Source organism: Serinus canaria, chromosome 9 (genome assembly GCF_022539315.1).
Source record: "Serinus canaria isolate serCan28SL12 chromosome 9, serCan2020, whole genome shotgun sequence".
Taxonomy (NCBI): Eukaryota; Metazoa; Chordata; class Aves; order Passeriformes; family Fringillidae; genus Serinus; species Serinus canaria.
The window spans coordinates 18,229,288-18,351,648 of NC_066323.1; the positions used below are offsets into that span (position 1 = coordinate 18,229,288).

The following is a 122,361-nucleotide window of genomic DNA, read 5'->3' on the forward strand; positions in this document are numbered from 1 at the left end:
ACCCTGGTATCAGGACACAACATTCACATTGTAAAAGAACTCTAAACTTCAGCAAAACTTCTCTTACAAAAGTCAACATTATAAAATACACAGTATTCCCTCTAACAATTGTGCAGTCCAACACTGTAATATATTTATCACAGGTTGCTTACAGAATTTTCCATGTAGGAGGAATTAAAAGAAAACTCTTCTCATCTCTTCCTGTCTTTTTATCCTTTTATCCTTAAAAACCAATAGGCTTATTACTTAAAAATAAATGCTGGGGACAAATCTGAGTTTAACACTGTTTTCAATAATACTTTTGCGAACATTGAGAACCAATACCAATTCTCTCTGAAAGACTTTTAAATCTTCATGTTTAATTACTGGGGAGATCTGATTGCTGTAAATGAATAATTGCAGTTGGCTGTGCAAGCTGGAGCTGCTTGACCCTGCATTTAAAGGGACTCTCAAACGATAATAGCCACATGCACCCCTGCATGCATGTGAAAGGGGTGTGTAATTACCCACAGTTACTGTGAACATCGGGATTCTTGCTTTCTGAGAGGACTTGAGAATATATTTTGTAAATATATGATGTTATTATCAATTTTCCCTCTAATTGTTCACAGGAATTACTACGTCTCCATTCTTCAATACAGATTTTTATACTCCTACTCTTTATACTTAAGTGGTACAAATGTTGTCATTTTCCTTATAAATTCCTTTATTTTCATGGGTTGATTGTGTGTCAAATGATGACTTATGCCATGGGAAACTAACTCTTAGTTTTCTTTCACAGAAATCCTACTGATTTTTTCTTTTTTTATTAAATCATACTGGGGCTGACATTTAGGAGGAATGTCTTATGAACTGGGAAAAGGTATTGTTCTCTTCTAGAAATTTTAAACTTTTCTGAAGAAAGTGTACTCATTCAACAAAATTTGATCACATTCTGTAGTATAGTTTTGAAGCAACATATAAAAATTACTCTGTTTTTAATATATTAATTATTATTAAGTTTTGATAACGTATACCTCTCTGGGGCTTTCTACTGAAAAAGTAAGAAAATCCAAACTTCTCATGTGTGTGATTGATAGTCTACTTTCTTTTGAATTAAATGTAGTTTGTAAAGTCTTTTTTACCTTTTAGTGAAAGTATCAGTAGAAGAGCATATTGCTTCAGCCTCAGTTTTAACTAATATTAATAGAAAGGACAGGGTCTGTAAATATCTATGTACTTGAGTCCCCCTGAAAATTAGTCTGTGTAGAATTACTCAGGTAATGTTAATATATAGAAAATTAGAAGGAGGGGGAACCCAAATGGACTCCAGTCACCAATTGTGCAAACAGTGTGCTCTTATTTATTTTTAACAGCACATGGTGAACTTAAAAATTATGGATATGTAGTTACATTACATAATTTGTTCATTTAAATAGATTTCTCAAGGAATCTCTTAAATTTTTCTTTTTATGCTAAGGACTTTATAATTTGTCTATACAAATATTGAAAGTTTAAGCTCAGTTCAACTAGGTTCAGCTGAAGGTGATGAAAATTGTAGGTATCTTGTAAAGTACTTTCTTAATGACTCATATATATATATATATATGTATGTATATATGAAGCAGATTCTTTAAATTATTCAAGAATTCAATTTAAAATGTTTCTTTAAAAAATTGGGAATGATATAGTGTGGCACCATTTGTCTAATCTGGGATGTTATTGATTATACCCTGATGCTGACATAACTGTTTTTCTTCCTTTTGTGGCTTTTTCACCTTCAGAAATTGCACAAGGTGACTCAGATATCCACAGCCATATTCATTGATATGTAAAATTAATAAATTATAAATCTCCAGGCAGAGTCTGAAGTTATAATTAAAAGGAAATATATTGGGTTTTTTTTAACAAAGTTTGTAGATAGTCTTAGGTATTAAAACGTAGAAATTAAGTTATCTGAGGTTTGCTATCCAAAGTCTCTCTGTGCCATAGTTCACAGTGGGATGTCTTTTTTTATTAGTAAGACACAAAATGAATATCTTAAAAAAATACAGGCTCAGTTGGACATGATTACTGTGTGACATAAATATTCACACTCTTATTAGTGCAGACTGCAAATACACAAGTGAAAATCCCTTACCTAGTTGTACTTTTGTGCTTGGGTAGGAATTGGTCTAAATTTAAAATCAACAAGCAAATGGAAGAAGTAAACAAGAAAATGTTCCAGACTGCCCCAGCCATCTGCTTGAAATACTATATTTGAAATCTATGTAATGGGAATTACCACTATTTGGTTTTCAGACCAAATGCCATTGTAACTCAGCAAATAAATCAGTTGTGAATTAGTGAATGAATTGTAGCTTTTTAATCTTTCATTTTCCCCATTGTCCTCAAGCAGACTGTGGACAACTTTTTGTTTATTTTGGCTTATATTTGTCATTCACAGGTTATTTCAGCAAAAAAATTGCTGGTTGGCAAATCATTTGAGTTCCTTTCTGTGAAAATTTGCTGTCTGTTTTCTGATAGTTTGGGCTTCTGTTCCACAGTGAGTTTCATATATACAGGATCTTTAGATTGATGCTCTTACATGAAATTTTAGGAAGAGTAATTTAGGGCAATGAGCGTAGAAACCAAAACTGGATAGTGTGGGTCCAGAAGTAACATTTATTAAATGACTTTACAGTGCAAGTAGTGTCTCTGGAGAGTAATAGTCACTGATTTTCCATTCCACGTAGAAAGTAGTATCAGGTTATAAAAAACATTTTTAGAGTAAAAGCAATCCTATTTTTATATCTGCTTGATACTTTGGAAATTAGCTTGCTTGGGGCTTGCTTTGCATTAAAAAGGAAATGTTAAAAAAATAGTCTGCCAGAAGTGTCTGTTGTTTGTGTATATTATTGATTTAAAATCTCTGAGTAGAATAACATGGATAGATTCTCGAGGAAACACAAATACCTGCCTGTGACAAGTTGACAAAATCACGGTGGTGAAGGTGAAACATCTGTCAATAGTATTGCAAATGCTTCCCTCACCTGCAGGTTGTCACTGTCACCATCGCCCATCTGGGTGTGGCAAATAGCAGGAAGATAAGGTCCCGGTGCCTCTGTCCTCACACACACCTGTCAGCAGTGAGTGTGACACACACCCACCCCGTTCACTTCTTAAGTGCTCCAGACTGCCTGCTGTAACCTGCTTGTGACTTTATTTGATAAGTCAGGGATACATGGAACAATCTCAGAACTCCAGTGTGAGGATGTGCTCTTGAGCCGAGGGTTAGATGAAGATTAGGGGGAACATCAAAGCTGCAGTTAAAATAAAAAAAGATGAGATAAAACCAAGTTATTAGAGATCACTTTGAAGTGTTTACAGATTAAGCCCTGTCTCTTTAAAGTGGAATACTTATCTGCCTTTCAGTATTTAAAGAACAAGACAGGACAGGCAGTGCTTTTCTGAAGGATTATTGTATGGCTGTCCTGTGCTGAACAGCATCAGGCCAGAGGCAAGTGACTTCAGTCCTGGAACATCTGTAATAATCCTTTAAATATCTCTCTATAGTGATGTCAGGCAGACCTTTTGAAGGTGAGAAGACCACACAATAACACACTTCCACGTAAGTGTTGTACATGATGATGTGACACTGGCATTGGCCAGACTTGAGGCTGGCTTTGTGTTTCAGGACAGATATTAGATCTTCCTGAAGAATATTTTAATGACATTTTACAAGAAACAAATTTAGGACTCTTGATCAATTTGAAATGCCTCCTGTTCCTGCTACCTGTGCTAATCCCTTTTGGTGTGGCAGTCTTGTCACAATTGTTAGAACAGCACAGGAGACCTGGTGGACTGTTACTGTGCATACGATAATGCAGACGAGGGCAAATTGAGTCTCAGAATGTTTTTGTTAATGGAATCATAAAGTAATTTTTTTGGAAGAGACTTCTGCAGATCATCTGGTCCAGCTTCCTGTAGGCACATACTTTGTGGTAATAGGGAGTGGGGCTGGCCCAGCCTCATCCCCAGCTGGGCACAGCTGTGACAGCAGGTGAGCAGCACTGACAGAAACGAGCCATGGAGTGCCCAGGGGCACTGACCAACCACCAAAGGGAGCAGAGGGCACACATGACATGGAATGGGGTTACTCTGTTTGGGTGAGTGCTTAAAGCTTTCTGAATTGTGTGGTGATTCTCTCTGTATTGTAGTTGTGTCAACTGTAACAGCTTCCTAAGATGAAATATAACAGGAGAGATAGATGGGAGGCAGGAAGGGAATAATCAATGCAAGTATAAAAAATGTGCAATTCTTATCCATGTCAAATCATGGCTGCTGGATGCAGAGTTTTGTGTTTTAACAAGCAGTGGTGAGTTGTGACAAGTCCTTTGAGGGACAGTTTGATCAGTAGGTGCACTGAGAAATGAGTGGTGCTGAGCAGGAAGGGGGGGGTGGGGGAGAAGGCAGGCTTGTTTCTGCTTTTCATTGTAAGAAAAAAAATTTCCCATTTTATAATGTTAAATTTGTAATCCATCGAGGGGAATTTGTATTCCATGGTTTCTGTGCTTGGCTTTGAAAGCAAGAAACTACCTATAGGTAGTGGAATGAAATACACTGTACTGCCAAGTAACAGCATTCACAGGGAAAAAATAATCATAATAATGGCTTTGGATAATTGCAACTACATTTCATGGAAACATGATACTCTAAGAAAATATCTTCTGTGGAGTTTTACTGCAGCCTGTGTATTCACTTCTTCCCTTGAGAACTGTTTCCTGTAATTTCTGTTGGGGCACCTCCCAGGCTGTTGTAGCAGGGAGTGTGTTCCTGGCTGGTAGTAGCTGGTCTGCCAGTTGGAGATTGGAATTACATTGGGTGTTACCCTTATCTGAGGTGGGGGTAACACATTTCAAAGGCAGCTGTAAAGTAAAGCCTCTTCTGTTTGAATGAACCTTGAACACATTCAGGTGCCTGTGGTGGGCATGAATTTGTCCTGGCTGCTTGTCAGGGAATGTGACTCCATGAGAATCAACTTTCCTGAGGTTCAAACCCTCTTTTTCCTGATGATGTGAAGATGCAGATGTTTAATAACTGAGATGTTGTAAGCAGCTGGACTGCTCCCTTGGTTCCAGAAGTCTTTTTCACGAGGCTGAATACTGCAAAATTATTACCTGTAGGTCTTCAGGACTTGTTGTTTAGTTCCAGGTTGACTAATGTGAGCTTCATATGCATCATGGGTTTTGTGGGTTGCTTTCCATAAAAAATCTCTGCATTCCGCACCCGCATTTTCCTATTTATTTTTTAGTGCCATTTACAGTACAAAAAAAGGAACTTTGTTTTTTCATGGAAGGAAAATATTTCTTTTTGACATGGTGCCTTTCAATCCACATTTGATGCCTTTTTAGTATTTAAAATTTTACCATTACAGTTACAGATCATTCATCATTGTCATTGCTGAAACTGAAGCTGTCTAAGTGTAGTGCTTTCAAAATGAGGCAGACTGACTGCCCCCTTCCATGCTACTTCACTGCCATTCTCTACCAGGATACCTGTGCAGTTTTTGTCAGGGCTTGCTGAAGCAGTTGATGAAGTGCTGAGAAGCTGAATATTTTCTGTGTTTGCCATCTGGTTCTGATATAAAGAAAAACTACAGAAGCTACACAGCAAGCTGACCAGCAAATTTGATTACAAATTTGATTATTAATATGTATTTCTGATAATGTGAGAGGATTCTAGGAAAAAAGTGATTTCCCAAACTTCACGGTGTAGTCAGAGTGACAGCCCCTGTGGCCCAAAGCAGGAGATGGAATGTGCAGGCAGTGCCCACTGCACCGGCACAGGCTGAGTCAGTTGTGCTGCAGCTGGCTGTGACAGGAGAGCCTGGGAGCCTCTCCTCAGGGATGTGTCCATCTCCCTGTGCTCCCTGGAAGCTGTTCCATGTGCTGCAGGCTCTGAGCCTGTGTGGCCCTAGCCGTGGCAGTGTGGATGGTTTTCCTTTCTGGAGGTACTTCAGTTTTGCTTAGCAGTAATATTTTCAGTTTACCTAATACTCTTTGCTGAAAGGTTCAAGTTAAATTCCAAACAAAATTGCTGTATCATAATGAAATCCCCTTGGGTTTGTCCTGGCATGGCACTACCTGTGCAACTGGCAAGTACTTTTTCCTCTGGGCAGAAGGTAATTTTTTGATAATGTGCACATGACACATATTTTCATGTTAATGCTGTTTTCTGCTTGCAGCAGTTAAAGGCACAATAGTTGGCAGCGTTCCTCCTAAAAATATGCCTTAGAAAATTGCTTTTTCATTATTTTTTACCCTAAATACAAAAATGTATTTGGATTACAAATGAAACAAAATTATACCTTTATAAAGTACATTTGGAAACTGTACTCAGACACAACCTTCCAGCTTCTCCCTGTCAAACACAGAGTGCCAGGACAGACATCCTATCGGGTGAGGGAAGTAGATAGAAGGAAATCACGGAGTCCTTGCAGAGGGTTAAAGGATAGTGAAAGGTCTCTGCTGTTTTAGAGCCTTATGGGTATCAGTTGTATTGTGTCTTGTGTGAAATGTTGTCCCTTAACACGGGGATAACCATCAGTATCACATAATAGGAAAGCTTATTAATCATTCATGAGTCTTGTATTGACTATTGCTAAACACACCTTACTATGTAATCCAGAAGAAACAGGCAAAAGAATGCTGGAGAAAGCAGTAATTTATAGTGAGAATTCCTATTTTTGTCTGCTGCAAGTTTCCAGATAGCTTGAGCTTTCCTTGCACAGGGCACAGCTGAATGGCTCTCAAGCAGTTTCCTGACAAGTATCATTTTCAGTTTCTATTTTTTTGCTGCTTTTCTCCAAAATTGTCTATATGTTAATTTATTACGGTTTCGGGGTTTTTTCCCCCAGTGGGAAACTGCAGAGTTTGTGTTTCTTTTCTAGGTGAGGAGGATTGGTGGATGAGTTGCTTATTATGTGTCAGGTGAGAGAAAGCTCAGGCTGAGAAGAGCAGGAAATCATCGCTTGATGAGAGTAGCTGGGCTGCATGGTGGGACATGACAGGCTTCAGGTTGTTCTGCCTGAGGTGTTTGGGTGGGAGAGCACTTCCCTGGAATGGCAATTAAAAGCTGTTGGATTGAACACAGAGTTTCTATTTGAACTTGCTCTGTTTTGCTGTTCAGCTCTCTAACAGGATGTAAGTGAGCAATGCTGTATTTCTGTATTCCAGGTCCCAATCTGTTTGGGCTTTAGCACTATAGATGATGCTATTGAAATAGAAAGTTTTTCTCTCTTGGTGCCTTGTGTTACTCTCATCATTTAGGAACTAATGGAGGGCGCCGTTCACCAATCTGGAGCTTCCTCTTCCTTTCAGATTTCTAAAAAGGAGCTTCACAAACATGTCAGTACACAGTAAAACTGTTCCCTCAAATTCTAACTCATACTGCTAAAATACGTGACTCCCTCAGATACATTTCGTCCACCTGCCCTTTTTGTTTCACTTGGCAAATAGGAGGGGGCAAGAAAAATCTTTAGGATAAACCTTTAGATTGGAGTTGTCAGAATGGCCTAAGGGAATTCATGTGTCAAAATCCCTGCCCCAGCCAGAGGCTTTAAAACGGTATTTTATTCCTGCCTATCAGCTCATCAGCAGCGATGGGGCCAAATTAGGTCTTTCCATTCAGTCAGGTTTTGTGGGCTAATGTTAACGAAGTGTTTTAGCTGAGCCACTGGCTTTTTTTCTGTAGCATCTGCTGTTATACCCCAGAGGTTTCTCTCTCAACCCAAGGTCAGGCCCACCTTGGCTTCACTGTAAGGTCAGGTACATTCAGCCCAATGTGATTGTGAAAAGCATCATTTGCCAAAAATACTCTTTTCTGGGGTTAAGATTAATTTTTCCACTATTGGCTTTTATTGTAATGAGAAATTATAGTACCTAAACAAAAAACTGGTAGTGGTTATAATAAATTAATTTTCCTCTTATTTATATTGCCGAGGATTGCGCCTATAAAATTTTTTATTGACTACAGCACTGTGGATGTCTCATTAAAAACATTCATCATTGTATGCTGGCGTCTTTTATTATGTCATAAAACTGCAATGCTACATAATGCCTGGTTTTTCACCCTACTCTGGTAAAAAGCTTAAATCCTGCTTTTCTTTTGAAAGGTAGATAGGTAGGTTTATACTAGCAAGACTGGAGCTAAATGTTACCAACCTCAGCCATATTCGTCAGGAAATGATGAAACAAAATCCGGTGAGATGATTTGGAGTTGGAATTCTTAATTTTAGTCCTATCCCCTACCATCGATAGGTAGTGTAAGACAGGAAGTCTGTTAACTGACTTCAAGAAAGAGCTGCCTGATTTAAATTTAAATTGTATTGTTCAACAATGTTGTGTAATTAGATGGAAAAGCAGCAAAGTCCTTTTATTAGAGATGTCTTTGTAGACAGTAGCCATGAAAGCAGTGGTTGATGCTAATTACCATATTTTGTTTAAACTTCCATCTAAATGAAAGGATCATTCAATTCCGAAGCTGCAGCCATACAAAAACCACAAGTGCAGTTGAATTGCTGCTGCCAAGCAGATGGGGCTTTGATCAGAATAAGTTATTTGCAGCTTTATTGTCTGGCTGCCAGGGAGGGGCTTGTATTGAACCACCTCTCTCTGAAGAAGGGGAAGGGGAGAAGTGAAGTGAATCTTGCTGATCTAAGTTCATGGGAAAATGAATTTTCCCATTCTTAGATTATTTTTGCAGATGAAAATCCAGTGTTGAAAAGAACAGCAGTTAGGCACTCGATATCGGGCTGCTGTAACGTGTCAGATGGGTTTGGTAGGAAGGGATTGGAATGTTTATTTTAGAGGAATAGAGGGGGGAACACAGAGTGTTGGGCACAGCTGACTGCATATTTCTCCAAGTCAATTCTGTCTAGAGCATACGAGCTAAAACTTGCACTACTGTGCTTTTTCATTTTGTGTTTCACACCATATGGGATGTACAAAAACTGAGCAGCCTCACACATCCGGGATGCTCCCTGCAAAGACAGAGATGGCCATTTACAAAGCCATCGAGAGAATGGGACTGCGGTAAGTGACAAGGAATGCAGGAGACGGGGCTGAGATTTTTGGGGGTTTGGGGGGGACTGTGGGTTTTTTCCAGTTACTTAGTATTCCATGTGCAAGGGGATTTTTATTTACAGTAATTCACTGATACAAAAACTGATTTCCAACAAAAAGTGGAGAAGGAGGGAAACGTTACCTGGCACTGTGTGAATATGAGGTAGATCAGTCTAAAAACAGAAATGACAACTGTAGAACAGGACTATCCTGGGAAATGCAGAGCAAACTTATTTTCTATATTGAAATTGTATTGGTTGTTCTCAGTCTTGTCTCACAGTGAAAGTCTAGAAGTGAGAATTAAGGATTGATTCTGTCATCTTTTTAGTCAAAAAGTCTGGCCATGAACATGGTCTTATTCTGACCTGTACCATAACTATCTAGATTCAGGCATTAAAGCTTTCTCAAGCTTAGAAATGCAAAGACAGAAAGGAGGGGAGTGTGGGGCAGGGGAAAAGCCAAACCCCAAAGTGATAACTCTGAATTTCTTCAGTGTTGCACTACAAATGCTGTGGTAGAACTGTATTATTTCCAGGCAATTACAGTTGGGGATGTTCTGAGGCCACTTTAGAATTACATGTTTTTATCTGAGATGCTGGTCCTGTTCATGTGCATGTTTGTGCAAGCTGGAGCACAGTGTTTGGGACTTGGCCATGCATATGAAGCTTGATAGTGGTTTACCCCCCAAAAACAGTGTGTGGCCTCAGATTGGCTTAGATCTTGAGATCTGTGTGATTGATACAGTTGAAGTGGATTCAAGATAAAGCTGTAGATTTGCTGAGACTGGCTTCCATTTTCATTTACTCAATACAAAACCAAGCCAAATCAAAGCGCTCAAAGCCAATAATTTAGATATACTTTGCTTTTTTCTTCTTTAAATTAGTTCTTTTTCTTTTCATCTCTCTGAAAACATTTCCATGGTCTTTCCACATTAGAGGGGTTTCAAAAGAAAACATAACAATCTAGACCTTGTCAGACTATGTTTAAAAAAAAACCATGAAAAATTTTAAAGTGAAAGGGTATTTCTTAGCACTTAGAAATTTTATTCACATTTTCTAAGTCAAGCTTGTTTTAGAAGCACAGCAACACAGATGTCTTTGTTTTAAGTAAGTTGAGTGCTCCTCCCAAAAGAAATAAATATGAACGCTATTTTTGTAGTAAACAAAGAACCCCAAATTTGTGTTAAAACAAACAGATTTTGGGTGCAAATTCTTATGCTTGTTTGGGAATTTTTAACCCGTCCTGCTTTGTACCTGAAATAATGCCATAATAGATATGTTTTAGTAGCTTATACAGTAGAGTGTTATCATAAACATAGGGCAGTGGAACACGTTCTAAAATTCCTTTAACTCCATGTTCACTGCCCCTAGGATGGCAGATTGCCAAGTGGAGTGGTAACAAATGAGTAAGGCACCCAAAACTCCAACTCCTCTGTAGGGATGACAAGCCAAAACTACACACTTAGGAGTAAGGGGATCAAAAACTTGTTCCAAGACTGTATTGATCTGATTTTCTAAAAGATCTCAGAAGAATTTGAAAACTCCTAGGGCACAATTTTTGGAAAGTCTGTTGAATTGTAAGATAGGCTTTTTTTCTCCCTCCCCCCTCCATGAGTGGTGGTGAATATGCAAAACCTTTTTGTTATATTTTTGGCAGCAATATCATTTACAAAAAAATGAAAGCAGAGAGGGATGACAGAGATCCTTTAAAAAACCTCCTTTCTGTAAGTTTTGGCTTTTCTCCAGGTACAGAAGGTGTCAGTGGTGATGGAGAGAGAAGGCATTGGTGGCAGGCGGAAACTTTGAGGTTTCTGGTTGGTTTTTTTTTTTTTTTCCATGATAGTGGGGCATTCTGATTTCTATCAGCTATAGAATTTGGTTTTATGAGAAGGTAAAAATCTCATGTTTTGATCACACACAACTCAAATTTGAGCAGAGCTGGGTGTCAGGTGAACCCTCACACTGCTTCTCTATCTCACTGCCTCATGCCAGAAGCTCCCTGGTGGGGAAGGAGTGTGTGTAGACAATCGTGGCTGCTGGCTCTTGAGGATTTTACCACAACATTTCCTTGAGCAGTAGAAGCTTTTCCTCAGTAAAATGTTCAGATCAATCCTGAAATTAAGTTTTCAGGTGACTGATATTGAAATACTTTTTGCTATTGAAATAGTCTTTGATGTACAATTAGATGCAGTTCTGAAATTTACAAAACTGGGATTGAAAGTCTTTCCATGTTGAACTTGCTGTGGTAAAGAATGATACATGTGCATACTCTGTATTGCTGAAAGAAAGACCTGTGCAGATGGCCACTCCTTCCATTGAGCCAGAGCACGAAGCCAAGGGCTGACATTGCAATTTGTGATCTTGACAGTACAACAGGTGTTGCAGCCTAATTTGCAGTTTGAAGAATTAATGGTGAAGTGATAAAGATCATCATCTGTGTGAAGTAACAAGGAGCAGGACAGAGTTTTGTCATTTACTTTGATGCAAATAAGGCATTGCTCTGGCAGTTCAAATGAGGTGAAGCACATGCAGAAAATCAGAGAATTTCTATTTGTGAATATTTACCATACCTGTTCCTTTACCACCAAGCTATGCTAGAGACAGATATTTCTTTATTGGCTGGTTCATATCTTTATATTTGGACATCTTTACCAGAACAGAATAAAAATGGTTGGCTGAAGAGCTCTGTACTCATGTAGCTTGTTTTCTTTTTGCTTTGTTTATTGAAAATTTCAAGATATTTCATTATCATAACAACTTCTCAGATTTTTGGTCTTATTAATTAAAAATATAAGGTGACAGCTCTGCAGCTGTAGTGATAGTTTGAAAATAAGGAATGCAGTATTTTTTTTAACCAGGAAGGAGGTAAAAGCAAACCAAATGTCTGATCATATGTAAGTATTTTAAAACTGCCAACAATTTGGAGAACTTCCCAAAATGTTAAGGGTGGATTACAGCCATTTTGGCATGCTTGCAATGGCATTTAATGCAGTAGCTGCATGTTTTTACCACATTTTGGGGGACTATGTAAGTTCTTAGAAACTTTTATGTAGTGATCTCAGTCTTTTCAGCCTTTCAAGAAGTAGTTCTATTTCTGAGTTGAAGTCTCTAGGAAAAGCATTAAGGATTACTGAAGCAAAAGGCTCTGTGAGTTATGGATTTGTGTTGCTTATTTTCTGCAAAGCTGGTGGTGCATATATGGCTGTTTTCTGATTTATGTGGGGAAATGAGTGCTCCCCAGGCTGAGGGTCAAATCAGTGTATTTATGCTGTTGAACAGTGCTTCTATCTTTACAGTCTCACATGAGGCTCAGGATTCCCATTGAGCTAAAAGTACCCCCAGAAGGTGATTAACAAGGTGACAATAATTGTCACACAGCTAATTGACTTCTAGATGAGCATGCCCAGATCCTTACAGACACCCCAGTGCTGCCCTCCAAGGGTGAGTGCCCAGGGAAAGGACAGAAGCTCTGGCTGTCCTGGGTTTGGACACCCAGACCTTGTGGGCTCTGGGCTCTCAGCCACACCCCTGCAGCTAGGCTTGGGCAGACTTCCACGGCTTTTGATGACCTCATTTTATAAACATACCTGGTAATGCCTCTGAATCACAGCAATCTGAGAACCTGTTGATGTGGAAAGGCTGCTTCAGGCAAGATTTTAATCTCCATGATGAGTTTTAATGTACATTTTGTCTATTCAGTGACCATGGGTGTCTCCATGTGTAGTGAGTTGTGATTGACCACTGATTTCTGCGTAGTAGAATTTTCCTTATGTTGTGTTCAAAGAGCAAGTTTTGTGTGAACAAATGTTCTTCAGACACATGGCCAATCTGCCACTCATTTCAGAGTGAGTCTACTTACAAAACAGGTGTAATTAAGGAAATGCTTTAAAAAACACCTGTCCTGACAGTTCATAGTCATTTTGTAAACTTTTACCAGAACATAAAAGTTTCACAGGGATAGCTTTAGTAGGGTATCAGCAGCATATTTAATCTAAATATGTGGTTCTGTGATAGATGCACAAAAATGCATGTAAGTCTGACTTTCTAAAAATAAGAAATAAAGCTTAAAATAATAGATCCTAACCTAAGAAGGCTTTCCTCCATCTTACTAAAACCAATCTCTTTCAGAGTAGGTTCACTAGAACACTGATTTGTTTCACTAAATTGATCCTTTCTGCTCTGTTCTAAGAAAATCTACATGGTGAATTGCTTAGAGAATTGTAGTTATACATTGAGAATTACTTTTTTTCTAGAACATAAAAGTGCATTTAACCAATTTCAGGATTTTTTTTTTTTTTTGAGAGAACTTTACTTTTGCCGAAGACCCCTGGCGGGACAGACGGCAGAGGAAACAGGGAGAGCTTCCTCCAGGTTGTTTTGCTAAGGAATATTTTTCCCTTACAAGACTCCCCTCCCTGTTGGCTCAAGGTCAGCAGTGACTTTCCTGGCTTGCTTGAAGCACAGCAGTAATGAGAACACACTTCTGGAAATGTCTTTGTTGTCTGTTGCCCTTGGAACTTGTCCTTAAGGAGGGGGTTGTCCTTAAAAGCGTGGAGGAGAAACATTCAGCCGTAGCTCAATTCCTTTTCCTTGGTTTCAAAGATTGTGGAATGGGAGATTGCACGTGTTCCTTGGCTATCTGCAGGTTTGTGCCCCTGTCCCCTGGCTCACTGACCCTCTGGGAGTGCCACAGGACAGGGGACAGGGCAGCTGAGCAGCACCAGCCTTCGTGCTGCTCCTCAGGGACTGCCCTCCGCAGTTCCTCCAGCACTTGACGTTAATTTAGACTTTGGTACATTGTCTTGAAGATTAGTTAATGCTGTCATTGTTTTAGAGCTGATTGCTAATGAAATTAACAGACATTAATTCCTGTGCTCAGAAATGAAACAATATGAAATTATGAACAATAATAAATGAAATGAACAATAATAGATATGAGCAATATGAACAACAATGGATTTCCATATCAGCTTGGTTTTTGCAAGCATCTTTCTTGAGCTATATGGCAAGGTGGTACGAACTGGAGATATGTGCAGTTCTACTCAGTTTTAAAAGTCCACCATTTAATTAAAAATGGCTTAAGAGGTCCTAAAAATACATTTTAATTGTAGTCACCTTCAGATAGCTGTACCAAATATTGAGGCTTATTTTTGTTTTTAATTTCCATATTTCCAAAGCAACAATACTTCAATTTACAAGGTCTGTTGTCAGCAGCATGAATTATTGTTATCAATCAAGCCATCTTCCTACATAACGCAATTTTCAAAAGCCTGCATTTTGTGAAATGGCAGTTGGTGCCTTACAATGTGTCTTGGCTTGAAAGACAGGTGTCTTTCTCAGGAAGGCAGGAGCCTGCCTTGGAATGCAAAATGTAAATCCCCACTCTCTGAATTATTATAATTTTGAAATTAAGGGACTCTCAGGCAAAGATATGAGGATAGGTCTAGCAGTTCTTTACCGGTATGTATAGCAAGGCAAACAAACCCCGGCAGCTCCGGCACTGAAACCAACCAGACCCAGCCCCAGCCCCGGCCCCCGCGGCCTCTTCCCCTTCGGTGCAGTTCCGGGCACGGCCGGCAGGGGCGCTGCTGCTCCCGGCGGCCAGCGCGGGCCATGGCCGGCTGCAGCAGAGAGAGCGCGGCTCAGGGTCCCGCACCGAGCTGGGGGACAGGTCCCTCTGCTCGTGGGGTGGCTGTTACCGAGGTCCTGGTTCAGTGCCTGCTCTCACACACAGAGAAGAAGCAGCTCCTTCACCCTACAGCAGAAGCAGCGGCTCTGGGCTGGGCTCCGGCGGGAGCAGTGAGCGAGAGCGAGGCAGGGCCAGCAGCTGCCCCAGCCCCATCCTTCACCTGCCCGATTCCCGCAGCATCTCCCCCTCAAAGAGAAACTCCCAGATAAGAGAAGTGTAACCAGATATCCCCTTCCCCTGATCCCGGCCACTTCTGTTGTTTTTCTTAAATGCTCAGTCATTAGTATTTTTTAGCAACTTATTGGGGAAAAAAAATCTATAAGTAAAAAGGAGCAAAAGGAAAGAAACCTAGCCCCCAACAAATGGTTATGTTGAGATTTTGTTATGTATGCATTTTTCATTACTTTTTAATTTCTTATGGCTCAAATTGGTTATAAAGGGCCTTACACTTAATATTTTAAAATTTTTCCCATCAGCGGTTTAAGGCTACTTGCATCATGGTTTCAATGTTACATAATTAAATCAGATCCTGAATTTATTTAATTTTCATAGATATGTTTAGCATCTTCATTTTAGAAATCTCATAAAGAGAAATCTTTTACTAAGGGATCAAAATCTTTCTGTCATTTTGTTGGTAAAAGTGTAGTTTTTATTGGGCTTTTCCTTACCTGGAATTTTTCAGGGTGTAACTTTGGGGTTTTGTTTGTTGGTTGCTGCTGTGTTTTGAGGAGAATTGTCAACACTTTTTTTGCTTAGTGAAAATACTTTCTCTGTAGTGAAAAGTCTGTAAATATATGCAGTTGAACTAACATTTTGAAATGTTGATTGAACTGCATTTAATTTTTTTTCAATTATCTGGATCCACTTTATCAGGGAAAAAAAACCTGAGAATGTTCTCAAGAGTTCCTTATTCAAAGTCAAGTGTAACTATCTGGAAGCCCAGAGAAACACACTCACAGGGAGCCATGTCTCAAAAGCTAGGTTTCAATGGCAAACAAGCAATTATTTAAATAATAAAACAAACACCTGCTCCTTAAAAGCCAAAAGCAAAGAGAATGCGATGCCCCCTGCCAGCCCCCAAGGCAGGCACACACTCCTGGACAGGCTGAGTCACTGCCTCGGGAGTTTGTGACGCAGAGCTCCCAGCTGAACAATGCACTCAGCTCCCAGCATTCGCTTTAAATAGATGTGCTCGGGGTGCCTCTTTACTGAACGTGCTCTTTGTCGGTTTGGGGTTTTCTGTAGCATCCTCCTTTCATCTCTTAGATTTTGAAAATATTTTTGACAGTGTGATATATGAAAAAAAAAAAAACAAACTGTGTCCTGTAGGGGGGAATTAATTTTTATTTTTTTAAACCTAATAAAATTGTAAAGGATCTTGTCAAGGTTAAGTTCTTTGTGTCTATCTAAAGAACTTGAGTTAAAAGCTTTTTGAAGTGTGTGGCAACTGCATCAGCAATTTATATGGATTGGAGATCAGCTATATAATAAATAACTTGCTGCATATTTATAACTTCTGAAAGCCTACTATCTTGTCCATTAAATAACTTTTTTTTAATTAAAAAAAGCCTCTAATTAAGCATGTGGTAATGTTATGGTGTGATTAAGGGAAGTTTCATTTGAGCTAGATTTCATTTATTTGCCAACATTTTGACAACATACAATTTAACTCCATCTCTGACTCGAGCTCTCTGCATGGCAGTAACATTATTAGTTTAATGATAGAGCTGCTGGGTTACAATTCAGTGAGTGTGCAATTACAGAGCCTCCTGAGCAGCCTGTCCTCCTCCCTGCTCCATTCCTGGGAACGATGCCCCGGGGATGACTCACACTCCACGGCTCTGGTTCACTTCAGCATCCCATGGTAACACATTTTAGGGAGGAGAGGCCTGTGCCCCCAAATGATTTCTGGAGGGAAGGATTGACCACCCCCCTACTTCATTGTATCAGGGTTAACAGGGAATGCTCGAGTCCTAAAACTAACAGGCAACAGTGAAATCTTCCTCCATACCCTCAGCCATCACCCCCTGTGACTGTGACCCAGCTTTGCTTTGCTCCCTTCCTGCAGAGCTAGGGAAAGGGTATGGAGCATCATTCTCCATCCAGCTCAGAGTAGGTGGGTGCAGAATGCAGTTTCTACTCCTCTGAGCTGCCTCGGGGGCTCTCTCGAGTGCCCAGCACCCAGCCAGGTCCTTGTAGGGGGTGGCAGGGCTGTTTTTCCTCCCTGCTTCACTCCCAGTCTGATTATGCAGGCTCCTGATGGAGGCACCTGCCTGCTCCTGAGAGCTTCTGGGCAGCCCCTGCCAAAACCAGAGAGGAGGTGCTGCTCAGAAAGTTCCTCAAACTGCCTCTGCTGCCCAGAGTTCTGCTGGGAAGGTGGTTGTTTCACCTTAACATACTGAAACAAACACTGATTTTGTTGTAAAGTACCCATGCAGTAGAACTCTGAGCATCATCTGAAATTTCGAACAGAAATTGAAGTAACAAAAATTCTCTTATCACATTTTTTAGGGTTGGCCTGATTACTGCAGGATATGAGAGGGTGAAAAAAAATAATTTGACCCTCCTTCCAGGGTTTAATGTGAAACTTTGGTTTCCCAACCCATGATTGAAATAGTTGGCTTTAATGCTTCCCTGTGTGAAAAATCTGTGGCAAAAGCAGCTGACCACATGGTCTCCAGTAATACATGAAATATATCATTTTGACTGGGTTTGTGCTGATGCTGTTCTGTCTACTGTGTGAAAACAAGGAGAGGTGATAATATGACAATCTCTTTTTTCCCTTTTTATGAGCAGAGAGAATAGTTTCTCCATATGTGTTTAAACTTACCATTTTAGATCTTATGTCTTTTCTCATCAAATGTTCAGTCCTCCTTTTTTGGTACACCTGAAACAGACTGCAGCTTTGGTTGGTAAGGAAGGCAAGTGACTGTTCAGAAGGGGTAAGAAAATGTCTTTCTGACAAAAATGTCATGGAAATTTGTTTTAGCTCAAGAAAGCCCAGTTTGTATATGCATATACATACGTACACACACACACACACACACATATATATATATATATATATTTTAAGTATCATCATTGATGTGTATGCCTGTATTTGTATATGTCTGGCTTTTGCTTTGCAAGTGGTGGGCAGCTAATATAAGAGATGAGCATGGCCTTGCTGGCTGAGAGGAGCTGCTGGTTTGGGCTGGGATTAAAAGTTAATTCTGTTCCCTGCACAACATCGAGGCCCTTTCTGCTTCTCACCCCACCAGTGAGGAGACTTGGGGATACACAAGGACTGGGAGGAGACACAGCCAGGACAGCAACTCCAGCTGACCCCAGGCAATTTGTGTGTCATTGTGCTCACTGTGTGAAGCTCGGGGAAAAGGAAGGAACGGGGAACTTTCTGAGTGAAGGCGTTTGTCTTCCCAAGTGACTGTCACTCATGATGGTGCCCTGCTGTCCTCAGGGTGGCCGAGCACCTGCCTGCCTATGGGAATGATGAATGAATTCCTTGTTCTGCTTTGCTTGAATGTATGGGGTTTGCTTTACCTTTTAAACTGTCTTTATCTCACACCACATATTCACTTCTACTCTTCTGATTCTCTCCCCCATCTGACAGGGACAGTGAGCCAGGGGCTGTGTGGGGCTGAGTTGCTGGCAAGGGTTAAGCCATGACTGAGGGCATCTCAGATGATGGCAGGACAGGGCAGAACCACCTAAATCAAAATTCTCTGTGGCACAGAACTGTATCCTGCTCTGCTTGGATAAAAACTCAGCAAAAGCATTTTGGGAGTGTATTAGTATTATTGGTACTGAGAGGTTTTTTAATGGTACTTTGTAGGCTTATAAAACCTGAAAGGGAGTCTGTAAGTAGTATCAGTTTCCCCCAAAGACCTTGCAGAGTGAGTGGATTTGCCTTTTTGGAAGGCAGTTCTGATGAGGTTTAGTATTTTGCATGTACACAAGATGGAGTTTATTGTTCTGGCACTACAGACACATTTGACTGCTGGGACATGGTGTAATTACCAGTTAAACTCAACTTGGGCACTGAACAACACAAGATTGCTGTTACATGTCCTCTTTCTTTCTTGTCAAATAGCTCTTCTGTCATATGACAGAACTGGGAAGAATTTACTGTTCAGACATACTTATTTTTCTGGACAGAACAATCTGCAGCTGCAGATATTAAATGTTCCATTACATACCATGTATACAGAATCCATAAGACATTTTATAATATACTTTGGAGTATACCCTAAGAATGTAGTTCATGATTAGAGCTAAACAATTACTTTGTTTTCCTTAAAAATGTTTTTTGATAAGTCTGATTAAAAGAAAGAAAAAGAAAAGTTTTCTCTAAGTGAAAACAGTTGAAGTACTTGGAGTTCAGCATTGGGAGATCCATAGTACCGTGCAATTATTAATTTAGATACAAACCAGTCAGTCTTTCAAATGAAAGGAGCTCTTGGCTTATCCTGTTTCATGTGCTGACTGCACTTCCTGGTGTCACCAAGTGAAGTATGTGACAGCACTCCTTCACAAAAGACTGTTCTCCTGTTAAAATCTTTGTGTCATAGCATCTAGGAAGAAATTAATTACTAGTGAATTACTTGTAGGTAGGAATGCTATGTTGCAGGCCATATGTTGGTCCAAGTAACTGGATGGAGGAAAAAAATTAGAGTTTATTAAGTCCTTGTTTAACTTTCAGCATTTAACTTTCAGCACAGAAAAATCTTAATTTTTCCAGTTTGCTCTCCACAGTTTCCATTAAATGTGTTTTTTCCCCAGTGAATTCAAGGAAACTCAAGCTGGTAACTGGCTTGTAGGATGGTGTTTGTAGCATGGAGTTGGTCTCAAGCTAAATGCAGGCTAAAATTTGAAAAGCAAGCTCAACTTGGAGACAAAATATACAGTAGCATTAACTTCTAAGAAAACCAGGTTGTTACAGTGGAAATTCTGTCTGACTCAGCTACATGAATACAGGACCATCTGATTGATGACAATGTATAACTCCAAAGGTGAAAAAACAAAGATATCTCCAGCTGCACACACACTTCATTTTCATTTTTTGAGGGTTGGAGCTCTGCTGTGATAGAAATACAAAAGAAATCCTGGGTCTCAAGGTTTAAGAACCTTTCAACCAAAATTGCAAATATTAGAGTGGACTATATATATTAGTCCTGAATAGTTATTTTTTTTATTCTTTCTCTAAACAAATTAACATAGTCCTGTTTGATTTCTTTTTTTAAAGTTGCATTTTGTTTTCTCTGTGTTGATATGGTAGTGGCACATTTCTAAATTGGCTTATCTTGATGTCATTCAAAATTCACAGGCTTCCTGATTAAAAGTTCTCCTCAATGTGTTCCTAATCCTTGTTCTTCCATGTCCTGCTGTACTGCTGTCATAACTGAGCCCCAGCTGGTGCCTGAGCTCCACAGAGCCCCTCACTCACTCCCTGTCGGATGGAGGGAGACAATGGGAAGAGTAAAAGGAACAAAATTCATGAGCTAAGACAGTTCAACAGGTAAAGCAAAGCAGAACAAGAAATGCATTCATCACTTCCCCTGGGTGCAGTGCTCAGCCATCCCAGGGCAGCAGGGCTCCAGCAGTGTCAGGGTGACCTGGGACACCACCACCATCACTGGGAATGTTCCCCCCTGCCCTTCTCCCCCAGCTTTTTTGGGATCAGCTGTCCTGGCTGTGTCTCCCCCCAGTCCTTCTGCACCCCCACCCCACTCACTGCTGGGGTGAGCAGCAGAAGAGCCCTGCCTGTGTAGTCACTGCCCTGCAGTAACAAAAACACCCCTGCATTCTCCACACTGCTCCCAGCACAAATCCAAACTAGAGCCCCCAACAAGCTGCTCTGAAGAAAATTAACTCTCTCCCAGCCAAAACCAGCACAACTTGTGGGAGCAGCTGTTACTACAATACCACCTTTTCCCCCAGCTGGCAGGCAGATGGGCTAATCCACAAAGAGCTACTATTTGTTCATGGATCAATTTACAGAGTCTAAAGTGAACAACTGACAACCTTTCCAAAGATGCTGAACATGTTCGTGTCTGGGCAATGTTTCACAAAACAAGAAAAGACTTTCAAGGCTTTTAAAAATCCCTTCTTCTGTCTCTCTCAGAATAGGAAAAAAGACAGACCACAGTAATTTTTTTTTTTTTTAATTAGGAGGTTGTTTTGTGTATACCGAAATATGCAAGTGCTCTGCCTTTTTAAATTTCAGTTTATTTTTTCAAGAGAGAAAATATTACAAAAGGAAAAAGGAAGGACTTTTCTCTCCTAGACAGCAGCAACTGCAGTAGTTTAAGTATTTTATGAATTTGGTAAGGATTGTGCCTGATCAGAAGACTGATATGCTTTCTTGTATGAGCTATGGTCTCTTTGATTTTTTTGATTTTCCTGCTGACATTCCTGCTCTTTATTTAAATATTTGGGCTTTATTGCCTGTTGAGTCACTATACCCTTGCTCCCTTGCTATTTAAATAAGATGTAAAACATTTTATCTTTTTTTTTTTTTTTTTTTTTTTTTTTTTAGTTTTTAGTTTTTAGAAAAGCATAAGGTAAGCTAGAACCCTTGCTCTTTCACAGTTTAGTTAGCAGTGGGCAAATAAACCACTGTAAGAAAGGGTTCTATTGGAGGGCAGCTTGTTACTTTATGAATACTATTTTGAAATCAATCATAAGAGATTAGAAGATACGTGAATTGTGGCTGAGTGTGTCAAATGAGACAATTGTTTTCTTTGTCTGCTCAGACCCCAAGTTTCTCTTGCAGAAGTCAGCCAGTGAATTGTCTCCCCTCACAAACAATAAGCCAGAGCAGGATCTGGCTGCAGCCCGTGTTGTTTTCCTTCACAGAGGTGGTACCTCTCTTGTAAGCCTCATGCATCCTCCCAGGTAGGGCTGGCAATGCTTCAGAGACAATATTAACAGTGGGTTGCTGCCCTGCAGGGCCACACTTTTCACTTCACAGCCCAGGATGTCCCAGGATTTGCAGCAGCTTTGAAGGGAGCAGTGGAAGTGCTCTCCTGGCCCTTGTGCATTGTGTGTTTTTCACCTTTGTTCACCATCTGTCCTTGCTGGGGCTCACGTCTGCCATCTGAGGGTGCCTCCCCAGTGCTCTGATGAGCTGCTTATGACACCCTCAAAAAACCCCCTGACCAACCCAGAGACAAACAGGGGCCTTTGTAAGGCACACACTTCCCTGTCCCCACGGTGCTTTTGTGTGTGCACCCTTCCCAGCAGCCTTTTGTGTGTTCAGACCCCAGATGGTTGCCTGCAGACACAGCCTGTAGCAGGAGAATCATATTCTAATTGTCTAATGGATAATAAACAGTACTGACTTTGCTTCTGAGGTGAATTGGATGCCTTCAAGTTGAAGAAACAAGATCTCCTGGGGAAAATTGCTGAAGATATGTATCATTATAAATCTCGAACTGGGGAGGGAGGGAAGCTGGATAAATTAAAATGCATTATTGGGTTTGCTGAGGAAACAAGCCCTGCAGAAATTGAAGATTAAACCCCAGAAAATATCATAAAATTAGCAGAGTGTCTCTTATATCCTGCTTTCTAGATTATTGCAGCTAAGAAACTAACAGAGCCTTTTTTCCTATGTATGAATTCATATGGGCCATATTTGATACCTGGAATGCTTAGCAGTTTAATTTTACCGAAACAAAATGCTTTTGAGAAGACTTTACAGTTGCTAGAGTATTCCCAGAAATTTCCAGTGGCAACAACTGAAAACTTTTGAGGCTCTCTTCCCTCTCTTCTGCCCTTCAAATAAGGGAACAGAAAAATGTGACACATCCTGAGAGTGTCAGATGTTGGTAGTCAGTCTGAGCAAAAAAAGAGTCCATACTGATATTAGTCAGGCTAAAGTGTTAACTTGGAGTATTCCAGGGTTGGAAAACAAAGCTATAGGGTTTTATGTCTGGTTTGGGGTTTTTTGTTTGGTTGTTTTTTAATGGGATGAAAAAATGTGTTAATGTAAATTTTTTTAGTTCTCCAAGGCATGTTGCTAGGACATGTTTTTTTAATATCTAAACAGAGATTTTTAATCTTTTTAGAAGTAGTAATTATCACCAGACTTTTTAACATGCAAAGTAAGATTATAAAATAGTAAAAGACTTGGGTGTATGAATGCTTCCAGAATATTATATATACAAGTCTACTTTAAAAACCCTCTAAATCAAAGGTGATTGTCTGGAATGTGCTGAGTAACAGCAATAGTGTATTTTTATAGGAAGGATTTGAATAAATCCATCTTTGATACAGCTTCCGTAAGTTTTGGGAAATGCAGAATTTTTCTTCCATAAGCAAGGAAGAATGCAGGATAAACTGTGGCACTTCAAAAAAAAGGATCATTTTCGGACCTCCCTCTTCATTTTTCTGATAGTTATATGTTGAAATCTCATGGATTTCAACACTAAGCAGTTGAAACACTAATTTCTCACTAAGCAGTTTAGGAAAGCAGTTTTGAAACAAAAGCAGTCTGTTTCAGTTAAAACATTTCTGGGCACTGTGTGAGAAATGCATTACTATTATTTACATTTCCAGAAATACATTGTGGGGAAATCTGGGTGACAGACCTACCCACATGAGCTCACGACAGGATTTGGAAGAGCAGTTAATATGCTGTGATTCTGCTCACCCAAATTGCCTGTGATCCAAAGTATGCACCTTGTGGCTTTCCACAACTAATTATTTTGGGTGTTGTATTCACATTAAAAGAAAAAAGGAGAGAAAGACTATTGCAGCCACTTCTTGCTAACTAGAGTCTCAAAACTTTCCTGTGGGAGGCCATAAAGACCTAGTCTCTCCCTGGCTCAATGGACTAGAAGCAATACTATCAAAAGTATCAATAAGATCGTAGTTTCCTTCATGTGTGTAGTAGCTGAGGTAAGAACAGAATGAATGTACAGGGACCAAAGGTAGCCAGAGAGGTTGGATCAGACATCATTTAATCTAAATCAAGGTGAGATGCTATTGATGCGCCAAAGAGACTTGAGTGAGCTAATGAGGACCCACTTGCACCCCAAACTTGTCAGTGTCACTGTCCTGTCCTTTAGCAGAACAACCACACTTTGTACAGTGTCAGCAGTCTTTTATACTGCCCTGAGTTTAGGTGTTGTGTCAGTCATTGTCCCAGACTCTGTATTGGTCTCTTCTAACTGAAAAATCTGTGTTTAATTTTTCTCTTGACATCCAAATTCCTACAGTTCCATGTCATTCCTGCAATGTACTGAAGGCAATGTGATGTAGTAATACCATGTGAAATTAAAGCTAGTGCAAGATATGATTACAGATTATTATTGGAGTTCAAAGCAGAGACCACAGAGCTTGGGATGTCAATTAGCCACCAGTCACGTTCTGATGGGCTTTGCGGCACTGTAATGACTTAAAGGCTCTGATGTAGTTTCAAAGCAAGTTTTAAGCAAATGCCTGTATGACCTGGACTGCAGCAGCCAGCTGGAGGAGCCAGCAGGAGGCACAGGCTCTCTGGGCTTCCCAAACAGGAACTGCCACTTCAGAGACCATTCTCAGACAGACGTTTCTGTGTTTGAATTTAACCACTGGAATTTTCTCCGTAAGTTATGCTGAACCCAAAATAAGTAAGTAGAATGAGTTTTGGATTGTTTTCAGTACTGTAATAATGATTTCCATTGTTTATCAATGACTCTGTTGCAGCCTCTGAGATGTCCCTACCCTATTTATTGCTGGCCCAGGCCAGGGAGTCATTACAGTATTTAAGGGAAAACCCTTCCCTAAAAACCTTGTGCTCTCTTGTTTCTGTGTTGGTGAAAACTTATGGTTGTCTCTGTCCAATGAAATTTTGCCTGAGAGAAACACTTGAATACCAGCTCCATAGAGAAACTAGCTCCTTCATATAGTCCTTGACACCATGAGCTCTGATGGAGATAACACACCAGGAGAATGAAGGGGAAGTTGAGCTGCTTTCTTCTTACCTGGGACTATTGTGTATGTATAGTCTGACTTTTTTTTCCCCTTACCTGATGTGTTTGGGAAAGGGACTTTACTGTGTCACAGAACATGAAGTACATAGTAAGCTTTGGAAACACATCTGAGAGTGCAGGTAGCTCTGCATTTGAATTGATGGACTTCTGACATTTTAAAATACTCTACTTTTGAATTGTTAAGTATTTCTGAATGCCATCCTTATTTGTCTAATGTGGTGTGCAGGATCTTTATGCTCACCTAGAGAATCTTTGAACTAAGGAAACATTTAGTCAAGTGCTGATTTCCTAATCTCTGTGGGGCTTTGTCTTTACTTGTAGGAGGATGAACCCTAAGAAGGTAAATTCTAACTTCTGGCCCATGGCCTAGGGAAGCAGATCTCAGTTCCAGCAGCAATTTGTCAGTTCTTTAAGAGATGCAGTATCCTGGCTTCTTGGGTAATGGTTTTGCTAGGCTCCAAGGAGCAGTGATAAATCTGATTTCATGGCTACCAGGATATGGCTACCAGGTCAGAATGGAAACACCCAGGTAGAGAAGCTCTGTCCAGAGCAGGCAGAGGCTGCTGTGCTTCTCTGGGTAATTTCATACAAATGTCCAGCACTCATGGAAACAGAGCTAAAAGGCTGGAACACTCTTAAAGTTTAAACATCTTGTGTGGGAATTCTGTGGGCTTTAGACTTACAATTAAGGTCACATCTTCACATGTGGGTATTTAAAATGCATGGAAATATGGATTTTCATAAGAACTTTCAACTTTGGCTCCTCTGTAGGAATGATGACTGTAGTATTGCTGTACTTAAGATGGTTGTTAGAAATAATATGCATTACTTAAGCTCCATAAATGGAAATTATGGTGCAACACAGTTCCATAAATCTCAGATGTGTATTTGTTTTGCCTTATGGATTTCTAGGTGGGCTTTGTCCACACTGTCCATCAACTTACAACCTTTTCTCTGTGGCCTCACTCAGCTCTCCCCTCTGCTATTATCTGAAGCTCACCCAAAACTCCAGTCTGGAAGGAGGAAGAATCCCAGGGATGTAAATACACAAGATATGCAGTGCCTAAATGGCCTTGTGTTGTGAGTTCCTCCTACCTGTGCTGGGAGACAGCTCTGTCTGCAAAGCTGGGCAGCTGCAGGGCAGCCTGGAATGCCAGCAGAGCAGCTCAGCCTGCTACCACAAACCAGAGCAGATGTAGCCACCCCAAGTATAGGAGTGCCCAAAAACCAGGTGGGTCAAATATTAGTGTTCTGACAAGTTATTTAGATGGATCACAGGATCAGGACTCAGTACTTTAGTGAGTGTGTGTAGGAAATGTTTCCTAATTGCTTCTGAGTGGAGTTGAGGGTGTAGGAAGGTTCACCATGCAATAATGTGGAACTTACCTTGAAGGTGAGTGTGTAGAAGAACAAATTTGGGCAGTTATATTTTTTTGGCCTCTTTGCTATCAGATGCCAAGATGCAACTTCAAATGATGAGTCTCATGTGAGACACAGTAGAAAGCAGATTACCATCTTCTTGATCTAAATCAACTTTTTTTCCTCACTCTTTCTTAACTGCACTTACTATTTCATGGGTAACAGTGAACAATTTTTACTCTCAGTTCTCTGCACATGAATTCCAAGCGACTGGAGACGCAGAAGATTTCTCACCTAGCCCTCACCACCTAACCATGGTGTTTCTCAATCAAGCATCAAGTGTGTTATTCTCAAGATTTCCTTTCTGACTGTGATTTTTATTTTGGTGAGGTAATTTCAAAGTACTGGAAGACTTTGGGGAATGTGAGCAATGCACAGTTCTTATGACACAGCCTGGGTTCTGCCCTTTGTGATGCACAGCTCCAGGAACTGTACCAAATGGTTCATTTTGTTGACTTTGTGTCACAGAGTTTATCTTGAAAAGTTTGTAGTGTTACACAAACATGTGCCTCTTCCTCCCCTCCCCAGGTATTTTGCAGGATCAGCTCAAAAGAATGGGCTGCATCTGTACCATGCTCAACTGTGTTTTAAAATCATTATTATTTTAACAGGTGATTGTTTCCTATTCTTTTACATTCTCATCTTTATACAAATAGCATGTTGTAGCCCTCATTAATCAAAATGACACTTTCTACACCCTCAAGTGTTTTCACATTTGCACATGAAGCATGTTCCCAAAACTCTGTGCTGCCTGATTGATCTCTGCATTGTGCACTTTTCAGACCTATGTGTCTAAAGCTGCCTGAAAAGATACAAAGCTTAACTTCTAATGTGATTTCTTTAATCTCCTTTTGTAGAATTAGTATTACAAACCATGTAGAAAGTCTTTCCAAGTTCACTTTTTGCATCAAGCTTGGCACAGGCACAAAGGACCACATCCCATCTTACACTGGGAAACACACTGCTGGCTGCCAAAAGAAGTGTGAGGAGACACTGCTGTTTTGGGAAAGGTTGTAAGAGAAATAAGGCTGTTAAAAACTGAGGATGTTTTGCTGATGTTTTGCTGAGGAAAGCAAAACATCCTCCAAGGCACAGACTTGCCCCACTGACTGTTCAGACATGGCTCATTCTAGGGCTTCTCTTCCCACTGAGCACCACAGAACAGACATTAGCTGGTGGTCACATCCAAGAGGAGGATTTACATTCAGTAACTTGTCTGCTGCTAAGAGCACAGATGACTACTCATGCCCATGTATGTATATATAAACCAGACAAAGACTGCCTGAGGGAATGGGAAGTGGCAGAAAGAACTGCAGATAGAAAACTCCCATTCATCCTGTGCTTTCTGTTTATTGTACATCCCAAAGGCTGTGGGGATGGGTCTGTGTGCAGACCCTGGAAAGAAACTGGAGTTTAATACTCTCTTTAAGATATTTCATTTGGGTTTAGGAGTGTCTGACCCCTGGAGGCACCACTAGGTCCCCACAGAAAGGGTGCTGCCATTGTCTGACGCTTTTTCTGCCCACATGGCACGTGTGAAACGCAGCCAGTTTTACAGGAGCTCATATGGAGGATTTATTGAGTGAAGACTCTCAAAGAATTTGCAGAATTTCCTTTCAATTTTTTTTATGGTCTGAGCATGGGTATTTCTCTTGTCTGGCTCGGTTCTTTCCTAAAAGCCTGTCTGAACATTTTAGTAAAATAAATAAAAATACTATAGAAATAAGTATCAGCATGAAAGTGGAGGGGGGAAAAATTTTGCCCTCTCCATTGCCAGAAGTATAGAGTGTAGGTAGAACAGCAGAATTTGAGGAAAAATACTTACTAATCAATAAGGTTTTCCTCACCTTTCTCAATTTTTATTTTCTTGTCCTAGAAGAGACAGTTATTTTTATGTCACCTTTCTGGTCTAAGGTCTCTAAGAGAAGATAATCAATTAGGGGTGAGAACTGCACAGCTTGAGCAGAAGCAGCATGTAACACTTTTTGAACGTGGACCCAAGTACTGCATACATGAGAGAATACATGTGTGTCAGCCTATGTTGGGGGCAGAGGGGAGGGAGGGTGATTTAGACCGAGCTTGTTAGGGTTAGAAACCACAGCTTTTCAGGCTGTTATTTACTGATATTAATGAATAGGGAATGAAGCACTTGCCGTATGACTGTTTTGTAACTTGCACTGGTTTGACAGGACTTGCCTTGCCTGTAGCCTTCTAGAAGACGTGAAGCTCACCTAAGAGTGTGGGGTTGGTTTTGGCAGCCAAAACTATAATTAGAGTTTCACCCGCATGTATGTGGCTTACAGAGCCCGCATAATGCAAACCTCCCGTCTCCTCCCGGCAGCCCCAAGGACGCGTGTGCTGAGTTTTCACGGCAGTGCCCAATGCGCGGCACTAACCCCGCGTGCGATCCCCGCCCGGCTGCGGCTCCGCCTCGGCTTTGCCCCGCACACCACGAGCCGCCCGCAGGGACTCGCTAGCCGGACTTCGGGCGCCTCCCTGTTGCTTCCCCTTGGAAGCGCACGCCGGAAGATGCTGCTGTGCTTTGCCGGAGGTGCGAAGCCGCTCGCTGTGGCCCACAGGGCGGCGGCGAGACGCGGTGCTGAGAAAGTTTGCCGGTGCCCGAGGGCGACTTTGACGCCTGAGCGGCGGGGGCTCCCGGGCCGGCCCGGCGCGTTCCGGCCGCGCCGCGCTCTGCGGGTACCGGAGCCGCGCCGCGTCCACGGGGGCCGGGCCGGGCCGGGGGGAAGGGGCGTTGCCATCTGCTGTTAATTCCGCGGTCATTGGATTAGTAACCAGCGGTGATGAGATCAGCGGGATCGGCTTTCGCGAGGGGGCACGGCGCTCCCCGCGCTCCCCAGCTGTGCCGGCTCTCGCATGAGGCGGCGGCGGGCAGCGCAGGGGGAGGTAGCGCGCACAAAGCCCGGTAGCCGCCGCAGGCCGCCGCCCCCGGGCAGGGCTCCCGGGCGGCCCGGCCGCCCCGAGCCCGGCAGCCGCCCGCGGCCCCCCGGGCGCGGCGCCCGCCTCGCTCCGAGCCGCGGCTCCCCCCGGCTCCTGTCGCCTCCCCGGGCAGCCGCAGGCAGCGGGCGGCGGGAGCAGCCTCTGCTGGGTGGGCGCGCTCCGGGCGGGGGGCACGGGCTCCGAGCGCGGCCAGCTCGGCCACGGCGGCTCCCGAGTTTGTTTACTTGTGCTTCGCTTCTCGTCCCCGGTATCTCTCCCCTCTGCCGGCATAGCGGATCGGTGGCGGTGCCGTGCGGGGGGTTTATGGTAAGTTTGCGATGGGCGAAGCCCTCAGTTCGTGGGAATTCGGTGTTTTTTTCCACAGTATGTAAAGACGCGTTTGTGAGGGGGTTTCTTGTTTGTTTTTATTTTGGTTTTTAGTAGTGCTGGGTTTCAAGTTGGTGTTTGACGAAATACACTTGCGAACCGTTTTCTGCTTAATAATGAAGTGGTTTACAACATAAATTAGTTTCTTGAGCTACGTAAGAGAATTATTTCTAGATGTTGGATGACTAGAGATCTGCGTTTCTCATAAACTGATTGTATCTGACTTTGCGCTGCCGGACGCAAACCCTTTCGCCTCACGATTGCCACAAGCTAATGTTTTACGGTGGTTGCTTGGTGCTTTTTCGGGCAGTAAAAGCCAGATCTCAGTTCAGGTGTTCACACAAATCTGAACTATTAAACTATGTTCTCCTTAAGAGTATGAGGGAAGCTGAACCTTCCTCAAGACGAACCTGAATTTGTATGCGAGACTTGAGTTTCAACAAAGGAAGGTATTGACTGAATTTTCCCCTCGCGTTACTTGTAAGCGCTCGGAGGCAGGCAGTGGGTTTGCAGTCGCTGCTGGGAAGCTGTTCCTGCCCGGGGACCAAGGGCAGGCCAGCTGAGCGCTGCCCTCGCCGCCCCATTCGTTCCTGGAGGGGCTCCGGCGTTGATGTGGCAGCGTCCGTGCTGGCAGCAAGTCATTCGTATTTCTTTGTGCCTACGACTTGGAGCGTAGACTGCTACAGGGTGGAAAGTGTCCTATATAGAGAGATGGTCAGCTACCACTTCAGCTGCTGGTTTGATGCTGGCTACAGCCCTTCGGTGCTGAAGTCATACCTGATATTTTCACAGTGCTCTGTTTGCCTTCCGGTGACAGAAGCAATCCCTGATAAGATATCTCCGCGCTGCAAAAGAGCTTATCAGGAGAAAAAAAGCAGTCCCAGAGAGTTGATGCTTGTGGCTGAAACTGGCCTGACTTGTGCGGTGTATCTCGAAGGATGCTACATTTTTAATGTTGTTTCTGTAACTAAAGCAGCCCGTCAGGGACATGAATATCAAATTGCTGTTAGATTAATTTGGTGCTGCTGACAGAGAAATGCCAGATACTGTAAGTTCTCCTAACAACAAGCGGAAGTTTTATAACTGACCTTAGTCATGTAAGTCTGGTTTCCTTGGTAGCTAATGTGCCTCGGTGTCTTGCTGCTGACTCCGGATGTCCTTGGATGACCGTCCTGTGCTTCAGTGACCCTGCCAGGGCTGAAGGGAGACTCGGTACTTCCCTGCATCGCCAGCATGAGAAAACTTGCCAGCGCCGTGCCTTCCTGAGGCCCTCATGCGGGTGTTGCTCTGGAAGTACACACTGGTGCTGCTGGGCTCCGGGAGCCCTGTGTTCACTCCCGTCCCATCCCATCGGCCTGTTTGTCTTTGCAAATGTCACTGCAGCCAGCTCTGAAGCACCGGGCTTCCTGCTCAACAGGCTCTGGGCTCGGGACTGAGAAAGCAGCGCCACCTTTTTACAAGGAGCTTTTCAGATTTGTGCGACTTCTGGGTTTTTTTTTGAAGGGGGGTTGTTTTCGTTGTTGTTTCTGGGGGTGTTGTTTGGCTTTGTTTGTTTTTAATGGTGGGGTTTTTTGTTTTGGATATTTGGTTTTTTTTAAGATAAGCATAACCCATCCCCTGAGAAGTACTAATTGGATATCTTGGTTCTTGAAAGAACAGATTCTTCTGATTCTTGGTTTGACCAAATTACAGTCATCTTTATGATTGGTGTTTGTGCAGCATGTGAATTTCTGAATGATGGGAAATCTCTCCTGTGACTCCACAAGCAACAAGTCATGAACTTGTCAGGCTTCATTGCTGTTGTGCATACTTTTTTAATGGATTTTCCATGTACCAAGAAAATTTAAGGCAGCTATTTTTTGTCTCATTTTCCTTCACAATCGCTTGTTTCCCCTCTTCTGTTTGTAGGACATTGACCTCTTTTTATGGAGAAGGAAAGTAATTTTCACAGTGGCACTCAGTGACATGTTGCAGGACTCCATGTGATGGTTACTTTGCGTTGTGTTCTTTTAATTGAGACAGCAGGTGAGTTTTCCTGTAAGGAGCTGATTTCCTTACCATTTGAGACATAGTGACAGCAGTAGAAGAAGAAGGCATTACATGATTTTCTGAGATATTATTGTTAAAAATCCTTGGCTAAAGTGATTAGCAAGGTTATGCTAGATACTCAACTGTCCCATCCTGGTAATTCTTCATGGCCAAGAAGAGGAAGGTAAAAAGAGAGATGCCTTATTCAAATTCTGTAAGCCATGCTGTGTTTTAGCTGTCTGCTCTCTTCAGTCTGCTTGGCTGCTCACTACTGCTGCACTGACATCCTCTGCTCAATTCTTTTTGTGCTGGGGCAACTTCACTTCAGTGTAAACTTGAAGTTCTTGCAGTGGTAAATCCCAGGTTGAATCATGATGATGCAGAGTGGCCTTGATACTCACATCTATTTCCTGCATCAGTTAGTGAGGATAAATGCACTGTTCTTAATAGAATATCTATGTAAAGGAAATCTAGATGTAATTTCTTCTCAGCAAGTTTCCCAGGACAGAGGGTGGATGTAAATGTTGCTGGACTTCATAAATCCTCTCTGAAGGCTGAGGTGAGACTGATGGTAGAGAGGAGTGGAGGCTGGTACTGCTGGGTGCCCTCCTTCCTGGCACCATCCAGGAAACACAGCTGGGCTCGTGGCTGCAGGGATAAAGGGCTCCATGCTGGCAGAGGATGGATGGATGGATGGATGGCATCAGTCCATCTGAGCTATGTCAATGTGGCATACACCTTGAGGCTAGTGAAGGTGCAGGCCACCCATGTTGTCCTGGGAATTTTAAGTATTTATTAAGTCAGAATAGATCCTTTTTTCTGTGATGAAGGCATTGGTTAAATCTGCCCACTGTACACTTACCCTGTTTTTGAAATCAAAACTTTCTGTAAAGTTTCTATGTTATGGCTAAATATTTGCCTATAATTCTGAAAGCTGATGTTGTTGGACTGACTGAAAATCAACCAGCGCTGGGTTGAAACTTGCCAGACCAGACAGCTCCCTCACCCACTGTATTTTTAATGGGGTTGTGTACATGTTGGTGAATCTGTGTCATTCTGCAGCACACACAGCCCTTGGGGGTGATTCCAGGCTGTCTTTGCGACGTGCTCTCTTAGCTGACACAGGTTGTGCTGGAGGATAAGATGTTAATGCATCACATGCTTCCTGGGAGAGCACTTCATGTCTTCTGATTTCTTTAATTTAGCTCAGGTTGTTTGTGGGGGTTGGTTGTTTGCTTTTGCTTTTTTGCCTTAAGAATGTGTGTGTGCATCACTACCCCTTGTGCTGGGCTGTGTACTGCCCATGTACTGGAGAGTGCTGCTCCAGAAGGGCTGGAGGCAGCTTCATGGGTAACCAACTTTGCCAAAGAACAGCAGATGTGTTCTTTAGGTACAGTGTTCAAGCTGCTGTTGCTTGAATCCAGCAGTGTAGTGTACTTGACCTGTGCTCCCTCAAGAGTTAAAGTATCTGAAATGGTGGATGCTGTCTGAATCCTGCTTCCAGGTGACCTTTGCAATGATGTCAGGAAATGCCTTTTCCTCAGCTGCTTGTACAGCTCTACAGCCCACAGCCATTTAGATTGGATGGTGATAAAGTTAAAAGTTAGTTTTGGTTTGGTTTTTTGTGTTTGGAAAGCAGGATACTCAGCAGCATTCACAGCCCATCAGGGAAAAATCCTTGCCCTGAAGAGATTTAACAGGGCTCCAGTGGCCTCGGTGGAGCATGGAAAAATGCATAAAGGAGACCTAGAAAATGTGGGTTATGTTTTTGGTAGCAGTCGTGGTTAAGAGAGATCAGTGCTCACAGCGTGCCAGGACTTTGGACTAAGAACTGCCATTTGACTGGCAGTAATTGATTAACAGTTGATGGCTCTAATTTGGCTGCCTCTGCTCTATTAATGACTGGCCCATCAAGAGTGCTGGGCAGAGCTCACCTCTTTCCTTCCTTCTGCTCCTTTTCCACCAGAAATGGAGTAGTGTCAGGTACTAGCCTGTTGAAATGCACATATGTGTACGTTTGTATTTTTTGGGGGGGGGAGTGTGTCTTTTTTAAGTGGATGTCACCTTTGCCTCAGAGCCCAGTGTGATGCAGCATTTTATTTCTGTAGCAATTGAAATGCCGAAATTTTACATAATTTGCTGTGGTTTGGCCATAGCAAAGAAGCATGTGAGGAGAATTTATATCTATTTCCATCCTTAGTAAAAGGTGAGGTGCCTGGACTTACACATGGGTGCTCTGAAAATCTGTTCATGCTGAAGTCATTTGAACTTAGACCAATGCTGAGCAATATTCTGTATAATTTTTTGCTTCCCTGTGCTTATTTTCTGTATCTTTGAATTGAACATTGTGGGGTAATCCTGCTCATGAGTAGTGTCAGATGACAAGTTTTATTGTGTTGCATTGCAGAGTGTGGTGACTTAGCAACTTTATCTTTGAGGATTTGTCAGAGGCTGAAGGGACAAGTAAGCTTTGGTGTGCAGCAGTGTAGGAAATCTATTTTGGAGCTGATTGCGGGCTATTTCTTTCAGAGCTGTACAGCAGACTCTTTAGATAAGTTTGCTTTCTTGATTTAAATATGTATTTTCAAAAAAAATTTTCTGGTTGTGCATTTCTATTGCTGAAGTCTGCTGTGCACTTGTCTGCAGGTTGTGCCTTTCTGCAGTAGCAACCCCTAAGGAAAATTTTGCCAAGAGATTTTGAGAAAGAGAAAAGATTGGTTGTATTTACAGTGTCTCATCAGAAGAATGAGGATTTGCTTCCTGCAGGAATGGATCCATGGCCCTGGCTGCAGGAGCTCATCCTGCAAAGCCTCCCCTTGCTGGGGTAGGGAGCTGCTGAGGGAATTCCCTGCCGAGGGGCTGGAATTTCTGCTTTGTCCCGAGGCAGCAGAGGCACTGCTGACAGCTGACTTGGCTGTTCTGTTCCTTCAGCAGTTTTTCTGCTTGGCACCTGAATATGGCCCAGCTCTTCATGAGAGGGGGAAGCCAGGCCAGTACCTGGAGACTGTTCAGGCTCCATCTACACCTCACAGCAGCAGCCTCATGTAGCCTTTGTTGAAAAGAGTTTCTTGAATGTTCAAAAATCAACATATTTAGAGTTGCTTTTTAAAGGAGTATTAATCATGCAAGAGCACTTGTATAGCTTTAGGCATGGAAAAAGGTGTGATTTCTCAAATCTGATGAAAGGTTTACATACTTAATTTAATTTTAACTGCTTCTCCTCTATCTCTTCTTCAAATGAATGCAGAAACAAATTACCTCCAGCAGAAGGATACCTTTTTTCATTAGATATTGGGGGTCATAATTTTATAATAGAGCCACATTGCACAAAGTATTTACATTAGTGCTACATTTCATACTGAGAATGTGCTGTCCATGGAAATCCCTACGTGGTGGTTGTAGGCATAGTTATGAGCTGTGTGTTGGTTCTTTGTTTTTCTGTAAGAATATTCTAAACAATAGTTTTGCTCTGGAAGAATGAAAATGGCTTGGAAAAAAGTTGGCTGTTGTCTTTGAACACTGAACTAATTCTCAAAAATGTCTGGCTTATTTCCTAATTAAACCATTTCATGATAGAAGCCACATAAAGTTAAGCAATGAATTCACAGTATTCTCAACAAAGACTGTATTACTTAACATGTGAGAAAATGCCATGAGAGTCAAATCTAAGTGTATAGCCAAATAAATAGTTGGTTAAGTGGTAAAGGGAATTTTGAGCTTTAAGTACTTTCTGAGTTACTAGTGAAATTATAAACAATTTCTTGTTTTGAGAATGACTTTCAGGTAGCTTGGACACATTCAGTAATCTGGTGGCCAGTACTGGTAACTGGTACTTTTGAAACTTTGTTTTCCCAATGTTTTAGACTCCATTTCCAGAATAAGCTCTGCTGTCATTTGCCTTTGACAACAGAATCATTGCAGTGTTGTGAAGTGAATGGTTGCTTTAAAATAAAGTTTACATGTTAATTTGTTTGTACTTGTATTCCTTGCTCAATGATGTCACTGTATAAAATTTTGTAGTGTGTCCTGTATTTTACTCCATTTATGTGAATTGTTGGCTAAAGTTATAAATAATCCCAAAATCCAGTGTAGCTGACCTGGGGATTTAAGAATTAAAATTGAAACCTGGTCCTTATGGTGCTGTTTGTGTGGTATTTTCTGGCTGAGACACTTTCTTGAGTTAAAAAAAAAAAAAGGCCATTAAAATGAAAATTTACTGCTTCATTTGTTTGATTATCTTGAAAGTTAATCCTAATTTAACATGTAAAAAGGTGTACTTGTAGATACTTCAAATTTGTGCAATATCTGTGCATGGGGAATAAAGTATCTGTTCCTCATGGCTTATCACTAGTCTGCTGGATTTAAATTGAGGAGCTGAGAGTGTAATAGGAGCACATGCTGAACTCTTTCAGAGACATAGGGTATTTTGAGGCTCCAGCTAGTTCACCTGGGCAGGGCCATTACTCTGCCTAGGAAAGGAGCAGCAGTGGTGCTAAACCTGAGAATAATAAATTAAATTCTGACCTTTGGTATTTTTATCCCATGTTTGAGCAAAGTCTCTGTTTATGGAGCACATTTTGGGAGTTTGACCCTGCGAGGATGTTCAGGTTCCTTGTCATCTTGCTTTCAAAAATTATGATGCAACATAAAGAAATCAAAATACTGTTTTCCTTGTTGTTGAAAACTGTTGTCAAGCGTGTCAGAGATGACAGAAGTTGTTTGAACTGAAGATGGTAGTACATCAAAGTCTACAAAATACAGAAACATTGCCATCCCATCCTCATTTTACTGTGTTGCTGCATATTAGTGTAACTTGTGGTTTGTTCCAGCACCTAACTATCCCTGCACTTTAGCACCATCAGCCTCTGATGCTGTTAACATCTGGGTAACACTTGCTGTGATATTCTCACTTCTAAGTGTACTGGTCATTCACTAAATATTTATAGAGTCCTTTGGTTTTGATGTTGCAAGATAAAAAGGGTGGGTTTTCTATCATCTTTTGTATTCAAAGGCAAATAATACATTGAAGCTGGTGATTACTTAAAATATTATCACATCAAGAAGTTCCTTTGTACTTGGGTCATTGCTGATGTAACTGTTTCTAGGAGTCTAGCAAACCTTGCAGAGTTCACTGCTAGCTTGTTTAGACTGAGATGTGTTGCAAGTGCAATGATCATCTACCAAAGATGTGAGAATGTGCTCAGGAAGGATTTGTTACAACATGTGCGGTATCCTATCCTTTGAGTTAAATAGAACAAGATGTATTAAACAAGCATGAGCATGAGACCTGGCATATGTCCTTGTTCTTTTTAATTTTTTTTTGCCTTCTTATTAGTGTTGTTTGAAACCAAGTGTGTGGGTGGAGAGAAGGAAGAGAGAGAGGCTCACCTGTGAGATCTCTTGGTATCAATGTACTGAAGTGTGGACAGGGAAAGAGAGGAACATTCAACAGCAGTTTCTGAAGGTGATGGAGAAAAAAGTGATTAATTTGTCAAAGGGACTAAGGCTAAGTATTTGTCAGGATTTAAAAAATGAAAGAGGGAATGAAAGTAGACCTTCCAGGCGGGGTGCCCAAAGGGAGCCATCAGGAATTGCTGCAAGGTCCTCCTCCTGTGGTGCTCCAACTGCTGTTGGAGTCAGCAGTGACGTGGTATCAGAACTTCCCTCACCTCAGTGAGCTGCAGTGGGATGGGAGGAGGTGCATGAGGCTGCAGCCTTGAGTTTGTGTCTAGGGATACAGTGGGTTTTCAGTTTATAATAATTGGGTTTTTTTCAGTAAGTCACCTTCAGCATTGATAATTTGCTTGCATTTCCTGCGCTTAGACCCAGTAACCAGAATCAATAGTTTGTTTTCACTTGAATACACCTCTGTCTAGCAATGGTGAATAATAGTGCAAGGGAAGAAAAAATCCATATGTTTTAGTTCGTGACAGTTTGACTGCTGGAAAAAGACACCAAAGGGAAATTCAGAGTGAAATGTCTCAACACTCTGGGGACGTGAGAGTGACTGATGAGCTTGCTTTTACTGCTTTACTCCATCCACATCCTGCTAATAGAGGACATGGCAGCAGGAAGTCTTTGGGAATGCAAAAGCTAACCCCCTCCCTTCACTCCCTTTATTTTTAGATTTTGTTTTCGCTGTGGTAAAATCTTAGGAACCTGGGTGAGCAGTGCCCAGGGTTAGATAGGAATGTGACTCAGTGGTGCCTGGTGTGCAGTCACTGAGGGCAAGAGCAGGAACTGTTTCTCTCACCCTGCAGATGGATGCTGGGGATATAATTCCAGTGTGTGTAGTTCTGACATCATGTTTTCTTCTGCACATGGATGAAGACAGTGAATTGATGCAGAACTGTTTTTCTTTTAACTATTGGAAGACGTGGAAAACCCATTGGCTAAACCTAGCATCTAAATTTAGACATCTGAATTAGCAATGCAGGAAGCAGTAGTGTAGCAAACAGCTCAGTTCCTCTGGAGCACTGCTGGCTGGCAGGATAGAAAATCTGGGCACTTAACAGATGCAGGCATCTCTTTACATCTCCTGGGAAAAATGTGTGTGGGATGCTTCCTCTGGATAATCCTTAAGCCAAGGCTAAACTGGCAGTTTAACTTTCGTCAGAATTCCCAGTGAATGGGTTTTCACAAGGGATTTTTTTACTTGTAGTTTTTTTTTTTTTTTTTTTTGGTCTGAATATTTGCTTACAGTGGGGTTTGCTTCCACAGCTGTTCTGCATTTGGTTTCTGTAGTGGTAAGGAATGTGGTGTGCTGCAATCAAAGCTGAGTCTAACAGTCTATTGTAGAAATAGGATTGTAAGGAAAAATTCAAGCAGTTACTTTATTACAGCAGAGATATGTGGGTTGATGGTCTTGGTAGAATTCAGTTCAGTCTCATGGTACAAGAAGAAATTTCATTACATGTAATAATTAGCTTTTGAAATAAAAAGGATTATCTTTCATTTTAATCACCCTGCCTTAATAGCAGGGAAGAAAAGCCATTTTATTAGAGTGCCAACTCTGTTCTCTGTGTTTTCTAAAATGACATTTTAATTGAATTTTATATTTATGGGACTGATACTTAAAACTTGTCATTCTTGTGGATTCTTACCTGTTCCCCCTGTATATTAACCAGCTGTATTTTTAAAGACTGTATGCTTCTGTCCTGCTCTCTTGCCAAAAAAATTTCCACAAACAGTTCCTTGTGAAGAGAATTATTACTTACATTGGTCATTTTTAACATGGAACTCTTTAATACTCAGCCACATTTCTCTTGTTAACACAAAGCATTGTATATATATGCTTCATATCCAGTATGTGAATAGCTTGTAAGTAAATTACAAAAGTAGGCTTAAATTCATTAGTACTTAGCAAAACTAATGGATTGTGATCAGTGTAATGGCTGATGATAGATTGTGCTGTGCCAGCAGGGAACTGGCTCCCAGAAGAAGTTACACCAGCTCAGGAATGACTAGAGACTGGCTGGTGAACATGTTCTTCTCCAGATGCTTTTTTAATTCCTTCAATTAACTTGATTAAGCAGCTTAGCTTAAGTAAGCAGAATTTGTGACTTGGAAGTTCTCCCATGTAGTATTTTCCTGCTGCCTTAGGAATTAATTCCTTTAGTGCTGTGTCTGTGTAAGGTAGGCAGCTGTGGTCGCTGCTGTCTCACAGACACAGGATGGTGTGTGCTTAGTATGAGGGGCACACACAGGGGTGGTGTTTCCCCTCTCTGCACTTGGTTCTTGGCAGAAGTCATAAATCACAGTGCTTTCTGCACAGTGCAATTGAATGGAGCCTGACTACCTTATTTTTTTATTGGTGCTGGAAGTTCCCTCCTGCTTAGATCACTCTGAATCCTCCATCAGGAGAGAGTGGAACAGTCTCTTCTCTGTGCCCTGTGGTTCCCAAGCAAGGGAATTGTATTTCCTAATTGTACCACCAGTGTCCCTCCTAGGTAACCCAGTGCATTCTCTTTTCTTCCCAATGATTTATCTTCACAGCATGTGTCATTAGGGAATAGGGAAAAGGCTGTTAAACAGGGAGTCAGATGGTAGCAGAGAGTTCTTGTCCATCTGTCTGCTTTCCTTGCAGACATCCCCTCCCTTTCCAGCAAGGATGGTGGTTATGATACAGTATCCTACATTTTTCAGAGCACAGAAAAGTGGCGTCAGCTGGAACCAATTTCTATCCTACAGATCCTCGTGGTACTGGGGGAACCCACCCACCCACCACTAACTACTGCAGCACCAGCAGTACTGACTGCTCAGTATTGTGGCAGCCTGGAGCTCTGCGAGGCTCAGCTCTTGTGTTTACAGCTACTGGCTCAACAAATTATTTTCCAAATTGTAAATCATTCCTTCTGGTCCCGGCCTGCAGTTTTTTTGTATAAATATAAGTTATTTCTGCAGTATCAGAAGTTGCAGCGTCTTACACAGATTGTCACTAAATCCATGCAGTAATTTCAGAAATTTAGATCTGTGTTTACAGGTGGGTTTTTTTTTTTTTCCTTAGGAGAATTTTAGAGAGGAGCTTGACACTACATAGACTTTTTCAGCTCCCCTTGATTATGCTGTGTTAATAAGATGATAATGTACTCTGATAATTGCTCATGAGTCTGCTACCTAATGAAAGGTGAGGGTTGAGTGTGCTTCCATATGCTCATCTTTCTTGCAGTGCTAGGTGGGGAGGTGAATATCTGAAAAGGATGCTAAAAAATGGGTAAAATTTTAAGCCAAATGTGGCTTTCCAGTATTAAGGAAACTGACAATGGGATATAGAGGAAAAGGGAAGGGGAAGGGTTGAAAAGGAGAGGGAAACTAGAAAGACTGGGATTGTACAAAAAGCTGTTAGCCATAGATGTGATGAAGATTATATGTGGGGCAATAGAAAATACTTTTGTTTTCCATTTCTTCCTTCACTGTGGAGAAAGTCTTCTGTTCATGAGAGTGATTCTTCAGGTGGTTAGAAGTGTTAATAGACTTCTGAGTTTTAAAGCTCCATTAAACTTTCATACTGTGTAAATTATTTTCTTCAAACTTGCCTCTATTTTTGATCTCTTGACTGTGAATTGTGACAGGAGTTCATGCTACATATGAAAATGCACAACTCCTCTGGATCCCATGATTCTTGTAGCAATTTCTGTGTCCACACAGCACTTCAGGGAACAGTTTATCTGTTCAAAGAATGGCTGGAATTTAAACCCCCTCAGATTTCCAGTATCCTTAGATATTTTTTTCCTTAACCTCTTGGCCAAAAAACTTGCTTTCCTCCTCTGAAACTATTTGTAGTGTTTGTGCAGTATCCCACATGGTTTTATATTCAACAGTGGTGTGGTTTGTACACGTCTTGCAAGTCTTTTGCAGCAGTAAATGATTGTTTGAGAAATGCAAGCTTGCATTTAGGCTCAAGTGAACATCTTGGTTAGTTCAAATGATTCTGGAAGGATCTTTGTATAAATCTACTTCATTTTATGCTACTTGTGCTAATCTTGAGGATGTGGTAAACAAAAACAAGTTTAGCTCTGATAAAGTAGACATAAAGAATAATTTTATCAGTATTTGTTCAGGAATGCAGGCAGTACTCTGAGTGTGCTACAGTTTTTATAACTCAGTGGGAAGATGACTTATTTTCCTGGAGGTAGTCCTTTACTTTTAAAGATATTTCTAAATATTACTTTTATTCTTTATCATGCTGGAAATCAACATGATCTGTATATCCCAATACAATCTAGGGTTTTGTTTTTCCAGAATTAAAAACTCAGAGCACTTTGCTTTCAGTGTATTCCACCTGTTGCTGAAGCTTAACTTGTAATTACTGATGTGCTTTCTCTTTGCCTAAAGTACTGCTGATCCAAATTTAGACTGAACACATTTTTCTCCAGGGCAGAGCAGGTCCCTTCCTGAGTTATTGGAGAATCAGAGTCTGGCAGATTTAGATCACGTCTGGAAGATTTTCTGCAATCATATCAAATATGGAGGGGTTGTACAGAGATTAATTGGAATATGCTATATTTTTATTTTTAATATAGCTTTTGCAAGGCTTCCAACACACAATGTTACTTATTTTATTTCAGCAGCTGTACACCTAAAGTACTAGTATATTTTTATTCACATCACAACTTACATTCTGGTGCAGTATCCTTCCAAATAACTTTTCAATGTTTTTTTTCTCCCTTTTCATCCAACACATTAAAGAAGAAAATCTAGTTAGTAATTAATTGTTACAAATAAAATACTGCTCAAATGAAAATTCCCTTCAGAAAACCGCTTAGTAGAGGAAACTAGAGTTTTTGAGAGTTATTTTGAGAAATACAGGCCTTGTGTTTGAGCTTATAGATCACAGTTTGTGTTGAGAGTTGCCCTGTAAGCAGGCACAAAGCTGATTTATTTTTATCCATACCTCTATTAGGAAGTATAGTGTGGGCTTTTTAAAGTTCTTTCCTGTGGTCAGAAATACTTGGAATTGTTGGCACTTGCAGCATGAATTTCTTTGAGAGTGTACATTGTGAGGTCAGTAATAGAGAGATGTAAATGCTACTCCAAGTAGCAACTTCTTCTACCTTGGCTTTTCTTAGTTGGAGGCCCTCTCTGATTTTAACACTGCCAAGTCTGATATGGTTTTTCTCCATAGAACAGTATTGATTTGAAAAGGCAGCCTTTCTGCTTAATCTGGCTCTAGGACAATGAAAGAGCCAGAAAGAAAATCACATTCCACACAGCCAGCAGGGCTTCACTGAGGGCAAATTTAGTGGCCTTCTATGGTGAGATTATGGCATTGGTGGATCAGGGAAAAGCAATGGATATAATCTACCTGGATTTATGCAAAGCATCTAACACTGTCCCACAGGACATCTTTGTTTCTAAACTGGAGAGACATGGATTTGATGAAAGAATCACTTGGGGGATAAGGAGCTGGCCAGAACAGGGGGCCCAGAGATTTTTATGGATGCCCCATCCCAGGAAGTGTTCAAGGCCAGGTTGGATGGGGCTTTGAACAACCTGGTCTAAGGACAGGTGTCCCTAACCATGGCAGAGAGGTTGGAACTAAAAATCACAGAATATCCTCAGTTGGGGGGGACCCAACAGGATCATTAAGCCAACTCCTGGCCCTGCACAGGACACTCCAAGAGTCATACCATGTGTCTGAGAGCATTGACCGAACACTTCTTGAACAGGCTTGGTGCTGTCACCTTCCCTGAGGAGCCTGTTCAGTGCCCAAACACCCTCTGGGTGAAAAAGGTTTTCCTGATATCCAAACTGAACCTCCCCTTACTCAGCTTTGTGCTATTAACCCAAGTCCTAATGATCTTTAAAGTCCCTTCCAAACCAAACCATTCTGTGATTCACCACTGAGACCCATTCTGGGTTCTCACCAAGGTGTCCTTTGTGTCTGCAGGAGTCAGATTTTTGACATGGGGACATAACTGTCTGTGAATCTTTAACTCCTTAAAGCCCTGTGCCTTTTCCCTGCCTCTCCTGCATTGCCAAGTGCCCTGTTTCCTAAAAATAAATAAAAGCAGACACAAAAATATTACTTGGTAAAATGAAAAAGCTTTTATAAGCATGAGGAAAATCAATTTTGTTGCTTAGAGCTTAGGCAGTTTGTTTCTATGATATTACTTTATCCTTTATCTCCACTTGTCTGTGCAATTGTTCTCTGCTGACAGATGGGCTTTAGTAGTGGCTGGTGTTTGAAACAGATGAAATTCATTGCGGTTGCTTAAATAATGTTGGGGTTTTGCAAAAACATTTATTTGTTCAACAGGAAGTTGTTTTGTTGTTTTGTCTTTTTGTCAGCACTCCAAAGAAACTTGATTCGTTGCCTCACCTGGGAAATACAGATTATGTGCAATCCGATTTTGTCATGATGTTTCCTTAACATATGTGAAGTGTATTTACTTAATTTCTGTTGTTTAGAAGAAGGAACTAAGGGACTGATGAAGCATTGCTTCCTGGTTTTGTGTCTTGTGGCTGACTTGACATGAAATCTTCAGGACACTTTGCCTGCAGTTACAGCTTTGATGTGAGCTCCTTCTCATCTGGGTTTCTTGGCAAGATGTGGCCTGGCAGCCCAGCCTGGTGTTCCATGTGCTCACTTCCAGGATGTCTGTCCTGTCCTGCAGGAACAGTTATTCCTGAGCCTGCTGCTGCCCTGTCAGAGTTGGCTGAGAGAGGCTATTGACTGAAGTAGCTGAGGGGGAAGGACTGGGAGGGATGCAGATGGTGTGATTGTGTAAGTCTATTTTCCTATTAAACGAAAGAATATGCTTTTGTTCAGCATCAAACTTGTTCTCATGCATTCATCTCCTGCATGTTTGTGCAAGAACAATGGCTGGGTTCCCTCCAGCCTTGCCCTCCCGCTCTCACTCTGCAGCCCTGACTGGGGGAATGGGCCTGACCCCATCTGCAATTGTGTCCACCCGTGGTTTGTCCAAGACAGCCTTTTTGGGGCATCTCTTCTACATCAGTCTGTGCAGTTTACAAGGGGAAGAATATCTTCAGCTCTTGTCTGCTGTGTTTGGCCAGAGGCATGGTCTCTTTGTGTCACTGGACTTCTGCAGCACTGCTGGAAGTATGAATGATATCCAGGTGACATCAGGAACTGCTTCTGATGGGCTACTTCAGCTGAGCACATCTCACAGGTGCTGTCTGTAACTGCTTCAGTCCAAATGGGAATTACATAAAGTAAGACTTGGATGCAAAAGAAGATGACAGAAGTATCTTGGCCATTCCAGAAGCATTGCAACTTTTAAGCTGGTGGTGAATGTCTTTTTATAAAAGATACTGAGACACAGCCCTAGAATTATCCACTGCAAAGTGTACAGACAGGCACTGTGAGAGTGAAGCCATTTCTTGTGGAGTCTGGCAAATCTGCAGTAGACTTGTGATGTTGACCCCCACAGAACTGCTACTAGTGAGTGTTCCTCCTTAGCCCCATCCTTACCATGGTACTGGTAAAAACCAGCTGCAGGCCAAGGTTCCCTTATGATTTACAAAGCCTTGCCAAGCTTGGAAAACATTGACACAAGACTGAAGCTTGAGCTGAAGGGCCACATTTTCACTGCAGTGTGATGTTACAGTTTCTGCAGTTGCAGTAAGGTTCTGGTGAACCATTCTGTCAAGGCAGAGGAGCTCTCATCTGTCTGCCTGTCACTTCCTACCATCTGCAGGCCTTCCCTCAGTCTGCTCAGGGATCATCTCTGGCACGTTCCCTGGGATTTGCAACTGGCTAGACTGAGGAATGATGCTTTCCAGGAGTATTTCTCTCGTTTATGGCTTTTTAACTTATTTCATTTTAAAGGCCAACTGGCTCCACTGTGCATTACAGCAAAAGGAACTGCAGTAAAAGAAAGGCAGTGGAAATGTATTCAGCCACATTTTGAGGCTGTCACTTAATGGATGTTCTGATTTTGAAACTGAAGCTGTATGGCTATTGATCCTCTACAAAGCTGTAGAGGTAATATGTAAAATGAATTGTCTAAAAAGAAAAGGGTTAGGCTGATGAAATGTTGTAATGACCGGTGAGAAATTGCAATATCAAAATTTAATTATTCCTTGGGTTTTAAATCTCGTGTGTGTGACAACTATTGGTATTACTTACTTGGTGAAGCATGTTGAGTAGAAATATAAAATGGCAAAGGATCCTGTAAAATGTAAAGTGGAGCTGAAAGCGTAGTTTTCAATTTAGTGTAAAGCATTTTTCGTGTGTTAATATGCTCTTTTGATACAACCCTGACACTTGAATATTAAAAATGGTCACATCAGCTGTTTGGGAAAAACAGGAAGGTATTTGCAGTGACAGAAGGGTGGAAGATGAATGATTTTCAAGAGAGAGGAAGATGTAGGCAGAAGCTCATGCCTGTGCTGAATTCAGACATGAAGTTTAGCTGTGCCCCTTAGGGCAGCTTGAAGTGACTGTGGAAATTTGCTCCATGGTTTGGACTGCTGCCTACAGGAATGGTTCTGCCTTTGAGATTTGAATTTTTTTTCTCTCTCTTTCCTTTTGCCAGAGCAAGTATTTACATAACTGTCTGGTATTCTAGATCAGAGAGCTTATTCACCTGAAAGTAACCTGGCAAAATAAAACACTACATTTTACGCACTTTAGTTTTCTGAGGCAGTCCCATTTCAAGGCCATTTGAATGCAGGTGGCTGAAGACAAAAGGGAGGAATGACTAGGAAGGGGTGGTAGAAAGGATGTAGCAGCTTGAACATCTGTACCCTTATGGTATTTGTGGTATCGCATGGGTATTCCTGTTATATACCCTGGAAAGAAAAGTGCTGTTTCCTTTCAGGAACTTAAGAACTGAAATAGCTCTAGTTTTAAAAGTACTTGCATAGTAAAAAAAGTAGTTTTTGTTGCATTGTGTTACTATATTTGTTTTTCAAATTGTATTGCTATATTCTGAGAAGTGATTACACAGAAAAACTGTTTACAGACTTGAAGTATTTTCAGTTCATGTTTCTTCAGAATAGAAATGTCTTCATCTAAAACCAACTTTCAGCATGAAAAGGGAGAATTACAGAAACACATGCAGAGAGAGGAAGGCATAAAACCAACCCAAAACCTCAAGTCAGCTCTGTTCCAAAATACAGTAGATGGAAGTATTTAAAAATATACATTCCACTGTATTCATTGCTATTCAGGATTCTTTCTGCATTCTTCATCATATGACTAAACTGCTTCTAAGTCAGATGGTACAGATGGTATGGTATTTCAGATTATTCTAATTCCAAGCAGCTAAATGCACAGTCCTTTTTAATAACAAGCTTATCCCGATTTTTGAAACAATGACATTTTTGTAACATTACAAAGCAAGTTACTCTTTACGGAGGAATGTCCTTGGGATTTTCAGGATTTGCATTCCTTTCAGGAATCGAATAAGTCATGATTTACTGCTGCATTGTTCATCCCACATATTAAATGTCACTTGCTAAGTGTGCATGCAGCATCAAATTTTCTCTGTAGCACAGGATAGCTTGGAATAGCCCAGCATTTTTGTCTGGTTGCATTGTTATTGCATATTCCCAGTTTGACCAAGGAAGCCAGCACTGTTGATTTATTGCCCATTCTGAACAATGTTGGATACCAGGATCTATAGTTGAATCCAGGCTACCCAGTCTCTTTAAGTGCCAGAAATGTGCTTAATTCATTGTCACCCTCAAACAGTGTTGTCATGGTTATGTAGCTGTTTGCACACTGCGAGCAAAGCTGATAGACACCGGGCCTTGTGCCTTCACATTGTCTGGCTGGGGGTAAAAGTCCTTGTCCTTGAACATATATAAACCCCTTTCATTGATCTGCCCAGCATAGCACATCGTGTGTTTTCTTCTTTCTGTTCCTTCTGTAGGGACTTTGGGATTGGTGTTACATTCAGAGTGTTCATACACTGTGTCTGTTCTGTTCAGGCATCTGGGGAAGGAGCAGTTCTGGTGCCCACAGAGGAGTGGCCTTGGTTCAGTGCTGCCTCTTTTGGCATTCAGGAGTTCTTGCTGGCCGGTGACAAAGCCCACGTTGGCAGGGGAGGTGGCACTGAGGTCTGGCTGCAGGAGGAAAAAAATGAATGAGGGCCAATGGCAGAGTGAGAAGTGCTCTGTAGACATTGGCAATGCTGTTGGATAGAGGCATCTCCTTACCTGCTTTTTCTGATGGGCACTTTGACTAGTCAGTGTCATTAGCAGGGACTCACCTGCTGCTCACTCTTTGGGTAAGTGTTATTTTAGGAGGATTAACCTGAGTCCTAGTGTGGTCCTAATGTAGTTTTGAATTGTATTTCTGTCCTGTCATTTCTTATGCATTTTTGTCAAGCTTCCTGCATGTCTAGTTTGTGATCCAGAGGGAAACAGAACTATGAATGCTGAAAGCTGACTTTGCTGAAAGCATGTTTCGTTTATCAGTTATGTTCTACTGATGCCAGCATACCAAGCTTAAGAAATGCACCCTATTTAATTACAGCAAAGTGATGTCCCATCAAGGCTTTATGCAGTAAGTGTAATTTGTGGTTTTATTGTGAATGATTTCCCTAAATATTTTAGCAGTCTGAATGAAGATACTGCTAAGTGACATTGATAGGCTTTTCCTGTTTGGAGTTGTATTGTTCCTGTACAGTGCATTTACTCTAATCATTGTAGCCTGACAAAGCTCAGCATGAGTGGAAAACTGTGGGACAGAAATTATTTAGGCTGCAAAAAACAGCAGTCTTCTCACACTGGGATAAGTGGTGAATTTAGTGTTAGTCACTAAACCAGTGTAATGGAGAGGTCATATATTAAGGCAGTTTGAAATAGTTTGTTTTTTAACTCCTGTAGTGGTTTGAAATTATGGGAAGAGCAGAGATTTGGGAAAACCTTCAAAGCAAAGCTATACAGTGAAAATTTATGTTCTTTCTATTTCTGAATATTTATGTATCTGGTGAGAAGATTTAGGCAAGGAAATCTAAGTTTCTCTACTTAGGTGTAAGATTGCAAAAAGAGCAGTTGAATGACACTGTGCTTTGACAAGTTTCTGACTCAGGCGATGGTAAGAAGGTTTTACAACCAAATATTTCTGTAAGTGGGTTGAACGCTAGTAAGTCTGACATGAATAATCTGTTGTCCCTAACCCACAGCTTTTGGTAATGCTGTGTAGTGTATTGATCCCATGCTGCAGACAGGAAGCAGGTCTGGGGTACCTTTGCCAGATGAATTGTTTGTCATTCCCCTTGCCTCCATGGGAGTGTGCATGGCTTTCCCCCAGCTGCTGGTGTGAGGAGAAGCTGCCTGCAGATCTCCATGGTAGTGGGGCAAGAGCGACTTTCCTGAGCACCACTTGTGTGCTGCAGGTGTGTGACCTGTGGAAGTAGGGAGGATTTTGTTGGTGAAGACAGGCTGAGCCTTGGTGAGCTGGGTCCCTCCAGCAGCAGCTGCTGATAGCGGAGGGCACAGCGGTGCTTCCCTGCTGTGCTGTGCCTCAGCTGGGTCTCTGCCATCTGCTTGGTGAAAAAGGACAGGACACAGGCAAGGCCATGGATGATCTGGCTTTTGAGACACGTGGCTCCTGCAAGCACCCAAGGGGACTGTTGTGAGCTGCCAGGAGGACTTTATGGATGAGTTGCTCCCCGTGGAGCTCTCATTGCTGCTGCCTGGGTTGGGAGGCAAGACTGCTTCTCACATAAAGTCTTCATGTCAGCTACTACTCAGCTCCAGCAACCAGAGCTGCCTAACTAAGATTTTTCCACTGTTGTTCCATATTATGTCCGTGCAAAGCTATTTGGCAAAATATTTAATTATCTAATTAATTTTTGTGGTAACATTCATGTGTGAGGAAAGACTTAATATTGTAAGATACAGTTTCAAATTAAAGTACTTACTGAGGGCATCCCAGAGTGCAGGCACAGTTGTGTATATATCAAGGTACTCATAATGATGCATTTTACTCCTCTGAATTACTGTTCTATCTATTAGCAGCCTATTTATGTTACAGTTTGGGGCACATGAGGAAGAATGTCTGTGGCTTGCCAAGTGAGTCAATTCAGTGTTTATAATTTCTTGGTGATTTGCCAGGCAAACATCTGTGCCAAGTTTAGTTTCTCATGTGATCAGGAAGTGATACAGCAGGATGCACTGAGGACTTCCCCGGCTGTCTCCCCTCAGCACCCTGACAGGAATGTAGCAATTGTCTTGTGCTTTAAAGTAGAAATTTTCAAAGGCATGTAGAGCTAAATCTCAAATAGATGTCACTGACGTTCCCTTTGAAAGTCTGACGTTCTCCCTTTTCATTTCCTTTCAAGCTCAAATAATCACTTTATAAAAGGCATTACCCAATCCCTGAGCATGTATCCTCCTATGAAAGTTTGCTTACAACATTTACTCCTGTTGCTTCCCTGTGTGTTTATTAGTGTCACTATTTAATTTCTCCTGGGATTATAGGTGTGGAATGAAGTACTGAACTTGCTTTGCTGGGCCAGATTGGCATCATAGCTTTGAAACAACCCATGAGTGCTTGTGCACTATTGGAAATGGGAAGCATCAGCTTAAATGTAATTGCTGTTTAAAGTTTTGGATTCCTCTTACATGGTTTGGAAAGGAATAAGGGGGATCATTCAAGTTGACCTCACGTGGAGAGCTCCTGTGAATTGTGAGTCTTCATGCAAATGTGATATGAGGGGCTTTGATACTTACATATATTGTTTAATTTTCAGACATTAAAAGTAGCTGCAATGAGCTGGTTCTTTTACACTGATGTGTGTGCATATGCTCTTGTGGGAACTAGCCACCAGAAAATATTTTCCTGTAATAACTTAACTGTGATGTTGTTTTGAAAAATCGCCTTTGTACTTCTTTTTTTCTGTTTTTTTAAAGAAGACTAGATGTGGTTTAATGTCTGTATTTCATACATGCAGAAAATACTTTACGTGTTATTTGCCATTGGAAATAATGAGAGGACTTCATTAACTTCTCAAACTTGGTTGAATGGTAAATTTTATAGGTTTTTTTTTTCTTAAAATTCTTTTTATTCCCTTTTTTTGTGCATACATGTTTCTTAGCTTCTTTCAGAAATTATCTTTGGAATGGGACTGTGTGTTTGGAGTAGAAGTTCTTTAAATGGAAGTACACAGGCTTGACTTACCAAGTGAAATATTGCAGGATGGTTTTTTGCAAGAATATTTCTGCCCATCTGCTGTTTGGTGTTTTATGACAAGCAACTGTCACTTGGGCTCTTCATCCTCTTGAGAGTGTGGAGATTTTTTGCTTCTTGAAGCATGTCATCACTCTGTCAATAAATAAACAGAGTGAGTCTACTCTGCTATATTTGAGCATTCCTGGATTTGGCACTGATTTTGCTAGAGGACAGAAGTATGTCTGCTGCTGCAGAAACTCTGTTTGATCCCATGTCAATCATGTATTTGAGTTCATAGGACTTTGTCTTCATTTCTACTCCTCTAGTACTTTTAGAGGTTCTTGATTTATCTCTAAATTCCACCTGATCTCTGAAATGTGAACAAATCTAACTTATCCAGGCTGCAGAGGAGCTTTTCCTGGTGCTTTTTTCTGTGTTCATCTGTGGAAACAGAGAAATAAGACATTTCAAAATCATGTATTCCCCATAATGTGTCTTACTGTGTTCTGGGTCAGGTGAATACTGACATACAGGAACTGTGGATTAGCCTGCTGTCCATTAGCATTAGGAGCATCCCCTGTTGCAGTAGCTGCCTGTTAGAAATGTCTGCCAAAGAACTGAAACAGCCATTCTTCATTTGTCCTTCCATGGCTCCTTTTCCTACTGCCTTCCTTTTTTTTTTTATTTTAGCTCCTTTTTATTAAAAAAGCCAAAAAGAACCAATAACAAAAAAACCTCAAATTCTTGATGAATTTTTGATGTTTTTCTCCTTTTATTTAATGTCAGGGTAAATTAAAAAGAAACATTTAAATTTTGCTGCCATTTGCTGCTGGCTGCATTTGTTTTAATAAGGGCAGAGAAGCTGAAGTCTCTGTCACCAGGGTCCAGGACAGAGCATGTCTGGAAATAAAAGATTCTGACCTAGTGTGTGAGACTGAACCAAAAGCACAAGTGAAAGTGAAGCTACCACAGCACATCAAGTTTGTCAGTGTTGTTGGGGAACAGCATCTGCCTGCTTTGGGCCTGCTGTGAACTTGGCCAGACAAAATAGGTGGAAGGGCAGAAGGTGAGGAATGTCTGCATCCTATCATGAATTGGAGGAAATGACTGTCTGCGCACTGTGCGCTGGTGGGCTCCGCATCCTGCTGGCAGCCTGGCTAGCACTGCAGGACACTGCACGAGGAGGAGTGAGTTTAGCTCTGGTGTTTAAAATAGCTCCTAGGGATGAGAAGAAGCGCTTCAAAAGTATGCTGTGGGTTTCCTATTGGCTTTCTTAAACTAACTGGAAACTTTCTGCTTTCTTTCAGGAGCATTTTTTTACTCTGAAAACATTGCTGCTAAAAAACTCCAAACAGAAGGAGTAAATCCACTCAGCTTGTCAGGTCGCTGGCTCAGTGTAACGGTGCTTTCATGAGGTGACGTTGGGCCAAAGTCAACTTTTCTTTCTCCTTTGTAAACCTGCAGCCAAGCAATGGGCCAGAAAATCTCAGGGAGCATAAAGTCTGTGGATGTGAGGGAGCCCCCTTATAGACCCGTGAAACGAGAGCTGAGAGGCCCAGATTTCTGCAAGCCTGCGCGCCTGGACATGCTATTGGATATGCCCCCTGCCAAGCTGGAGGTCCAGTACAAACACGCTTGGAATAACGAAGATCGCTCATTAAATATATTTGTAAAGGAGGACGATAAACTGACTTTTCACAGGCACCCGGTGGCCCAGAGCACAGATTGCATCCGGGGCAAGGTGGGCTACACGCGGGGCCTGCACGTGTGGCAGATCCACTGGCCTACGAGGCAGCGGGGGACTCACGCCGTGGTGGGCGTCTCCACGGCCGAGGCGCCGCTGCACTCGGTGGGATACACATCCTTGGTTGGTAGCAACAATGAATCCTGGGGCTGGGATCTGGGGCGCAACAAACTCTACCACAACTGTAAAAACCAGCCCGGGGTCACGTACCCCGTCTTTTTGGAGCCAGATGAGTCTTTTGTACTCCCAGACTCCTTACTGGTGGTTTTGGATATGGATGAAGGGACGCTTAGCTTCATGGTCGATGGACAGTATCTTGGAGTGGCCTTCAGAGGACTAAAAGGGAAAAAACTCTACCCCATAGTCAGTGCAGTTTGGGGGCACTGTGAAATTACAATGAGATACATCAATGGACTTGACCGTAAGTGTTACCACATTTTTTTGTTCCCCTCTTGATTTTTCTCATATATGGGTTTCTCTTTCTCCTTCTGCTGTGGACGGTATGCTGGGGGGAGCAGACTGTTCAGCTGTGAGGAGACTGCACCCCATATGTACTGCCCACAGTGAATGTATCTCTGTGTCTTGTAACGATGCTATGGATTGTGTCAAAATACCCTCCTTTTTGACAGGCAGAGTGGAAAGAATTCTATGTCCAAAGAAACTGAACAGGCTGAGAAGAAGATATTGAGAAACTTCCTGGGTATATTTAACAGTAAAACTCTTGTTTACTGGAGGATATGTTTTAAATCTGTGGTTTCCAAATAGGATTTGTGGATCCTGTAAAAATTTCCTGTAGTAGTGGAAACTCTTGCTTGGTGTGCATAAACATACTTGAAGGCTGGCCAGACAACTTTCTTTCTGTAGTTGCCTTCTCAGGACCCTCAGAAGCAGCTGTGAATCCCCAAGAATCTGGAAACTCGGGTCAAATACTGCTTTCAGCAGTTTTTCTGAAAGAGGGCTGTGTTCTGTAGTTCATTTCAGAAGGTAGTCTCTCTGGATATTGTCCAGAAATCCAGGTTTTTGGGTAAGCATGAGCTATTTCTGATCTAACAGGGTAATATCTAATGAAATTGTTAGATAACCAGGAGAAGCATGTTGCTGCTGTGACCCCCAAGCAGTGGCTCAGCAGAAGGTGAGTGGCAGAAGTAGTGGGTCCTGTCCAGTTCTCCATGCACAGGAATGTGTGGGCTCAGCCAGGTCTGTGCCCAGTTCACACACAGGAGCATGTACTGCCTCAGAACTCCCTGAACTCAGCCAGCTTGCAGGCAGGGTGAGCAGGCTACTGGCACATAAAAACACAAGTCAAAGTTTCTCTTTGGATGATCTTTAGTCCATCTATTCCTTCACTGTAGCTAAATTCAAAGAATATATACTTGGAATAATACTCCTGTTTCCTTTGGGGATGTCACTAGAGATGTTAAAAGCAGGGATCTGTTGCATGGCAGGGCTCAGCAGCTGCTGACAGAGCCCAGGGAGCCTTGGCTGGTGAGGGCCAGATCCTGCAAGAAGGGATGCTACTCACTGTCAGCTTCTCAGCTGCTGGAAGCTGGGGAATAAAAGAATGGACAAGATAGCAAGTGGAACTTGATTTTTGTTTAAAACTGTATTATTTGAGGTGTAGTAGAAGCTACAAATAAATATATAGGAAAAAAACAGATGACTGGGCAACATTTTCATGTTATTTTGGGCTCTTTGAATGGAACTTGGTCTTTCAAGAAGGCAGTAAGAGCAAGTGTTCAACACCTGCTTTTTAATTAGTAATTTCTAAAAGAATTTACTATCCTCTTCCATTAGGATGTAGTGGTCTAAAATTTTTCTGTCAAAAATTAATTCTCTGCTCATTAACCTTATATCTGACATACCAAGTAGAAACAAAATTAAATAGTTTGACCCTGCTTAAGATTACCTTTTCTAAACATCTGTAATAAGCTCTGGGGGGAAGACTTTTTATCCATAGAAGCCCTGCAGGTTTTACAGCTGGATGCTAAATGGCAGCTTCCCAAGTGCTTTCATACAGGGGAATATCCAAGGATCTTAAATATTTTGCAATTACTCAGTCATTGCAGAATGATGTGCTGACAGTCTTTTTCTTGGGTTGTGGGGGAGAGAGACTTTTGCAAACTGGGTATTTGTTTGTGAAAGCAGTTTTTATAATACTGTGAATATCTGCCAAACTAAGCAAAGTACAGCTCAGCTTGGTCCATCATGTCCACACAAGGAATTGTTCTGCATTCCTTTTGTAGCTTTCACAGGGCTGCTCAAGGGAGCTCTAGGAAGATGAAAACACAGGAGGAGGATGTGAATGAGTTTGGTAGAAATTATAAAATAAAAGGGATTAAGTGGAGAAGGATAGCTGTGGTCTGTGAGATGGCAGAGAGAAAAATTCCCATCTGGTTTCTCGTGGGATAATTTTGCTGGAATAGGCAGGGCAGCCTCCTAAACTATTCCTGAGAAAGTCAAAGTCTCTATTATTTTTAAACACATGAACCCATAGATAAAAGTTAACTTGTGAACCAAACCTTTATGTAGGCCTGAGTGTTAATCTGATCATGTGAAGAGGAAGTTTAAAGCCACTTTGCTGTGGGGCTGTTTGACATCCTGGAATAACATCATTTGTTATCACATATTCACTGATCCATTACTGTCCTGAAACAAAAACAGCATTCAAGAAACCAAATGAGCTTGTTTAGCTGGTGCTCCAGAGCAAACACTGTCTTTTTTCCTCTAAGGGTGTTTCTACCCAGGCAGCCCTTGTGCAACAGTGCAAGTTTGGCTGTGGCCCTCTCCATGTTTGCTCTCATTGCACTTTTGGTTGCAGGTTTTTATAATTGCTTGTTCTTGTGAAAATCAGAGCAGGTATTGAAAGAACAGTTGTGTTCACAAATTTAAATACATTTGAAACATATATGTATGTGGAGAGTTGTTACTGTTTGATTCCTGTCTAACATTACCAGTTAGCTCTTCTTTTTCCCCTTCTTTTTCCTCCCCTAATCTTTTTTCCCCCTCTTCCCTGGAAATATTTCCTACTCCTGAGTGCAGCTTTTGATAGATCTGGCCATAGTAACTTAGCTGGTTTTGAAGCTGCTGTCAAACAGTGCCTGGTAACTTTCTATTCAGTGACTGATTGCTGCCGTTCAGAATGCAAACCACAGCTTGGGATGGTTGTTTGTGTGGAGTCCTGCAGGGCAAACGGAGACCTCCACGGCAGGGATTTCGAATGTTTTCAATACTTGCTGCTTAAATTGAAGACCTCTGAATACTTTAAAGGCCCCTGTATTTCAGTTGCTTGGCAAAGAGTGAAAGGCTGGCAGGAATGGAAGAGTGAAAGGCTCAGATGATGGCTTTCATGCAGCTGCAATGAACTTAAGCATACGTCACAGATGCTGAAGAGTTCCAGTGTGTTAATTACTGCAGAGATGGCAGATTCACAGGAGGATAAGGCTGCAGGTCAAAGATCAAGGACCTGTGTGCCCTCTGGACTCTAGATATTGCTCCTAGAATAATGCTGTAATTAAAATCAGTTGCACTTCTGCCAGCTGCATCTGATACCCACAGTATTCTGTTCCAGAAACTACCCTGAACATCACATGATGATGATCTGTGACTTTACACAAGACATTTTCTCCCTTTTTTTTATTTTGAGAAACTTGGAGTTGCAATTGTTTTTAGGATTTGGGAGGAAAGGCAGAGGGATAGGACGGAGAGTGCTCGTAAGAAGTACATTGAGTTTTACCCAGCACAAACTCCTTTGATCAAATGCTATCAGTACCTACCACACTGATGTTTGCCCAGTTCCTAAGCTGGACAGAAGACAGAATTTTACATCAGCCTTCTGACTTACTGCCTATTGCAATAATTAGAAGCCTCAAATAACATAAAAGCAGTAAATGTTACTTTTCAGATCAGGACATGTGTTTGTTTACAAAAAGCTGGTGTATTTATATCTGGTGTCTGATGAGGAATCCTGGAGACTGTTTATAGAACAGAGAAATAGCAAAACACTTCTGTGTAAATGTACATTGCAGATCATGACTGATCCATTAGTGTTTAAACAAAGCTTTTTGAGGACAATCAATATAACAATGCTGTGATGGGAAACTTGGTCATTGAGTAGGTGAACTGAACTCATTGCAGTTCTTGCACTGAGTTCTTGCACTAAACCTCCCACAGTCCTTACTCAATTCTGAAAATAATTGTTGAGCTCAGGAAGCTGGAAGCATTTGTCTCAGAAGAGAAGACTTTACTTAGCAGTATAATTTATGGAAAACATTTGTCTGTACCTACTTGCATCCCTTCTTGCAGGATCTGGCCCTCACCAGCCAAGGCTCCCTGGGCACTGTCAACCCATGCAACAGATCCCTGCTTTTAACATCTCTAGTTGCATCCCCAAAGGAAACAGGAGTATTATTCCAAGTATATATTCTTTGAATTTAGCATGAAGGAATAGATGGACTAAAGATCATCCAAAGAGAAACTTTGACTTGTGTTTTTGTGTGCCAGTAGCCTGCTCACTCTGCCTGCAAGCTGGCTGAGTTCAGGGAGTTCTGAGGCAGTACATGCTCCTGTGTGTGATTGGGCCCAGGAACAGTAGATGATATTCCTGCATCCTGGGTTACCTGGGGAGAGGGTGATGATCCCTGTGGCTTCTGCCTCTCCTGGCTGCTGGGGCACTTTCAGCTCCAGGGAGGAGCTGGGGGTTGTTCTGTATGGAGAGAGGAGGGGGCTCAGTGCACATCCTCTCTGCTTGCTGATACAGCTGCAGGAGTTCTGGCTTGTGGGGTCTGTTTACTCCTTTTGCTCTCAGCTGTGCAAAGATCACGGTGCACCCCCTGAAACTCTTTCAGAATTGAGGCTCTGTGTGTTTAGCATTTTGAATTAAAGGTGATGCTTCTAAGCTAAAAGACCAATTTTGGAGCTATGCACAACTTCTTTGCCACTATTCTCAGTTTATTTTAATTCACGTTGGTCTGTGTCTAACATAACACAATTGCTAGTTATAAACACACACTGTTCTCCTTGGGGGCGTTTTTGCCATAAAGAAATCTAAGTCAAAATTGTGACATTATTAACTGCCAGGAGAAATCCATAATCTCTCATCAGACTCTGGGTTTCCCCCCTAATGGGTTTCAATTAAAATTTCTTATTGGATTTGGGTTTTTTGTTTATCTAAACTTGTTTTATGCTATTTATGTAATACAAGACTCTGGAGGCTGCAATGAAAATAACATACCCTGAAAATCCAGTATTGCTAAACCTTAGAAAGGATTTTCCCTACAGACATGCAGTCAGAGGATGAAGGAGCAGCAATTATGAGTGAAGCACAGCCAATGCTGTGAAGAAGCAATCTTTAACTTTTGAGATAATTTAACAGGAAACAGCATTTTCAGTGCCTGCTTCAGGAGTCAGCTATTGTTAGGGGGGTTTTGTCTTCTTCTAAATGCATTCCCCTTCCCTGGATTAAGTGAATTGTTTTGTCCTTTAATCCTAATTTGTTGACACTTCCTAATTAATTCTCAGCCTTTTCCCAGCAGGTTGAAACCACTGTATTGTCACTAGAATATGCCACTCAGCTAAGTGGCTTTTCACCCCAGCCACCCCCTGCCCCTTCTTGGTGGTCTCTGCATTACATCTCTCTCCCAGATATTCTTAATTTATTCAGTCCCCATTTCTTTCTTTCCTTCCCCAGCTGAGTTTCTCTTCTGTTGCCACACTAAGCAATAATAAATTCTTACCTACCGTGTTGGTTTTTTTTGTCCTTGTCCCCATCTTCAGGTAGTGCATTTTTGTTACTGATAACTGTAGAAGATGAAGTGCAGTGTCACTCTTCCAGAGAAGGACATTTCAGATGCAAATGTGTGATTTTAGCTGTAATGATGAATGGCATTTGTTTTCTATAACTTTTTCCTGTTAAGACCTCCAGTGATAGAGACTCCTCTGACAGTCTAAGGCACAGATCAGCTTTACAGTTAGCAAGTTTTTTGGTTTTATGGTTTGGGAGTTAATTTGTGGATTTGGTTTCGTGTTTTCCTTTCAGTCTTGTCTAATTTATTAGCAAGGGATCCAGTTATCATTGGCCTAGCACAGAAGAAGGTGCTGGGATATTTTCTTCCAAGCTCAGTAGTTCCCAAAGCTATGAACAGCCATCAGTAGTGCACAGCTGGGCTGTGAGTTCTTTGCATCCTGACATACCTAGTGTTTATTCTTCCCTCTCTGGTTCATGAAAGTGCCATGGCAACTGCCAAATCTGCGGTTTTAAGGAAAAAATGCTTCAGAATGTGTTCTGATCATGTTTCCACTGATTCCCCATGTATCCTGTTCTTAAGAAACAAGAACCTTGAAGAGCAGTGACTGCAGCTCTCTTTGTAGTGAACAAGTTACAGAGTGAATATTGTACTTATTACACTAAAATAGCAACTTGATAGCCTTGCTTAATTCTTTTATGAATTTGCTTGAGCTACAATGGTGGAATTGCTAAGAAATGTGAATTAATTCTCACAGTTTGTATTAGAAGTGGAAATTTGTAAAGAACTATTATTTTTGGATTTGCTCTGTCTGTATTGCTTTTGGGAACTGTAGGCTGTAAATCCAAGTTTCAGGGCAAACAGGGATGCTTCTGTCATTGAGTGAAATATTTATTTTATTGCCAAAATGCATATGCTTTTTTAATTTTGACTGTTTCCTGTTTCATACATGTTTCCTCATAAGTTATTTCTCCTTAAGATACTCCTTTGTCTCTCTAGCCATGGAAGTTTCTACCCTTCTGTAATTACAAGCTCTTTTTGCAGGTGGCATTTTTCTCCTAAATCCAGTGTAGCTTCTCTACTAGAGAAGCAGTTAAACAACCAGATTTCTAGTTTGAGCTCAGAGAAAATTCCACTCTAAAAAAGAGTGTGTTTTGGCTCATGAGTGGCAGTTCCAGTCTTCATATAATGGCAAAAATCATATTTTTATGGTAAATTGACAGGCAGTGGGCCTGAAAATGAGCATGTCCAGAGATGCTGATGTGCTCTGCAGGTGGTTCTACTGAAAGCAGTGCTGGTGCTCCCTGTGTGCAGGAAAAGCTGCACACAGGGAGCACCAGCTGCCCTAGCAGTAACACTCTGTGAAAATAATGCTGAGGCTGTGAAGTACCTGGAAGCTGGCAAACAGCAGAATGGGATTTGGTTCTTTGCTGCTGTAATTCTGAGCTGGGCAGCCTTATCCCACTTTCTGGAGATGGTGTTTCGCTCTGCTAAAAGGTGGTAGGTTCAGCTGCAAGTCATCCTTTTGTACTTTTTCCTTGACTCTTTTCTCCCCAGCCCTGTGTGTGTCCATGAGTTGGTGTATTCTGTGTTTCCCCAGACAGCCAGTGTGGAAACCCCCAGAGCATGACAGTCCCTGTGTTCTCAGGTTCAGGTTTGTGTTGCCCTTTGAAGATAAGAGCAGAAAAGCCCTGCTAGCAGGACAGCACTGGATCAAAGCTCCCCCTCATCTGCTTTGATTTGGCAATACACCTTCAGTCTTTCACTTTAAACTGTTTGGGTTGGGACTGATGATCAAATCTGTCTTCCAGTCTGTTTTCAAACCTGATTTTTGCTGAAAACTCTCCAGTGCTAGAAGTGTGAGATGGGACATTTCAGTCTTCAGTGCTGGAGCTCACTCAGGGTTGAGGCAGAGGAGATGCTGGAAATTATTTAATGTGCAAGTACTGAGAGGATGTTTTCAGTTAATTAAATGTTAGTTGGTGATGAAATACAGAAGGTAAAATGATGACACTACAAACAAAACTTCTGCTGGTAATTTCCAGTGTAAGCTCAGAGCAGTTAGTCAGACTATACCTGTATTTTCCATGGTCGTGCTTAAGACAGCACATTTAATTTTCATGTATGTGTCAAATTGGTATCATGGATAGCAATATAAGAGTATATCCTTATCACTGGTTGGCCAAAAAAATTGCATTATTCCAGAGAAGTGATTTGCATTAAACCAAAATGTATGATAAGCAAAGCAGGTAACATTAAAAATTAAAAGTTTTGTTTGACAGTTGTATTTCTCATAATGGACACTTTTACCGCATGCTGTCCCCCCACTGGAAATGGGAATTCCATTTCTGTGTGTTTTGGTTCAGACATAACATTTAAACACATGGTGCTTCTGTTTTTCAGTGAAAAGTTAATAATATTCTTGTGTGTGCCACATTACCTGCATGTCTGTTCACTGTGTAACTGAATGGGCCACAAAGCTTTGAGACAGCATCTTGAAGCTAAAAAAAAAAATCTACTTCCTCCTTCCTCTGGTTTTAGCAAGTTTGACAGCTACAGTTTATCTGAGCAAGACAAAGTGATTCATTTATTTCAGATCTTGCTGTGTTCCCTCATTTCTTGTAGTGTTTACCTTTCATGTATTCTCTTAAGCATGAGCCTGTAATTACTCTCAAAAATACATTTCTCTCCATCAAAACAAAAAAGAATGTGGGGATATACTAACGCCCTGTTCACATGTTCAAAACTGAAATGCTTTATGCTTCTGAAAACTCCTAATTTTCAAGTGATTTGTATGATGTAAAATATAATATTTTGAAGATACTTAAAAATATCTTTATGAAAGGGAAAATAATTTTACAATTATTTTAAAAATAATTTTGAAAGGGAAAATAATTTTTAAAACAAACTTAGGAGTTTGTTTTGTTTAGAACCTGGTGCTCAAACAACCACAACCAGGCAGTGTTTTTGGGGTTTGTATATTGTCAGTGACTGCTTCTCTTCCAGCCTTGCTTTTTGAGCTTTTCTATTCTTTGCAGCATTAACTGCCACCCTGGAGAATTAGCTCATGCACTTTAAATTTTGCTATATTTTGACACTGATGTCAAAGGCTCCCACTTCTCATGTAACAAGTGATGTTGGGGTAAGTGACTTGGGTTAGGTGGCGTGGAATGTGTGCCTCGGCTCCAGAAGAAATACCATTTAATTTCTTGGTTCATACTGAGTTTCAGTGCACTGGAAGGCCTCCTCATCACGTGTGTGGACTCACTCTGTCTTTGTTGTTTTAACTGCAGCAGTTGCTTTAATGTGCTGTGTTGTAGCCCTGACTCCAGCCCTGCTGCATGCATGCTTGCCATATGTGTAAACAATTTGCTGATTTTAGTGGTATGACCTGCTGGCCTCTGCCTGTATAAACAAATGGAGGCCAAAGTTCAGAGAGATCAGAGGGGAAACTTTAAACATCCTGCAAAATCTGCAGTCCATTAAGTGTACGTTAGTATTTGGTTACAGCCAATCCTTTTGTACTTCTGAGTAATTTGTTCATGGCATGTTTGGGAAAGGAGGGATGGCTTCACCTGGGGCTTGGGCTTGCACTGAGAAACCAGCTTCAGTGGTATTTTCTTGATTTAGGAAGGGAATGCTCTCACAGGTGCTTCACCTTTCATTTAGATTGAGATTTGAAAGTTAGAGTTGTGGGGACATTGGCCAAAGGGCTGTAGTGTGCAAAGAATGATCTGACAGACCTGTCACACAAGCAGCAGAATGAATTGTATGGCAAAGGAGGGGGGGAAAGCAAGGAGAAAAGTGAGAAGTGCCAGCAAAATCTAGAAAGATGTACTTGAAAGAGCAAATGTGAAGAAGGTACTGGTGCTTAAAATGGAGAGAGAAGGCAGATAAGTCTGGAAAGAGGGTTAAAATAAAAGATACTGAGATTTTGACAGGAAATAAGCCTTGATGTAGTAAGGCAAGTAGCACATGGAAAAGAAAGGTCAGGACTGTCCAAGCTCCTGAATGGCCAGACATCCCTCCTGTACTTTATTTTCATCACCACTCCTTCTGGCAGGAGCTCTGAGTCCAGCCCTCAGCTCTGTGGTGTTAAGCAGAGCCATGCTGAGCTTTCCTGGATATTTCTTGTAGCTGCTTGTTACTTTTTGTAAAGCAGACTACGAGCCTGTATAAGTCCAAGAAACTGACACGTTCCCTGTTTTTAGTATGAACTTTGCAGGAATCACTGTGATGCTGTTGGCATCTCCCAGGATTTTTTGTCGTTCATGGCTTTACAACTGGAGTTTTCAATTTGAGTCGAAATGGGTGAACTGTTAATATTTCTGGATCTGAGAGACTAAATTAACCCTGCTTATTTTTGAGTGACATATTCTTAATTTCTGATGGACTTTTATAAGTGTTTAAATGGGGTTTTTTCTCCGTTTTCTGAACTTACTGTAAATTTAAATCTCTTCTACGTTATAGATCTCGTGTCCTCTAAAATAATTTGCTAAGCTTCCAGGTACAGCTGATCATCAGGATGATGTTCCAAGGCATTTTATAATTTCATTTCAAGAATAAAGCAGAAACTAAATCACCTGTAATGCAGATGTTTTCAGAATCCTGCGTGTAACGTGATGTACTCGAAACACTGGAGTTCCAGCCTTTCAGCATCATCCCCAGCAGCATTTATGATATGAAACTCGGATAACATTTCTGAAATGCAACTCTGTTAACTGGCAAGCATCTGTATGCAAGCAGCAGCTTCCTGAGAATGTGATTTTTTTTCCTAAATCACTTATGTAGAGGAAGTTCCAGATTTCCTCTGGCCCATTTTCGAAACACCTTTAATACATAATGCATACATAGGCTATAATCTTAAAATGTTCATGAAGATAAGTTTGTCTTTGAAACAGAACAGAGGAGGAACAAACCAGGATGTTTTTGACTTGGTACCAAAGGGGGTGATGCTTTCAGCAGCTTCCCTGGCCAGAGCAGTTCTGTGCTTTTGTGGCTCTTGATGTCTCAGCTCCTGGCTGGGTTGCCTGTGAGGTGCTGCACACGGCAGCAGTTAGTGGTGACAGCTCTGCAGAGAAGGAACTGCAGGAGGAATTGACTACTACAGAAGAACGAGTTTGGGGAGGGCTGTCTGGCAGTTTGGCTGCTGTCATTAGAGGTTCTCTCCTAGAGGGGGAAGCAGACCCTTGGTTCGTGCTGCTCTGGAGCAAGAGGAGCCATTACACTGTGGTGGTGGATGGGTTTCTCAGCAGCCCACAGCAAAGTCCTGGTCAACAAATGCCACAGCTCAAGGAACTTCTCATCAGCTGGAGCCACCATCTGTTTTCTGTTCCACAGATTATTGTGCTGATAGAAATTTCCTTAAAATGCAATATACTAAGAAACATTTTGTGTATGAAATATGGACATCAAATCTAAAGGTCACTTTTACCATGGTACACTAAATCACTAATTCCCCATGATTGTGAATCACTGTAATTTTGGTTTAACAGCAATTTACTCTAAGCTACTCGTTTGCTTTATAAGACATCTTAAAAAATTGTTTCAGTAGGGATGTAATTTTAAATAGGAAAAAGGTTTGCTTTCCTAGGTAGAAAATAACAAACAATTTTGTAGAAATATTTGTTTTCCCATCACTGATAATTCCTTGCAATAACAAATGGCATTGTTTGGTATTTTCCCCTGCTGTATGTTTAGCTACCTTATAAGCAGGATAAGCTGTAGGCCCAAAACCCTATCAGTTTTAGCATCTTCTTGCTTTGTTCTCAGTACACAATTGCCTTTGCAGTGGTGATTTTTAAAAAAGAGATTAGGCTTTTCAACTGGACCTTTTGGCTAACTCTGCAGTATTAGTGTATGAAGTAAAGCATTAAAGGAGGTGTTTGGTAGGAGCTGCTCTTGGAGCAGGTGAAAATGAAAATCCAGTGTTCTCTCTACTTGGGACATTGCTCAATACTATGAAAAGAAGAAAACCACTTTTATATAACCAATATAAGAACACACATTAAGTGTAAAAAAACTTTGTTTTTCAGGCTTTTAGGATTAAGATTTTGAGCCAAAAAGGCAGATGGTAAATCCATTTCCCAATGCTAATCTGACAGTAATGTTCTGATCCTCTGTGGAGCTCAGTAATGCTGTGTGCTCCTCTGAAATCCACTGGCTGCTGGGAAATGGTATCTCCTTGTACAAGAAAGTCTTCTCTGTTTTAGCTGGAGATGGAGAAATGTTTCCTTTTAATGAGCAGGTGGGCAATACTGAACTATTTTCTTTGACTGTCAAGAAGTCTCTAGTTTTTTTCAATGTGGAAAATCATGATAAAGCTGATTCAAATGTAGAGCACTCCTTTAACCTTGCAGAGTAAGGAGGAGCCAAAGAGATGGATTTTCAGGTGGTAGATGGGGGAAGTATTGAGTGAAGGCCCTTCTGGATCTTCTTGCTGCCACTGCTTTGAAAGACCTGTTCTTCTGTTTCTCTGTCCAAGTTAGTTGCAGTCACAGGAATTTTTAGGGGCTCTTTGGTTTTGTTTGACAATTCTTACTCTGTTCTACCTAGACTGCAGTAAATGGGTAAGCAAAGGGAGCCTTTTCACAAAAGGGCTGATGTTCTGTATTACATGACACATCCAAAGAATGAAGTGTTCTGGATTAAGCAGGATTATATCTGTAATTTTTCATATCTTTATCTGGGTTTTTTTTAGGTAATATCTTCCACATTTGGCCAAATTATAATTTTAAAAATAAGCTTCTGCAGACAGAGCCAAACTACCTATGTACTAAATGGCTATCCAAGATAAATGGTACATATATTTCAGATAAATATATGTGTATGTGTGTATATGTAATTCATATCCATTTTAGGGCCGTTCTTCAAATTCTCATAGAACACATTTGGCTATTTTTGGAAAAGTGAAACCAAGTCCTTTATTAACCACATAATTGTGTGGAGCAGATATCAGTCTCCAAAGATGTTACTGCTATTTTTGCCAGGTAATTGCAGCAGGGAATTCGGTGCCTCCTGGGGCACTTCTGCCAGCGGTCTCCAGTCCTTTCCTGCCTCAAAGGGAAAAACAAGGAGCAGTAAATGATTTCTGGTTTTAATTAGGCTGACAGTGATTCTGCCCTGAAGTATGTTAGGAGAGACAGTCATTAAGTGTCGTGTCCCTGGAGGCATTTCCTGCCCTGTCCAGGCTTTGCTGTTTGCAGCATCTCTTTTGGCTTTGATTTGTGGTGATTCTGCATCCCTTTCTGGCCTTTTGTGTTCAGGCTACAGCAATTCTCACATCTCTCCTGTTGGCACCTCAGACTTACTTTGGCATTGCTTTTGTATTTATCTAGATGTTCCAGTTGAGAAAGCAGGAATATTTTCAATTATCTTGTCCACATTATGTACAATAGAGTCCATTACCAGAGGGCATCTCATCTAGTTTGTGCTTCCATTGATCCGGGCTGGAGATCTAGTGTTCAGATAAAGATTAAGTTAAAAATCTAACAAGAATTTGGGCTTTTGATACTAGAAACTGTAACAAAGGATAGTATGATTAAGCTGGTGAATATAAATGATGATTATTTCATGGAAGGGAACATAATGCTTTTTAGTTGCTGAAGGTGGGAATGGGTGGGAGCAAGGGCAGTCCAACAGGTTTTGAAATTTCAGATACTTCAGAGAACCTGATGAATGAATCCCTTCTGAAAAACCTGTATTTTGGTGAAGGTTGAGCAGTTCTTTTGGGAACCTTCTTTAAAAACAGGCAAGAAAAGATGGAAGCAAGTGGTCAGGTTCTAAGTTGGGGGGAGCATTATTAGCAGGTTCTCTGCTGGGATCTACTCTGCTCAGTACAGTAACAGTGGATTGGAAAATAAGGTGAAATAATTTAGACACAATCTTTCAAGGGAGATAAATCTAAACACAGGACTCTGAGCAGAGTCGTGTAGTAATTAACTTGACAGTAAAAAAGTAGGTGAGGTTTGGTGATGTTTTGTGCCCAGTACTGTGTAACAGGATGAGGTGAGGGAACAAATCTCCTTCTGTGTGGTGTGTGAGGAGTTCTGTGCAGGCTGAACTGTTGCCACCTGGAAAGAGATCCTGGAGACATTGTGCATCATATGATGCAAATGTCACTAATGGGTGACCCACAGGAGGAATGTGATGTTGTGAACTGGGACAGAGCAGGGAACTGGTGATGTTGGTGTGGCCAGCTTGTCTCGATTACTGCGTGCTCTTGTCCACACCTGTCTTGTCCTCTGCTACCCCTTCTCCACAGATGTTGGAATATGTAAATAAATGCTAAACTAAATAGATACTAAAAATGAATAGTTTGAATAGGAAGAAAAGAATGGCTTCTGCAGAAGGAAAGAGTAAATAAACCAGGATCTGACCAATAGCCCACCTACATCTGTATCCAGTCCTCAACAGCAACAATTACCAGCTGGCTAAGGGCCAGTGTGGGAGCTGGGTAAGGTTAGAGAGAGGGTGAGCCCTTTATTTTGCTGATTCCTCTGAAGCTTCATTTCATCTGGGTGATCCCCTAGCCTGTAATCATCTGGATTTCATACTTTACCAGATGGATATATGTTTAGTAACCCTTAATAGTTACTTTCCTAAAAGCTCTGGTCTTCTTCTGTGGAGCTGTGTAAGCTTTTTGCATTCAGAGCACATTGTGGCAGCTTACATATGTGTTATGTGACAAAACACCTCTCTTGATTTGTTTTGGCTTAACTCTTCAGCCTGAAAAATAACTGCAGAGAATATTAAAAAAATGTCTGTGCATTCATAAATGGCACAGAAAACACTGACTGTGCAAGGTTCTGTGTCAAAATCTCATGATGGAGGTGTTCCAGCAAAATACCAGGTGCCTTGTTTAAAAAAAATAAATAAATGTATACATGGGAAAAATCGGCCTAATAAATTATTGCACTGAGATTAAGTGAAAATCAAAAGTATAAATGGGCTTGAAAAGGAATGAAATATATTCATAAAGGATCTACTGATATTTGTTGGGCATGCAGTTCAGTTACATCCTTCAGCACAAGAAATGTAATAAAATGAAAAACAAAAGAGTGCCTGGCAAGCTATCATAAAATTATCCGCTCATAAAAAAAAAGTTGCAGTTTTATATGGTGCTTCCTCATATATTAAAATAAATACAAGATTTAGCTATATGTTTTTTGAAACACCATAAGGTAAAAGAAAGGAATCTGTGATATGCACATTCTGTGATCTCTGACAGGAGAGACAGGATAATGTAATATTTAGTAAAATGTCAAGTATTTCTGAAGAGCACTAAAGCTGCTGCAGGAGTTGCAGCAGGGATTACAGGTTTGTCTGGTCATGTAAGGTGAATTTCATTTCTACTTCACCTCTAGGAATAAGATGAAAATGAAATATAGAAATACTGCTGCTAGAATTATTTGATATTCTGTTTGTCACATGTGTTTTCTATTACCAAGTAAATGCTTAAAATAGTTCCAGGAGACTGAAAACAAGTTTTTGTCAGACACAGTTTATAAAATAGTTTCAACCACTTAAAATGGAAACAGCTTAAAATGGATTATTATAGGTAAGCCTAAAAACTGCCCTCAGTAAAGATTAGATCATGGCAGAATTCCTGCTGTTGCTTGGTGGTGAAGTTAATTCTTTTTTCTTGAGCTGAATATGGGCATCTGTTCATATTTAGGTAACCTTTAGACCTAAAAGGAAGCTGTGCATGTTGTTTGCAGGTATCCTTATGGCTACTGACCAGCTGTCCATTCAGAACTGGTCATCACAAACTCACTGTAAATGTAAAACCTCCCCTGGTGAAGAATGGATGCAGATCCTTTGCCTTCTCTCTCACTGCAGAAAGTAGGAACAGCCTCACCCATCAAGAGGGAAAGTATTCTGTTTAGAATTAAGTGCTTTATTAAGCCTAAGCTAAAAATCAGCTGTTAATTTAAACCCAGCACCAGTTATAGCAAAGCAAAGGAAGCATAGCAAAGGAAGCAAATGCTGCCTCCTGGCTAATTTTAGATTGACTTAATTAGACACAACTTTAGAAGAGTTCTGTTAGCACTGATCACATAACTGGTGCAGTATCTGAAAGAGGAGTTGTATTCAAACAACAGGGAAAACCAGCTGTTGCTAAAATTGCTGATAGGTATCCTTGAAATGGCTTGCCTAAGGTGAGTTTTCTCTGACTTAGGGGAAATCTGCCCTTTCTGGTCTGCTTGCACTGTGTGTGGATTGATTCCTTTTGGAGATGGTGTATTTTATATCATAAACATTTGGTGAATGACACCAGTCTGCCCTGCCTTGTTTCTGCAAACAGCTGGACACTAATATTCCATGATATATCCTTGAAGTGTTGTTTGGCATGGGACAAAAGCTGCCTTTTGCCTCAGGTCCTTGCAAGGCTGTCACTCTAAGCCTTTAAAACTTTCCTCTTTTGTAACCTGAAATGTTTATTGGAAAAGATATTGAGATTTTAGGAAAATTAGTTATGGATACCTTGGACCTCTGAACCAGCTGGGAGTAGTTCATTTGCAGATTGACTTATCTTATGCCAGCAGCCTTAATCTATTTGACACCCATTGATCCACCCTATTAAAGAAGGTCACTTTCTTGTTATTGCCTGAATTGGAGCTTAAGATTCCAAACTACCCAACTTGGGCAAGGTCTTTCATTAGGTAAGGAAGTTTTCTCCCAGCTTAGAATGACACTACCAACCCCTGCCTTGTTTCTTCCAGGTTTTATCCTTCAGTAGCACCAGATGTTCTACAAGCTTATGTTTTCAGCAAACCTCCTGGGCCTGTTTATTGTCAGGCTGTTGCACTGCAGTGTCAGGGAGGTCAGCAGTTGACCTATTAAAAAAAAAAGTTGATTTCAGAGGACGATAAAATGCCTGAAGTGGCATGTGAAAGCAGTGTGCATTTTTAATGTTTAATTCTGTGTGAGAGAGTGAGTGAATGAGGGGATGTTTTGTTGTTGGCACCTAGTGACAAATTCTTGGAATTTAAAATAAAATTCAAACTGTGGGATTTAGTTAATTTAGCAGGAGAACTTGCAGCAGCTTCTGCATGACAGTTTGAAACTACACCATTTGGGGTTTTTATTTGGTTGGTTGCTTTAAATTGAGTGCTGTTTAAATTCCCTTTGCCTGGGGAGGTTGTGTTTTCCTGAGATGGGGATGCAGGGCTTCACCCCTCAGCTGCTGGGCTTGTGCCTCAGCATTCAGATCCTTCCAGAGCTGAGTGTGTGTCCTTCTAAAGGAGTTACCTAAGCTCTGAATCTTTCCTACTGTTTTTTTTTGGTGTCTCTAAATTGCTCTTTTTTTCCAAGTGTTGTTTATTATGTCCTGTAACTTCACAGTGAGGTTTGTGCAATCCTCTTCTACACTCCTTGCAGCTGTTTTCTTGAGTGAAAGTGATCTCTTCAAAGAAAGTAATGTAACAGTGCTGTGATGATGTCAGGGTTTTGAAACACTTAATGTTTTTTCTTAACATTAAGGTCTTAATAAAGTGCCAAAATTACCCAGGAAGGGAACTGATAACATGTTGTGCACATCACACAAAGAACTTGACTGTGAAAAACATTGCCTTCCTTTAATGTTGATGTTTTGGGTTTGTCTGTGTGCAATTGAAAAAAAATCATGTATCCCTTTTTAAAAAAAAAAAAAAAAATCTCTTTCCCCCCCTCACCCCCCTCCCCAGCACTATGTGTTCTTGGGGTCACTTTTGATGTTCTGTTCATAGTTTGATTTTTCATCCTTTGCATGCACTGAATTTGCTTTCTCTTGGGAAAGTGAAAATACTGAAGTAAGCAAACTTGGACTGCAGTCTCAAGATAAGAAGGGACTTTCAGGGTCAGTGTTGTCCATTGACATTTAATACTTGACTAGATTGCTCCCAGAGCATAGGAGCTAAGTTTGGATACTGAGGCTGTGTTGAATATACTGAGTTAAGCTTAGAGGGGGAAGAAAAGTATATGAAATCACACAGGATAACTCTTGGTGTTATTTATAACGCATGTTCTCAAGTATCTGAGAGAGTTATTGATGAAACTGTGATAAATCTTGGACTGAAAAGAATGGTAACTTCATAGTATGGTCACTTTGTGCTATAGGATGATTGTGAAGATAGAGTTATTTAATATGTTTTCATTAAGGATATTATTTGAGCTTCATAATAGGACTGACTCCCATTTAAGTAGACATCAGCATACTTAAAAATAAGAAACATGAAAACAGATAGAAGAGGCTTTTGTATAAGAAACAGTTTTATCAGATACTTTTTCTTGTTGTTATTCTCTGTTTTTGAAGTATTTGTTCGCTGCATTAGCTCTCTGTGCAAATTTTTATTTGCTATTAAATTCTGTTACAAAGCTCTTTTGACTGCAGTACTACTGTACAGAAACACAGATACTATTATTAAGACATGTCCTGTTTGACATTGCTTTATTACAAAGGAACTTTTTGTGGAGAAAATGGTTGTCTCTCTTGCTTTAGCTGAGATTACTGCAGCATTAACATGGCCATGTGCTCCTAGAAAGTTCATAAGGCAAGGAAAAAAGCTTAGCACTTCTTGAGCTGAAGAGCTTGTGTTGAGATGAGGCCAAACTAAACACTGGGGTTCCCTGGCATTTCTACCACTGCTCAGGGGCTGCCTGCAGACTCTATGGATCCCACTGTTGTGTGGGACAAATACATGGAGGAGAAATACATCTGGGGAGAAATAAAATTCCAATTCTTTGACCGTTTTAAGAGAAACTTTACTGCATCTGCCTTGACAAACAGGCATTCCTGTAGGTGAGGGATTCCTGTTTTCCATGAGAGGAAGTGTTGGGAAATGTGTGGGTGAATCCATGCATTTTTACATTGCTGTTTATATGTGTACTTCAATGTTAGATTTTAAAATATGTGTAAACCAATCAGCAAACCATAAATCCTTATTAAAACTCACTGAAACTGTTAAAATGGGTATTTTTCTTGAAATCACACTTGAGCCATGTTTGTTTCTGTGGGTTTTGTTTTAAAAAGTTTGCTTTTCAGAAAACTCTACATCAAGTCCTGTATCAGATTTTTCTCTTCCTCTCCATACACCTATATATTTTTATAGGTATAAATAATAACCATAACGTTCTTGAGCTTGAGTAACCCTCTTCTGTCTTAGTCCATCAGGGATGAGGTTGCCCTCTGTACTCAGCTGTCAGCTGCCTTGCTCCACTGCCTGCATGGTTCAGTGCTCCTGGCTGAGTGCTCCTGCAGCCAGAACCCACATCATGCTCTAGGAGTTGGGATTCAAGGAAAAAATGACAAGAAAGAGCCCTTTGAAGTTCACATGTGCAGGGCCCAGCAGGAGCTGCTGGTTAGAAGGAAAATATGAACTAGAAGATGTATGTTTTAGCAGTTTGGGTAATTTATTATCCTTTGGTACACTTTATTGGGATGTGCAGTAAACTGCTCAGTTGTGTGGCTTTTTTCATTTAAGTTCAGCTACCTTGATGCAGCTGCTAATTCTGCTTACTAGATCAGACTGGGGTGATTTTGTGGCTGTTCCTGTGCAGGGTCAAAGTTGGGTGATTTTGGTTCTCCTGGATGAAGAAGAGCTGCTGAGATTCATTCAGTCACAGTAGTGGCAAATTCTGCCTTGGCTTTGTTCTGTCACAGTGAGGGCAGCTGAACTTCTGATTTTTCCATGAGTGCACAACTGAGCACCTCTGGAAATGCCCCTCCCTGGCCACTGGAGTAGTTTTAGCTGTGGCAGCCAAGGTGACTCTCCTGTTGCTGCTCAGAGCAGTTTTATTGCTGTGATGATGCACATAATGTGGCCATTGTGTCTCCACTGGGAAATGGAAAGTCAGCCCAGGCTGGGGATCTGTCAGTTCCTGGGCACAGCCTCTCCTCTTCCTCTGCATCCCATCTGGAAGTTAAAGGTTTTCAGGTAGACATGCTGCAAAGTAACTCTTAATAGTGGGTCATTTCCATGGCTGGCTGGATAAAGCACAAAGCCTGTGACAGATTTTTGGTGTGCAAAGCCTCTGATGCCCTTGAGTAATGCCTGGCTGGCAGCTGCTTCCATGGATCCCTGGGCAGGATGAGGAGCTGGTTTGAGAGATCTGTGCCATGGGGTTCTTGTCTCTTTGTCATTAAATATCATGTACTTACTACCATTTCTTTCAGACAGCAGCTAATGGAATTAGGGATATTTTATGTCATCTCTACATCAATAATGCAGTATAGGCCACATCAAGAATTGATTTTTTTTTTTTTTTGGTGTGTGTTTAGGGAAGGAAGCAGAAAGATAATTTAACTCTTGACAGTGAAGGATTTCTTTCTGTAACTCCAGTTTAATGTAGATTCTGGTTGTGACCTTGAAGTCACATCTAGAAGCAAGGAGGCTAATTAGTGGAATTCTGTAATTACTTTGGATGACTCCCTGAATTACAGCCATGCAATAAAATCAATACCCCTGGAGCAAAGCAAGTTGTACTGCAAAGACAGGTTAGTGTGTAGGATTATTCTGTATTGCTGTGCTGCATAGGTTGTAATATCAGTATTTAAATGTGTCTGCAAACTGGCTGTTGGTTGTTTGAGTTTGTTTGGTTTTGTTGGTTTGGGTTTTTTTCCTTCTTCGCGGGGTAGCCTGTGAGCAGAATTGTTAATTCTTGCATGTGCTATTTCCACGCCTGTTCTCCTTCAGTCAGAGAAAATCAGCACTTCTATTTGCTAATGCCAGGTTTGCTGTGTCCTTTGAGAGGATCAGTGGCATCCTCTAAGCTGCCTCCAAAAGGAGGAATAACTTGAGCTGGCCTGTGCCTTTGCAGATGGTGAGGGCACACTGGGACTTAGCAGAAATAATCCAAGGCAGGAGCATATCCAAAAGGAGATGGCAATTCCATGGCGCAGTAGAGAGCATTGGCAGTGTTTGCCATTAGATAAGCAAGGAATGGACTTCTACAAGCTGCAGGTTTGGTTGACAAAGCTTCCCCTGAAGGCTGACAGGGAGCTTTTAATTCAGCACTGAACATTGCAGAAGTCTGGAGTTTGTATGCATGAGCTGACATACACCTGCTTGGCTTTGTTTACCCTGCACATTAAGTATTGAAAAAACAGAAAGATGTGTTTATTTCTACAATTTGATTTTTTGGTTTTGCACATTGTAAGTATATATTCAAACATTTGTAGCAAATATTTGTTTGGGGACATGATGTGCAAGAACTGATATTTTTAATATAGAATTGTTTGTTCATTTGTTTGTTTTTTAAAGTGGAAAGGATTTCACATGAAGCTTTTGCTTATCTCTGTGGTACTGAAGACTTTCTGTTCAAGATGCAGCATTTCTGTGTTGTAAATACTTCAAAAGTCTTATGGCTGTTACTGTTAATTCACTTTTAATTCAGTAATCTAATGAAGATTATTTGTTGAATGGAAGGGCAGCGTTTAGGTAGCATTTCAGATTAATATCTGGCTTTTTTTCTTTGTTTTATGGAAAGAGTGATAAAGTACTGGAATTGTCTGCCCAGGGAGGTGGTGGAGTCACCATCCCTGGATGTGTTTTAAAAAAGATTGGATGTGGCACTTGGTGCCATGGTCTTGTTGAGGTGTTGGGGCATGGGTTGGACTCAGTGATTTGAAGATCTCTTCCAACCCAGTGATTCTGTGATTCTGTAAATTCATTGAAACTCAGCAACATGTAGGCACAAGCTTGACTGTCCTTGAGGACCTCCTGGTGCCTGGTCAAAATCTGTAGAAAGAGAAAGAGCCCAACCCACCTTTGACAGGAGCTGGTGACACATCCAGCACATCCTGCTGAGCCAGCTGATCTGTCATTACCAATGGAGCTTAGGGATCCTGGCTCTCCTCTTGTATGCCCTGCATTAGGGTAATAGGCTGTGATTATAGACTGACTTAGCCACTTTAAAAAAACAAAACAAAACCACAAACTCTTTCCAGCCTTTTATCAAATATTCTTTCGCTGATGCTGACAGGAATGAGAGCAGCAGGCTGTGAATACACTTAAGCCTCTTTTAAATTTGTCTGTGGCAATGCAGACTCGCATCCTTGCCCATTGACACACAGAGCAGACGTGCTCCTTGCCTGCAGCCTTGCTGAGTTGACTGTCTCTGTCACCAGCCAGTGCTATCAGCCCATCATCTGGTCATATTTTTATTCTGCTGGCAAATCTGCCCCATCGAGATCATTGATGGAAAATGTCACGTTTTTGTTTCTTCTGATGCGTCACCTTCCTATAATGTATTGAATTTATGATAATTGTTTTTTAATTTATTGCATGCAGTTTAATGTGCATGAGAAGGAGACATGCACTCATGGCACTGGGATATCAGCCTTTGCAAGCACACAGTTACTGGAACTCTGGATAATAACACTTATATTCTAATGTGTTTTAAGCACAGAGCAAAGTCTTTGCAGTTCACCTCTCCCTGCTTCCCATGGGCTGTCATTCTGTCTCCATCTTCCTTTGTGTAATTTCAGCTGAAGGGGGAAAAAGGATGAGTCATCCATCAGCTTATTGTAAGACGGTGTAGACAGCTGTAAATATATCCTGTCTGGAGATTGGATTGCAGTAATCAGCACAAAATAACCATTGACATCACACAGGGTAACTCTGAGCTCATCTCGCTCAAAAAAAGGGGGTGGGGGAAGGGATTAATGGTGCTAAAATAGCAAAGAGCAATACTCCTTCTTGTGTACATCATGTGTGTCCCTGTGGCATTTGCGGCCTCCTCAAACTTCACTTGCACATTGTTGCTGTGGGCTAGTATCTTAATATGGTTTTCTTTTAAAAAATATTAATAATAAAAATCTAGACATGTGGGCACAGCAGTTTCTGTGCTTAGAGCTAAACTCGTGGCATGGGGAATAGGTACATCATGGTACCCTTCTTAATTGTAGACAGCTTGGGTTGAAATCTTTAGTTTTGCTTGCAGAAATATTTGAGGAGGATGTGGCTAAAACGGGATGTATATTTATTTGTTATGAGCATGGCTTTTGCATGTGTGTGGTTCAAGACTTACGGCTTGCATGTCTCCGCTTGAAGTCTGAAAGAAGTGGAAGTGAGTGAAGTGAACCAGTTTCCCCTGCATATCTTGTGTTTGTTTATTTGGAGTGCTCAAAGCTAGCAAGTCATTAAGGCAAAATATCTGCTTCCAAAGGCAAATGAGAAACGTGGCCAAGAGCTAGGAATAGCATGAGGTCTGACATTATTTTCTGTCTGGCTGAAACAGCAGCCAGGGAGACATCAAATATCCAGTAGAGATTGAGGAAGAGATTGCACTCTCTAACATTGCTATGGCCAGCTGCTAGTTCCTTCAGAAATAGCATTTTAGCAGTATGGGTCTTTATTTAATCCCCTTTTTCTTTCTGGAGTTACTAGAGTGATTAGGATCACTCCATAATAGCCTTGTCCAAACCAGCAGTTACAATTGATAAGTTTTATTTTACCCAATATATGAGTTTCATAATCTGTTGAATATGTGCACAGTGTAAATTAGGGATTTTGCATTCATTTGAAAAAGGCTAATTTATAGTGCCTCATGCAAATCAACTCTTTATCAAAAAGCTCCAGGGAGCATGTGTGTACTTTGTTTTCATGCCCTTCTCAGATGGATCTGTAGGTTGGAAGCTTCCACATTACTGACCAGAAGAAGCAGGTCTCTGCCTGGCACATGGAAATGAGATTTAAGAAATCATTCAAACAGTAATGCCTAGATTTGCTGTTTTGAAATGGAAATTGGTTGCAAAACAAAAATGTTGCTTTTATGAGTTCTGATAGTCTTGCTAGTGCTGCTACAGGAGGCAGGAATGAAGTTAAAGATATTTTAATAACTAAAGCACCAAATCCTCTTTTTTCATTTCACTCTAGCTGTATATAGTTCATGTTCAAAGAGTTGTTGCTTCTGTTAGAAATTTCTCAGATTAACATAAAGTCTGTAATTCTGTTAAACAAATGTTTGAAATGTTCACATCAAACACGGGTGAGTAGGATCTACATAGATCTGGAAGCAGGGAGCCTGAAAATCCAGCTTGGCTTGTGGCTCCCCAGGCCTCCTGTGCCTTCAGGAAGCCCAGATTTGGTGTACTGGCAGTCCTGGGCCCCACACACTGTGTGTGGTTCAAAACTAGCAGGAAATGGAGCTCCTAGACTGAGGTTTAAGGTGCTTAATCCTGGAAATAGTGTCTCTGTGGAAACTTGTATGAGTTAATCAGTGCTATTACATTGTTTGGGTTTTGTTTTTCTTCTTGTTTTCCTCCAAGTTTTTAGAACCTAATAGTATTAATTGTAATTTTAGTTTTTCTGGTGTCTTCCTCCTTGAAGCAGCAGCAGGTCTGCTGTCCCTGCTGTTGCTGGGCACAGAGTATAGGTGACAGTGCTACTAATGAAGAGCAGGACTTGAACCAGCCAGAGTAGCAGCCCTCTCTCATTCATACAGTACAAATAATGAAAAGCTTCCTCTTCTGATTCAGGACTACTTTTCATGCATTGAAAATTTCAAAAGAAGAGGAGGATGGTGACTGTGTGTGGTCTGGGGGAGAGATTCACCAGTTTAATACTGAAAGATGTGCCTTAACTGCTGAATCATCCTCTTGGGAATCCTTTGAACTTTGGCTGGAAAGAAGTGAACATACTGTTTTTGTGCAGTATGGCATAAATGTGGTGTCTTCCTCTGAAGACTTAGTATTTAATGTGAAATTTGTTATTTGCATTTAAAAATATATTCAGAAGTTTGTACATAAGCAGCTCGGGTTAATTGTTGGAATTAGCATGTGCAAAATGCATGGACTTTCCCAGAGGTAATTCTGGATGAGCACTTAAGGGTTTATTCCTTGTGCAGCTACCTCATCTTTTTCAGATGACTTGAAAGGCTGCCAGCATCTCTGCTGATTCAGAACAGGCTGATAGTGTTCTCTGCAGAGCTGGCTGTGTCTTTAGGGGCTGACCTGAATGAATTAACACAATGTTTATGGGGGACAGTCTGGGAAACCAGGGCAGAATCAGTTTTAGAGAGCCTCTCTTCTCATATAAAATCAAGCAAACCAAAATAGTAGCATATTTCATGTAGGTGTAATTAGGAAATTTCAGTGGGGTGTCTGGTGAGCACTGTGCTAAGGAAAGTCATAACTGGGTGGAGATCAGGAGCTTACGTTTCTGTGTGTTTTCTAGGAATTTGGAAAAAATCTTGACTTGAATGCTACATATTATTGAAGATAATGGAGACTATGGAGGAAGTTGTTGTATACAATTGTATGCAATATGGAACGTGAAATTCTCTTTTATTCTTTATTCTTTTCTGTGATGAAGTGCTCGTTTTACTGTATTGTGGTCTACTTTCTCCTTTAAAAACCTGGGGATGAGTAGCTGGCAGCAGCACAGGAAAATTTCTGTGCCTTTGCTTCATAGTGGTGTAATGCAGGAGGAAACCCTGCACTCCCTGCTGTCAGTAGGGTTTGCAGTAAGTGCTGTGGACTTGCTTCACCAGCTCTGGGCCTGGCACCTCCTCATCCCTGTGGGCATCTTACCCTTTTTCTTACTGTTTCCAACCCTTCAACCTTTTGGTTTCAGCTGATGTGCTGTAGCTCTGTGTATTCTGAATTGTGTTGGTATTCTGAATTGTGTTCGTATTCTTCCAGGTGTGTTGCTATAATCGAGGGCAACTTTTATCCTTTTGTTAACCAAGGCAACAAGATCAGAAACTTGTAATTGTATCATACTGCAGTTCATAAAAGAGAAATTATCAAATTAGGATTTACAGGATGGTTTTTTGAAACATATTTCCTTCCACTTTATTTCTCCTATATTAGAAATCTGAAAATTATACTCTTGCAGGAAGTTTGAGCACAGAAATAAAGTCAGTGAAGGCAGGAGCTGAAGAAGGAGTAGCCTGTGTGGAGGCTCCCAGGGAGAGAGTGGTGTTCCAGGAGTCTGATTCTACCCTGGCTAGTTGTGATCCAAGGTGATGGAAACCCATTGGCATATTGCTGCAGACTGCTGGATTTTTTTCTTAAAATCTTTGAATAAGAGTATGAGGAGAAGAAATCCAATCCAGGCCTCATGTGTGTCTGTGAATAATGATCCTCAGCAAGACAGTCTCAGGGAATAAATCTGTTTTTCATGAATGAGCACCTGTTGCTCTCCATGGAAGTGATAATCTGGAGCAGCTGCTGCTCAGGACCAGTGGTATCAGCTCTTGGCCCTGCTTTAGCACAGGGTGTTTCAGCCCCATGTGTGGACTCACTGATCTGCTTTATGGTAAACACAGGCAGCCCTTGCATCACAAGGACTGACAAATGGAAACTCACAGAAGGTTCCTTGTTGGAGCCCCACATAAGTTCCTTTGCCCACTGGAGGAGGTGTCACTGCAGGGCTCAGTTCCCTACACACTGCCCTAGGCACTGCCTGCTCCTGTCCTTCCAGCCTCCCTGGAGCACAGAAACCCCCACAGTGTTCCAAAGTGAATAAATGGGTATGTTTCTGTTTCTTGAACCTCATCTTTAGAATGTTAGAGCATAGAAAATTGCTGAACTGTGGTTGTGCTGCTTCTCTGGTGTGCTGAACTGGCAGTGATGGAGACAGGACTCCAGGAGGTTCTGATTTTACAGGAGCTCAGAAGCCTGGTGGCACTGATGAGCCCTTTAAAACCTATTTTTAGACTGGGAATACTGAAGACTGACAGTGTAGTCTTTTGGGATCAGTCTTTTCCCATCTTTCTCTGTAATGCCAGCTCAATGGCTGCTTTGTGTGCTGAATGTTTGCATAAAATGAGGGGGAAAAAACCAAACTCACAACATTTTAAGCTCTATATAATCTAATGCAAGCACAGAGATTTCTGTGTAATTACAGGGGCTTTCTTTTGAAACAGGTAATTTTTTCCTGTATCTTTCTTTCTTTCTTCCTCTTAAAGTGCCTGCAGATGACTTTGTGAAGATGCAATTGCCCTTACAAGGGCTCTGCAACTTCTTGGTAATGTCATTTATGTAGACCCAGGTGGCTGCTGTATTTCAGTGATTTCATTTGAAAGAATTGGACTGATAAGCCTCAGGTCAGATCCACCATTCCTATACCCGTGCAGAGGTCTGAAATTGTGTGGTTTATGTAAGCAGACATGGGTATTTATAAGCAGAAAATCAGAGGATGCTGCTTCATTAACTACTGCTTCTTATAATTTGCCTTTTGTAGAAAGTACCATGTTTATGTGTATGTGTGCAGATGTTCAGAGTACATGTACAAGTGTATGCACATGCACACCCTCTCAGCATTGTGTCATAAAATTTTAGTGGCAGCACCAGGCAAGCAGAGTTATCCTGAGCACTGACAGAAGAAACTCTTGGTTTCCAGAAAAGTCTTTCCAGCCCCAGTGCAGCTCACATGGAAGCAGTGCTTATTAGTAAGAGCTGTGGCTTTCTCAGTTATCTAAAAGTTACAAAGCATATCATAATTATCTGAAAGAAGAGATTAAAAATTCCTTTCCCATTTTCCATCTCTCCCTACTGTCTCTACTTCTCTTTTTCATCTGTTTTGGGGTGTATCTGTGTATTTAAAATTGTTGAGGGGCAGGGAAATTTGTGGTGGTTTTTTAAAAATCAATCAGGATAGTCCTTTAATGCATTAGAAATCACCATTTTTATCTACGTTTATTGCAGTGTTTTCTGGAAGCTGGGAGGAGGAAAAGACAAGTGGAACAGCAGCAGCCTCTTAGCTGTGTTAGATGGCTGCAGCCTAAAGCACACAACTAGCTCTTGAGATGACCAGACATTTATTCATGCTTCAACTTCTTTCTGTTAAAATACAAAAGACAATTTTTTTAAAAATGTCTTTTTGTTCTGGCTTTTGCTGTTGCTCAGGCATTATTTGTCAAGCTCAAACAGGTGTGGTAAATGCATTGGCAGGGGCTTATCCAGGCCTGCCGAGCAGCACCAGCAGCACACTGAGCCCTGGGCCCAGGCCAGGTGCTTGGCCACACCACATCAGTTGATAAATGTTGATAACCCAATGGGCAGTGGGGCAGCTTTCCACATTTGTCAAGGTATTAAATATGTTTATGGCAAAAAATGTAGTTGCAGTATTTTTAGGTGCAGTACTTGTTACCAGCTGTATTAATTGTCTTTCCTCATCACTGCATTATTTAAATCATTCCTCCTTTCACAAGTCCTGATGAACTTCAGTGTTTCCATGACTCAAGCTACAACATTTGTTAGTTTTACAAAACATTTACCACAGTATCAGGAGCCCCAGTGATTGAGACAATACACTTTGGAATGTGCACAGACAGATAATTGTAAGCAATGCTCAGTTTATATCAGCAGAAAATAAAATTAGATTCCTAGTTGAGGCAGTGGGGAGCCCCTTACCCAGAGCACAGCCTCTCAGGAGCCATCTGTGTGTCCTGTGCTGCCCAGCCTGGGAACACCTGGCCTTGGCAGGGAGGGCATCTCTTGATGGACACAGCAAGACAAATTAGTGGGTGCATTTCTTGAGCCTGAGAAGTGATAGAAAGATGAGGCCACATTTCTTGGAGCTTTTTTTAGGTCATTGTGGCTGTCTGCCTGCAGAGGATAAGCCTTTGTCAGTCAGCACTGCTGCCACGAGGTGCAGTGATGTTCTGCAGGCTGTAATAGCAGCTGATCAAGCCCTGTCATGTTTGTAACAGCTGAAGCTCCTTTTTCCACCTCATTCCCACTCTGACAGCATCTGGTGAGCATCTGCATGCTCTGTGTTGGAGCCACAACAATGAGACTTCTGTTACATGGAGTATTTTGGGAGAGGAGGAGGCTGTGTGAAAATTATCCTGGGGGGTGCCAGCTCATCCCAGCATGTTTCCCATCACCCTTGGGTTGGTGCTGCTGGTGTAGTGATCTTTTGCCTGGTAAGGAAACTTGAGCAACTTAGTCACAACAGAAGTTAAATCTTGTAGAGGAAATCATTCTCTGGAGGTGTTTGTGGCCTCCTTAATGAATGGGAGATGGGATTTGGGCGAGTTACAGAAGTAAGGCTCATGAAGTGGAACTTTTGCTGCCTTTCATCTCTCGTAGCTTTGATTCAGCAATGGCTTTTGCATTCAGTTATTTCATTTGGTCTCCTGCTGCAGCCAGGTTTGGAGACACATGTTGATTAAATTATTTAGTAGTAATAGATCTGAAACACTCACATATAAGTTTACAGGAATATTAAAGAAGTCAAATGCCATTCCAGGTGGGAAATAATATTTGAGTAGATGATTCATAATAACATGAGCTCCTAAAACTTTCTCAGAATTGAGGGAGGGAAGGCAGTTTGTTTTTACAAACTCTAAATGTCAAGTTTATTGCTTTTGTTGTTAATATTTTATATTATTGATAATAATGTATACCATAACAGTGCTATGCAACCAAGTTACTTTTTTCCCATTAAGCAAAAGAGTTTAATGTCTGATCAAAAAGCAGAACCCAAAGGAAACCTTTACAAGTCTGTATGAATGTTTGCTCTCATCCTCTTCCTTAATAACAGAAGTGGCTCAAAGCTGTTCAGGTGGGCAAGCTGGGGGTGGTTTTTTTGTTGTTGGTTTTCCCTAGATCTTTCAGTAGAAATGCTTTAAGATTGATAGTGAGGACTCCTGTCCCTGGATTGCCAGAAGGCCTTTCTGCTGGGCACAGTGCTTAAGTTACAGATTTCTTTTTTCATACACATTAAAGTTTACTTTCATTCAGCTTTCAAGCAGTCAGTAACATTTCTACAGATAAATGTTTTTAACAAAGTCAGAACCAGAACAGACAAATATTGGTTTCACAGTGAAGGCTGGGCTGAGCAATTGTCCCAAAAGTTAAGAAGGTATGACTGGTGATAAACCTGCTTAATGCCTTCTTTCCCCATTTACTGAATGTTAGTAGATGTTGTGTTTTCAAAAGGGGAGGGTCTGGGCAGCCTGGATGAGGGCTGGTTTTTTGATCCTGGGGTTGCCCCTGCCAGCCTGCAGGAGCCAGGAGCGCCAGGAGCGCCCGTTCCTTCCTCGAAAGCAGCCCCGGCCACGCTGCCAGAGGTGACCTCGAGCTCAGCAGGACTCAGGGGCTGCCAGAAGGAGCAGGAAGCTGAGGCATGGCCAAGGTCTGTGTCTCTGAGGCAATGGAAGAAACAGCTTCTCTTTGGATGTGCTGGAGGAATTCCTTCCAGCCAGGAAAAGGGCTGAGTGGAGGAGCAAAAGGCAAGCCAGATGGCAGGACCTCAGTGCCAAACCATGGCAGGAGGTTTCTTTGCAAACCTTCTCACTTGGCTTGTACTACCTATGGGAGACAAATGGCATTATTTAACTTTTTATTGTTCTAGTTCGTTCTGATGAAATGAAGCTTTGAAAATGGGTGTCTCTGGAATGCTTACTTTAGGGTAAAGGTTTCAGATGATCTTTCCCAAAATATTTGCAGACTTGCATGTCCTTTTCTATTGCTCTCCAAATATTAAGGAGCAAGAAAAATTTTTAAGCTCTCTTTTCTGTGAATAAAATAACAAGCTAGAGGTAATGTATTTGCTCTAAATACTTGAGATCTGCAGAACTGGTGTGTGCATGTGATGAAGCAGCTGGATTCAGCTGGTTATGGTGAATATTACACAAGGTCCAGCAAGGAAGGTGTTTGACTGGGGTGACACTTGCTAATGAGTTTATAGCAGAGCTTTGTCATGGGATTTAATGTCTGTATGCACTGGAGAGGAGGGTGGGATTTGAGAAGGGAAAGTAGGCTGCATGGAGCAATGGAAAGGTCTGTGGTGGTGCTGTAATGAAGTAGTAATTAATCACTCTGGTGACCTGCAAAGAGAGGGTGTGCGGGGAAAGCTCTTGGCTAAAATTATGTTTGACAGATAAGTCACCATATATCTACAGAATAATAGCAAAAGTCTACTCGAAAACTACTTACTTTTATAATTTTAGTTAAGCTTTGGTTATGAGAGATCTGTCTGAAGCAGTCAAGCACACTGCTCTTCTCTATCCACATCTCTGGGCCGTGTGAGGCTGGGAGTACTCTCTCCTCATTTGCCCTGCCTGCACAGGAACTGTCAACAGTAAAGAAGAGGACTCAGTGGGGGAAAGTACAGCTAAATCTCTTGTAAACAGTGAAACTACCAATGCCTCTGTCTGTCACAGGGTGCTGGAGTTTGGAGATGGGTGGGGCAGCAGGAGCTGATTCTGGTGGCTGCCTGTGTTGGGGTGGCTGTGCTGGAGGGGACAGTGTGGTGTCTCTGTTGGGGTGGCTGTGCTGGCAGGGACAGTGTGGTGTCTCTGTTGGGGTGGCTGTGCTGGCAGGGACAGTGTGGTGTCTCTGTTGGGGTGGCTGTGCTGGCAGGGACAGTGTGGTGTCTCTGTTGGGGTGGCTGTGCTGGCAGGGACAGTGTGGTGTCTCTGTTGGGGTGGCTGTGCTGGCAGGGACAGTGTGGTGTCTCTGTTGGGGTGGCTGTGCTGGCAGGGACAGTGTGGTGTCTCTGTTGGGGTGGCTGTGCTGGCAGGGACAGTGTGGTGTCTCTGTTGGGGTGGCTGTGCTGGCAGGGACAGTGTGCTGGGCTGAAGCTGGGGGCAGCTCATAGCACCAAGGCAATCTTTGGAGCAGGGGAAGAAGGAAGCTGGTTAGGGATAGAAAAATAAGCAAGCAAAGAAGTTTGAAGCATTAAATATTTCCCTCTCAATAAGAGATTGAGCTCATAGTTTTTCTTGTAGAGGAATCAAAAAAACCCACTTGGAGTTTATTTGCAGAGCACAGCAGAGCACCTTGACTGACTTAGAAAACAATGGAAAACTGAAGCCTCTTCACTGGCAGCAGGATGTCCAGCCTGGTGGTTCTCATGGCTGTGGGATCAGGCCATGGGGAGGGCAGGAGGTGGCAGGTTATGTCCTGCTGCAGCTTCAGTGTGTGGAGTTGAGAACCAGCTCCTTTCCAATGTTCTTCATTGCTGGACACAGCTCCATGTGCAATTGTATTTCTGACTCTGGATCTTTGATGTCACACACCCACCACAGGCCAGAGCAGCAGTGCCTCAGATACAGACAGAATGGACAAGGATGAGCCTAAGGCTGCACAGAAAAGGAGATTTAGACAGTGGAGGAGGGACATGCATAGCCAAAGCAGAAAATGGGGGAAGGATGAATGAATCAATAGTTCATTAGACTTAGAGAGTAGAAGAAGCAGAAAAGGGATCAATAGTTCATCTGCTCTGGAGACTCTGCTTGTGAGATGGGGGTGGTGAAGGACATTATGCAACAGCTCATATCAGCATACGGGAAAGAATAAAGAAGTAGAAATTAGAAATAAAAGTAGCCAAATTGTAAAACTTGGTTTAAGGAAGCAGACCCCCTTCAAAAGAGCTTGTTGTCAAATTTGAAATAATTATTTGAAGTTCTTCAGCCTTCATTCACCAACAATGTCTGTGGCATGAACATCATTGCTCACAATTCTGCAGTTTTCAATTAGGATTTCAGTGAATGTGAGTTTTAGCTACAGGATTTGGTGTTGTGGTTTTAATAGTTTACAGCCCAAGTAAAAAGTAAATACTGTATTGTAACATATTGCAGACATGGGTGTGAAATTTTCTACAAAATTAGCTCATTTATTTAACACACATGGACTAGTCATGCAGTTTCCATGATTATACTGTAGAGAAATAATAGCTTCTGTACTATGAGGGTGTATTTTTAGAAAGAAGGTTCCAAACATGAGAAGCTAGTTTGGACTGGCACTTCATAGTGAATGTAAATAGCTTAAATGTAAAGGGCTGCTTTTAGTACAAAGTAGCTATTTTCTCTGGGTTTATTAATTTAAAGGATTGTGTATTGGCCAGCATTAAGTGCTGATGGTCTCATTAGCGCCCAGGAAAGCACCTCTGTAATAGCCATATGCACTGACATCTTCTCGTAACCCAAGAATTCTTTCTTGCCTTTAGGAATATCAGTTGGATTAAATATTCCTTCCTGTTTCCTTGTTGGGCCTGAGAAAACCAGCCAAGTTCTGTGAGCTCTGCAACAGAAGCTCCTGCATTGTCTGTGAGAAGCAGAAGCAATCCCTTTGTCTCCATGTGGCTCTGTAGGATAGCAGTTAACTATCTTTTGCTTTCAGATAAAATAATGCAGCTTGCCTTTTTAATGGCTACAAATCATGGGAGCTTCAGAGTTCAAGTTCCCTGTAGCCCTCTTAGCTGAGTGTACTCCTGTCCATGCATGAATAATGCAGGACCTCATGGCTTTAGTAAGATACAGTTAATTCTCTTGGCCTTTAAGGTTTTTTTCTCCCTGTTATTACTTAGCTGCCATCCTGTTGGAAGGGAATGAATTAACCACAAACATTCAAGACTACAAAGGCTGGTGAATGTAGGAGACAATAACATTATATGGGTAAAGCAGCTCCAGAGTTCCAATTCTTCAGCAGAGATTTGTTTCTCTGCATTTACTAAACATCCCTCTTGTGCTGTGGATACAGTTGGTCTGCCAATATTCAGCCAGCGTTGTGTGTAAAGCTTTATTGGATGCAGTGAAAGCCCCTGGGCATTGCTGTGTGGGCGAGGTGGGCAGGGCAGAGCAGGGAGCTGCCCACACCAGGCAGGAGCTGCAGCTGGTCCCACCTGTTCTGCTGGCCTTGGCAGTGAGCATGGCACTGAGGTGCTGGCAGGGTGCCCTTTGCAGTCCTTTCTCCAGGTTTGATACCATATCTGAAGGTCAGGCAGCTGTTGGAACACAGATGCACCCTTCCTAGGATGGCTAGAGAAGAGAAACCTGCCTTTCTGTATTTGTTTATCCATACAAAATATCCTTTTGAAAGTCTTATCTAAAGCTTAAATCTTTTTCTCCTGTTTACCCAGCACAGCTGCAGGGAGAATTTTGGTGTGGTCTGTTCATTTTAGAGACGTGTTCTCTCCATGTTGGGTAGGTAAGGCAAAACTTGAAAAGGAAGGGCTTGACAAAGCACCTGCTAAAACAGACTGTTTTTTATAATCTGTAATTCAAACGTTTACTTTAAAAGAAATACTTTGGTTGGCAGGCTGTGAAGTGTGTAATGATAGCTGAGTAAGCCTCAGGCTGTCTGGTTAACAGGAGGTAGAACCAGGTCGTGACACATTGTGCTTTTTCTCTAGGCACAATTTTTCATCTGGTTTACTTGATGTGCTGACCCCTGTAAAGAATAACTGAACCCTAACAAAATGATTTTTGATTCATGGCAAGCTGTAGCTGGACTGGCAAATCAGGAACATTTAAAGCCTTTTGTGGTATCTAGTGACATTTATATACAGTCCTAAATAGTTGACAGTAGGTGAGATTTATTGGCATAACATGCTATCAGCTCAGTGTTGTCTTATTTCTTACTCATTCTAAAATGAGAAAGGGAGGCCTCTTACATCTTTCACACTACATGAGAAATATTTTAGAAAACAATAGATGATGGTAAAAGTAACTTAGGCTGACAACACTGTTATTTTCTTTTCTTAAGAGATATTCTAAAAGAAAAGTGGTATTGTAAGGTAAGATTTTAAATCCACAGGTGCTGCATGTTATATGCAGTACTTATCTTGTTTAAATTTTTGCAAGTTCTAACAATTGTTTAATTGGTGCATAAATTACTTACACGTCTTGTTCTCCCTGACAGTGTTTCAATGAATTTTGTAATGACTAATTACTGTCGTCCCCAGTAGAGTTGTTCTTTTACATCAGCAATCATTCATAACTTACTAGGTGCCTGCAGCTACAAATCAGTCATTTAAGCAACCCTGGGAAGTGCTTCACATTATCCAGCCCATCTGGTAATGGAAGAAGCTAATAGTTCTAACCATATTACCAACTTGAAACCCAGCCATTTCAGAAGCACTGTAATTAGCAGTTCCCTCAGCCAGTGACAGACTCTGAATGTGCACATGTGCCACTGTGTGCAGGGAGAACAGGGGCTTTCCCCTCTTTTTTGTCTGCCTAAAAGACTTGCTGGAGAACAGAAGGGGTAGTTGGAGCTCTGACATGAAGACAGGTAGTACACACAAAAATTAAACTAAATTAATTTAGTTGAATACTAATTTAAACTAAAGGCCACAGCTTTGTTCAACCGACCAGGCAATTTCTGAGGAAAACCAGTTTATACCTGAGGCCCATCTTCCTTGAACTATCCCTCTGTCTGGAACAGGGCAGTGACAAGCTTTAATTTGGGCAGCAGTCACTCATCCATCAGCTTAAAAGTGAGTGGGGCTGACTTCCAGGAGCAGGAGTCAGATGTGGCCAGCAAGGAGAGCCGCCTGTCCTGTGAGCTGTGTCACCTGCCCAGCCCTGCCCCTGCTGCAGTGCTGCTGCTCTGCTGCTCCAGCCAGAGAGTGCCTGGGAGCTGCCAACCAGCACAAACACCACTGGAGCCTGCTTGAAAGGCGCATTTTGCATTGCTCCTTGGTAATAGTGGCTATATTTTGTAGCAGGAGTCAATTTAAAAAACAAAAATAAAAAAATTATGAAAAAGGTGGGTTTTATTGGATTTCTCAGCCATCTATTCAAAACCAGTTTATTTTAAACGGCCCTTGAATGGAAGGCAACTAGAAGTTTATTGCAAAAATGCAAAGTAACTTTCCTGTAGGTCCTGTAGGAAACAATATTTCTCTTTAGATTATAGCTGTATATTCGGTGTTTCATTTTCCAGTGCCTGTTGGAGTAATAAGAGGATAGAAAATAAAAAATTTTACTTATCCCTTTCCAATTCCCAGTTTATTTTTAGGTGTTGGAACTGACCTTTTGCTACTCTAATACTTGTTACAAGGGAAAGAAACTCAGCATGCTCTAAGATGAGGCTCATCAGGTAATGCTGCATTACTTACAGTAGCAACACAGTAAACTCAATGACCCTTTCACTTTGTTTTTTCCAAGGCTTTTGTTCATCTGCCTGAAGACTTCATTTTTTCTGTGCTGAACAGTTTTAGCATCTTTTTCTTCTCCACACCTCCATTCCTATTCTACAAGTACCAAATTATAAAACTCCCATAGTCTGGCTCAGGAGGTTATTTCACAGCTCATTTCTGGTATTCATTTTCGACCACTTTTGTTTCCAAACTTGTAGTATTTCCTGAGCAGTTGTTCTTCATGCAGAGAGCTGCCATATTTGAAGTTTTCCCATTCCTCCATCTCCTCATTACTGCTTTCATTTTAACAAGTTCTTTGGTGTAAGTTCTTTTAATCTCCCCTCCCAAGCTAATTTAGTCAATCTTAGATCAGACATAAATGTTGTAATATTGCACACAAGTGTCAGAGCATTAGGACTGTGCTCATGTAATGCAGTGATATACCATATACAATTTAATGGTTCTGCACCAGGAAAGTGGATTAGGGAAGCTGAAGGCTGTTTTTTTCCTTGCTATGAACTGGAAGGAGCTGGAGACATGGCTGGGCTTTCCCTTGGAGTCATGCTCCATAATTCATCTCTGAGTGACATTTTGTGTGTCCATCCCCTTGGCATGTTTGCTGCCCAGTCTCAGAGCAAGCCATCTGTTATGCTCTCAGTATATTTCACAGTCACTGTTATTCAAATATGCTGAAAGCTGCTTAAGGAAGAGATTTTTTTCCAGACTCATAAGTCTGACTGTGTGGAATGAGTGATGTCTAGCTTTGCTCTTCAAGACTGAATGGTTTAATAATGGAATTAGGCCAGGCACATCCAAACCCAGAGTGCTTCGATGTCATTCCTGCCTGCCTGAACAGCCACTGTGATTCTTTCCAGCTTGTCATGATAAACCAGAATAAGAAGACAGTATTCATCTTCTGAAAAATGAATTTGACAGGAGCTTTTGCTACTAAATTAGCACTGGGAGTTTTGTCAGCAGTACCCAGACTGGTTCTTGGTGCTGGCAAGTGAGTGACCTCACCTCTTGGCCTATTTGCAGGAGCTGCTGGACTCCAAAGGCAGTCCTTTTGATTTTTTTTTTTAAAGCTTGGTTTGATAATTGTGCTTCAAAGGCAAGGATGCTGACAGAGTGATGAAACTGTTGGTAAATAATTTAGGCCGTGTTGCCACTGGTTTTGGAACCATATTTTACCCTTTATGGACAGTGACTGAGTTGAAGTGAAGGTGAAACTTTCATTTTAGAGTAGAGAAGGCTGCAGTGAGTCAAGCTGTGGTGGCTCATGGTTACTGCTCCTGGCCTTCCTGCCCTGCCCTGCAGCAGGACAGGCAGGCAGGGGATGTGTATTGCTGGGTCAGGAGGGCAGTGGGGTTGCTGGGGCTCACACCATTCCCAAAGCCCTTGCTCCCTCCCTCTGTGCAGGACAAGGTGGTTTCACAGCTTGCTCAGGTACAGGTAGGGCCCTCCTGTCCCACAAATGTGCTGTGTGTGAAGCAAGTGAAGGGTCCAGGCTAAGCAAAATAAACATTATTGCTCCTCAAGAGGTGACCAGATGTTACAGTTCATTTGTCCAACTTAGATATTGTTGTATCTCTTCTGCATTCTTGAAAAATAAAGAACAATTTTGCTTCACTCGTTTTTATTGCTAACAAGAAAGAAACAAGCATGTGGTTTAATGCAGTCTCCCTCACTGTTCCTCCTGAGTGGCACAGCTGCTTTGTTTTCAGAACTCCTTTCTTTGGTATTGCTTTTAACTAAGCATATTTCATTTCATGGAGGTGGCAGGTGCTCATTCTGTTAATATCTTTATAATTTTCTTCACTGTGTGAAAACTACTGTCACGGAAGCCAGCCTGGCAGAAAGGTCACCTCTTTTAATGACTTGGTATCTCCGTTTTGGAGACAAATTTCAGGAGAAAACTCCCAGGAATGAGCGTTTCCTCCAAGGAAAAAGGGTTTCAATAACTCCCTTTTTTTCTGCCAATGACAGAAATTGGTACCAGCAGGAAAGTGGGGGAAAAAAGAGCTTTTTATTAACAGGAAAAAAAAAAAAAAAGGGGGTGGGGGGGCCCACAAAGCACAGAAAATTATTGAATAAATGCTAGGTATGAAGTGCCAGACACCCTCCACCCACACACTCAGAGCCACACACCCACTGCCAGCAGAAGCAAAAAAAACCAAACCAAAAACACCAAAACCAAAAAACAATTTAAAAAAAGAGCAGATGGGGAACATGTTGAATTTCTGGCGTGGGTTTCCTCCTTGCAGCAGCTGAAGCTGATGCATTTTAATGTCCTTGCTCGTGTTGGTTCAGCTCCTCTGAGCTCTTGGGTTTGGGGTGGTCCTGCTGGCTCCCTGGATGGGCTGAAAAGAAAAACAAGTGAGAAACAGCTCAAGGGAACAAAAAACCAAAAAGAGCAACCAAGAGGATTCCGGAAGGGAAAGGAAAGGAAGAAAACCTTCTTGCTTCAAGCTAGCCAAAAACCAGTCCAACAAAAGGAACAGTGCAGCATCCCTGGCCCACGCTGTCCAGAGCACACCAGAGAGATTGAACAGAACTGTCCCTGGGGTTCCTGGGCTCCAACCCTGCCCTGGTCCAGCTAAAGATCCAGCAGCCATTTCTGGGCAGAAAACAGATGATTAGCAAAACTGGAGAGAATGTGTATAGGAGAAGCTCTTGTAGGGAAAAAGGTGCCTGCTGTCGTGTACCAGAGCTGCAGGACTTTGAAAGGTGCTGCTTGTTGCACAACCATAAGTCAGATGCTTTTACTCAAATTAAAAAAAAAATACTTTGCAGTTATTTAACAAACTATTTTAGAGCTCCTTAAAGTGAACTATTCTTTGCAGTGTTTTGGTGCCTTCCCCAAAGCTTACTTGAACCCTTGCAATAGTTGTTCTGTTTCAGAACAAGTTATTATTTCCATAATAAAGGGTGGTTGAACTTTCTCGCTGTATGGCTGTTAGTCTGTGCAACATATAATTAATGTAGAAAAAGCAATATATAATTTGTTTATGCAGATGGACCACACTATTTTAAAGAGTCTAGTAAAACTTGATGGTTTACCACTTAGAAACATTCTTAAATGTTCAGACTCCGTGGTATTTCCCCAGAGTGATTTATAATAGAGCAAGAAGTGGAAAGCTTAAGAAAAAGGAGGAGGGTTTGGATGGGAACACTTAAAATTTCTTGGCAGATGTTTACTGCTAGGGAAGCTTAGGTGTTTTTTCTCTTTCCTTCCAGGAGTGAGAGATTTCAAGGAGGAAATGGCAGATCTGGGTTCCTGAGAGTATTTTCTGAAGGCAGGCTCAGGGAGCAGCCTCATTTATGTCCCAGACCACATCCCTGGGAAAATGTAGCCTGGGCTTCCCACCTGGAGGCTGCCTGGGGCTCCTGGGAAGGAGCTGAGCAGAGTAGCTGACACTGCTGACAGGCTGGGGCTCCCTGCACTGCCCACAGTTCATAGGGGAGCAGTAAGAAACAGCCTTTTTCTCCTTGGAGAAAACAGAGTCACAGAGGTGCAACTAGAAATTTAAATTGCTGTTCCTAAAACCCAGGGGTAAAGACCTGCATAAGATTTAAACTGTTCTGGCATTGCATGAGCAGTGCTATTTTGCCCTTATCAGACACACTTCAGGGATGTGAAGTGATGTTTGAAATTCTCACAAATGGTAGATGCAGAGGGTCATGCTATTTATTACATTGAAAAAACAAACAAATTTACAGCACTGTGGGGGAATAATCATTTTTTAAATTTCAGATAACAGTTCTTACTTTGATGTTTTTCTGAGCTTCCCAAAAACGTGGCTGAGTGCTTCCAGTAGACAGTTTTAGTGAGGCTCTGCAGGGTTAAGACCATACCCCATATTAGATCTGCAGAGCACAGCTTGCAGAGAGGAATCCTCAGAAGAGCTGGAGGCTCCAGAAAGCTGGTTTGCTGACTTTTTGCTTTCTTTGTCATTCTTTCAACTCCCCTGCTTCATGGGCTCTAGATTACTTTGTGTGTACATATATAATTAGTTTAATTGTCAAATTTAATTACTGAGATTTTAGTAATGGGTTGGAAATTCATTATGGACGTGTTCCATCTGGATGGCAATGGGTGTAGCTGTATATTAGCAGTGTATTTCTTGTAATACTTGTGTGTCTAAAGGGCCATGCTGCTCAGGAGGTGTGTTTTGGGGAAACAGGAAAGCCAAAGTATGGCAGGTGTCATCATGGCTACCTGTCAGCCAGTAATAATTTTGGGGTTGACCTGTCTACGTGCTGATCTTGGCCTTCATTTTCTCTGAACTGCAGCTTTCGCCTGGATAGGCAGTGGAAAAACAAATGCCAAACTCTGCAATGGGTTTTCAGGAAGGAAACAGGCAGTAGCTATTTAGAACAGCACTGAAATGTCTGTAGGGAGCCATCAGCACCTAAGGGGTCACCAGGCACTGGGACCTTAGGGAAGACAGAAATTTATGTACGCTTGCTCCAAAGTACTTTTCCTCTAAATATTTTGTTAATACTGTTAAATCCCCTCCCATTCCTCTCCTTTCCCCCTCTGGTGCACTTGTCCTAAGAGGAACCACAAGTTCCTAGGCATGGTTGGAATTCTGGGGGGGCAGTGGCATAGTTTAACTCAGGGAGGAACTGTATCCCTGCTGCCAAGAGTATGGCAACAAGCTGGATCTTCCATCAAAACTGGGTAAAGCCCATAAGGAAAAATGTGCATAAAATTAATTGAGCTTTGCATACTTGGGGAATAATATTGGAAGCAAGGATTCAGTCCTGCTGTGACTACTGAGCAAGAGTTGAAGAGGAACAGGTAGATTTGGAACCAGCAAAATTCTGAGACCTTTCCTGTCAGTGGTAATTGCTAAATCTGTATGGATCATCCTAGGCATGAATTTGATGAAATTACAAGTGTCATGCACAATTGGCTTCTAAAATAGTATGGGATGCTTCTAAGAGAGAAGTGGATGAAATGATTTTGTTGGGAATGTGTTCACATAGTGCTGGAAGGTTACAAACACAATGTTCCAGTCCTGGTCCACACTGGAAATCTGCCTGGAAGGGCTGTGGTCTCCTGTTGCTGCAGGGTGAGTGTTGCTTTTCTGTGAGACCCTCAAGCAGTGATACAAGTTGCTGTCTATGAAGTTTGCTTGTGTCCAGGCATAGAAGTTCTTGTTCAAAGCTGAATGGGAGAGGGGTCCAGGAGTTTTGAAGAATTTTCATTTGGCTGTGTTGTTTTGAAGGGGAGAATGTCTTGGAAGGTCAATTTTATTTAATGTTACCTACCAAGGAAGAAGCAGTGAGGAAAATATACAGTCCTGCTTTTGTCTTTGGAAGATGCTTCAGGAAAAGAAAAAAATAAAACATTGCCCTTTTTACTAATCTGGCAAGTTACCTTAGAGACAGTGAAATGCATATTTCAATTGCCACCAAGATTCCAAATATCCAAAGCCCAGAATTCTGGTTTTGTGTCAGTAAATAAAAATTACAATATATATGATAAAAAAGTATTTCATTCAGAATATGAAATTCATGACATCAACATTCAAATATATCAAGCAGAGATTATGAAAGCAATGCACTGAACAGAAACACAGAGAAAGGAAAGACTTTATTTTTCCTTTGTTCCTTGACATTTTAACACTGATCTTGGTATGGTGCTGGCCACTCCCAATTTGCTTTTGTCTTTGACCATTAGGAATCTCCTGCTCTCTCAACCTCCCCAGGCAGGGGGTCAGCAGGAGGTAGCATGCCCTGCCATCCTGGGAATATCTGCAGAGGAAAGCAGGAGGGACAGGCTGTGGAAGGCTCCAGGTCTCCCCTCTGTCACTGCAGCACACACAGAGCTGCCCCAGGGAGGTATCTGGATGGTCACTGCCTTTCTTTCCTTATCACCTCTTGAGCTGGAAGGTGCTTGGAAGGATAAAGTCAGCCCAGTTCTCTTTCCTCTGGTGCCCCATTGGCTTTTGCTGCTGTCTCCCAGCTCTGAGGGAAAGCATCTTCCTTGATGTGTTAGTCCTTCTTATTGAAGACATTTTTCTGATTTTTGAAAGGACAAGGAAATGCAAACCAGGTCTCAGCACTTTGGGAAGTGGGATACATCCTGTTTCTTCCCTTTACTGCCGTACTGCAGTCTGCTTTGGGGTTGTGGGTTTGATTCTCTCTATGGTTGAATAAGATGTAAAACAAGCACGAGGTCTTGGTCTCTCCTCCTGGGGTAAAAGCAAATCCAAAGTAAGCAACGAACTAATGCCATGGGTTTGGAATGCTCCCCAGGAAGTCTGCTCTGGTTGGCTATTCCCACCCCTGAGAAGGGTGGTTTTGGAAAGCTCTGTGTAGCTTTTTGCTCAGTCATTGTCTACATGATTAACTTAGTTAAGAAGTATCCAAGACATCAGAATGGCCTGGGCATGTTCCTGTGCCCGAGGAGCCAGCGTTTATCTCAAAACTCTGAGTGCTTGGGAAAAAAAAATCAGTTAATCTTACAGGCAGATTGACTTGGCAATCAGGAAGGACTTGGCAACAGAGATAAAGTGAAATATATATGGATGGGGGACCCCATTTAGCAGTATTTACTCTGGCAAAAATCCCTTTGGCTTTGCTGACAGTGCTGGTAGAGTCAGAAAGGCTGAGTCGCCAGGGAGCAGAAGGAATTTGGTGGGAAGCCTTCTTTTGTGCTCTGTGTTATTCTGAATTGGGTGAGTTGTATTTTGGACTAAGTACCATTTGAAAGAATTTACGCTTATAATTTAGCATCTCATCTGTTGCACCAATGTCACCTAGATTTTTATATAAAACAAGTAAAATACTCTGTGCCTGATGTTTCCTTTCTACCCACAGGTAGAAGGGCATTTTCTTTTTAAACCCCAATTCACTGAGTGACAGTTTGAGAGTAGGAGATTAGAAGACAGGGAAGGAGCCAGCTGATAAGACAAATGGTCTAATAGGTCAGAAGATTTGACTGAAAAGAGTCAGAATGGAGTTATATATATACACTATTAAAATTATAGATATGTTTATATCTGCCACACAAGCTTAAAATGGGATTGATATTTGTCTCTCACTTTTTTAGTCTTGTAATCTCATTAATAAAACCCTAAAAATGCAAAATATGAGGCTGATAGTTAAGGAGTCTGTCCAGAATCTATTTAAATATAGTGGAAATTTAGCATCAAATCGATACTTCAGTACCTGAAAAAAAGCTAAAACAGAAATCCCCTCTATTATTCCCATTGAAGAACTTACTGTGTAAGTTCAAAATTGATATTCCAAACTGTAAATAAAATGTCAAAATCCCCAAAAATGACAAAACCCCTATTCCTGTTGTAGGGGCTGGAAATAGCTTCATTGTGTTCAGTAAGCTGTGCTGTCTGCTTGGCACTGTAATGAACCAAGTCATTTATTGTGGGACCTCAGTATGGGCTTGCATAAACTCACTGTAGAAAACTGCTACCTGCATATTTACCAATGCACAGATCAGAAAACAGACCCTAATGGAGCTAAAACCACGTTGAAAACAGTTTATATTTTGTATTAAGAAATTATTGCACATCTGTTCAGGTTGTAGAATTCTAGAAACGGGTTTTTTTCTATGATATTAATCACACACACATGTTAATAGTGAGCTGAGTGCCTTGAGGTCCTGCCTGAATGCCTTCAGGAATCTGAAAACATAAACATGTAGAAACTGTGATAAGGTTTTTCATACATATCAGTTTCTTTCATTTTAGTTTTTTATTTGCTATCAGCTGTATTAGTGGGTGGATGAGATTCCCTTTCCTAAAGAAATCAGGTGTGCAAGTACATGAAAGAGGTGGGTGAATTGCTCAGCTTTGCTTTGTTGTTCCCAGATGCCTTTTTCAATTGCCAGCCTCACAGATTGACTTTGGGACCTGAAATTCTAGATAAATCTTTGTTCATAATAGCTTTCCTGCAGGCCAAATGATGCTTTCATTTACACCTGTGCATCTGCTGCCAGCTGGCAGCTGGGGCAGAGCGAGCTGGAACAGGCTGTTTATGGACAGGGCGTGTTTGCTAATGAATCTGTGAGAAGCAATAACCCCAGAGCACAGCCTCAGCACTCAGGGCTTCAGCTGTTCCTGGCTTTCTCCTCTCCTCTTCTCCTCCTGGTCTTACACCTGGGGGTTCTGTGCAGATGGTGGCCGTAAAACCACGAGGGGGGACAGAAGGACCCCAAGTGTGAAGCTGGGAGATGTGTGAGGAGGAGAGGGCTGGGGTAATGTCCCCCTGGTCATTCCTTGCCCTTCCCTTTGTGCCTGAATTCATTGGAACAACAAGTGAATACCCCTGGGGGGAGGGAGGGTCATTGTGCAGAGTTTGAGAGATCCCAAGGAAATGTGTTGGCTGCATCTGGTGGGCTGCAGAGGACAGGGAGAAGTTGGGAGTGGTATTACCCTGCAGGCCGAGTTCTCCAAGGCATTAAGCAGTGTATGGGAGTAGGCTGATGGATGGTTGGAGAATGGCAGCAGGTCCATCCCAGCTGCCACCCCTCTTTCAGATGTTCTGGCCAGAGAAGGCAGCTCAGAGGGGGCTCCTGCTGTTGCTCAGTGATGCTGCCCTAGAGGTGAAGAAATTCAGTGGGAGGAAAACTCAAGTTAGCTATCAGATTCTAGGAATCCTGTGTGAAATTCCAGGGGGTGTTTCTGTGAGTTTTAATGTTTGTCTTCATATTGTATCCCCCTACCCCACATGCCTAGGAACAAGAAAAGTCACTTCAGTGGGCAAACCACTCTGTAACCCACTTAAACCACTCCATAACCCAGCTAAACCACTCTGTAGCTCACCTCAACCACTCTGTAGCCCACCTACCCTCTCATCTCTCCCACCCCATCACTGGATTTGTTCTGGTGCTTCAGAGGCTTGGGAGCTGATAACACATCTCATACAATGGCTGTAGAATGCATAATATGGAAATCCTTTTTCCACACTCATATTTCTCAGAAAATGGGTTTGTGAGATGACATGGCAGGAGGGCTGATTGTAGGTGGGGCGAAGGGGTGTGATATTTCAGACAGAGCTTTGTCAGCGTTGAAAGATGGTAGCAAGAGTTTGTGATTGAGAAGAGCTGCACAATGGTGAGTGGAGGCAGCCCTGTGTGCTCTGTCTGTGCTATGAGAGTGCATTTGTGTTCAAACTGAATGCTTTAGAAATGTGTTCAGAGAGCATCAGCTGTGTTTGCGTGCCAGGAACAATGATGAATCCTAAATTCAGTATGAAAATAATTCAGATCATCTCCAGCACCCATTTACTGCTGGTGGAGATTATGGTGCTTAAGAAAAAAAATCACTTTCAACAAGTCCAAAATATAAATGGTACTAAACTAATGGGATCAAATTCATTATATTGAGCTTAATTGCAACTTCATGGCTCCAGATTTATTCCAATGTAATTCTGTTAATACCAAAACTAGAATAATAAAGTGATGAGTCAGGTCTATTGTTTGTAAATCTCCACTAGAGATCATTAGCTTGTATACAACTGCATTAAAATTTAAATGACATGCTGCTGTTATTTTTTCGCTTGGTTTGAGAAAATCTGCATATGTTGGAGCCTCTGGGTAATTTAAATTGAAGTAGTTGAGAAAATGTCATGTAACAATGATATGAGGAATGTAGTCAAATATTAATTGTCTTAAACAGCTCAGCACAATCTGTACTAATATAAGTAGGTGAGTCATCAGTTCTGTTATCCTGTCAATATGGTGAAACTTTAAAGTGTGGTGCAAAAGATGCTGTGAATCAATTGAATTGCTAACTAGGGTAAACAGCTTTGGTGTAATACTAAACAGGCACACGGGAAGCTATTGTTGGGAGTTGTAAGCAGTGGAAATGTTGAATGAGGGTGTGTTATTTCAGTGTGGTAGTGTGGAGAAATTTTGCTGAGGCTCCAGCATGCTGGGCACAGTATAAGAAAAGGTGACAGGGAGTACTTCACTGTCCCACACAATGAATATGCCACACAAAATGCAACAGGTAAAGAAGAGGCAAATGGGAGAAGGGCAGGGGGAGCAGTCAGGCAACCAGGGACCCACTGGGTTCAGCACACAGTGCCAACATTTTCGTTCTTTGCATGCTTCTCATTCATTCTCTTCCCTTTTCCCTCTCCCCCTCTCATCCTTGATTAGCTAAGACAAAATAAAAAAATATGTTTAAGAACAGCTGTGAAAATGTACAAATTTGAATTTTAGGATATTTTAATCAGTATGATTAGGTTTCCCACCAAGAAATCTCCTCATCTGCTGTCATGCTGTTAAGGCAGAAATGCGTAAATGAATTAAAGGAATTGGAAGAGGTTTACCAAAAATATCTTTGACTTCCTGCCCCCCTTTTCTGAGCAAAAAGGACTTGTTCACAGCCACAAAGGCAGTTATAGGTGTGTACCTATGCATATTATTTTATATGCCCATTTGTGAAGCACATCTCATGAAGAGATAAAATGCAGGTAAATTGTTTCAGCATATTTTAGTCAGGATGTTGCTCACAGTGTGCAGGTGCCTGTTGCAATAGTTGTCTGCAGTGGTTTGTCCTTGAATCTTGAACTTTCCTTCAACTTTTTCTGTTATTACTTTTTCTATAAATCTGTCCATAACCCCTGAACAACATTGTCTTTGAACTCCACTGCATCTATTCAGTGAAATTCTCATCCAAGCTTTAATCTTCTCTCACCTTGATATATTTTAACTCCCCTCTTTATAGGCTGGCACCCAAGCTGAATTTAATAGTGATAAATGTATTTCTGAGATTAAAAGCTATAAAGTGTACATTACAGATTAATCAGAGCCAAATCTTCATTCTCAGTGTGGTAAATTTGGGGAAGGTTGATCAGGGAGGAGCCAAGGAGCCTTAGACTCATCTCTGATGTCAAGCACATGGTTTTGTTTGTTGGTTTTAAAGAGTGTCTATTAATTTCTGGTGTCTTTGCTACAACAGAACATTTAAATCATCACTGAAGCAACTGTCCCAATTTACCTTCATACTGTGTTCAAGAGCAAAGCTTGAAATGTGGAAGTATCTGAGGGGAGGAGAAAAGCAAACAGATCAAGGCCAGAAAGGAAATCTTTCCAGCCCATCCTCCTTATTTGTATTTTCCTGATGCACGTAGGGAATGAATTCATGTGCCCTTTCTCTTTCAGAAGGGAAGTGGCCACTGTTTTTGCTTATGCTCTTTGTCACCATGCAAATTTATCAAGATATGGCAAAACAAGTTTATTACACGTTTTGCTGCATTTTTTTAAAAAGCCCCTTGTTTGTTGTTAAAATTCCTTATTATCTGACTGTTTTGCACTTGCTGAATCAGATAGAGTAGTAAAATTTAGTAATCTAAACTGCAGAAATAGTGTAGTAAAAAGTTTTAAAATATGAGTTATACCCTTGATTTTGGTGGAAATTGCATTATTACGATGCATATGTACATTTAAATTAGAAGTTGTAATTCAGAAAAGAAGATTTTCAGGTGAGTTTCCACAGTAAGGTGTGCATGTAGATTTGGCCTGGGCCACACTTTGTACTGTGCCTGTTCTTCAAATGAAATGTGGTGGGTCAGGGCCCTTTTTTGGAAGGATCATAAACCTACCTGGTGGGTAAGAACTCTTAGAGACCACAAGGAGCTTCTCAGAGGGGTGAGATGTGTTTGACTATAAATACAGCTTTCCTACAAATAGACATAGACAAAAATTTTCTAAGAACACTCCTGTAACCAATATAAAAAATGTTTAGGCCTATGTTTATGCCTACTAAATGAAAATCTATAGGAGAGAATTTTAAGCCTGTGTTGAATTAATTGAATTTAGGCTCTGGTGTTCCTGAGTCAGGATCAGTTGTCTGAGTCTTGTATGTCTACCTCCCAGGAGATTTTAAACTCTGAACTGCAAAAAAGACATTGCATGGAGCTGTGTATTGGTGCTTAAAGGACAGATTCTTTATCCAACCCATAACAAGAGGCCACTTGTTGCAGTAATAAGCAGACAGGACTCAGTTTCTTTATGTAGAAAAGCTGATTTTTTAATCACATAACTTATTTTAATACAGTTTTTACAGAGTTTGTGTTTAACTTTGATTGGCTAATAGTTTTCTTGCCACTTAATTCATTGGCTAAAAGGTGTTTTGTGTGTACATGCTAAGACTTTTTGTTTTATTCAGATGTTTACATTTTTCGTTTGTAGATTCTCATGGGACAGATCTTTTGTTATTACAGGTGTAAATGGTTCTTGTGTTAACTGCTTTCACTCTTATGATTTTTCACATGGGAAGTTAGCTAGCTGCACTTAGGAGAAGGAACAGGCTAGCTGGTAATTTAGCACAGCAAGGCTTGATTTTATAAGGCCTTTCTTTTATAATATCTCTACTTGTATGCAACAGCCCCTAGCTTTGGGGGTAGGTTTTGGTTGTTTTCATTCTGTTCTGCCTTTTCAACCATTTTCCTCTCAAGAAAGCACAGCTGGAGAGCATTAACTGGAAAAAAATGATGTTGCAGAATATCTGCTGGTTCACTGCAGCTTTTTCAGCTTAATTCTGCTACATGCTGCTTGATTCAAGTTTTGAACTGCCCTTAACTGCATTTAACACTTAAAAGATAAACCTGTAAACCAATTCTCCCTTCCCAGCCCAAGGCATGCAGAGGAGGATTGGGGGGGGAGGGTTACCCTTGAGTCCTTCCCCTCTGTTCAAGCTTTCTTGCCTTCCTTTCTGCCTTTACCTATTAAATTTCAAGTGCCGAATTTTTGTGGGATGCGGGTGAGCTCAACTACAGGGCGGTGTTTGTGTTGTTTTATGTATTTCACCTTCCCCACGGTGCCTGCTAAAAGCAAGGGTGGGTGTGGACAGCACAAAGCTTTATTTGTGCTGGCAGACAACTGCTGGAGACAGTGTCTCCTTATCAGCCGTGCCTGATAGCACAGAATCCCCCATCTGCCACCCGGGAGCTTTGGAAGGCACTGCTAAAGCTGCTGGGAAGGGGCTGCCCGTGGGAGGCGGGGAATGGATAAACCTGTGACTCTGGGAAAACTTACAATGCTCTGCTGAAAATCACCCCGTGCCCTTTGGGATTGCAGAATTCTTCAGAGAGGTGATGGCTCTGGACCGTGATTTAAATGTGATTTCTAAGGTGCTTCACTGGTTTAGGCTTCAGAGCTTAAAGACATCTGCAGGGAAAATAGATAAGTGTTATCCTTTGTCCGAGTTTCCATTGCTGTCAGGAGATTTATTAGCATTTTTTATAGCTGGTCATAGCCTGTGTTCTTTAATATATTATTTGCAATTTCCTTTCTCCAGATTGTGCCATTTGAGGAACACAACTCAGATTTTCCATCAGTTGCATCAGGGAAGCCATAAATATGTCACAAGGGGTATATTTATGTACCCTATTATGTGTTGGAAAGAATTTGGCCTGTACTGTGTAAAATTAAAACAATAATTAGGCTTTGACACAAAGGTTGGAAGGAAAACTCCTGGCTTTACATATATTTGTATGCTTATTGTGTGTGATAATTAAATGGTAGTTACAAGTTTCTGCATATTCTAAATCACCCTAATGGAAGCACTTAGGCCACATTACCTCTTAGCAGGTGTCTTAATAACTGGAGGAGGGGATGAAAATTGAGGAAAAAGAATTTAACAAAAGCAGCTGCAGTCTGTAGAGTGGACACTCAGGTGCCCTGGTAGGGGACAGAGGATTGTCCCTCAGAGCAGGGAGACATCAGCTGAGTGCTGGTAAGCCATGGAGAAGCTTTCCCTTCCCACTTTCTGGATGTGGAAGTCCCACCAGGCGCCAATGTGAGATTCTGTGTCCATCTTGGAAGCTCATTCCAAGGGATCAGTCTTTGGAGGACACCATCCCTCTGGAGATGATGATGCTCACTGATCTTGGTGAAGTATGAGGTAAAAATGGAGCAATGAAAGGCAGTGCTGGGCAGAACTGGAGTGCTGCTGACTTAGAGAGGTGAAGACTAGGGGGCAGGAAGGAGAATAGGGCAACAGCCAGAAAGTACAGAAAATAAAGAAAACTTGTGCCCAGGTGTGTTGATTTGGCACAGCCTGGTTTTTGGTAGGCAGGGAAGGCTCAACTATGGCAGAAGAGGGTGAGCAGATGACTTCTGTGGGTGCCTGGCATTTGGCAAGTGTTAAACCATGACACCTGGTAGGACACAAGCAGTGGCATCAGGCTATGAACAGTGGCATCCTGCTTTTCCCTCCTTTCCAAACTCCTCTCTGTGCACCAGGCATGCAGCCCTTCTGCAAGACTTCACCTTCCCTTTCTTGAGGCATTGTGGCTTCAGCTCCTCAATGAGCCGGCTCCATCCCTTTTGAGAAAAGCAGTTAGGACTGGAGAGATGTCCCTCACTTATTTAATGGTGTGCAATCATATCTCTATCTCCTAATACTGGGGGTTGTGTTGGTTTTTGGTTTTGTTTTTTAAATCTGACTTAAAAAGTGCCTTTCAGCAATTGTAATATTAGCATGGATTGCTGAATTTAAGTGCTTTTTAGTAAGTTTAAGGTCAAAACTATAAAAATATAAGGTAGCTCAGTGTCTTAGGTATGTATATAAAATAACTAAAAAAAAAAAATTCTTAAGTTCTGGTGACATCAGTTCTTATGAAAACTTCCATTGTCGTTGACCCAGCTTTAATTCTGCTGATTGTGGTTCCCCCTCCCACTCATCTCTGCTTTTATAACATGAGATAAAAATGCATTCTTCATGGATTAATGAAAGCCATGAGCATGAGGTGCTGTTAGAGCTTTACAAATTTCTTTTAAAAAATAGTATTGTCATTTGGCAAATAAGAGTTGTCTGCGAAGGGCTGCTCTTTTGTGTGAGCCGTATGTAACATTGCAGTTAATAACATTTAGTGTTATCAGCTGCTCCATGACTTTATCTCCTCTACAAAAGCCTGTTTGCAGAGAGGAGGCAGCCTTGCTGGAGTGCCAGATTGTTAAATAACTACAGGTTGCCAAAACTAAATGAACTTTTCAGCTGGTAATGATGTGCAAATTGCTCTCAAAAATGTATGTGCACTGGAGGAATGCTCACAAGCACAGGGTTGTGTCTGGTTACAAACAGTTCTTTGCCTTTGTCCTTAACCCAGCAGTGACACCATTAGAATGACTTTATCTATATGTATAATGACACAGTTATTTTGTGCTTTTAACAACTGAATCGTTAATAGCTGGCTTAATTAATGTAATTAACCAAATATATATTTAAGAGATTTTTAAGTTATTAGCTACTATGTTAAATAGCCATTTAAGCTATATTGTGGCCCTTTTGGTGAAATGCAGCTCTGGGTAAGAGGAGTGGCTGTGGTTGTGCTGCCAAAGTCCCCCTGAGTGTGACTGTAGTGTATGGAAAGGAAGGTTTGCAAATGGGCCTTTTTTTAAACTACTGGTGCCAAAAGGGGAGACACGGGAATTAAACTCTGACGTGTCAATTAAGCAAATTAAACTCTGACATGTCAAATTTTTTAAATTTGTTTTATCTTCTCTTGAGAAATACTTTCCTGTAATGTGGCAGATACGAGGAGCTACCTTTGAGTGAGGAGGTCTCAGAGTAAACTTTGGATGGGGAGGTGATTGGTTACAGAGTGGTCAGGAAGGTGCCTGGGGCTGGCCCAGGCCTGGAGCTGCTTCCCAGAGCTGCAGTTTCTCTCCGGGTGCTGCTGCAGCCCAGAGGAAGCGCTGGGTTTCCTGTGCAAAGCTTGCTCCCTTGCCCTGGGGTGTCTCACCTTGGATTTCTTAGCCTGGTTGGGAATTTAGTACAAAGAGCCATTCTTGTGAATCATGTTTTCTTTGCAATTTTGCATTCCAGCTCAACAATTCATTCCTCTTTTTTTCTAATGGCAAGGACTTTACTGGAGTTCACATAACTTTGGAAAAATTGTTTGTTCAGGTTCCTCTGGGGGCCTTGAATGTTTCAGTTCCAATCCATTGGGGGTTGTTTAAAAATACAACTCTTGGTACACCTATTATGCATTAGAATTAGTGGGATGTTCTGACAAACAGTTAATATCCCTGAATTCTAAAGTTTTTCAAAGGTAAATATTTAAAGGTGTGAAGAAAAGGCTTTTTCTGCAGCCAAGTTGAAGCTAATGATGTGTCTTCAGTGTATTCACCTTTTCCCATCCCTTGCATTATTAGTGTTCTCAGCAGTATTTCTATGATGTCAGATGAAAACAGCATTTTGGAAGTATGGTTTGAACATTTGAATGTGCTGTGGAGTGTTTTGTGCTGGTATGGCAACATCCTCAGGTTGAACCAGTCCTTTCCCCTCTGCAAGGACTGAGTTACTTGTGGTACTTTGATTCCTGCTTTGTGAACTACCGAGTGAAAATGTGAGATGTGGTGGAAGGGGAGTGCCAGCATTGAGGTACACACCAAGAGGTAAATAATAGTTCTGCCAAGTTAGGCTGCCTGAGAATTGTCAGTCTTTAATTTTAGAGTTCTACCTTTGTCCCATAAACTGTTTCAAAACTAAGATTATTTCTTTTTCTGAATTTAATTTATATTCATTTAGGACTATGCACAGCTGCATATGCTTTTAACTTAAAATACTATTATTACAATTTTTTCTCAAGTTCTTACAGCCAGCACCCCAGAAAACATAATTTTTATTTAGTATTGTAGGACTAACCTGTTCTGAATTTGTTGTAGGTTTGAACTGCTGTTGGGTAGAATAAAAAGAATACAGTTCAATTTTCAAGTTGCAAAAACACATTTAGTATGTGCATTTAGCAGCTGTTGCAAACACTTGAGGGCATTTTCTTCAGCATTTGAAAATTCCCTGTAGAAGTGAGACAGGAGACATTCATTTAGCATTTCAAGCTTGAAAAATAATTTAACCTTTCCTTAAATTGTGTTTTGAAGTTTGGGATTAACTCTGTGCCTGGCTGCACAGATGGTTACATTTTACATATTCCTTTGTCTAGGAAAAAAAAAAAAGAGACCACATGGTCAGTTAATGGCTTTAAACACTCCTAGTCCTCATTTTATATCTTCCTAATGGGACCTCAGAGATTGTGGGAAGATACTTAGAAAATTGTTGTTTATGCTGTAAGGCTTGTAAGATGTGTTGTATTCTGTGTCCCAGAACTCATGAGCTATTTTTGCTCCTGCTTATTAATCCTGGTTAATGAATTTCACAGCTTCATCCCTTAAGATTTAACATCCATAATTCTGCTGTGGAAAAAATGAAAACTAAGATCACCTATGCAGAGAAAATGTTGCTTTATTAATGGAATGTGAGGGATCTTATTTTGTAATTTTTAATAGGTAAAATTATCAATGAGGTGTATTGTCAAGAAGTAGACTCCATCTCAAGTCACTGAAGTGGTTATAAGCTAAAAAAGCCTTTTAGTCTTTCAGAATGCTTTCTAAGCTTTTTTGCAGCCACTTTGGGGAAATACCATAGTGAACTGTGGACGACACAAATCAAATGTGATGTTGGGATAAATGATGGAAAATCCATTAAGTCGGTGGTGTGTCACCAGAGCAGACAATTCTAGCATATAAATCCAGTCCTTAACTGAGTATTTTGTGCTTTATAATGATTTTTTTCCCAAGTAGTTTTAAAAGTAACAGCTAACAGGTTGATGGATTAACACAGAATTATAGCATAAAGTCATGGAATGGTCCCTAAAAGGGACTTTAAAGGTCATCTGGTTCCACCCCCTGCCATGAGGGGACACCTTCCACTGGGCAGTGTGTGTAAATCTGCTCATGGCTCATAGAACAGATCTGGATAAAACCACTGAGTGCTGTACAGTGTTGAGCACTTGTAAGAAATCTGTCAAGTTTATAAAATGTTATCAGTACAATATAGGCACAATACTTTTTTTCCCCCTCCATTTGAAAGTGCTAGTAAGGTTTTTAAGGCTACTACTCTTTTATCATGTAAAGAAGAAAAGTTTCCTTTAATCTTTGAAGTTCTTACCCTTATAAGCCAGCATGTGCAACAAAATCCATCTGGTTGGAATTCTTAAAGATAGCAGTAACTGGTACAAGACTTCACAGCTTTATTCCAGTCCTATGGCAAAAAGATTTCCATTGACAACACTGCAGTCACAGGGATGATTCTTGCTGCTATGAGGTGGAAATTTTATGATGTTCCTGCAATTCTGTGCTAGTTTTGCAGGCCAGGATGGGATATAGGGGTGAGATGGTTTGAGATGCTGGGGATCAGAGTTTGGGTCTCCAGTCTTAAGTGCTATCAGCAAGGCATTTCTGGCAGATACTTAATTCACTTTGATTAAATTAAACTTAAGATATCTGAACATGTTGTTTATATATTTTGGGGGTGTTTGTGTGCACACATATGGAACACACACTCTGCCTTCCAGTCAGTCAAATCCTCCTCCACTAATTTATTCACAGAAGAAAAGGTTATGTTTCCTCTAGATTCTGGAGGGTGTTTTGTTTAGTTTTTTCTTCCAAAGGAGCTCCTAGAAAGAAAGGCTAAGAGAGTGTTGCAGGAAAAGCACTGTTGGCTGAGAAGTTTGGTTACCCCTGAGTGCCATTTCCAGTTCCTAAGATGCAGAAGGAGCTGGGATGTAAAGGTCAGAAGTTGCCAGTGTAGTTCATGTTAACACAAAATGATGAATGTTGTGTTATAAACACAGTACAAACTGTCTTGTTTGAGATCTGGAAATGTTGTAACTTCTCATGCTTGGTAGAGCAGCCTGAAGAGCGGTTTGGCATTATTGATTTAAACCTTGCAGATAAAGAAGCTCAGTGTGAAATTTGCAGCCCCTGACTATGGTGAAATGTAGAAAATTCTGCCTTGGCTTCTATTGATTATCTTAATTGCCTCAAGATTCAAAGGTTTTCCCAATACCATTACAATCTTTGTGACTGATCAATAGAATACAGACTCTCTGTTCATAAACAAAACATTGTCTGTAAATGGAGATGCTGAAAAATTAACTCTTTGTTTTCTTTTCTTCTCTTTGTCCTGTTTTTCCAGCGGAACCCCTGCCTTTAATGGACTTGTGCCGAAGATCAATTCGTTTTGCTCTTGGCAGAGACCGCCTGCATGACATAGAAATTCTACCTTTGCCTCTGTCTCTGAAAAATTATTTACAGTACCAATAAGAAATCTAGAACCCTCTGGCCTCACATGGGACTTCATCAATGCAAATGGCAGAAAATTGTTTACAGCAAAATATAAATCTTTGTGATGGACACTGAAGTGTTATTTAATTTTTAATATATGTATTTTTTCTGAACCAGTGAAAGCAGATCACTGTGGGGGAACTACTAAAGAATGTGAAAACATTGATTTGATTGAGGTTCATGTGTTACCTGTTGCCTTTTGTGTTTACAGTCCTGAAGGCTATAATTCTCATCTCTCATACACTGATTGGTTTATCTTTGTTGCTTCTGGTAAATGCCAATAGAAAATCTGACCTGCAAGATTCAGTGTCCTGCAGGCAGACCATTTTTCAATATTATGATTTTCATTTTTTGTTCTCTCTCCTACGCTTTACTCCAATAAATTAAAATAAATTAGCAAAGGAAAAGTCTTGACAGTAACTCTTAAAAAATATTTAAACCTTGGTATGCAGAGTTGTTGAGAGTTCTGCGTGTTCAGGGCTCAACATAATTAGGCCTATAATATCTAAAAGCTCTAATGTTTAAAAAAAGCAGATTATTGTCTAAAAGAAGAGAATGTGGTTTAAAAACATGAGAGGAAACAAATGATTTATGTGTCAGATCAGTTTCTGGACTTGGTAACAGTAAGGTGCAGTTCATTGTTTTCAAGACCAAATCTAGTCCCTCCAAAGTTCTGCAGTTTATGACAAAGTGTTCATTGTCCCAAGAATTTAGGATATTCATATTTTAGGAAGCTTGTCACTTTTTTTTTTTTTTTAAACAAATTTATAATTTTTATGTGTTATGAACTCTAAGTACTTTGTTTTCTTTTTAATGTATGTGTGGTTATAATGTTTATTTATCTGTTTAGCGTCTGGAGTTCTCATTTAACTGTTTCCCATCTTGGGGTAACTGATTCTGGTTTTTTCCCCAGCTCCATCTGAAATATATCAGTTTTTCAGGCTCATCCCTTTTTTTTAAGATGCTGCTTTCTGTTTGTGTTTCTTACATGTTTCAAGTTATCTGCCTGAATCAGTTATCTAGTTTTTAAACTGGAAGTTGTTGTTAGGGCAGAATGTCAAATGTTTAGACTGAGCTGCCTTCAGCATATTTTAATGTGAATTTACTGATGAATGAGGAGAAAATTTCTAATAAAGTCTACTGTCCAAAGTAAAACTCCCATCTCCTTTGATGAAGTGTTAAAACTGCTCTTAGCCCAGAGCTGAAGTTCAGTTCCTTGTGCAGCTTTGCCAATGTTCCTGTTTGGCCCTTGTGTGGGATTGCTGCTGTAGGCTCCTGTGTGAGACATGGCAGGCAGTGACCTGTCCCATTCTGGATTTATCCCAGTCACCCTGAGTGTGGACATGCTCTTGCTTTCAACACCATCCTGGTCAGATTCCTCTGAACAAAACCTCACTTCTGTGCCAAGCTGTGCTCTGGGACTTGGTGATTTTGAGGCAGGTTGGAGACTGCTGTGCACTGATGATCCAGGCAAAACCACTGCCCCACAGATGGCTGCCCTGCTCTCAGTCACCCTGGGAACAGAATTACAGTTCCAGCTGGAAAGAGAAATGTGAGATAGAGAAACACAAGCAAGAGTGGAAGCAACAAGGACAAGGTAACACAGGGATGTCAAAAGTTAAATCACTAATATTTGATTGTCTGGGTTTAAGTGTAAGCTTCAGCATGGAATTATTTTGGACTTGGTTTCACATAAGGTGAGAGGTACATACTGCATTCCTTCCCTTAATCTTACAAAGGAGAAGAAACTACAGCAGTGACCCACATTTCTTGCTTTTCCTGCTTGCTTTATTTTGTATAAACCTTTTGTCTCAGTAGGTACATTGGAAGAAGGAGCTCTAAAAGTACAATATTCACACAAAAGGCAGAACAAAGGTGTGTCAAGTGATCTGTCATAAGCAAGGTAAGCAGCTGTTCAGGAATGGCAATTCTGGTAGACCTTATTTTTCCACCACCAAAGTCCATGTTAGGTAAGCATTCCCTAAAATTAGTGTTCTGCTGTGTGTAACTACAGACTTCATGTTCCTTTGAATAACTGCAGGGACACAACTGTTCTTTCACTTGACCCAGACCAACAGCTTTTTAATGTTACAGTAAAGTAGGAACTGATGTCATCAGACAAATTACTGGTGCCTCTGCATGTTAATTGACTTATTGCTTTACAGTTATGTTGGTGTTGTAGTTGGTGCCCCTTCAGTGAGGATTTCTCTAAACCAAACATCCTTATTTTAACTTTCAAATATTTTTTCTAACACTTAGTATCTTCCAAGGCATTATAGTTCTACAGGAATGATTATTTACTGTTTCCTAATTACATGTTGTGATTCTGTGGATGGTACATACACTCCTTCATATGGTATTAGGGCCATGGTTTTGTGGATCAAAGTCTGTTTGATGCATTTTTTTTGGTCTGCAGAAGCCTTGTAATGAGACTGCAGCATGGAGAATATTAATGATGCTTTAGGGTTCTTCCTAAGCATCCCTGTACAAGTGGATTCTCTTCCAGGAGAGTTTATAGGAAACATGGAGTACAGGTAAGGATGAATCAGGCATTGAGGCTAAACAAGTGGTCAGAGAATCTCCTCACAGAGTACCAGGAAGAGTCTCCTCTGCCAGTGAGCTCCAGCCTGGGTGCTGGGTCCCTCACTTTGATTCTCCTGGCTCCCTTTACTGGAATGCAGATGTTGTTCACTGTCTGCTTCAGGAGGGAATTGAGCAATGATTTATTAAGTAGCCATGCATTGGCTTTTGCCCAGACCAGGGGTCAAACACTACATTGTTACATTCCTTCAAGCAAATCAGTTGAAACTTCTCAGAATCTCTATCCTGGCCCCCTAAATGCAGGAAGATCCCTACCCAGAGGTCCACTCTGGGCAATCTCTGACAGTGAGGGTGATCACTTACTACAAAGCTGGACTATGTGAGATTTGGAGTGAGATCTTCCTTGCCTTCGTATTTTCAATTTCCAGCCACTTCTGCCTTTCATCACATGAAAAAACAGACAATCCATGTGATGGGTTTCAGCTTTCACTGTGTCCCTGTGCCTGAGCAAAAGGAGTGCAGTTTCTCTAGACATGGTGTGGAACTGAATTTCAGAATCACAAATATTCTGTGTTGGAAGGACCCACAAGGATCATTGAGTCTGACTCTCGAGTGGATGGCCCATGAGGGGATCAAACCCACAGCCTTTATACCCTGCTCTGACCAGCTGAGCTAATCTCACACCCAGTGTTCCCATGGCTGGTAAACTGAGGGGAGCAGAAGCTCTGTAATGCAAAACACAGGAGTTATTGGTAGTGTTTGAAGGAAAAAGGCACATGCCTGGGACCTGCAACCAAATTGCAACCCCTGTGATGAGTGCATGCTGATTAGTGGGTTACAAAAGGAAATATTTTACCTGCTCTGCATTTGGTTCTCTAATGTGGCCCCTTCCTAGGAATTACTGATGGTTCAGAATCCCTTCTTATGTAACTGTGGTTAAGATGTGAGGGAACATGTATCATAGCTTCTCTTCTTTACTTTCTCCCTGTTGCCATTCTTCAGCCTTCTGCAACTCCTGTGAGGTTGGGGAATTGATTGGTCCCCCTGGAGGTGCTGTGCTGGTGATCACAATTCACAGATGCTAAAACCTGAGTGACACACTCAGCCTTTACACTTACTGAAACTGTAATTTTGTAACACCTACATTTGGAGGCAAATTTGAGAAGCTGCTGTGCTTTGATGTAGCAGCTGTCACACGTACCCTGCTACTGGGCTGACAGAGTCTGTTCTACCAAGGCTTTCTTTCTGCCTCACATTGAACCACTGGAGATGTGTTGAAATGTCTGCATTCTCATCCAGAGAAAATGTAGTACAATCTGTAAGGAAATCATGAATTTTTATTTTAGGCTTTATATGTAGTCTTTCTGATGTCCATGTTTTTATATCAGCAGATAAACTCTTGCTCAGGTAGGACCTAGCTTTGGAGCAGTTTCTCAGTGTTCACTTGAAGTTGGGAAAAGCTGTTACAGAGCAGACATGTACAGATCATTTAAGTGTTTTTGATAGTTATAAAAGAGCAGCAAGCCAGAAATGCTATAAAATGTCCTTCTCATCTCCATTACAGTTAGTATTGTTAAACTATAACCACATGTTCTGCTGTCAGTGGAGCTCAGCACAGCGAGCTCTGTATCAGCTCCAGCAGAGCTCACTCAGGTGCAATTCCCACTGACATCAGCGGGAGATCTGCCTGAGTCAGCACTGCTGCCCTTGGTTCCCATGTAAAGATCCCCAAACATTTCCAACACATTGTATTGAGCCATACTTTATTATATGTAAGCAATGTCAAGCAGATGGTTTCTGCAGCAGTTTCTCTAATTTGGCAAAACATGCTGGCAAGTGTAGTTAGGTGAATGCTGTGAGAAAGTTGAATGAAAAAATATGTCTCCTTGAGGCTGAGAGCAGCATTCAAAGGGGGAGCCAGACTTCTTGGTTCCTTGGTGATGGTTTTCCATTTATAAACCTTTGGAATCTCAGTGGGTTTTATTCTGTATGCTTAAAGGCATGTAGGCTTTATCCACTCCTGTTTATCTCAAAAGAATGTCTGGTGATCATAAAGTAGAAATCCCTTTGTTTGCTTGATTCAAAAAGACACCAAAAAATCTCCTTCCTCCTTGGGAAATGTTCTCTGGAGACACAGAGCAATGGGAAATACACAACACACACCAGCCTGGATGCCCCACCAGGTCCTGGGGTTTTTTTTTTTTCTTGAGGTAGCAGCCATTGCTTCAGAGAAGACCTCAGTGTGTTCTGAAGGCATTGTCTGAAACAGAAACACTTGGAAACATCTGCAGCAAAGCTGAACCCTGCTGAAGGTATGTTAAAGCAAATTTAGGTATACTGTGGCAGGGGCAGAGAACAAAGGATCAGAGCTTAGCAGAGTAGTGTTTGACTTATTTCTTCTTTTAGCCCCACTGTAGAGTACAAGTAAATTCAGAGGGGAAAGGAATAAAGAAAAATTGTTTATGCTTCCATCACCATCAGGTGTTTAGTGTTGATGTTTAAAACTTAAGCATATTCCCCACTAAACCTTTGCTGCACAGCCTTAACATCCCAAGGCTCTACCACTGATTGCTTCAGAAGCCTCTGAATGTCTCTGGGCTCTGCAGTTGTGTGTAATAGCACCCAGTTCCACAGCTTGTCCTGTTCCTCCTTAATTCATGAACTGCTGTGCAAAAAGCACAGCTGCTCTCTCATCATTGGCACTGCTGCAGGAACATGTGGGGGTACCCAAACCAGCTCCCATGCTGGGCAGAGAGAGCCCAGCCCTTGGCAGAGCTCAGTGTGGGGCAGTTCCTGTGCCAGGCAGCACAGGCACATCTGCAGCAGTGATGGATGGCTGAGCTCACATGGATCTGCATTTCAGCTGGGAGGCAGCTCTGCAAATCCTGTTTAAAACAGCTGTCAGGATCAGGTACTTGCAGTTTCATTTGTGTAGCTGTGACAATTTGTAAGGTGTGTATAGGCTCTGATCTCTGTAGGTGACAGTAGCTGTAAAAGCAGAGCTCATGTTTTTAGTAACTTTAACATATTAGGGGTGCTTACAGTGGAGACAGGTATGTTGGATTTTCATGTACTGTTTCTCTGCCTTTTGAAAGCTACACCATGAAAGGCAGATGTCTTAAAAGCAAACAAAACACTTTAATGAGGTAATATTTTATTTCTGCCAGTCCTCATGTATGAAAAATGCTGCTGCCAATTTCAAATCCCAGTCACAGGCCAGCATCACAGAGGCACTTTGCTGAGATCAGGATCTTCTTGGTGGTGCCTGTGTCAGTTTCCTCCATATTTACCTATTTTTTAAAGAAGAAAAAGATATTTTACAAAGTTATTCAAATTACAACTTTAACTTGAAAATGCCTTATTCTAATGAATAAAATCTTAAGACTTTATTAGCAGAGACACAAGAAACTGCTGCACACATACCTGGGAAACTAGTGAATATTTTTAAAGGGAAAATGGTTCAGCCTTTTCTCATTTTACTGAGAAAATCAGTTTGGCAAGTGCAGTGCTTCTTATGTAGCAAAACGTGAACAGCTGTAAGGCATGGGGCCAGAATTTCAGTATATGCATTTGGAATTGACTTCTCAAGCATAGTAAAGGTACCCGTGACATTTTTTTGGGGGACTGAAGTTTTACATCATTTAGAGATGACTTTTAACTGTTGAGAACTAATAAGATCTGGATCCTTCTAAGCTATTCTATCAGGGCTTGTGTAGAGATGAACCAAACCAAAACCAAGCTTCCCCCAAATAAATTAAGCTACTGGGTAAACTTGGCCTGGCATCAAGTGCTGCTGATATTAAAATGTTTCCCAAGTCCTGCCATCTAATTGCATAAATAAACCCCCATTAGAAAAAGGCATCTAGAAAAGGAAAGGATGTTTTGAGTATTAAATTGGCCTCCAGAAGTTCTGAGACTAATTCCAAGTTGTGCCAGGAGCTTTCATGTTCCTGCTTATTTGCTGGTTATCCCTCTACCCCTGCCTCTACCATTTCCTGTGTACATCAAAGACAGCAGTTTTTCCAATTTTTCCAATTTTTCATTGACCCTAAATTTTCATTACACAAATAAAACCACCCAGTTTATTTTTTCATCATTTCTAATCTTACTGTATCTTTTACCTCACTGGTATTTGAGACTCAGGCTGTGTTTCCCAAGCTGAACTTGATGAAGATCCACCTTGTAATTTCATTCTTCTCCTCACCATCCACTTTGGGGAAAGCATTCTTAAGGTGAAGTATCTTCACTGTTCATGACTCTTAAGAGCCCACTCAAAGAATGTTGGGACATGTCACATTGGTGGCTTGCTGTTGAACTGGCCTAATTAGTTTTTAATTTAATAACTGTCAAGTTACTAAGGTCAGTGCCCCCAGATGGCCTCATTCTGTACATACACACAAAGACACAAGTGACCATTTCTGATTTGCAGCTAATACACCTTTTTTCTTGTGTCTTTGTCTTTTATATGCAATTTCTCTTGACTCTTCTACTGGGGCCTCACTCTGGGAAACAGTGCTTCAGCCTTCTGTGAGCCCATTTTAATTTGCCTTCTCAGAAGGATCAGCAGTATTTAAAGTAAGAATTTTTTTTAGATCAAAGTTCTTTGAGCTGTCACGAGTATTGCACAAGATTTGAATAAATATGAATTTTAATAATAGACTTGCTTATAGTTGGGGTTTAAAACTCCATGCTTCAGTTTCTGTCACATCATTAACCCTCACCCACTAAGGAATGTGATACACAACTTACTATCAGTGATTACTCTCAAACAGAAATAAGAGAAAAAAATCTGTAGTTGTAGTACAGAAACTTCCTTCTCTCTGAGACCAGTTTCCTGCTGAATCTGAGCTGGAAAAAAAATTTGGAGATGGTGGAGAACATCAAGCAATGATGGTTCCTTGCATTGCTTGATGTTCCCATCCCCAACAGAAGTGGGAATAAATGTTTTTAATAGTCAAATAACCAATGATAAATGGATAACTGGGATAGGAATCCATCCTATCTCAGGATGTTGTATCTTGTGCACTAAAAGGTGAAATAAATGTTTTGGGTTTTATTTTTTCCCCCAGAACTTTATATCTCTAGAAAGGTCTCCTAAACATTTATCTTCTGAACATGTTCATCCCTTTGGACATGGGGAAATGCTTCTAATCCTTTTGAAGTACCAGCCTTCTGGATCAGGCAACTTTGTGACTTTGGAAAAGGAAGGACACTTTATATCATGCCCTGTTTATATTATCTTTAGTTAAGGCTTTAAAGTTTTGTTTGATTTATGGTTTTGGAATTTATTAGTAGAAATATAAAAAATATTCTTTTTTTCTTTTGTTAGTTTCCTTACTGAATCAAAAAGTTTTTATGGTCTTGCTATAATTACAGAAATTGGAGGGTCAAATGATGTTTTTTATGAGACCAGCTGAATGAAACTGAAGAAACACTTTCAGACACAGTAATGTTTTATTGAAATACAAACACCAGTTTTCAAAGTTAAATTCAGATAAAGAACTGTTTAAACTTTAACAGTTCTTAAGCTGCTCAGAAATCGAGAGTTGATAAATATATTGGTTCTGTGCTCTGTTATAATTTTCCCATTTCTGAGACACCAGCAGCTCCTGTGTGTTCTGCTGAACCCATCTTTCCTCTCTCTAATGACTTTCTGAATCTTCCCTCTCTGTGTTGCCGTACAAACCTCTTTGATGATATAATTGATTAACTTGTGCAAGTTAAACTTGTATCACAAGTTTGAAGCTGTATTTTGCCTTGAGGATCAAAGCTTCAGCCTGCACATCCTGAAAGCTGGTCTGGCTTTTAGAGTACAGCATTAGTCACATGAAAGATATTATCTTTGTAAATTCAATCCTGTATCTATCCTGCAGTAATGGTGTTTATGTTCACACCATCCCTTCTTACAGAGAAGCTAACTAAAAAGAGCAGATGTCTTATATGTAATCAAGACCTTTCCCTTTTGTGGTTTTCCCGTTCAAAGAAAACAAAGAGAATGAGTTCTGAGAATTTCAGTCCTCTGCTGTTTGCACAGAGCTCCTTTCTGAATGGCTTTGTAGGTGTACACCTACTCTGCTGTCATGCAGAAACATGCTAGGAGCCCGCTGTGAATCTCTGCGATGGAGTAAAGGAGTTCAGGCACAGGGTGGGGCTTCCCCTGGCCATTGGAGATTTCCTGGGGTTTCCTGTGTGTTCTTGTGTGGTGAGCAATGGGAACAGGTTGAGGCAGGGCATTAAAAATCCTGGTGATGCTGACTGACAGGTGAGGCTGTGGAGGCATTAGCCAAGCCTGGGAATGCTGCTGAGCCTCTGCCTGCCCTTTCCCAGGTATGTGCTGCTGATGTGGCTGGTGCCACAGCCCTGCACCTCCCAGGTTATTCTGAAAGGGGGGAGCTCTCTGCCAAGCAGATGCACCTGGCCACGCTCCTGGAGATGCTGCTGCACCTGGCTGATGAGACTGGGCTTTATTGCCAATATAAAACTCATCAGTTTTCTTATAAATCCCAGCAATTTGGTCCCCAGGGCTTTGTCATTCAGTCTCTTCTTACATTGGTTTGGAGGGGCTTGATCCCAAGGTGATGGGTGCCAGGAGTGCACCTGTGTCCTTTTTCCCCAGTTTCTGTTCCAGCTGTGGGAAATAACTGGATTTTGGTTGTTTTCTGTTGCAGTTCACTGCAGATCCCAAAAACCCCATCAGAGGAAGAATCATCACTCATCCTTCCACCACCAGGTGAGAGTAGAGATGGTCATATTTCAGGAGCCTAGTTTAGGAATATTTTATGGAATTGGCCAAGTAGTTTTTACTTCTGGGTTTCCACAGTCTCTCCATGGCAGATCCAGCTTGTACTTCAACTTAGCTTTTTAGCCACTCTGAGCTTTTAGTCTGCAGGGAAATCAACATTTTGGGAAGTTCTTACAGCTCTACTTAATGGTTTGTGGATTATGATGATTTTCTGGAAGTAGGCTATCCATCCTGACCTGTTTTCTTCCCACTCCCTGTCAGACTGTACCTGCAGGAAGGCTGAAGTGAGACCAAGATCTGTAAAATCTATCATTCTCCCTGTCTCCCTGAGCCTGAAGCTGACAGAGTGGGAGATGTAAAAGACTGAAAACTCCTTTTTTATCCCCTGAATCCCAAGACTCTGTATCTGTCAGACACTCCTTTCTTTGTGGCATCTTGGGGATACTTCCCAATGCATTGGGCGGAGGAACTGCCAGCATGGGAACTGTCAGGACATAGCAAGACCAGCCAGAGATGTTGGTTAAGAGATCTCCCTCTGGGCTGCAGTCAGATATTGGGTCAGTGTGGTTCCTTGGGAACATTTCCAGAGGACCATGCCCTTCCTGTTCTCTGGAATCCCACCATGGACATGGTGCACAAAAATCTTTTTATTTTAAAAAAGCCAGTCCAGGATTGGAAGTGCCACTCCAGGATTGGAAATTAGCTGTTCCATGGATTTATTTTTCACAATGTGTTTTTAATTTGACACAGAAGCCCTTTCCTTCCCTCAGACCCCATATCCTTTAGCTCTGGTTTTTCTCAAAAACAATTCCCTGCCTACACCTATGAAAAATATTCCAAATTATGGTACTCTGTGACCTGGGCTCAGTTGGTCACTTGAAACTCTTGGGCAGGAATTTGGTGACAATGGAAACTTGACTCTTGATGACAAGCTCAACCTGAACATAATTGAAGAAATAAAAACTAAAACCCAATGTGCTGCGCGCGGAGCATGGGCAGGGCCTGGCACAGGAACACGCACCGGGAGCTGCCGTGCCCAGCAGGGGTGGGGGCACCCGTGGCTGTTCTGTGCCCAGGATCCCAGGAGCAGGGCAAACTCCCACTGTCCAGTCCCTGGGTTTGCCTTCTGCTGGCACTTGGCACCCTGGGCATGCTTGGGTGCAAGTGCTCCAGTGCTGCTGCCTGGAGAGATTGGGAAAATGGGCATTAACCACTCCTGAGCTCTGGCTGGGGAAAGCACTTGGCACCTCTGGCATTTCAATAAAAACAGTTTCCATCATTTTGAAAATATGTTGAACCAACCCACAGGAGACAAATAAACCTTTCTCCATATGTACAGGCCTAGGGATTACACAGTTATTCCTATACCTGGTCAAACAAACCAGCAGACAGTTTTTGGGGAGAGATTCCAGGCTCTTGTCTCCCTCCCTGGCTGTACAACACTTGCAGAGCACTAGGATTTGGATACTCAGGCCTTTATTTAAATCCCATAGATAAAAAGGAACAGGAAGTGTCCTAAAGGTGCCTCCATTCATACTTCAATTTTTCATATTTTAATTTTAAGTCTTTTGTCACTAATGAATTTTGCTCTTCTTTTGTTAAGAATACATCACCCCCTTCTTCCTTAGGCATCCCCATCCAGGAGATAAAATAAATGTGGAAAGAAGTTTGGAATGCTGCTTCCAAGTCAAGTTACCTGGTAGGAAATTACTCCAGCTCTTTTGTACCTCTGTGTGTTTTAAACACAGTTTGGCCCTTCATGGCTGCAGACTCTCTGCTACTCCCGGGGGAGTAACATCAGCTGTGGTCTCATCCCAGCTGTACACAAAAATATTGATTTGGGGTTGAATTTGGGTGCAGGCAGATATGGGCCAATTTCAGAAAGCTTCAATCCCTGTTTTTCAGTGGTTCAGTCAGTGAGTGGGTGGTGGGACCTTCAGGATGGTCACCCCTCTCCTGGGCACCATCCCTGCTCTGTGGTCAGTTCCCACTCCTGGCTTGGCCTCTTCTTTTAGTCGGAGGTTAAACCACAAATGTTTGCCTTGCTGGGTTTTGGGACATGAGGGACTTCTCCAAGGCAGCTGGCAAAGCTCCTGTTTCCACACGCTCTGCCTCCCAAAGCCATGCTGCAGCCAAACAGAGCCAAGGAGATATCTTAGTTCCATGGAAATTTCCACTTGTGCCCAGAAATCCAGAGAAATAGTGTCTGCCCCATCCTTGAAAGTGTCCAAAGCTGCATAGGGCTTGGAGCAACCTTGACTAGTAGATGGAATGGCAGGGGATGGAATAAGGGGATTCTTAAAGTCCCTTCACACCCAAACCCTTCTGGGATTCCATGATGATTCTATGATGTCTTCTCCTGCATTTATTTTGCATCATTTCCTCTCAAATTTAATTTCTCAAATTTAGATGACTTGTTAAGGGAATCATTTTAAAATTATTCCAGTGTTAAAAAGGGGAGCAGAGCACCAAACATAAAAAACCCTTTCCTACATCCATCAAATCATTATTAATTGGAAGCCTATTCCCTCATCTATGTCTTGTTTTGTTTTCTTGGAAAACCTTGTGATCCTGCAGTTTATCAGAGACATCTGATGAGATTACAGAAAGATTTGCCCTGTAATCCCCTGAGCCAGGGGGGTTTAGAACACTTGTTCCTCTCCATCTTTATCCAGGTTTCCCCCAGAAAGATGTTGTGGAAGAAATTCAGAATTACTAGAAATGGATGAGGTTCACATTTTTTCTCCACTGTTTTTCACCTATATTCAAACTATTGGAATTACCCTCAAATGAGCCCTAGGAAACTACTGTGAAAACGATCACTCAGAGGAACATCTTAAAAGAGAAAACCACATTCAGCAGCAGCAAAAACAATCCCATTGCTATTTTCACCTGGTCTCTAGGTGCTCTGCCAGAGCTCCCTACAGCCACTCCCATTTACAAACAAGCACTATGGAAGACACTCACTTTGTCCATGAGGGTCAGGTGGCAGTTTTGGACATGTTTGTTGCCATGGAATGAGACAACTAAGTCCAGATGGTCTTTGTTTTCCCTTCCAAGCCAGCCCACCCCATGCTTCCATGACAGGATCAGCACCTATCCCAATTCCATTCCAGAAACCTTCTCCCACTAACTCAGAACTTCCCCCATCCCCTTTTTGCACCACATCAGGGATGTGCTGCCAAGTGCATGGGATGCCTCAGCATTCCCTGGGGATGGTGTTCAAAGATAAACTTGTGGTCTCAGTGCTCCAAAATACTCGGTCAGCCGCAGTTCCAGTTTGGATTATGTCAAATAGCAGTGTGGGGTGTTCTCTCTCACATCCCACAACTGGGACAGCTCACATGGAATAGGAACGACTTACTGCAGTTGAAATTCCTGGCTTAAAAAGTAGGTGTTGCAATATCCTCTCCTGGGAATATCCAGAACACCAGGAGGGTCCCTGGAAGCCATGGGTAGGTACAGTCAGACAAACAATCATAGACTGGTTTTCAGGAGATGTATCCACAACTTGTGGCTTCAACAACTCCAAGCTGTTCCTTCCCCTTGGGACAGCCAGGCAAAAGATCTGGATGGATTTCTGACAGAAGAAACCTCCAAGCTACTTGGCTCTTGTCAAATCAAGACCAGAATTCCCAACAGGCTATAAGTAATAAACAACAGCAAAGATGATCTCACAGTGCATACCACAAACTGGGCACCACATTCCTCACTGGAACTGGACTGTTCCCATGTGTCTGTGACAGCTGGGAGCATCCCCATTCCCCAACTTTTCCATTCAGGAGGAAAAGATAACATAGCCCTTAGACACTCAGTGTGTAATCCCAACAATCAATGGAAAACTGTCTTTCTCTGGGAAGAAATGTAATGCCCAGTTTTGGCCAAGACCAAAAAACCCCAAATAGCAGTGCTGGCAACATTTTCAGGTATGGAGCCTCCCAGCTCCAAAAATGTACTGACAGAGTTCTTCCCTAGTGCCGTTCTGTTTGGTTGCTGACTGTGAGACTGAAGGCTTAGGATGGTACTCAGTGCTGAGGAGCACAGTGCCAATAGCAGGGTGTGCGCTGGTCGCTCGATGGGTGCAGGGAAAGTTGCAGGCAGGAAAAGCTTTCTTAGCTGGCGCTTTTCTGAGCTCTGTTTTTGCCAGATGTTTTCAGGTTTGTGGCCGGACTCTGCGAGAGTGAAAAGCTTTGTTGGGGCAAAGGAGTTCATGCTGCTGTTTGAGTGTGGTGCAAAGAAGGGTTTGCTCTTGGAAGAGGAAGATGAGTGAAATCTTTTTTTCCTGACACCACTGGTTTGAGAGCAGGGACATGTCCAACCTGGCTCTGGGATTGGGGTGGTTTCAAGCTGGGCTCAGTGCACGTCCTTCTGCGAGTCAACACCACCATCGTGTGGTTGTGTTCAGGAATGCTGACAGTGCCCAGGAAAACAACAAGCTCTTTTCTGGCCCAGCCCTATTCATGTGAGAACAGTTCATGGAAGAGCTCTGCTGTGCGTCCTGGCTCTTGGAGACTGACAGAATGTGATCCTGCATGTAGCAGGGAAGGAAAAATCCTTTCATTGTTAGCAGTGCAGTTAATAGTCTGCAAAAGCAAAGGCAATTGAAGAACAGCCCCTTTCTTTTAGAAGCTTCTGTGCCATCAGCTGCTCAACGTGTAACTCATGCCCACTGAACTGCATCCAGTTCCCTGGATATCTACATTTTCCTTCAAGCTCTACATGCCATCTTACCCTGTCACTCTTGCAGATCCCAAAGCCCTTCAAAATATCCAGCAGCTGCTCCCAAAATAAAAAAAAATTCTGAGAAGAAAAAGCCAGCACTGGCCTTTATAGTCCCTTTGTAGTCTGTACACTAGATGAAACACACTAGTGATGTACGCTTTACTTCTGAACTGTACATATAGCATTCATCACAATCTCTCAAGGTGGCAGTCCATGGCTAAAGCAAAGCATTTCCAGCTGCAGTTTGGACTGAGACATGAACCAGGGCAAAAAGTTTTTCCTTAGGGCCATCTTCACTCTTGCACTGCTTAAAAGTCCAAAGGCACAGTTAATCTCAGATGGGAACCTGAGCCCCTCCAAACACTTGCCAGAAAGCCAGGCGCCACTCAATCACCTGATGGCAGTCCCCACGCTGCCCTGATACCCTGCCAGACACCTTTGTGCGCTGCCTACCGCAAGTGTCCCGCACATGGTGCTGCACCCACATGTGCCCCAAAAACGCCTCAATACCCCTTGCTGAGCAGTGCCAGCAGGCCGCTCATCTCAGGAGTTCACAGGGAGGTTTCATGGCTGCCATCACTTTGGCCCCCTGACCTCTGACCCCAGCAAACTCCACCTTCCTCCCAGCCCTGGGCAGCAACCCCCAACTTCCCCTCTTGCCCTTGAAACTACAAATACTCCACTGGATGGCCACCACTGGCATTCTCTTCACTGCACAACCCCAGCCGTCTAGGCCTCAGAGTCAGAAATAGCTTGTTGCAGATTGGGAAAGAGAAGATTTTGCGTGATTTGAAGGGTGGCACTTGTAAGAGAGGCCATGGCAGGCTTTCAGGAGGAGCTGTGCTGCTGCCCTGCAGGGTGGTGTGATTGGAGAGCGGCTGGAGGGCCTGCAGGAAGGGTGCACTCGGTGCCAGATGTGCAAGGCCATGGAGAGCCAGCGTTGCTCACAGAGCTGGGGCCATAAGGCTGAGGGAGGCTGAGGCCAGGGGTCCCCAAGGGCCTGGTCAGGAGGTCCTATGGTGTAATGGTGAGCACTCTGGACTCTGAATCCAGTGATCTGAGTTCAAATCTCAGTGGGACCTGAACCTTTTGCTTCCTCCCCTCAGCCTTGCCCTTAGCATGCTACACTCTCACACCTCTCCTCTGCTGCTGCTGCTGCTGCTGCTGCTGCTGCTGCTGCTGCTGCTTTGCTTCTACAAAGATCTCTGATGAATCACACAGCACCTGAGGAGCAGACCACCCACTCAAAATGGGACAGGCAGAGGACTCTGCTCTGGGACCCCTGGCTCCTGTGCCTGATGCATCCAAAACCAGAGTCTGGGCTCCGCAGCCCTGGGCAGCTGTTTCCAGGTTGGAGCATTCCCACAGGAAGAGCAGGTTACTCTGTATGCCCATCCCTGTTCACTTCTCTTTTCTTGCTCCTTTCCTCTGCAGCTTCTTCTCCGCTTTCCCCTGCCAATTCCTTTCTATTGCTCTGTAATCTATTCAAGGAGTTCTACCAGCACTGGGCACTGCCCCATCATTGGGCTTCCGTTTGTTGCCTTAGGAGAGGGAAGGATCTTCCTTGCAGAGCAGGTGACAGGTGAGGGAGGAGGAGAACAAACAACCACGACTCTCCAGCAGTGCTGCACAAAGCCTTTAATGAGAAAGAGCAAAAGCGGCGGCAGAGAACAGAGACCGAGGAACGCGTGCGGGGGGCCAGGGAGGGCGAGAGATGGGCCCATTTGCCAAGGACAACGGGGATGATGCGCCGGCCTCAGCAGATCTGACCGCAGCGGGAGAAGGGCAGACACAGGCCTGAGCCCCCAGAGGAGATGGGAACCCCCGCGGTGCTGAGGGAGCTGCCCA

At 41.7% G+C, this 122,361-nt stretch overlaps 1 protein-coding gene and 1 non-coding gene across 5 annotated transcripts; both read left to right on the forward strand.

The window, feature by feature from the left end:
* Positions 1-24,357: 24,357 nt before the first annotated feature.
* SPSB4 (splA/ryanodine receptor domain and SOCS box containing 4) lies at positions 24,358-107,657 on the forward strand. Of its 4 annotated transcripts, XM_030227402.2 has the most exons (4): positions 29,270-29,428; positions 31,397-31,513; positions 51,416-52,273; positions 106,360-107,657. In XM_030227402.2, exons 3-4 carry the CDS (start codon positions 51,580-51,582, stop codon positions 106,485-106,487), a joined length of 822 nt encoding a protein of 273 aa, XP_030083262.1. In that variant the 5' UTR covers positions 29,270-29,428; positions 31,397-31,513; positions 51,416-51,579; the 3' UTR covers positions 106,488-107,657. The 4 variants fall into 4 exon arrangements, with proteins under 4 accessions (XP_018768622.1, XP_018768621.1, XP_009087482.1 ...); XM_018913077.3 differs by lacking the exons at positions 29,270-29,428; positions 31,397-31,513 and adding an exon at positions 24,358-24,382; XM_018913076.3 differs by lacking the exons at positions 29,270-29,428; positions 31,397-31,513 and adding an exon at positions 28,499-28,715.
* Positions 107,658-121,523: 13,866 nt separating this feature from the next.
* TRNAQ-CUG (transfer RNA glutamine (anticodon CUG)) lies at positions 121,524-121,595 on the forward strand. The gene has a single exon. It is a non-coding gene; the product is annotated as a tRNA-Gln (tRNA).
* The last annotated feature ends 766 nt before the right edge of the window (positions 121,596-122,361 follow it).

Bases quoted from the DNA above. Each gene is read 5' to 3' on its own strand.
- SPSB4 (XM_018913077.3), top strand. From the start codon at position 51,580: ATGGGCCAGAAAATCTCAGGGAGCATAAAGTCTGTGGATGTGAGGGAG. The intron at 52,274-106,359 runs GTAAGTGTTACC...CTGTTTTTCCAG, and splicing joins ATACATCAATGGACTTGACC to CGGAACCCCTGCCTTTAATG.